Source organism: Dermacentor andersoni, chromosome 2 (genome assembly GCF_023375885.2).
Source record: "Dermacentor andersoni chromosome 2, qqDerAnde1_hic_scaffold, whole genome shotgun sequence".
NCBI lineage: Eukaryota > Metazoa > Arthropoda > Arachnida > Ixodida > Ixodidae > Dermacentor > Dermacentor andersoni.
Window position 1 is genome coordinate 95,581,382 of NC_092815.1, and position 105,862 is coordinate 95,687,243.

Below are 105,862 nucleotides of genomic sequence, written 5' to 3' on the forward strand. Positions count from 1 at the left end.
CCGAGTGTTTGCCCAGCCCTATCTTTATGGGTGGAGACGAGGAGTTATAGGTATAGTTTCATTGCGCTATAATAGTGAGAGTCGTCTTACTATTCATCTTCACTGTTGACACCGATGACCATGTGCACTGCCCCTCAACTACTGACTGAAACTAAGTGTTGTAGTTGCACTATCAGCTGTTCATTTACAAGGCACAATGCAATGGCAAAGGAAATGGAGGTGGGGGAGCACCAGTGTTTCCACAGCTGAAGGTGTGTTGCTTTGTAGGCAACTCTAAAAATAATGGGCAGATATTCATGGTCATGTTTCACATGAAGAAAATTTTCACTTTTTGGAGCCTTTGATGGGAGGTAAAAACGTACGTAGTACTAGGGTGTAATAACATAATGAATCGTAGTTCTTGGTTTAATTCAGTCAAGAAATTCATGAAAATGTACAATGGATGAGGGAATGTGAAGCAACTGTTGTCAGTAGCACATGACTTGCATCTCTGGCATCATGCTGCTTACTGCATCAGTCGCAAAATATAAGGTGCACTATATGAGAGACAGTTTATTTACAGAAAAGGCAGAGAGGGTGGCCTGAGCTGGTGGCTATGGTCTGCTACTCTGCACTTGGGAAAAAGGAAGGCGAGTGAATTATGATTAGAAAGGAAGGGGTACATGCATGCGTATATAAGTAAATCGCACAATTGCCCTATTAAAGCAGCTCAATGACTACTCCACAGGAATGCCCGATAGCTCTTTTGGTAATCGCACGCCTGCCTCGCAGTTATATCAGCTAGATCACAGGCCGAGGACAGGGAAATGCGACAATTTTCTCATACATGATGGCATGTGTAATATCCGAGGATCAACCCCAGAAACCTGCCACCACACACACACTAGGGGTACGTTCGATTCGCCTGCACCACTTGAACCAGTTCGCAAGGTGCTGCACCCTGCCATTCGTTTCAGCGGTGCACAAATGGCACCCGCAGAACCACGACGTTCGTTTCAAAAGGTGTAGGAAAGGTGCAAGGATGGTTCATGATTTTGCTGAATTCGCTCCACTGTCGGTGCTGACTTGGTGCAGGCATACAGGTGCGAAGCAGCGGTGCAGCAGACGACGCAGCACACAGGCGCGAGCACCGTTAAAACCCTGCTTACGCATGTCTGATGTGTCTACGCAACTGTGGTGTGTATTTACGCCCCAGAAACCGATCATACCTGCAGTTCAGGACCTCTCAAACTTACGCACTCCATGCACATTAGTCTGACATAGCATAACGCCTAAACCGCGTCTGCAACTTTGCATCCGTTTCGAGTGTTTCACTGGGCCTGCACCTCCGGAATCGAGCTGCACAGTTTCTGAACTTCTCGTGAACCGCCGTGAACTGGTTCGCAGTGGTGCAGGCGAATCGAACAGACCCTAGGAACCACCGGGCCACTGCATGGTTCAATCACAGAACATGTCCTACGACTGTTCACTGTGTTGATTATCTCTCTCCCTCTCTCTCCATGCTATGGATGGCATACTAAACATAAAGGGGCCCTGAACCACCCCTCGGGCTTGGTCAAATAACATAGTCCGCGGGTAGCATACGCTGGTGTGGACATCTCAGCCAAGTTCTGCTGTCGTACGCGGTCCGTGAAGCTCGCAAGCGGAGCGCGAAGTCACCTTTTTCTCAAGCGGTCTCGGTTCAAAAACCCCATACTCCTCGTTCTTTTCTGTGTGCTCTATTTCGTCATAAAGCACACTCCAATAGACCTCAGACTCTGCGCAGGCGGCGCTGCGGAAATACCCGTCACCAGCGCCCCCATCGCAGCCTTAGCGCTAACTGAGTAGTGCAAGGAGAGCTGTCCGCAAGCGAAGGTGCATAGGCCACAATGGACTCTTCTCTTTCGTTTGTGTTGAGGCACGGTTTCCTAAAAATCAAGGACCTGGAAAGCTTCTTCTGCCCATCCCCGCTTCGGAAAGGAAGCTCAGCAGGGCGAAGTACGTGTACAACATAAAATAAAGTCTCAAGTGTTATTTCGGCGTGCTGCAACTCGCAAGTACAGAGAGCATCAGGTTTGTCTATATGCATATCAGCATAAACATCTAAGCATTTCAAATTGGTTCATATTGAATATGTCCTGAACACAAGACTTAAGTATCTCCTATATATTTATGTATTTTATCGTAATGTTTTGTCTCGCAATTATTTACAGAGTAAATCCTTTCATAGCCTTTTCCAGGGCAGCAAACAGCGTGCGACCATAACGAAAGTAAGCTTCCTACAGTGACTACGCGCTGCATCTTTCTTTCTCGCAGGATCTTACAGCATCGCTCAGTACCTTAGTTTGAACTTTTCGCAGACGCTTCGAGCAACAAGCGCGCACAAATAAATGTAAATAAACGCGACATTTTTTTCTTTACACACGTGCGTTACTTCGCAATTACTCATCCAGTGCTCCTACCGCAACTTTATTGCTCACATTTGAAAAACGCAGTCGAGCAGGCTCAGCACGTTGCGAAGCGTGCTTGTTGTATCGGCGCAGGACATACAAAATACCGAAATTAGAAATGAGCTCGCGATACAACGATGCTCTAGAACAGGATTTTGAATTCATAAACGAACCAAAATGTTTGGTTATAAGCTGACGTGCCAAATGTCTCCGTTCCACTTGTTGAGTCAAGCGGAGGCGGACGTCTGTTAAAAGGTGGAGATATCGATGGCACATAAGCGGGATGGTTCGCAACGTTCTTTTTTTTTTTTTTTGTTACCGACGAAGTGGCGGCTGCATATTCTTGAGTTTTCGCTTGGTTACCACGGTCCTCCGTCAGGGCTACGCAACACAATTACAGAACAAAATTGTCGCACTTTCTCATGCGAGCCGCTGTGTTGTGGGGAATGCGAGTAATCCGATTACCCAACAGGTTGAACGGCCCGTATCCAGCGCTCTCGCCATTCCCCTTCATACGATCGCGATAGAAATCGGTAAAACTGAACGTTGTTATTCCGTCCTTCACGTTCATGGCAATTTACAACACAACAGTAACGTCGATTGCGGCGTTTCTTCGTAGCGCGCGGAGCTATCGCGGTTGCCGTCGTTTCCGCCATCAGTCTGAAGAAGTGAGCCAGCAAGCGCTTTATGGCAGTTCAGCGGCGCGTCCGACTAGCGTAGAAATTCATAGCTCTCTGTCTGGGTGCTAAATGCGCAAAACACTCGCAATATGGACCAAAATCTAGTTAAATCGTTGTTTCGCAGTCGCTAGCTGCATAGGCAACTTAGCAAGGGAGTCGGGCTTCGCACCACTCAATTACTGCAACGACAGGTGGCGCTACGCGTCTTGCAATACTCCAGAGTCTGACGTCCATACGCGGCTGCTATTGGTCGCTGCGCTAGGCTACACCGCAGACGCCGCGAGGTGCCGCCACGAGTCCAGTGGCTAAGCGCTAAGCGCACTGCGGCGCTCTGAGGACAGCCGCATTTGGCTTAGCGCGGCATGGGCACCAAATCGGAAATTTGAACTGCGCGCTACGGTGACGTCTCCGCCGTAGCCTTCGCAGTGCAAGGCATTGGAAGGGGAGCACAGCTGAGGCCGTGTATGATTGCCGATAACCCCGCTTCTGCTGAACGCATTGAGGTACTTTTTGCGGCAAAATGGTTCTGAAATAGCCTATCTTCACTTCAAATGTCTTTCTCCACTTCGATAAAAAGTGGTTCAGGGCCCCTTTAATTACATAGTACATATGCTAATATATTTGCGGTAATTTTTGATTAATAAATTTATTTTTATTAGGAAGAGTAATGTTAGAATTAAGATGTAGGGTGTTGATCACCTCCTGAGTACATCGCTTTTTATTGCGTTAGGCATTTGGATCGAGTGTGTGCGTGTGTGTGCGTGCGTGTGTATCATCACCGTCAGTTAATTTGCACTTCGCTCCTCAAAGAGGCAGGACGTGTGTCGGGTGAGCTCCTACAGTAGTTCACTGTACCTGAACAACACTTTGCAATATGGTGAACGCGGTTTAAATCATGGATCCGGCACCTCAAAGATGTGCGACGTAATGCTAGCGCATGTAATTTCTCTCGCATTTACCGCTACATCGCCACTGAATTTTTCGTATTTGAGTGCTATGAATTCTAGTATGTGCGCATAGTGCATGCAAAGAAAAAAAGAAGAAAGAAAAACGTGACCGCGGTAACTTTCATAAATTGTGAAAAACTGCGAGTTTCCAAAAAACCGTGAGCTTAACTGCACGCAATAATGATCGCCGTTAGGAGTTCGCGCTTTAAAAGAAACTGTGATATTATTTTGGGTCAGCCGGCATCAACTTGGCCATAGAACGCGAGTGCGGTTTCCCTGCAGCTGTCCCGAAACTGGAACTGCACTTCTAGTGGCTGCTAAGTTGTTTTGGCCAACACTTTGGCTTAGCATGGTCACGTGAGCGCTTTCACCCCCCCTCCTTTTCCCCCTCCGATTTCGCACCCATTTGGCGCATGCTTGGCACCACGTGAATTTCGCGCGCCGGTTAGCAGGTCTACATGGTGCCACGGTGAACTAGAAAATTTCGAGTTCTCTATGGCATTGTAAAAGTTAAGCATTTCTGCGTTACACGTCTTCCACAATGGATGCGTTCATTGAGTTTCCAGAGAAGCCTTCGTTGAAAAAAACGTTGTCGAGTGATTTCGGAAAACTGAGCAGTAAACAGCACAAGGTGAATTAGTAGACGTAAAATGTTTTGCTTTATAAACTGCGCTCTGTGTCTGATTTGCAATGACGCTCAAAAGACCTCCGTGCGCGTGGCATTTTGTCGCGTGTAGTTCACTGCATTCTATTACTGATCCACGAGGATGGAAGTCTTGCTCTCTGTTTTGATGTTTGTGATGATTTGCGGCCAAACCTGCTGCGACTTTTGATCGGTAGAGATTTCTGCGGCGTCCACTTGTCAAGTGAAAAATGGCCTGATATTATATTTCTTCTCCCCACAGGTGATTCAAGATGTGAGCAAAGCGCACGTCGAATCGTTTAACTACATGCTCAGGGAAGGCCTCTCGAGGGCCGTAGCGGTAAGGTAATTTTTCTAGTAGTTTATGTTGACTCTTAGCCGGACAGTAAGTGATTTTATGTCGTCTATTTATTTTGCAGGACATTCCACCATGCGAGTTTGCGTTGCCGAATGGAGACCGGGTGAAGCTGGAACTCAGAGTGCGACGTTATATTAGCTTTCTTTGTTATTTTTTTTATACGATGCCAGAAGTCAGCGTGTTAGTTGTAATGTTGCGCTGTGCTTTTGACGTGTGGGGTTGATTCATGTGTCTGAATACCTCAACTGGGACCTTGGCAGCAAGCTTTCAATGTTATAACATCAAGTAAATAGTGGGCAACTAATTTAGTTTTTCTCCTCATTTCTTGCTCAAAGGGGCTCATGCAATATTTCCTAGGCGAGTTCACTGTACAGTGGAAATTCCTGCTTCATTCACAATGAAAGAACTAGAGCAAATTTTTGTTCATTGTCGACTGCCTATGCACTTGTGTAAAAACGTAGTATAATAATATTTTGCTAGTTTTGTTGTTTACCACAATGCAAATGTGTTTGTTTTACTTCAAGTTTTCTTAAAGGAGTACTGACACAAAAATTTTGTCCTGCTTTTCTTGCTGTCTTAGGTAGCTGTTGACAATTATCATATGAAGCCTCAGTGCCTTGAAAGAGATACAAATAATTACATTACCTTTTAATTTCACCCATTCAGAATGTGCATCAAGCATGATGTGGCTTTGGACGTTAAAAAGCAGACTATTCACATCACCATAAGTGAGTGTGGTGGTCATGTATCAAACAACTGAAGAGTGTGCCAGTCAGCCAGTGTAATGAGAGAAGGCCACACAGTGACCGTGTCGCCAAAAGCTGGCAAATTGGCCAGTAAATTGTGCGCTCCTCTTGGAAATGCGGGGGAACCCACTCTCCGCTCTTATTCATTGAAGTGCTGAATGGACTCTGCTTTCGGTAGCACAGTCATATTGTGTGTATGTGTATGCTTCAGTAGTGGCTCGTACCATGAGACCTCCACATTTGGCTTCAGTACTGAGCCTCGTTTTTCATGTATGAAGCCATGCTGCACTTAGCATGTATATTGAGCTGGTCATATTAAAAAGTAAAGTAATTAATTATTTGTTTGTGGTTCGAGGAATTGAAGCTCGATCTTTAGCACAAATATTGGGTCGAAAGCTATCCAACGAATAATTAAAATGGGACGAGCATTTTTTGTCATTAGTCCCTTAACCAGTGTAATTGCAGAACTATATGAAAAGCTTGCAGGGTATCTAGGGCTACTTGTTGAAAGTTATTAAACGAACTATTTATTTCAATTTCAAACACTTATTTATACAGCCTTACTACTGTGTCTCGCCCTTTTTTTTTTGACCTTATTGCGATGTCAGCTTTTAGGTGTGTCTAGGGCTTGCATTTCTGGGTAGCTTCGTAACTGTGTAGGACAACTGTTGTCACAGGATGGCTTGTTAGAGCTGAGAACACTTTAAATAATTGCAAGTGAATTTCATTCTGTTGGGTAGCATTTCATGGCTTCTGGAGGGTGAGGGTTGGGCCAAGTCATATATATATATATATATATATATATATATATATATATAAATATATTATTTTTTTTTTCACAGGATGAATACAATTGTGTGCACACACACTTACAACCCCATAGCCAAAGGCTAGTAGTAGGGCCATTTGTAAAAATGCACTTGTCAATGATAAAAGTTAACAAATAAATGCAATATACTCAAGTAGCAACAGACAGACACTCACAAAAAATATATATGAAAGCTTGCACCATAACAGTGATGGAGAGCAGTTAATTAGTAAACAAAAGCTCATTTGCAATTCTGACTTCATTGTAAAGAAAAATAAACAATACACATGTGTTTATCCTTTATATAGTGAGGAAAATAAACAGCAGTTTTCAGTACATTTCAAGGACACTGGTCCCTCAGCCAATGATGAATTTACTGCATTTAAGTTCACAAAAATGTTGTCATAAACCTGCATTGCAAGTTTCTAGTCGTTCACACAACACAGCTGTCAGCCTTGTGGTGGATATGCAGTCTTGGAGCATATGTCATTCAGAAATGATGTTTAATAATAAGTGAACTGGAAATATTCTTTCTCCACTTCATTGAGCTCGAAGTTGTTGTTCAATTGTTCCATTTGTTTGCGCATCCACCTGTTTCTCTCACTTTCCACTTAATTCTGAAGCAGCGCGGTAGCAGTGAAACTGGTTTGTCCAGAAGGGCCATTATGAGGTGGCTGTGGAAGTGAAGGGGCTGAGGTTATGACTTGGAGTGCAGCCGTTGATGCCTCGGCTAACCTTATTTGTGTGTGTGTGTGTGTGTGTTCAGGTTTCCATCAGCTTAAAGCAGTAAAACAACAGTGACGCACTTCTGGCATTGTGTTGCAGGAAGGCAGACTATATGTCTTGTAAGCATGGTTGCAAGCCTTGATCTGTTTGTTGACATTGATGAATTGCCCTCATCACTTAGCTGCACCTGTCTTGTACCGATTAGATGCTCAAGCTAGGGTCAGATTCAAGGCATCAGTCTGGTCTGTAAAGATAAGGGGAGTTCTGTTTTAAACGCAGTGCTTTCTACAAATGCGAAGTGCTTTTGATCTGCTTGCTATGAAGTGCACAGGGTCTTAATGTCCAGTTTTTGTTATGTCTGGGTCAAGAAAAGGCAGTGTAGTCGCATCTGCCATCCAAACTGTCGTTGAGCCTGTGGGCTGTTGTGTCATTTGAGACTTTTAGAAACTATCCAAAACTTTTCAGTAGCCAGTAATGCCAAAACTCAAGAATAACCTTTTGGATCCAAAGTTAAAAGTTTCACTGTAGTATTAGATTTGACAGTTATTTGACTTAGTGCAAAGCATCATTCAATGCAGTCTTGTGACTACATTGCCAAAAGCTAACTATGGCATTACAGTGGGGTTGCATGTCAGCCATGGTTAATACTGATTAGTTACGTGCTTTCTGCTTGATCTGCTATGAAATTACCTGTCATTGTTAATGTTGTGTGGTCTATGCAGGATCCTTACATCGGCAGCCCCATGATCAGCAAAAACACCATTGGAGTTGTGACACCACAGGTCTACCCGGCAGAGGTGGGTTGTAGGCAAGCCTAGCTTCCTTTATAATGCGGAGCCAGGATATTGTAACAATTCTATTCCAATAGTGTTCCTTATGCTCTTCATGAGTGGTCCTAGTGCGGCTCCACCACGTTATCACCAGGATCAGCCAGCCGTGAATGTGGACGATAAAAAAAACGAACAGAAAACAAGTGAGAGGGATCCTTACAATACTATATCGGCCATGTACACTCGGTGTCACTCTTGTGTAGAGTGCGGGAATGGCAGCCTCCGGGGTGCTCCCAAGGCAGCCAGCGGCATCAAATGGTAGCTGCTGGGCATGTCTGAGCACAGCAACTACTGTCACATGTCGCTGGCTGGCTCTGAGCACTTCGGAGGCCGCTGTTCCCGCGCTCTACACAAGGGTGACACCGACTGTACTTGATGTGCATAGCTGTTGGTAATGAGTACATACATGACGCAAATGAAGAATAGTTTTTGCACAGCAAAGGTTTGGCCTGGAAAGGGAGATGGGGGAGATGTGGTTATATAGTGTAGAAAAACGTGCTATACATGCTGAGATACAGTAAGAAGTCCAGTAACGTAACCCCACTTGATAGTGCTGAGTGTGATTTTTAGTCACAGCATACACGCACTGTCTAGAAGGAAATATTGTTTGCATCTTCCGATTTTTGTAAACTTTTATGGCTGTGACAGTACACTAAGAAGACACATGTTTCTTTACTGTAAAGGTTTTTTTACGCTGTACTTCCAGAGACTGACCAATATACGCTGTATTATTGTTCCTTCCTGGCATGCATTTTATTACCCATATTGTTCTTGCGTACAGTGCAGAAATCGGGGCACCACCTACAGAGGCAAATTGGATGTCACAATTGTGTGGAGCATGAATGGTACTCATCAAGACACCGTCAAAAAGACAGTGGGGGAAGTTCCCATAATGGTCAAAGTAGGTGAAATTTATTATATTAGTTAAAATTCATTTCTTTGTCGTATTCCCACCTACCTTCTCTTATGTGGCAGAGAAGCCCCTAACGTCCTAATTATTTTTGTCTGGCTCTAAATCTCCTACGCTTAAAGGGACACTAAAGCGGGCGCACATTTGATTCAGGTGCGTGTTAGAATCAGGCAAACACTGCCAAACGAATCAGCAGGTGTTTTGCCATTTATTCTGTATCAGCATCAATTGTTAAAATACCATTCCAGAAACCTCGCAGCACTTCTCTTGTGCCAAGAAAATGCGTACCTTAAAAGAAAATTGTGTCTGAAGGGTTTGCCTACTTCCAGTGCAGTTCAAATTGCCCACCCCCAGTGGGGAGTGATGACATTGCATATGCCATCACTGCCCTTTACTGTCGTAGGTGAGTAAAATGGCACCTGACAGACAGCGCTGCAGTTTTTGCGCAATACAGAAATGCACAGTCTTAGAAAAACTGTGCCGAAACAGAGCATAAGATTCGCCGCTATAGCTGCTCGTATTCAAGTAATGTGGGCCATTTGGGCATCCCGCAACATCACATGGACTTGTAGTTTGTGCAAGCTTTGCAAGCCAGCAAAACCAGCCACAATGAACTACTGAAACGCGAAAATACGAGTGGCACAGAGTCAAGCGAAAAGGAAACCTTCCGACTGCCTGCGTCACTGTCAAGGGTAACGTCGATGAGTTCTTTTTCTAAAGAATAGAACTGGGCAAGTAGCATTTCATACCATCTTTTCATGCAATGCAATGATCTTTTTATAACGAGTGGTTGAGTTCTAATGACAGAGTTATAATACAGTTGACTTCCGTTAATTCGACACTGACCGGTCTGACCAAATTGATCGAATTATCCAGTGGGTTAAATTAAACAAGATACAGAATAAATGGCAAAACACCTGCTGATTCGTTCGGCAGTGTTTGCCTGATTCTAACACGCACCTGAATCAAATGTTCGCCCGCTTTCCATGTGTCCAAAGCAGAAAACAGCATGGAGATAACATTAAAGCTCCTAAATAAAGTGGAAATCTAATGTGCACCCAATCTTTTAGCGAGAAAAATGTATAGTGGTCTATTATGTGCTGCACAGGTGGCCAGTTTTCTGAAGTCAGCTTTGTCGCCTTAAAGCTACCGTATGTTATGCAGCAAAGCATACGAATGCCACAAACATGGTTTCCGGCTAAATTATCTCGGAAAAAAAAAAGGTGCATTAGGGTCAGGTAAACACCGTAATTAGACATTGTGAGCTACCGCTATTACTTAAAAATCTTCCTAGGGCCGGCCGACAATAGGTGTTTTTTTATGGTTGATGACGTGTGTTCAATGCATTCACTGTCTTATAAGCTGTGTTGAGACAAACACTGCTAATAAAGAGGTTGCTATTGGGGTCATCATAGAGATCAGGTGCATGCATGCTGACTGGTCAAGATTTATTTATCTGGTGAGACCAATCTTGGGATAGAAATACGAAAGGTTGTGCCCATAGAAATGCATGGGCACAGGCCGAGAACTTTGGTCGGGATCAAATTAACCGGAGTCGAACTAACAAAAGACTACTGTGGTGAAGAATGCTTACACCATTGGCATTGGGCTAGTACTTTAATGTCCCAGGTGAGTCAAATCGTCTCCTGCATTTACTTTAATTTATCGATTAGTAAAGGTTTGTTCTTTGATAATATTGACGCCTTAGATATTCTTGAGCATTAATCTTTCACATTAGCATGACTCGATATTTGCCTTTAGTGTCTCTTTAACAAAACTTTCGTACTTTGTGCCAACAGAAAATGCAGTTTTCTGGTGGGATATTCAATTCCTGCAGAGCAATTATTTGTATGAGGCCCTGCTGGGCTGTCAAAACTGCATGTTTTCTTTGAGTGCAAATGTGATGTGTAGGCTTCTGTCATGTTCTTGCTTCCTTTTGCTGTCGTATGCCACCTTGATGCAAGCACATAGAAAAGAGTCTACCTCTTTTTGCGTAATTTTATTGCAGCAGTGTAGTTGTCTTGCCTTTTTTGCAAACAGTCTGTCTGTAATATACAGATTAGCTGCCATTTCAATTTTTTTTCTGCTGCTGGCAGCCTGTTTTCTACATTCATTATTACTTGCTTCTCGCATTTTTTCAGGCTTTTTAAGGTAGTGTGTTTACCATCAGGGAAAACCTGGAAAATTGAAATTTTTAAGGAATTTGTTAGTTATAGAAAATTCAGGGATGAAAGGGGGAATTTTCACCCTGGTAGCACTGAATTGGGGGAATCGGAAGATACAGGGGCAATGGCAGAAGAAATGAAACTTTCAACTGAACCTTTGTGATACACAAATAAAGGCGTCTTTTGCCAGTTTTCTAAGCATGAGCCTGCTTGGTGGTTGGAATATTATGAAATCCACGATAAAGTCTGATCTGATAGTGCATTCTAACCGGCTTACAGGTTATCGGTAAAGCTAGTTGAAAATTATGAGCTGGCAATAACTTGTCAGGCTATAAACCACCATTTTTTCATTGTGCCTAAACCATCAGTGTCATAGTATGTCAGGGAATTTTATAAAAGCAGTGAGGGAAACCTGTGAAAATCAAGGAATTTGTAAATTCCAACATTGTAGACAATGAGCAAAACGAGAACAAGGTGAAAGCAGGAGCCAACATTTCGACAAGCGGACTTGTCTTTTTCAAGGCGACATATGCTTTCCTCGGCGCAGTATATATACATAGTTAGGGTTCTTCTAAAGGCGAGAGGGGGTAAGGTGGGTGGGTGAGGCAATGACTGAAGGTGTGTGAACAGCGAGGGTGCAGAATTGAAAATGAAAATAAAGGGGTGCTATGCACATTGCCGGTGACATGGCTGTGTGTCACCCGGCACGTCAACGGCCTTGTGCATAGCAGCCCTGTATTACCTGCTTCACTAGAGATCATTGGGCTATCGTCTCTCTGGTAGCCCACTGACCTCCAGCGAAGCATAGCAAATATGCTTGAATATGCAAATATGCTTGAATATGCTTGCTATATCTTGAGCTCGCTATGCTAAATTTCAAGCTATGGGCAACAGCACTTTTCATTTGGTTGCTTAGTGTCTTTTCTCTCCTCCCTTTCTTTTTCTCTTTTTTTTTTCTTTTATTGATATATTTATTCCATTTCAGTAACTTTTTTCACGAGTACCATTTTCTGCTGCTCCTTTTATTACCATATTTACTTAAATCTAACACGCACCTTTTTTTCTGATAAAACGGGTTAAAAAATTGTGTGCGTGTTAGAATCGAGTACGACGCTAAATCTGCGTTACCATATCGTCAGAGGCATTTCAAGATGGCCACCTCATACGCACTTCGAGCCTAGCTGCCGTAGCTTCCTCCATGCGCTGTAGTATGTGTGCTTAGGAAATGCATCCTTTGTCTTAGGTTAATGCACCTTCTGTCTTCGCGGTCTTCCCGTTTTCTGCGTTTGCTCTATAAGCATGGAAGTGCCGACTGCAAAGACATGCCGAGTTCATCACTATGTCTCAATTAAAAGGAAAGTGATCACATGTGCGGAGGCGGACAGAAATCGGGCCTCATCACGGGCGTTCGGAGTTCCCAAAATTTGTATGGGACTGCCGCAAACAGGAGAAGCGTTCTACACCGGTGGTTGCTAGGCATGGCACAGCCTTGCGGCCCCTGTCTTGAAAGCGATTTGCAATGGACACAAGAGTCTACACATCTAGTTGCACCGTGCTGTGTTCTCATCGCTTAGTTCGTGTTGAAGCGAGAGGCCGCACAAAGGTCAATTCCCTCGCTTCTGCTACCACACTTCCTCACTCCAGCGTTTTGGTAAAGAGTTTCCGCAGTCATTGAGTGAGACATGTTCATGTTTGCTTGTGCGCGCATGACACCATGCTTGTTAATTTAGTTAGTAAGCAAATGTTTTAAAGTTCATAAGGCCAATAAAACTAGTACAGTGAAACCTTGTTAAACCGTAGTTGACCGGAGCTCGGAAAAAGTACGTACTAAACGGTAGTACTGCTTAACCGAAATAGCATGAGATCGCCCACTTACCTGTCCAAAACGGAACTCAGAGAGTGTGTAATGAAAGGGGTAAAAAACATGCAGTATTTATTCACTTTGTGCGACAAAAGTGTTATTTTCGTTTGATGCCGTGGCAGCCTAACAGCGACGACTGCGGCCTCAAACTTACTGAAGCTGCGAGCCAGCTTTTCAGCCAGCCCCCTCTTGGCAAACACTCGTATGGCAGATTCCTCGTTGGCGTTGCGTATTCTCCATGCACGAGTGCGGTAGCATTGCAGATGTTGCGGGCCACCCTTTTCATTTCGGGGTGCTGTTCTCGTCGTGACGATTGCATTCATGAGGCTGACGTAACTTGAAGCTTCTGCCACTGTCAGGCCTGAATTGCCCGTGCTGTCGCTTTCCGTGTCGTCCTCATCACTGTTGCTAGTCGACACTTCGGCAACAAGAGAGGCAACAGTGGCAAAAAGTCAACCTTGTAGCCGACATCTCTTCACGGTCGCAGCAGCGCTGCCGAGGAACTGCTTCGCATTCCAAGTGCATTCTACTGTTCACTACGCACCGTAGTTAACAGTAGATCCCTGTCGCGTGCCAGTGCCTACTTCTACGTGTCACGTTAAATAGCACAATTTCTCATTTTTCTTCTATGCTGAGCACCCGGCGTCTTTTTTATCCGAGCTTCGGCAATAACGCTAATCCTTGCTTGCATGACGCCACAACGCTCTCTGGCACAGTGCCGGAATGATGTCGATGTTGATGGGGCTTCACGCGCAGGCACACAGGGTGCTTGGATGCCGTTATTCTGGTCTCAGAGGCTTGTTGTTCTGCCAGGCGACCCGATAGAGACGACGCATTGCCGTGTTTGCGCGACAAAAAGTGGAAACACTAAGTGTTAGCCGATACATATGCAATAAGCTGGTAGGGTTTATGCGGATACAAAACACATTATGTTCAATGGCCGCTGAGTCGAGGATTTGACTTTACTACTTTCAAAACGAAACTACTGTTTAAGCAGGTACGGTTTAACAAGGTTTTACTGTATCCTTACTTTTTCTATAGCTGTCTACTAATTTTCTATCGTAATCGATGCTTTGCCTTTCGGGCGAAACTGCAAATTTTTTTATTTATCGCAACTTTAGTGCATTGGGAGTAAATCTTCGTTTTTTCCAAATGAGAGAAAGTTGTATTTCTGTACGAAAGAATGAGGTGCACAGTACTGTAAAAGACTTTCCTTCTTTTAAGTCATGGCAAACGAGTGCACATTACAATCGAGGGCTGTTTTCTTTCCTTTAGGGGGGGGGGTCATGGAAAATGGGTGCGCATTACAATCGAGGGTGCGTTAGAGTCGAGTAAATATGGTATCTCTTTCAGAGAGACGATAGCCCTCTGACCTCTAGCGAAGCAAATAATAAAGGGTTTAACTAGGGTGGTTGCTTGGGCTAGTTGGCAATTCAGGATCAAAAAAACGTACATCGCGAAGGACAAGGACTCGCAGTCCTTGTCCTTTGCGCTGTATGTTATTTTTGATTTTAATAAAGGGGTGCTATGCACATGGCTGTTGATGCACCGGCTTTCACAGGGCCATGTGCATAGCACCACTTTTCATTTTCAATTCTATACCCTCACTGCTAACACACCTTCGGTCGTTGCCTCACCCACCCGCCTTACCCCCTATGCCCTTTAGAAGAACACTACCTATGTATACTGTGCTGAGGAAAGCATATGTCGCCTTGAAGAAGACAAGTTTACTTGTCGAAATGTTGACTCCCGCTTTTACCTTGTTCTCATATTGCTCATCATCTTGAATTTCCATCTCCCGCCTTCCCCGTCTTTTCCCTGAACATTGTAGGCAAACTGGGCGTTTTACCGAATGAGTGGGAGGCATAAACACGAGCAGCTTGACGGGTGCTGTCACTTTGTGGGGCAGAGCTGAACCACACATGAACAAAACTAACATTGCATCAACCAAATATACTCTACTTTGCTGCTGATGTAAGTTTTTGGCAGTGGTGATTCGTGACACAATTATGCCCCTGTGAAAACTTAGGCCAGCAGCGAAAAAGAATACACTTGGTTACTGCAATATTAGCTCTGTGTTTGTCTGGTTGAGCTCAGCACCACCAGGTGGCCGCACTGCTCCGGCTGCTTATGTTTACGCCTATGCCCCTCCGGTAAAATGCCCAGTCTGCCTGCGTTAACTGGAATACCGGACAAGCTAAAACTCTCTAATGCATAATGGTTAACAATTGCCTGGTCAAAATTTGCTGTTCACTGAAGCAAAAACCATAGCATGTTGCGGACAAACAAAGAATAAACTTGACACTCTTAGCATGTTATTTTTGGGTGTCCTGGTCCGCAATGCAATATATATTCTACTAAAGTGAGTCGTAAACAAGGCCAAATAGTAACATTTATTTGTTCATCTACCTTAAAGCAATTGCACTGTATGTTCTTCATGTATAATTGAACCTATTGTATTTGTCTGTGTGAATTTAATTTTTCTCTCTTGTGCAGTCTCAGGTTTGCAACATTGCCAAGATGTCACCTGCAGAACTCGTTAGGAGGGGAGAGGAGTCGGGGGTAAGTATTTTATTTTTTGGTTTTTCTGGCAGCACACTTTTGTGCTTCATGATTCAGTCCAAAAGTGATGAAGACATTTTTATGCACGTACATTGATGTTGTTTTACTGATAAACATTACTTCTAAGAAGCACGCTACATAGATGAATATGCAACAAAGATGAATATGTTACATAGATAGCTAAAAGTGAGAAAGCTTGTGCTTGTGACGTAAAAATGACCAGAGCTGCTGACTCCAATGCAGGGAAAAGTAGGGGAGAAAAGCATGCCAGTGCAGGTTGAAGCAATGGGCAAATTTCTGCTGTGAGGAGCATAGCCCGCCTCTTCACACTGTCGCATAGCATTTCATTTTCTTCTGTTTCTACTGTTACTAAACCCTCTTGACGGAGCCTTGTGGTAGAGTGCACCCTGCTGAACAATGCTTTGAAGCTTCCAGTGTATATGACAAATTTCGAACAAATCTGACTTTTAAATTTCAAATGAAGCCTTGGAAAAGAAGCACATGAAACCTGTAGAACGACTGCAGCGTGGGCAAGTTGGAACAGATTCATTATAAACTATGCATAGAATAATGAGGACACAGTTATTTCTTCAGTCATAAGAGCACTGTGTCCTTGGCATTCTTTACTTGTGTTGTTCGTTGTTTTGTGCATTGTTTATGGCGAAGCTAGGAAAACATGCTGCATAGTTCCTTTACAGTAATTTTGAGGAAGTCTGGAAGTACGAACATAATCACACATTTTTTGTATGAATGATTTTAGACACATTGAGTGTAGAATTGTGTAAGCAAAGAAAATTGGTATGACCAGTTGTCAAGTTGTGGGTGAACTTTATTGGATGCATAATTTAGATACATGCTTAGTACATGCTGACTTTATGTTGTTGACTTTGTTTGCATATGTAGAATTTAGATATTTATACTGCTTTCCCAGGCAAATATGTTGAGGCATACTTAACTGCAGCTTAAATGTCTCATGGATTGATGAAAGCTTGTAGTATAAATAATTATGCACACAATTGAATATAAGGTATCATTTCTGTCTAGTTTCAGCTCCTATACATAACAGAAGCAAGTTTTAAAGCTTTGTATTTTCTCATTGCAAAGGTACCATTGCAAATTTGATGTTCTAGAATGTTAAAAGAGTAAAAGTATTTAGCTGTGTTTTCTACTTGGAGACTTTACCAGCAACCTAATGTGATTGAATATGGGCAGTTATGCTCTTTTGTATATGTACAGTGCTCGTGGAATGAAACCCGACTGGGAAATTAAGCACCTAGAACATTTTATATGGGCCATTGACTCTAGAGAACCATGTCATGTCACTATGAATCTGGCCACTAAAAGTGGTGTGGACTATGATCTAAATGTACAGGCCAAAATTATGGCTACGGCGCACAAACTGTGGACTGTGGAAACAAAAGTATGTGCATTAGTTAGCCTAGCACTTCATTCCGTGAGCACTGTACACATTGGTAAAGCCAGTAACAAGTCCCCACACAATTTTTTTTTTCCCTGAAACAAACGAAAAAATAACATTAATGCAGACATCAGACACTGCCTCGTTGTGGAGATGAACTGTTCTTGATATAGATTTTGTTTTTCAGGAATTTGGAGGTTATTTTGTCGTCAATGGCAATGAGAAGATTATCAGAATGCTTATCATGACCAGGAGGAATTATGTGAGCATTACTTATGCGTTATATTACCATTCTTAGCATGCACAAGGAGTTGCCTTTAAATGTGGTGTATCCTCCTGTGACCCCATGTCTACATGCATGGACATAAGGTTTTGTTCTTTCAAAGTTGAACCAGGAAAGAAAAAAAAATCACTTCTAACTTAAATCGTAATAAATATGGCACCATATAACAGTGATTTATTCACCCTCTTATTGCTGCTGATTCTTTAAGTAAATGGATGCTACTTTGTGTGGGAGCATTGTACCATCACCAACAAAAAATGCCTTTGAAGTACACTTCTAATGCCATCAAATTGAGTGACTATCCTGGATCAACACAATGAATTGCAATGTGGTTGCCTTGTGTTTAGGTAAATAAAGGGTTCTTTACCTGTATGCACTTGAGAGCTGGTTGCCTTCCACATACACTTGAGCCTTGTTATAACGAAATGCGATATAACAAAGTGAATTCAATTTCCCTTAGAATCCTCTTAGAGATCCATGTATTTAAAGCCTTGTTGTAACGAATTAAAATTGTTCTGCCAATGGATACAGCGAAATAGATTCGTCTCTGGAGGGGAAGCAAAAGATACCGACTGTTGCGCATCGAGCATATCGCTTTCCACTGGGTTTGGTAGTCATTTGGCATGACAGTTCAGTATTCCCGCTTCGAATACTCTGCGCACATGGTGGCGGTGCACATGCCGCACTTCTCTCTTATCACACGTCTCTCATGCTGCGGTGTGCAGCTAGACATGCAGGCGTGCCACATGTCAATGATGATGCTTACGCACGGCATTCTAAAAACCAGTGCCTCAACTTTTCTCTCTCTCTCACTGCAGCATGTGGCGCTGGCTGGTGCAGCTAGACGTGACTTCCAATATTGCGCCAGTGCAATCTCTGAGGCCACTAGCCAGCCAAGCCAAGGTGGCATGCTCACATAGTGAGGTCACGGCAGCCACGGGGCCATGAGAGAGTGCCGGATGAGATAGTTTCAGTTTCACAGGCTGAACGCGTCCATTTATACGGCTGACAGTTTTTCTGCCACTGTGCTAAGTTCCGGTGGCCATACACTTTGGTGGGATCACGAAATCTCGCGAAAGTAAAACTATTTCCAAAAGTCATTGAAGTCACCCAAGACTACTGCTCCAGCTGCGTAGTCGGCACACTGTTTTGTTTGCCATGTGCTGCTTGAGCACGACAGACTTGCATCATGGCATGCTATCTCTTCTCTTGGAGTACGTCACTGTTTCGCCGATTTCACAGTACGAACGAGCCAGGTGGAATGCAGAAAGCTGAAGCAAAAGACCATCACATTGGAACAGAAGGAGGCTATCGTAAAGTCTGTCACATCATGTGCTAAAAAGTTGCGTGTTGCACACGTCGGAGAGTGTTTTGCTGCTTTATTAAAGTTCTAACTGTTGTGAAGTCGGAGGTCTGAGTGGCCATGAAGGTTCCATGGATGATGCCATGCCAGGTGCTGGGAGAAAGAAAGGTCCCAAGCAACGTTTAATAGATGAGAAAAGGGTTTATATACAAATTTACATGATTGAGTTTTACAAGAATGGCTCCAAGGCTCTTGGAGCACACTGCATGCTAAAGTCTTTGCATGTCTAAGCACACCCACAACAGTCCAGCTCCGCTTTTTATCCAGTTCATTTCCCCCTTTCACTTGTCGAGGGAATTCACTGTTCTTGGCCAACCACAATTGTCGAACCGTTGGCAAAATCCCACCCTTGATGTCGCATCGTTCCACTGGACTCTGCCTCCAACATTGCACAATCAGCCCCGCATAAGAGGCAACCACGTAGCAAACTGTGAACCTGATGTCAACGCTGTTCCCACGGGGAGTCCTCGACAATGGCCCCTTTCATCAATTAATGGCCTCTCCATGACGATCAACTTGTCATGGTCAGGAGACTGGCCTTCGCGGTAGTCTGAGGGCTGCGGTTGTTGTCGTCTCGAAGTGAGCTGCCATTGTTTGCATGCCACCCTCGGCGCCGGGTCCGCTTGCAGTCCGGGCAGGTACTCGTCTTGCCCGTCAGCCCTGGGTGGTTGAAAAGCCGGAGGTATGGAACATAACTGCTTGTTCGATAGTCTCACTTGACGCTGTTGTAGTCGCCAGCTCTCTTGCCTTGAGAAAACGAAGTGTGAATAGCACTCCACAGCTGCACGTCTACTGGTGAAGCATCCTTTGTTTCAAGGGATCGCCAGGCACAACACATACGTGGCCACGTAGCGGTTCGGCGGCCCATGGAGCTGTAGTCTTCTTTGCCATTGGGCATATACTTCAGTAAAGGGCAATAGCCAGTACAATTAAGTAATGGATTTAATGAAGTAATTTCGGCTTCCCCTTCAAATTCTTTATACAGTAACGAGGTTCAAGTGTATATAGAGGTGATGCTGTGGGCATGTACCAGTGTCATATGATGAAACAATGAGTTATTCAGTTTTGTATGAGATTATGTGGCAATAAAACTATAAAAGCTGCTATGCCCCTAGGCTGTTATTGGGTCCCAGAAGGACATGTACATATGAGCCTTATGCACGTTGTTTCAAGAGAACTCCATCTTTGAAGCTCTTGTGTTTTTGCTCTTGACTGCAGGCAAGGTCTTAAGGGTGTGGGCGCCTACAAGTCAAGTCTGGATTTTAAAAGTTAATTTATTTGACATAGCATTGATGTCATTGACCACCTACAGACTGTTTTGAAAACAGTTTTTATGTTGTCTTCTCTGCTTTTGCATCTTGGTGCCCTCTGCGATTCTAGTGTAATTTCAGGTGGTTGTGGGCAGTTTGTAGCAGAGTTATCAGTCACAATGTCTTGCTCTATCATCAAATTTTCTTCCAATATGTTTGATTGTTGGCGCATTTTGATGATAGCAGAGATATTTATTTATTATGCATAAGTGGCAGCCTCCTTTGCTTTCTTTTTAGCCTATAGCAATGGTGCGGCCTTCTTGGAAGAATAGAGGAAAAATGTTCTCAGAATATGGCGTCTCACTACGCTCCGTGAAACCAGACCAGACTGGCACAGTGAGTAAACACTTGCACTCACATACCTGCTACCTTGCCTGACTATCATGTAAAGTTTATGAATTTATGCTTATTCTACAATTTTATGAATGTTGTGTTACTTTTACAAAAAGCGAATTCTGTTTTCAGAAAAAGTAAAGGTGTTGAAAGGTGGCATGGTGTAAGATTGCAAGAAAATGCATGCAAAAGAAAAATTGTGAGAGGGCCTGCATTGCCCTCTTCAAGACACCATGTGATTCAAGAATAGCCTCCTATATACTTTTTAATATCTGTGAAATGGCCCTGGAACGGCTGTCCAACCTCCTTTCTTCTTCTCCTCTCTCACTGCCCTGGTATTCTGTGAGGTGCACTAAAGGTAAATCATTGTTTATGAAAGGCATATGTATCTCACAAGAGGTGTGTGTGCTTATTGAAAAAAAGAAAAGGAACAATCTGGGGTATTCCCTCTATCCTTTAGTGTCATTACGTGGGATTATTTTAGCAAATTTTAAAGTTCACAGATTTGCAGGTACTTGCTTGCCTGCAGTTCTGCAGGTTACTTCCTATTTTATTATTTGCAAGTTCCATACTTCAAACATTTGACCTAATTATCTTTTGAAGTTTTGAATTGATTCATGGGTACCAAATTATGTGGAATGGAAGGAAGAGATGTGTATTGTAACATTGGGACAAATTGTTTATTGACAGGATCTATTTTCTTGTGCATGGCGAGGAGTTGTAGGTGAATAATGAAAATTTCAAAAATTATAGTTGCCACTTATATCATTACCATCAGTCTATCTTTATGCACACAGCCAGGACAAAGGACTCCCCCATTGATCTCCAATTACCCTTGTCTTATGCTAGCTGATTCTAACTTGTGCCTGTAAATTTCCTAATTTCATCACCACACATAATTTTCTGCCATCCTCAGCTGCACTTTCCTTCCCTTGGCATCGATTCTGTAACTCTAATGGTCTACCGGTTATCTGCCCTACGCATTACATGGGCTGCCCAACTCCATTTTTTTTTCTCTTAATGTCAACTAGAATATGGCTATCCCTGTTTGCTCTCTGATCCACAATGCTCTATTCCCGTCTCTTAATGTTACGCTTAACATTTTTCGTTTCATCTCTTTGCACAGTCCTTGACTTGTTCTTGAGTTTCTTTGTTAACCTCCAGGTTTCTGCCCCATATGTTAGCTCCAGTAGACTGCAGTGATTGTACACTTTTCTTTTGAATGGCAGTGGTAAGCTCCCAGTCAGGATTTGGTAGTGCCTGCCGTATGCAATCCAGCCAATTTTTATTCTTCTGTAAATTTTCGTATCATCAGGGTTCCCTGTGAGTAATTGATCTAGTTAAACATGCTCCTGCACAGACTCTAGAGGCTGGCTGGCGTTGATGAATTCTTGTTCCCTTGCCATGCTATTGAACATTACCTTTGTCTTCTGCGTATTAATCTTCAACCCTACACTTACACTTTTTTCATGAAAGTCCTTAATCATTTGTTGCAATTCTTTCATAGTGTTGCTGAGCAGGACAATGTCATCTGCAAACTGAATGGGGTTGAGATAGCTACAATTGATCCTAATTTCTAAGTCTTCCCCGTCTAATAGCTTGAATTCTTTTTCTAAGCATGCAATGCATAGTATCGGAGAGGTTGCATCACTTTGCCTGACCCCTTTCTTGATAGATAACTTTCCAATTTTCTTGTGGTCACTTGTATGGTATCTGCTTATTGGAGAGGCAGCCTTCACTTTGTACTGCCAACTTCTAATCTGGGCAAGATCATTTGGGGAAATTTCAAGGACTTGCGCACTATGATGGAGCCCTAGGTAGAGTACGGTGACAGTTATTACTTTGGTGTAACCACAGGGCAAACACAGGTGATTCAGTCGGAATTGTACATATTATGTAGACATGTACGAATGTCACATTGTTCAGATATATGTTCCGGTATACATCGGTATATATACGCTGGTGCACACCGGTACCTATGTACATATATATATATATATATATATATATATATATATATATATATATATATATATATATATATACACGTGCACACCGGTATGTGGTCCAGTATATGCGTAAGTTCGTTTTACTTGTTTCTAGCATAGAGCTGTGGTATGCTGCCAGATTGAATTTTTAAGCGATCACCTTTGAAACAGGCACAAGAAAGGTGATTCGATTCATGCACTTATGCCAAATTAGTGGACATATGCCTGTTTGGCCATGTTATCCAGCTATAAATATGGTTAGTTAGTGAGCCCCATAGATTCTTTCCGAGAGATTGCAGACTGTAGTAAGTGACAGGTCAAGAATCTAGCAGCAAGTGCTCTTCAAAGGAGATATTTATACAGATGCCAGCGAATCACGTCGTCCTGGTCTCCTTCATTATCCCTTGTATTCATATCTGTCCCGACCTGAAGGAGGTGAAGGTGGTTCCGTGTTGTGGAACTCATCCTTTTGCTTTGGGAGTTCCTTGCTTGTCAGAACCCTGGCTCATTAGGGTATCAGCCAGGGTATTTGTCTTTTCGTGGTGTATATTCTTGGTGCTGGTGTGCACTCTCACACATGGGAGAAGGGGTTGTTGTTGAGGAGTTACCTTGGATTGGGGTTTGGGGAAGTCCCTCTCTTAATCCCATTTGAAACAGCAGTTTCGTACCGCGAATGGTCTTCTTCGTCTCTACATTTAATAATTTTAGCTATTTGTTGCTTGCAGTGCACGACCTTGGTTCTCTGATTGTTGTTGAGCAACTAGAGGGCCTTCTTAGAGACATTGCAATCTGCAGAACTATTTATAGAAGCATAAGAATACAGAGGACAAGCGCATGATGCGTTTTTTTTTTTTTTAAGGAGCCTCTCCTGTACTCTCTCTCTCGAGAGTAAAACATCTTTATTAATAATATTTGAATGGCGAGAGCAGTGTGGGAGGAACCCTCAGTCCAGGGTCCCTAAGATGATTCCGGCGATGTTTCGAGCCCGTTGTATCGAGTTGTCACTGACTGCAGTCAATGCTCGTTACAACAAACCGTAATAATTCAGCGAGAAAGGTCCGTTACATATGAAGTTTGTTCTATCCAAAATTAGGGCTGTGGCCTATAGGGGATCAAAAAATGATGAAACTTCGAAATTAAAATAAATAGGTAAACAAGTTTACACAGTAGTCGTGCTATTTGGCAAGGCACCTTGCTTTCCTCTGTTTCTGGACGTTGGTAGCCAACAAATGGCAGTTTTTTTGAACTAGAGCATACATACGACTGCACAACGACAAGATTAACGGCTGACACAATGGCAAGAAGTTGGCCGAGCAGATTCCTGCTATGCCAACCACTCTGCCTCAGTGCATTGCCACCACCTGTAACACAGACAGCATATCAGGCTATCTTCATATTTGTGCGAATCTGTGCGATGAGAAATGAAGCATTCTCAAAACAGTGCATTTTCCAGTCACTGGCTGTTGTTTTCGAACCGTTATATGCTGTGGCTTTGAAGCTAAACTGGCTAGGCCCATTGGCACATTTGGCACTTGCTTGGCACAGACACAGCTGCCAGCTGTGGGTGGCGGTGAGCCACTTGTGTTGTTGACTTCAAAATGCTCCGTTAGGTGTTGCACGGCACACCTTTGCAGGAAGGTTGCTGTTGATCTGTTTGTTACTTAAGAAAAAATTAATTTTTGCACATTCCATGAGTGGCCGGAAACAATGCAAACAATGCGGAGTGCACTCCTACACACACACACACACATCACCGCTAGGGCATAGGGTAGCCAACTCTCGTGTGGGTGAAATTGGGGGGGGGAGGCACTGGCGATGGCCAACCCTGTCAGTGCCAGAAGTTGGCAGTCTGTATGCGCAAAAAATTTGAAAAAATGTTTGCATCTTACTGTGTCACGATTTGCAACAAGAAAAGTGCAGCGTAGTTGTCTGATTAATACGGCTACCAATCTGGATAGTGGTATATAGTAATAAAGGTACTGTGAATAGTTAGAGCCTACAGCAAAACTCGGAACGATGACAAAAACGAAACTGCCTTGATGTTTAGGTCATTGCAAGGGAAGATCAACGATAGCAATGCCAACTAGGCTGTCCCGCGTTATAAAAAGGATATCTGGTCTATTTATTGTTATCCAGTAGATAAAAAAAAGCAAAAGTTGTGATGTATGGTCGTCCTGACTGGGTCAAGTTGGAACATTCGACATTTACTCGAAAGTTGGGACTGTCCAGTTATATTCAGGATGGTTGCAACCCTAATCGCTGCAGCAAGGTATGTTGCATTTATACCGTTTAGACAAAATTTGTCCCAAGATTTGTCCATTATACCCGATGCTTCTTTATAGCGAAGTTTGCTAAAAGCAGAATTTGTTGCATGATAATATAGGTAGACCAAACTATGTACTCTGTTATATCCCAAAGTATTTTGTAAATCTGTGTTGCAACAGGTGTTTACTGTATACACTTCAACTTAGATATAATGAACTTCAGTATAATGAAATTCTCCATTTAATGAAGTATTTAACTTTCTATAACTTCTTGTCCATAGAACACCATGTATTCAGAACCTCAGTATATCTAAGTGTCTTTATGCATGATTTTAATATAATGAAATTTCACCATCGCTGCGAAGGAATGCCGAGAGAATAAATAGAAACTTCCATGGATGCAGATGGTCAAATGGTTGAATTACAAGTGGCTGCTTGTGAACGTACCTCTCAAATTATGTGCTGCGTGACCAAGAGCGACCGCTGAAGCGTAGCAGCGTCATGCTACGTATAAAGCCGAAGTGCGGTACGATTCTATTGTGCCCCGTGCGCTGTATGCTTTAGGTGTGAGTGAAAGTGTGCAAGGGTGAGCCAAGGATGCTGGCTAGATGTGTGCCATCTTCCCGCATAAGCAAGGGGAAAAAGGGGTGGAGGGCTCTTGTTCATGTTAACGCGATCAAGTGTGCGCGAGGTGAGGGGGAGGGAGGCAGTGGGGGGCAGGTTGGCGCTCGTCTCGCTTTATGACATGGCCATGGTGGTGCTTGGCTTTCAGTGTGGCTGACTGCATATGCTGCTCGCGCGCACTGTTTTCAGGTAATCTGCCGCATATACTAAGAGTGGGCGCGCAGAGATGGCGTGGCATCGTGCATTGTCTTCCCGCATGTTTAGTACTGCAGGTTGCATAATCTCGAGTTTCAGAGATGCGTTGAAGCGAGATACAGATAAAGCATTCCCTCCCTGCCGCCAGCGCTTTTCATGATAATATTGTCCCATTGTGGGTGACACTATCAGCAGCGAGGGCGGAGTTGATGTGAAAGCGTGGCTGGCTTCGCATTGTGCCGCTGATGGGAAGATATCGTTGACACGGCAGGACACTGTATAGTTTGTCGCCAACTCTCAAATTCAACAAAAAAAATTTTTTTCTCATTCAGATTTGCTTTTACTGATTGCCAGATAATTCAGAAAATTTGCATCCTCTTCCATGTAAGAAAAATCCATCAGTGACTGTACTTATTTGCATAAAAACTTGAATTTCAACATAATGAAATTTCGATATTACGAAGCAAATTGCAGGTTTTACTTCTTTATATTGAGGTTTAAATGTATAGCCAAATCTTGTTATTAGGAAATTGCATACGACACAGATAGTTTCGTTAGATCCAGTATTCATTGTAAGCACATACAATTCTTTACACTTAGATATCGATGAGAAACATTTTAGATATACTCATTATGTTATTTGTAATCAGTGTTGTTATTTTGTGGTTTGACTATGTAACTTACCTGTTTATCTGTGAGTCAGGTTTCACACTACAGATCTTACAATATGTGTTATATTTATGTAGTGTCTCATACAGTATATATATATATATATATATATATATATATATATATATATATATATATATATATATACAATATGTGACATAGTGTGCTTTGCTGCAATAAAATATTTTTTTTATTTATGTAGAAAGGTGCATTGCATGTTCAAAGGGAGCCAGTGGCAGTGATGCATACAAATTTACAGCATTCATGTTGTTTGTGCAGAACATGGTGCTTCACTACCTGACCAATGGCACAGTGCAAGTGATGTTCTCATACATGAAAGAACTCTTCTTCATGCCTGTTATGATGCTGCTCAAGGCATTGTGCGATGTCAGTGATTACCACATCTACAGTGAACTAATAGCAGGCAAAGAAGATGACTCCTTCTTCAAAGGGTGAGAAAGTTTGCTTCTGTTTCTAACACTTCGGGAATTCTGTACTTGTTTCTATTTATCAGTATGCTTGCAGTGCGGCCCTGTTTCTTGGATTTATTTGTTAGTGAGGTGAAGGTACCCCATTTGATAGAAACATATACAATGTGTTGTAGCTGTGATTATATTTGTTCAATGTTTGGCAGTAGTTGCTCTGGAACTGTTCTCAATTTAAGTACAGTGATTTGTCTGTCAGGTGTACAGGAAACGCTTTGTTTCAGCTAGTCTTGGTTTGTGGCTTGATTAAATGATGTTAATCATAAACACAGTTTCACGGGTCATTGCTTTTATAATACAAGCCAAAGCAAGAGAAAAAGCTTATACGTAGTCACAGAATAAATTATCACATATCTATACAGTTGAACTTCTCGATAATGATGTTGCGCCCGACATGAAAATACCTTCGTTGTAGCCAGTATTTATTGTAAGCCCATAATTAAAATAATACAATATATATTGGTGAGAAATTTTTATGTTTACTTTGTTATATCTGATAACTTGTTATATTGAGGTTTGACTGTATTGCTTAATTTACATGGAAGAAGGCTTGGAAAAAAGCCTTACGCTAATAGCTGGCTCCTTTTGCTTGTTATCATTTACAGTTCAGTCCACTTATAACGATACCACATATAACGATACATCGGTTATAACGATGGGTCAACATGAGAATGTCATTTTATGCATTAGGTCTATGGGGAAAAAAACCATTTATAACGATAGGTTATTCACTGCATATCGGATATAACGATCAAAATTTTGCCGTCTGGATGGCGTTTTCCGTGCCAAATAATCGTAACATTTGCGTTGCTTAGTTCCCTGAAACGTACTATGTCGAGACGAGGCGATGTTTACCTCCGTAAGTTCGCATCTGCCGCCATTACCGCGCAGCGTGTCCCGCCCCACCCGCGCACCGGAGAATAGCTGAGTAGGCGCAGCGCCCCACAATATGGCGCTAGCTGCTTCATGCGCGTCGGCCACAGTCACTCCGAAAGAGAGAGAAAGAAAAAAAAAAAACAACAAGCAAAGCGGCGCGGTGGCGCCCGTCCCGCGTCTCTCTTTCTAGCGATACCAGGCTGACGCCACCGAAGCAGCGTGCAACCAACGGTTCAACCCAGTTCGAAGATGGCGCCGACAAAGCGCAAAGCTGTGTCGCTTGACACGAAGATGGATATTTTGCAGGACTCTCGATGCGGCTTCAAGGTGAGCGCCCTTGTGAAGAAGTATGAGCTCGCCCAGTTAACAATATCAACCATCTTGAAAACCGGGAGCACCGCAATTGTGAAGGCAGGAGCTATCAGCGGCCATGCCGATCAGCGGAAAAGGGTTAGAGACCCTTTGTACGCCGATGTTGAAGAGGCGCTTTACCAGTGGTTCATCACCAATTGCTTCAAAAAGGCGGGCTTTGTGCGTAAGGACGAACTTCCCCAACCCACTGAGACCAACACGGTGGAAGCCGCTGACAATACCGAGCTCTGGGAGCTCGTTCCTACTGGTGACACAGGTGGTGCGTCGAAGGAGGAGTTTTTGACTGCAGACAGTGCTGCTCCGCTCTGCGATGAGGTCACCGACGAGGCGATCGCCGAAGATGTGCTGTCACGACAGACGACAAAGTTGTGCGACGGTGGCGACAGCAGCAGCGACAGTGACAACAAGATTGACAGTGGCTCCTTGACCCCGACCTCGATGTCCACGCAAAGTGCACTGTCGTCGATCGACTCCTTAATTGATTTTATGCATGCTAAAGGATTGCCGCCAGTGTTCGCGCAGCAGCTGGAATCCATGCACACCGCGGTTGTGAAGCTGAACCTGTCGCAAAAGCAAGTGCAGATTTTGGACTATTTCGGCGCGCCTAACCCTTGACACGGTCATTGGCACTAGAAATAAAGTTTGTTTTTCACGGCCTACTTTCTACATCATCTATTCTTTAGCGCAAGTAGCGAATTCGAGTTCGGAGCTGCAAAGGCATATTCCGAGTTTTAAGAAAAAATTTTTTTATAACTGCAGTCCAGATATAGCGATCATCGGTTATAATGATCATATTGTTCGTCTTTCTCGATATCGTTATAAGTGGACTGCACTGTACAACCTTTTTCTGAAGGGTTCCCTGGAGGACGATGGAAGTGGAAAGATTAAAGAAAATATGTGCTTGTCTTTCTGCCTCTCATCTTCTGCACATTCCTTCAGTAAAGCATCTTTACTAACTTGCATGTGTGTTTTGCACTGCGGTAGGTTGGGCAATGTATGGAGGCACTCACTCTGCACTTTCTCCTTCTTTTACAGTTGCATCATTAACATGTTGAGGCAAGTGCAAAACGAAGGCCTGCTGAACCGGGACCAGGTGCGAGCATACATTGGGGAGAAGTTTCGCATCTGCATGAGGCTGCCCGAGTGGTACAGCGACGAGGAAGTGGCCCTCTTTCTCCTCAGGTGAGCCACTGGCAGGGAGTCGAAGGGGGCTTTCAGTGCTGCCTGCCATTGAACCAGGAGCCCAATATGCATAGCATGTGTACCAGGACAAGTTTGTAGGCCAGAACTGACAGTAATGTGCATTGTCGTTTTTTTTTTCTTTAACAGAACTGTTGCTTTGAATCTTTCTTTTTGGAGAAAGAAAATATTGAGCTTATGTAAGCCTAAAGACACTGCAGCTGAATATGATAGCCATCATTTTGTATAAGTGTTTGTAGTCATAGTCTGCCAGTATTTTGATGGTATTTGAATAAGCTATGGCTTGCTTGGCTTATATGTGACTAGATCTGCAAATGAAAGCTGAGAGGCACGAGCTGGGTGAACATTATGAATTGACATCTGCTGATTAGGGTTTGCATTGCTCTCCTGTTTAGTTTCAACTCTATGTGCCTAGTATTAGTTTACAGACTGCAAACTTTTTGATTCCCAGAGGGCCCTATGACATTTAGGCATATATTAGATCCTTGGCACTCATCAAAGCAACATCAAGCCCTGAATTTCTTGTTTGATTACCTTAAATTAATTGGTTACCTTTAAAACAAGCAGTGAAGTCTGATGACTCGTGTGTTCAGACAAGTTGGTCTCAAAAGGGAAATGAAGATACCAAGTTGTATTTTATTACTTTGCTACTCGCTTCCGACTTTCTTCTAGGGCCTTTTTCTCCCCTCTCACTCTCCCTTGCAAAGTGTAGCATGTAGGCAAATACTTATACGCCGGCAAACCTCTCTGCTTTTAAAACAAGAGCTCTTTTTCGGACAAGCCTAGGGAACAGTCCCAATTAGAACAAGTTTGTTGATTTCCTACAGCAACGTAGTAGTCACTCTTGTACAACTTTGTAGCCTCTTCAATGTGTTTGTTCTCACAAACACTATATACTCATCTAGTTTTGTTATTATATGTTCACCAGTTCTGAAATTTTATGCCCCTAGACCTCCAAAGTACAATTAACACTCTTTTGGTAATTACCCCCAATGAGCGCAATTACCCACAGACTTTGCTGATGGAGCACCATAGGCGTGCTCAGTATCCACTCCAAATTTCATTGCTAGTGCAATAAGATTTGTCAATAATGAATCCCCCTATAAAGTTCTCAATAAGTTTGTGCTAGCATTCAGAGCAGACATTCTCCACCACTTGCAGTTGCAATAACAGCTTTATGGTAAAATTCCACTGTTCGAATGCCTTCAGATATGTCTTGATTTTTGTGAGTTGGTCCCAGTGTGTAATATCCACATTTCTCATTTCTTCAGGCACTGCATTTGTGTGCACACCGAATCATATGTAGACAAGTTCAACATAATACTGTGAGTATCCAGCTTCAACGGCTTGACGTTTAATACATTTATTAATGATTTCTATAACAGTGAAAACTATTTTAGAAATCTACGAGAGCTTGCAGAAAGTTTAATTTAAAAAGCATATAAATAACATTCGTAAAACTCTTAAATCATGTCGTTTTTAAAATTTTCATGCTGAAATACCTTGATTAAGGAATTTGTTTCATTATTAATTGCCTAATTACCACAAGTTGACTTATTACATAGTAAATATTGTGTAATGTTTCAGTAGCACTACAACTCTAGGTAAATGACTGCCATTCTTAATGGCTGCTGATGTTCATGTATCTACTAATCTTTCAAAGAATCTTGCTGTTAGTACATTTACTTATGCAGATTGCACAAAGTGTAGCTGCGCGGACAGGCCACTATGTTTGTTGCTTTCACAACGGTGCATTTGAAGCAGCAGCACATAAGCGTTTTTCTTGTTTGCCACGTTAAACCATAGCAACATGTAATCACTGTCCGATGTGAAGGAAACAAAGTGATGTTGAATGAAATGAACTTATTTTAGCCAATGGTTCTGTGTAGGCCAGAGCCTTTAATGTGCGAATAGTTCAACCATTGGTAACCAACAAAACTGTGTGTCTCTGGGATCTCAGCATGTCGCTGTGCTGCCCCATATTGGGTGTTCTACATACCGTATTTATTAAAATCTAGGCCGATAGTTTTTTTTTTTTCAAATAATAATATTCCAAACTCTAGGGTCGGCTTAGATTCGAGGACTTTAAAAAACGCACCAGTTTTTTATTGAAACTGCTAAATATGGTGCATAGCTAGCGCCATCTAGAAAAGTCAGTATCGCAGCCACTACTAGCCGTGCCAGTAGCCAACCGTACAGAAGCAAGGTTGCCATTTTGACCTGTGTCATGTCGGCCATATCGGTGTGTGGTGTGGCGTTATCGCTATGGCACCAAGCAGGAGATGCCACTACAGTGCCGCTTTCAAGCAAAATGTTGTGATAGCCGCAGAGGCATTGTCGAACCTTCAAGCCAGGCGGGATTTCGGCGCCGACGAGAAAAATGTCCGTCGTTGGAGGGGACAACAACAGCGGCTTTTTGCGTCCGCCGCAACGAGGATGGCATTTAGTGGACCAAAGAAAGGCCATCACCACGAAGTGGAGGAGACAGTTTTGGCCGACTTTGTTCGGATGGAGAGAGCAGCTGCCCTTCCAGTGACAACAGAAGTGCTCCAAGCGAAAGCTAGGGAACTTTTGAGGGAGCGAGGCCTAATGCCAAATGATTTCAAAGCCAGCCGGGGCTGGCTTTAGAAATTCATGAAGCGCTTCAGCTTCAGCCTCCGACGTCGCACTTCAATCACCCAGAAGCTGCCAAGCGATTTCGAAGAAAAGCTGATAGCTTTTCAGCGCTACGTGCTGCGAAAGAGAGAAGTGGCAGGCTACAACCTTGGGCAAATCGGCAACGCCGACCAGACGACTGTGTATTTTGATATGCCAGTGGCGTACACCGTGAATGAAAAGGGTGCCAAGGAGGTGAAGGTGCACTCTGCGGGCTACTAGAAGCAGCGCGCAACTGTGATGCTGTGCTGCACAGCTGATGGACATAAACTCCCTCCTTATATGATGTTTAAAAGGAAGACACTGCCTGCTCAAGAAACTTTCCCAAGGAATGTCATTGTGCGGGCAAGTGAGAACTGGTGGATGACGGGTGTGATGGTGGAAGAGTGGGTTAAGATTGTGTGGCAACGGCCTCCAGGAGCCCTTTTGACAAAGAACTCTCTCCTTGTCATTGACTCTTACCATGGGCACTTGACAGACAATGTGAAGGCTGCGCTCGCCCAAGCGAACACGCACCTCGCCGTCATACTGGGCGGCATGATGGGCCAGTTGCAGCCACTTGATGTCTGCATCAACAAACCTTTCAAGGATCGTCTGCGGAAATATTACACGGACTGGTTGACTGACGAAGACCACATGCTAACGGCAACGGGCTGCTTCAAACATGCATCGCTACCGCAGCTGGTGGGCTGGGTAGCTGCAGCGTGGGACGAGATTCCAGGTACTTTGATCATGCGCGCCTTTAAGAAGTGCAGCATATCTAATGCGCTTGACGGTACCGAAGATAGTGCACTGTTTGAAGGTGACAGTTACAAGGAACACAGCGACGAGTCGAGCAGTGACGACGACATTGAATGAGCTCTGCACGTTCAGATTCAATAAATGCTGTTTGCATTTTGTGAACGCTGTCCTCGCTTTTTTTGTTTGGCCTACATTCGAGGTAATATATTTTTTTTTGTTGGCTTCGGGCTTTAGGGGTTAGGGGGTCGGCTTAGAATCGGGGTTGGCCTAGATTCGAGTAAAAAAGGTAAGTTGACTGACACTAAAATGTGTGTGCTTCTTAGACGCGGAACACTCTCAGTATACTATTCACATTTGTATAAAGAAACTTTTAATATCTTTTGCGTTGTGCTTAATTTGATAATTACTAGTAATTACATCAGACTACTTGCACAAGTAACCATATTGAAACTTTTTATAGCATACATTCCGTTATGAAAAGTACCGTGTTTACCTGCATAATGATCACACTCGCGTATTGATTGCACTCTTGAATTTTGTCATCAAAATTCCATATTCTTTTCTTTTCTGTGTAATGATTGCACCCCGAACTTGTCGCAGCGATATGTCGTGTGCCAAGTCTAGCTAATGATGATCGCCCTTACAATCTGTTGAATGCTGTTGCATGCTACACGAACGACTCTCGAAGACATACCAAGCGGTCTGCACGCACCAAACATTCTTAAGCAGATGCCCCATTTCGTTCCTTTCATCACTTTCTGCACTTCCATTAAAAAAAAGAAAAGAAAAGAAAAAAAGCTACAACCAAAATAACCTTGGCTTTGCTATTTGTAGGCTTCATAATGGTTTCGGCCAACACCAACAACAAAAATGGCACCTTTCGATTATTCTCATCTGCACTCGTGGACACGCAAAAAAATCGTGAGCGGCAACTATAGTGGCCACGTTTACACTGATACGTTAGAAGTGTACCCTACTCATATGCCGACGCTTGTAACGCACCTAAGATATTTGCCCACCCTTAGTGGAAACGTGCCATATTAGGATAGTAGTGAAGACAAATGCCGCAGCTTGTTCGCCATGTGTTTCTATGTAACTGGTAGCTAAGCGCGCCCATCTCCGTTTCTGTCCCCTCAAAGTGGACATGGCTACGTTATTGCCGTAAACTTGCTGATATTCACGATATTATTCATTACTGATACAGAAGAAACTGTTTCAATGCACGTAATGTACTCACGAGAAGAAAAAAAGTTTTGTTTGGTGCGTTCGGCTTGCCCCGCCGGCTGCCATTTTTGTTTTGGTGTTCTGCACTGTTACAGCGGCAGCTGCCTGTTTGTTGACCTCTTGTCATGCTGCAGCCAAATGCGGGATGAAAAAAAATTGTTTCTTTTCGCAGGAAATTTAACCTGCGTAATGATCGCACCCCTGAATTTGCGTCAATTTTTTTACTAAGGAAGTGCGATCATTGTGCGAGTAAATACGGTATTGATGGTGTGCAGAAACAACCGATTTAGCTGTTTCTGTGACAATGGCTTTTAAACAATCCCTTTTTCTAGACTGTGATGAAAGACCACGAAATAAAAATAACATTTAGCAGTTTTGCCCTGAAGGGCAAAGCATTGGCAGGGGTAGCTAGATTTAGTGTTGCATTCAAACTCCGCAGACATTGTTCTAATTATATGTGGTTGTGGTGCAATGCAGTATGCAAGAAAACTACTGTTTGGCAGAAGGAACAGTGCCCTGGCAGCTACCAGGTGTCCCACAACACTGATGTGATTAGGAGTGCCGCCAGTGGCATTGCAGCAGTTGTATCTCAATGGTGCATGAGAAGAAACTGACGGGAAAGCGTCAGCATTAGTACCAAGTGAAATTTTAGATAATGTTAGCTAGGCGTTTACTGTCCTTTCTGCTCGGACCAGTGCATACACCCAGCAATGCTACGTTAATCATAGTGTGCCTGTGCACAATGGTCATGCCAGCAGCGGAAGGTAGAAAACTGGCATGGATCCACCACAGAGCTGATTGAGCGGAGCGTTGATGGTGTGCCTTTGTTATCTTTGCTACCAAACGCACTCTGTGTCTCTGTAGACGCTCTAACTTTCTGTGCACAAGCGGCGCATGTGCCATTGATAGTGGGACAGCACGTCGCTGCCACCATGCCTCGAGCCTACGTATATAATTGATATGCCTTTGATTTCTCTTCCTGTCAAGGCTCATGATACGAAAGCTATTTGCTGTTGCCAAAGGAGAGTGTGCAGTTGAGTCTACTGACAACCCAATGAACCATGAAGTTCTGCTTGCTGGACACTTATACCTTATGGTACTCAAGGTATGGATATCATTGTTGTGACTGCTAATTTTGAATATGTCAATTTATATCCAAATGAATGGTGGCATGTTGTTAAAGTTCTGATTGCCCAACTTTCATATCTTATTGTTGAATTCACAGGAAAAGCTTTCTGGATTTCTGTATTCGATAAGGCAAAATATAGAAAAGAAAGCAAAAGCAACAGGGTCCACATTTAAGCTCAGCATGGGTGAGTACTTTGATTTGCTGTACTGTCCTTCGAAATGCTTTGATAGTTTTGATTTTAGAGTATTTTCTTGTGAAAGACAATATACCTATGTATTAGTAAGTGCAATAATAGAAGTAAGAGGTATTTGAGCGAGGTCTTTAATGCTTCATGTACTACCTGCCATAATTTTTCTTTCTGTGACTACTGTTTTATTGCTTCGAAGGAGTATTACAGAAAAACATATGTTTGCTTTTACTTAGCTTGTTAGATGTTTTGAGTTTTGGCATGAACTTTTTTCATCCGTGACTGACTGCTTTTATGATATCGTCCTGACTGACCCCACCTTTGACAAATGCATCCCACTTGCAAGTAGTTTACCAAAATTGAATTATTGATGCTCACACGCACAGTACTGTATGCAATGCAGTGCTGTATATGAGAAAGGATCAGCTTGTGACCGCCATGGAGTGGCAGTTTGTTAAAGGGGCCCTGAACCACCCCTTGGGCTTGGTGAAATAACATAGTCCGCGGGTAGCATACGCTGTTGTGAACATCTCAGCCAAGTTCTGCTGTCGTATGCGGTCCGTGGAGCTCGCAAGCGGAGCGCGAAGTCACCTTTTTCTCAAATGCTCTTGTTTCAAAGACCCCATGCTCCTCGCTCTTTTCTGTGTGCTTTATTTCGTCATAAAGCACACTCCAATACGAGGCTGCTATTGGTCGCTGTGCTCGGCTACACCCCGGGCGCCACGAGGTGCCGCCACGAGTCCAGTGGCTAAGCGCACTGCGGCTCTCTGAGGACAGTCGCATTTGGCTTATGTTTAGTGCGGCATAGGCACCAAATCGGACACTTGAACTGCACGCCACGGTGACGTCTCCGCCGTAGCCTTCACAGTGCAAGGCATTGGAAGGGGAGCACAGCTGAGGCCGTGTTTGATTGCCGATAACTCCGCTTCTGCTGAACGCATTGAAGTACTTTTTGCGGCAAAGTGGTTCTGAAATAGCCTATCTTCACTTCTAATGTCTTTCTCCACTTCGATAAAAAGTGGTTCAGGGCCCCTTTAAAGAATATGCATGGCAGATACATTGCTTTTTCATAGGTATCCTTTAGAAATGACATATTGGGCTTTAGCTCAAGATGTGCATTGCTTTTACTGAATGAATGGGCTTCACTCAGCTGCCTTCACTTAGCTTGGCTGTTGCTTCACCTTGCCCATGGCAACAATGGAGGCTATTGCCATACACTTTCGAAATGCATAAGTGCTATTGCATCTTTTAAGACTCACCTTCTGTTATGTAGAAATACAAGATTACTTACTACAATTAAACCTCGATATAACTTAGTAGGTAAAATTGGCAATTTGCTTTGTTATATCGCAATTTCGTTGTATTGAAATTTGACCTTTTATGCAAGTAGGTACAGTCGCTGATCGATTGAAAAGGGGTGCAGAATCTTCCCAGTTGTCGAGCAGTTGAAGAAAGCAAATTTGAATCAGAAAACAATTCATTTTGATGAATTTAGGAGTCGGCAATGAATGATGCAGTTTCATGCCACGTCGACGATGTGTTCACATAAGAAGTACTAATTAAGCGAAGCCAGCCAAGCTTTTGTGAGCACTCCACTTCTGTGGCTGATAGTGTCACCTGCACTTGTATGACACTATCATAAAAAGCGCCGACAGCATGGAGTGAATACTTCGTCTGCCTCTCGCTTCATCAAGTCACCTAATCATGCAACCTTCAATACTAAACGTGCAAGAAGACAGCTTACATGATGTCATGCCGTCTTGGCACGCCCACTCTTTGCACATGTGGCAGATTACCTCTAAAGTAGGGCCCGTGGGTGCGTATGCGCTCAGCCGCGCTTACACCCATGAGCAGCCACGAGTGAGATGTGTGCCAGAAATCGCGACACTTGCCAACTTATCCCCTCCCCCGCCTTGCCTCACTCCTCGTGCGTGCTTGATTGTGTTACTGCTAGCTCGCTTCCCTCCTCCACTTTTTCCTTTTGCCCATGCGGGGAGGTGGCACTCGTGCATGAAGCCACCATCATTTTTTCTCACCCTCGCACACTTTCACTCGCCCATAAAGCACAAAGTGCGCGAGGCGAGATAGGATTTTATTGCACTTGGACTTTATACAGAACATGATGCGGCTTCACTTCGGAGGTTACTCTTGTCCTGCCTTGGGCGATTTGAGGGGTGTATTTGCAAGCAGCTGCTTGTAATTCAATCATCTGACCATCCATGTCCGCAGAAGTTTCCATTTATTGTCTTGGCATTCCTTTGGTGTGGAAGCGAAATTTCGTTATATTGAAATTGCACACAAACACACTTCGTTATATTGAGGTTCTAATTTCATGATGTTTTATGGAGAAGAGGTTATGAAAAGTTGAATACTTCATTATATAAAGAATTTTCTTATATTGAAGTTCGTTATATCTAGGTTTAACTGTACTATATGGATCCAGTTCATGTGTTCCTCACTTCTTGCATGAGTAACTATACTGAAGCAACAACTACTGCAGTAAAATGTGATTAGAAACATTACTTGTAAGTGAATGCTGAATAGATTTTGCGTATGGAAAAGTTTGGAAAGTTTCAGATAGTATTTTCATTTTACTGCCTACAAGCTGGAGCATTCTTTTTAATATTGATGTACCACATGCATTCACACTGTAATTGTACCGACATCATGCAGCCAACTTTAGCCGAGCACTGGCAACTTCATGGGACATAACGTCGGCCATGAACTACTTCCTGGCTACCGGTAATGTGGTGACCAAGTCAGGCCTGGGCCTAATGCAGTTCACAGGCACTACGGTCATCGCAGAGAAGCTCAACTACTGGCGATACCTGTCGCACTTCCGCTGTGTCCACCGAGGTGCCTTCTTCGCTGAGATGCGTACCACCACTGTGCGAAAGCTGTTGCCCGAGGCTTGGGGTGAGATGCAGCTTTACTCTTGCTAGCTTATTTATCAGATGCGGTTAGTTTACTTAACGCATCTGTTGTGTCTGCTTTTACTTTATCTATGATGGCTGTTGCTGCTGCGCTGTAGCATGCATTGAACCAGTCATATCAAGTGTGCCTTGTGTTGCCATAGCAAACTTTAGTTGACCATCACCAATGTTACTAGGGGTGTGCGAATACTTGAATAACGTCGAATTGAATCGAATTGTAAACATCCATATAATTCAATTCGCGAATCGAATATCTACTGTTAAATTTTTTGAATATTTGGTATATTCAGTGTATAGCGTGCTGTGCTGCATATTGCATGCACTGTGGAGCCCCTTGTGCTTGGTTCTGCACAAACGAGTACCTCATTTCATTGTTTTCGGCGCAAAAGGAACACCAAGCTCACTGTGGTTCGGTTGCCCCGCCCCAGGTGATTGGATACAGTCGCGGATTTTGGCTCTGCAAGCACTTCTGCCTTATGTGCTCCCCCCATGTGGGCCCGATGCAGGAATCTGCCATACTGTGCCTGAACATCGCAGTCCGCAGAACAGTGCCGTGTCGAATAGGGCCGCTGTCGTTACAAGGTTCGTACAGGTCAACAGGACAGATCGGGATGATAATATGACTTGGAGAGAAGGAACAGCAACAAAATTAATTGGAAAGTGCGAAAACAGGTGCGAAGACCGGGCCAATTAGTAGCCGGAAGACACGCAGATCATGTTTGATAGGCGGCAACGCAATTAGCACGCTTCAAAAACAGTCACTCTAATCTGTATTTGGTAACTCGAGATTGACACACGTACACGGTCTTGTTCTCGGCGGCAGGACCGACACAATAGTCTAGCATCCAGCTCCTTTCTTCCTTCTCTTTCTCTGCTGCCATCATCATGCGCCGTCAGTTCGTTGTCCTTTCTAATGTGACGTACTTCGCTACAACACGTCACCTATTTAATTACACTCACCACCCCCTCCCTTGAATCTGAACTACGGGGTGAAACGAAGTCAGTGCAGAAAGCATCTAGAACATAGTTTCAATTGGTCAGCATGAGCAGGAAAAGCACGGTTGCGGCTTTTGGAGTCACGAATAGCTGCGAGGCGAAAAGTAACAGGGCCTAGAGCCTTCACTACTGAAAGATGGCAGAAAACTGGGGCAGAAACATATGGCAACACTGCAGCACATGCTGGATGCATCAAACCAGCATGAGGTCTCCTGCTTGGAATGACGTACAGTTGCATTGTGGGGAAGGCATGAAGGCATTGTTGGAATTACCATGAAGTCCTCCAGGTTGCTAAAAATCCACAACAGTTCCCCTCGTGGTACAATTTCACACAGTTATGTGGCTGGTCATTAACACATACAGAGAAAAAAGATGACCCGCACAAATACATCATACAAAACTTCACGTTCTTCAGGACAAACATCAAAATTACATGGTATTTTGCACTGATGGCTCTAAAACAAACGAACACGTGGGTGTTGGGGCCGTAACGGAAAATTGGGAAACAAGTATTTGATTACCAAAACATGCCTCTGTTTTCACAGCAGAAGTTTATGCTATATGGGTTGTAGTTAAAAAGTTTATCACTGACAAACACAAAAATACAGTCATATACACTGCTTCCTTAAGTACACTAAAGGCTCTACATCTGAAATCTGAGTGTGAACCCCTGACAGGGGACATATAAGACATGGTGGTGCTTAACAAATACAGGAGATCGATTCGTTTCTGCTGGGTCCCAAGCCATATTGGGATACCGAGTAAGGAAGCAGCTGATAGATGTGCATCGATGGCAATGTACAAAGGCATAACAAGCACAACACTTCCATATAAAGATAGCATCCGCGCAATTAGAAAGGCCTTAACGTCAGAATGGCAACACGAATGGGACCGTTATACAGATAACAAGCTACATCTTACTAAACCCATACTTAGTGAGTGGAAGTCATGCAGCCACCAGGAGCGGTTCTTTGAAGTAGTTTTATGCCAACTAAGCATTGGGCACACACACCTCACACACAATTATTTACTTACGAAAGAAGACGCACCAACATGCAAGATATGCCAAGAACCACTAACAGGTATGCATGTATTACTAATGTGCACACAAATTGAAGTACACAGACGAAACCTTTTGCACAATTTATATAAACTACAGATACCTTTACACCCTGCTTTAATTCTGGGAGATGATCCGACAGAGCCATTGCCTGACGTGCGTAAATTTCTAGATGACATTGGCTTTTTACATAAAATATAGATCAACACAGCCTTCTTCTTAAATTGAACTTTAAAACAGCTCGTGTTTAGCACAGCATAGCCTTAGTGGCTTTTGCGCCACTAAACCACAATGAACTAACTTTTCGCACTTAGAAGCCATCCGCGAGAATGGCAAAGGTGGAGGTGGCACTATTGCCGACAGTGGCAAGTTCTTTCAATGAAAAGCACGGCACTGAACAGCAGGAAGCTTGGTAACAAACCTCAAAGCAGCTAGGCTAGCATTACCATAGTGGCTACAGCTTCTGATCGGCATGCAAGAGTACTGCTTTGATCTTGCAAGATAATCAGAATGGCAATAATTGTGGCTTTGATTACTGCCATTTAAAACCTGTGCTCACGGCAAAATGCCTCAAAAACGGGGTTGCAAAGCAATTCAGCATTCAAAATTTCAGACGTCCTCATACATTGGCTCTATGGGGTACATGGCAGTGCTGGGAAGGTGTCTGTATTATCGGGCATGTGTCCGATAAAACGGTCGTTGACTATATAAGCTCAACTTAGCAGAAGTGCAGATAATCAATTTTATCTAAACAAATGTACCTGACCTGTTTTGCTTGTGCGAGCAACCAGTTTTGAAGAGCGCCAGATCTGCTATACTTCTGCAAAAAATTAACATGTTTGTCATAAACAGCTTTTCATGCGGTTAGTTGCTTATGGTAATATTATAGTGGATTGTTCATCAAAACTCGGAATGCCTGTCATAAGAAGAGGTTTTCATCTTTCGTGTTTATGCATTATGGAGTATATGAAGCCAAGGTGGGAAAGCTCTGCATCATAGCATTATTTGTTAGGATATCCATTAGACCATCATCAAGCAGTTAAACCTTTGTGGCCTTGAGCATCTACTCATTGCAGTCGTTCTGCTCAGGAGCTATTTCACGTATCTTGGGTGTCATGCAGAAAGAGCTCTTGTGTGAACAAACGTGTAATAAGTGAATTTATTTCAGAATATTTTCGTCATTCACGGGGATCTCCTACAGCGAGCATCACATTGTGGGTAATCGCCACAGGAACTGTTTTTCCTAAGAAAGTGACAATGAGAACTTTAGTAGAGTCGAGGGTTCTCATTGGCACTTTCTTTTTCAATGTTTTCAACCAAGGATGTTTGTTGGGCATCGAAGGCTGAAATATTCCTCCTCACTACTAAAATCCTCTTCATATTCACTAAGTTCGCGTGTGTTCTTTTCGTGAAATGCACATTGGGAGAATGTCTTCATCCTTGGCACTCTGCGCTGTGAAACAATGCTTGTATTTGTAAGCTCACACTGCAAAGTCCAGTATAGGTGAAGAAATTCTTGAAGAGGTGCTTCACCAAAACCAAAGGAAAAGCAGTGCTTGTGCCTTTCAGGTTCTTGCTGACATCTTACTGGGGGCAATATTTTTTTCGTGTGTTGGGAGGAGCTTGACATGTGACTGCAAAGGTTACCTTCTCTTATGCGCACTTTTTTCTCTTGAACCAGGCTTTCTCTGCCCTGTGCACACACCTGATGGCGCCCCTTGTGGTCTGCTCAACCACATGACGGCCCTGGCTGAGGTAGTGCATTCTTTATTCTTGTCATTGGCTGAGAGATTTTTGTGGTTGCGACTTACAAAAACTGGGCCCCTCGGTTCCTTCCTTCTTCTCGTTCATTACATATATAGAGGATCTTGTCTCTGGCAGCTTTGGTGCCTTCAGGTAGCACATATAAGGGTTTATTGGCCAGTTGCCCTCTCTCAAGTTCACGTACCATGTGACGCCTTTCAGCAGAAAGAATGCTTGACGTCCACCACCAACACTGTGAATTTTGGTGCTAACTATAGCTCCTGGGACTAACTGTAGTAGACATACATAAATAATCAAAAAAGTGGCTTGAAAAATGGCGCCGCAGTAGCTCAATTGATAAGACCATTGCACATGTAATCCGAAGATGTGGGCTCGCATCCTACCTACGGCCAGTTGCTTTTTTATCAACTTTCATATTGATTTATTTATAATTTCTATATTTTAAATAAATAAACAAGTAATTCCCTCAAAGCTTTCCTTATTGTCATTGTCTATTGTCTTTATGTGGTAGGAAACATCTAGTCATGAGATGATAGAAGTGCCAACAAAACTTTTTTTTGTGAGAAATATAGATGTTGCCATCAGCTGTATGTTGTGCTAATATGTTTTTCTATGGGTGGGGGGGTGCTTGTTCACAGGTGGTAAACCAGCAGTTCCCAACAAGCCACCTGCCCTCTCTCTTGGTCGGCTTGGGCATGGCACCACTAGATGGCATAAGGCCAAATGTTGCTGAGTCATATGTTATTGTGCTTGATGGTCGCGTCTTGGGCTATGTTGAGGACAGCAATGTGGAAAATCTGGTAACCAGCCTTCGCACGATGAAAGCCTGCGGACTAGAAAAGGCAAGTGCCATAGCTCTGGCCATTGTAGCACTGCAACTTTCTGAAGGGCTTGTTACTGCTGTAGTTTTGGATTTATATAATCTGTCCTTTGTGCCCTTGCATGAAACCCCTTCTGTACTGTTACGCCTCCCGGTGATGCGACCGCTGCACCAATTGCGCTGAACTGTGCCGAGAGGCAAACCCTGCTACACCCTGTTACATTTTAGCAAGATATGAGAAATCTGTACCCACCCTGTGCTGAAAGGGTTCTTTGGGCTTTCGGAAATGTAACTATATTCCTCAAGCACTGTTCCTCCGCACTATTGAAAGTGGCATAGCATTAAAGATAAGAACAAGGCGAGAGAAAGGGACAAGTGCGGTACACACACAGCGCTGCATGGATCATAGCTTTCTTGGACCAGCAGCTGCATTAGCTTCATGGTGGACAAAGTCAAGCTTTTCCTATTGAGCCTGGATCAAATCGTGAGCGATCATGCTGGCGCCAAGCCAGACACCGTGCTCCTCTCCTGTATGATCTACGGAAGACACAGACCGAAGTTTCAGGCACCTTATGGTGTCACTCAATTTTTTGAAGATGACACACATGATATCGTAGACATGGCAGCCGTGAACAATTTTTGCGCTACACTTTGTTACCTTTCTCCCACAGTTGTTGGCAAGGCGATTTCACGGCCTTAAGAATTCCATATGGCCGCTACTAAAATTTTGGTGGACTCTGCACCAAACACCAACTTTCGGTGCTGGATACTGATGAAGTGGCGCTGGTTAGGCCTAGCTACATCCTGTGGCTTTGACAAAAATTTCGTGCCAGCTGACATGTGGCGTGGATACTGATGAAGTGCTGCTGGTTAGGCCTAGCCACATCTTGTGGCTGTGACAAAAATTTCCTGCCAACTGACATGTGGCATGCAGAAGGTTGTCACAGCAAGTGGCGTCCAATACGTTTGGACCAGTAAACTGCCTTGGTGATTGGGTGTGAGATCATGGGCTAGACTAGTGGCTGGAAGCCAAGATTGGAGTCATTGGCTACATGCTGGCAACTACCGCAAACGCTTTCGTGAAGTTTGTTTTTGTGCTTACTGGATGGATTGATGAAAGCTCACGTGAAGGCAGGAAGCTCCAAACTGAATGTGCACATTGCAGCCTAATCTGACAGCATTGCCCAGCCAAAGGTCATCCACGAATATTTGTACTTTGCGATGGCACACAGCACACATTAAGCTACACGACAAGTGAAAGTGAACCAATGTCATGGTGTCGACCATTGCGGTTATTTCAAGTAGGTGGTATGACAGTGAAGCTGGCGTTGGCATTGTAAAAAGCAAATTAATTTTCCTGCTAAAGTTAATGTTTCTGGACTGCCCATGCAATTATTCGAACATTCTTGCAAGAAATGAGAAAAATCGGTTGGCAGCTGATTTCATCATCAAGTTGGACAATCAGTATACTAATTTCACATTTATAGGTAAAAGTCCGAACACAATCACCAACCCACCATGTGATGTAGTTCAGTGTATTTCCTTAAAGGCCTCCATTTCAGGGGGTGTTACATAGGTCATTATTTAGCACGCCAGCCTAGAAGTTTGGCAGAGCTGGCAGCAGCTGCACTACTGCCCTCTCTGCTGACATTTCTCTGCAATGAGTTATGTCATTTGAGGGGTGGGGGAAGAGAGAGGTAGAGGCCTGTGTGCAGACTCCCGCCTGTTTATGAATGTGAAATTATCCTACTGAGTGCCAAATTTGATGATGAATATCTGGGAATAGAAGTGCTCTTGAAGAATCAAACAAAATAAGGTTGTCCTCGAATTGACCACTCGAGTTATTAATATATAAACATCTACTATACCAGATCGTGGAAGAAAAGAAAAAAAGGATTATTTGTCGGCTCTGATTGCAAAAGCTGTGTATGCCAAAGTACATTAACTACACTACCTATGAAAGCAACTATTTGCATAGATAGCACTAGATTTATAAAAAATTTCTGGTACTTCAACTTTAGAGGACTTGTATAATCTGGAAATAATGGTGTTACAACAACAATACAAACATATAAAAAACATTGCCAATTCCATTTAAAGAGGTAAAACAAGGAAAGTGTGCCCATCACATTAGACTATTACGGTGCCTATTATGTTAGACTATGCTCTATTGTCAACATGACTTTTCTTTTCACTAGTGGCTCCGTCTTAAGATAGATTTATAGCAGCAAAATCATACTGAAGGTTCTCAAAACACCTCTGAAGTTTGCACGTAGAAAGTCCATGTGCTTCTGTGCTTTCCTAAGCCACTAAAATGCTTTTATGCACATCTTAGGACACCTCCACTTTATTGCAGTCCACGGTAAGGATTGCAATGAAGGGAAGGTTATTTTTTGTTGTTTTGATTGAGATTATAAACCAGCGACCACTTACTGCTTTCATGTGGCTGTCCACTGTAAAAGCTCCATATAATATAGTTTGCAATTGCTTTCATAAACCTGCTCCAAAAGTCCATTTTACTGCTCCAAAATGTATTTTTGGCTGCTCCAAAAGGTGCTCCGAAGTGGCGTGGGCCAGTGGCATCAACAAACAGGAAAGGGAAAAAAATGGCATGTATAATTCGTGCAAATGTGCAAACAATTTTTGTGCTCAACACTAGTGTTGGTTACAGCTTTCTTGCTGAAGAATATGACTGATTATAACATAATTGATTACACCCACGCACACCCACACACATGCTGCAAGGTCTCCACTATGGCTAGCTACGAGATTGGTTTTCAGATTTACTAGTTGAACTAGTACATTTATTCGGAACTACATACTGTATTCAATCTTCTGACTTACGGTACAGTAAAAGCTCGTTAATTCACTACTCGTTAATTCGAAATTTCGGATAATTCGAATTAGTTGCCGCGGTCCGTCCCACAATGTATTGAAAGCAATATGTAATACATCCCGTTAATTCACACTGAAATCCGCACCGCCACCGATAATTCGAACTCCGCATCATCGTGGATGGGGAGAGTGCTAGTGCGCGGGAGCACGCTGGCGTCGCCGCGCAGCTTTGCTTTTTCGATCAGCGGCAAGGACGATAACACCCTCGCCGCGCGCCATGTTCCTTGCGTACGAGCGTGCGAGGATGAGCCGGCGAACGCGGCTCGGCGAACGCGGCTCAATCTCGCGTGCGCGAGAGGGGAAGGTGGGGCGGAGCGCGCCCTCTCTTGACGCGCACGAGGCAGGGGGGTGAGGCGAGGGAGGGACCGGGGGACGATCTTCGGCGGCTGCTGCTTACGGCGCGGCCATGCGGCCGCCGCATCTTGAAAGCGATCTGCGACGTGGCCAAAGTGCGCGCCCGCGTGGGCCTCGTCTTCAAAGCGATCTGCGATGTTTGCAGAGTGCGCGTATTGCCGGTAGCTTCATATGCGATGTGCTTTCTACGTTTCGTTCGCGTTAAAGCGAGGGCTGTACGAACGTCAATTCGCTCGCTGCTACTGCTGCGTGCCCTCACTCCAGCGTTTTTCAGCGAGTTTCCGCGGTCATCGAGCGAGATGCGTTCATGCTCACCTGTGCGCGCGTGACACAGTGCTTGTTAATTTAGTTAGTAAGCAAATGCTTACAAGTTTATACGGCCGATAAAACTATTATCCTTACTTCGTATAGCTATCTACTAATTTTCTATCGCAATCGATGCTTCGCTTTTCGCGCGAGACGGAGGCTTTTTTTTTTCTCCGCCCCAGTCAGCGCGACGAACGCGCGGATGGAGCAAGAGCCATCTCGACGTCGGGCACGTCGGACCGCGCTGGCCGCGTCCGGTTACGTTGGCTGCGCCAGAGCTTCGAAGTATAGACGTTGTTCACGCCAACGTGACGTAGCGTGTGCGCGCGTGCTCACGCCACGTCAGACTATATGCGCACCTTAACCGAGCGATTTTTTTCTCTGACTTTCATTAGTTCGAATTTTGTTAATTCGAATTTTCATAGCATCCCCGCGGAATTCGAATTAACGAGCTTTTACTGTATTTAACTTAGTGTACTCTGAAACCATGAAAGCTAGGTTTTACCATGTCAAGGTGTTAAACAACTGTGCTTAAGATGCTCAAGTTAAAATACAAAAGATAACAAAACAAGCACTGTTGGCCTATTTTGCCATGTTGAATTCTACAGCTGATATCACTCCCTGCAAGTATGGCTTAAACTAGCTTGTTTGGTTTTCTGTCTCCTGTCTGCCTACTTTTCACATGAAATACGAATTTATAGATCCTTTTCTCTGCACTGTGGCAGCAGTGTTTCTGTGATCGTAGATAACTTCTGGTAGTAAGTTTTTGGCACCTAAACTTGCCACAACAACAAAAAATACAGTATACACACAGATAATGAGCATACTTTTTTCTTGAAAGACTGAAACAAAGTTGGATGGTGTGGTTATTATGCAGCATAAATTTTATGGGAACTTTTTGTAGCAACAAAATTTGAAATCTAAGACTGTAATGTTTTGAAAAATGCATTAGGTAACTCACTTTGCAGTAAAATAGCAATCACTTATTGCCTGCAAAGGTAAGTTATGTGACAAGAAAATGTTACAGCTTTTTTTATTGCACTTCACGCTCCGTCAGAATCACCAGGTCTATCATCCAGGTTGCTGGCCGCTTCATTCACATCATGGTTCCATAACTGCTTGTCCTTGCAGTCGCTTCCATCTATATATGCTGTTATCGCAACCATCACATTGAAGCACTGCTTTTTGATACCTGTTATTTTGACAAGCACGCTGTGTGCACCTCTTTCCTAGACTGTTCTGCTCATCGGCATGCTGAAGTTTGTTGGTGTCTGCTCAGAGTTGGGCCGTTTTGTGAGCACATAAACTTCTTGTCCCGCAGCAGGTGTATCACAAATCTGTGAAAAGTGAGGATCTTCTTTTAGCAAGAGGGCAGTCGTTGGCTAAACAATGTGCGTCTCCTCAAACACAGCTGTTTGCTGCACGAACATTGTTTGCTTGCTTTAAAATCTGTGGAGGCGACGCCGTGCTTTCTCGTCATGGCTCGCACATGCGTTTTGATTATTTTGTGCAAAATGGCACAGCCTTTGTTTTGCAGGTTTCTGACATATTCGAGGACATCCTCCATATGAACAGACTTTCTGATCTTCAGCCCTCAGAAGGTGCTGCTCATCTGATTCATAGCAAGCAGCTTGTAGCTTTTGCGGGCTCCGTCAAAACTGAAATGCATTCTGACAGCATGATTCTCATGCTGTAGTGCATGGCCTTTAGCTTAAAACCAGCTGTATAACTCGAATTATGGCCCATTACACACAGTTAAACGCAAGACAGGCAGAAAATTAAGCAACAGACATGTGAATTTGACACTGTACCCATTATGTTGACCATGCCGACTGAGAGCCGGTTACCCCTTCTTCACTTGGACTCCCTCTTGCATTGCGCCCAGCTGCGCATCGTGCGCTCTCCTATTGCATCAGTGTAATATTGCCATTGCTGAGAGCATGTGCGTTTTTTGCTCTCTCGAGTCTGCAAGGTGCGTTTGCACAAGCACTGGTGGCAAGCACGTGGTAAAAACAGGCTGACTGTTGTTGCGGTTGCTCTTTCCGCCAGGTCCTGAGTGACGATTACAACACTCAGTCTGCTCTTACCTCATGGTTGATGCCACTGTTTTTTTGTCATGGCTTTGCCGTCAGCTTTTTTGTCGTCAAACCCTCAGCCCCTGTTTGAGCTGCGCCAACACAGCGACGGGCATCGAGATTAAATGCGCTTGCCCTAAACACATGTGCGAAAGTAAAAGATTCTAGTCTCCCATGAAAACTACAGCTCGGCTGTTTGATCATGGAACTGCACAGGACCGAAGGATGGGGTGTAATTATTATGCAAGTGCGTTCATTACGCAAGTATATACGGTTTTGGTCCTATAGTGAACTTTAGGTATGTGTTCTCGATGTGTTAATTTATGAGAAATGTGCCTTTTGCGTTAAGCTTTTGTACCATGTAGTTTTCTTGTGCATTTTGGAGTAAAATTAATTTATCAATTAAAATTTTAACTGGACAGCAAATTTGGTGCCAGTTACAGGGTTTGTACACCTTGGAATCCTGTAATATTTTTGAATCTGGGAAAAGAGATTCTAGGACCCTGAAAACTCCTTCAAAATAAATGTGCTCCTTGAATTTCTTGAAAACTGTGTTTGGGGGGTCGCTTTTGAGCATTCAAAGTAACAGACCCTGCATAAGGGCTATGCCATGGACACTGTCTGTTGAGAAACAACCCTAGATAATTGTCTTTTGAAAGTGTGTCTAAAGAATTGCAACCTGGCATGTCCATAGACACCAACGACAGGCTTGTATAAATGACTGTCTTGTGTTCTTTTTCTTTTTGCTAGTTGGTTCACACTGCAGCCATCCTGGCTCCATTTTCATGCCTTAGACTCTAAAATGCCTAGTGGAAAGTAAGTTTAAGCCATTTGGAATTAACATGACCAGTGTCTGGCTGAAGTCGGACTCTACGACCCATATGCCAGTAGGCAATTGGCATCATCACAGTGGGAAAGTCTACTTGGAAAAGCAACCTGAAGAGCTTAGTTTGTTCAACTCAGCAGTTGCTTAGCTGCAAGCAGTTGCAGCTAAGAAAAAGAGTTCACTATTTTTCAGTGTACATATGTGTACAAATTAATTTTATTCCTCCTCCTTGAATTTTGGCCTTTGGCATCCTTGAATTGTCCTTGAACTTTCGGTCAAATGTTCTGCATGAACCGTGCAGTAGAGGGCCCTACACATTTGCAGGCTATTGCAGCTTGCTGTACTGCTAAATGTGGCGGACTGTTCCAGGGGGAAAGTCTTAAGATCTCTGCATAAACATCAAAATGGTCTGTAGAGCCACAGAAACAACAAGCTTTTCACTGCTGCTTTCAGGTGCCCCCAACATTAGAGATTGGCTTTGTGCCCAAAACAAGCCAGGCATCCCAGTATCCAGGCGTATTTCTCTTCACAAGCGTTGCACGCATGATGCGCCCTGTTCTCAACATGGGAACAAATACTGTCGAGTGGGTTGGGACATTCGAGCAAGTGCACCTCAGCATCTGCGTAGTGCCCGAGGAAGCCCATGAAGGAGTAAGTGTGCTTTGCAACAAGGATCTTTCAGTCGGGCTACTACGCCTTCTAGTGTAAAAAAGATGCAGTTGAATTCGATATCTTGAACATGGATATGACAAGCTAAATCTAACATTTGGTTGGCCCCTCTTTGTTTCATTCAGTGTTCTACTGCTATAATGAAACTCAGAATGCAAGATTTAAGGCAGTTAAATCACAGCAGTGCAAAGATTTGTGCACTTGCAGATAAATCTATGCACTCTGGTAGCAAAAATGATTCAACACTTAGTGAGAGGTAGCTGAGATTTCACATGGTATATAGCTTTCCATGCTGATAACATATAGTCATGTGACGTGGTTCACCATTACCCTGAGTTACAACCACAGGTTTCTAATTGCTAGCCAGCAACTGAAAAGCTACCAGTAGCACTGTTGCGCCTATTGATAGCTTCATTGGTATTTTTTTTTTTTACCGTTGTAATAGTACTATCAATGGTCAACTTATAGTCGTTACCTATTTACAGGAGACCCTTTGCCTGGCCTGTCAGAGCTGTCACACTTGCATTTCTTTTACCCGCCATGGTTGCTTAGTGGCTATGGTGTTGGGCTGCTAAGCACGAGCTCGCGGGATCGAATCCCAGCCACGGCGGCCGCATTTCGATGGGGGCGAAATGCGAAAACACCCGTGTTCTTAGATTTAGGTGCACATTAAAGAACCCCAGTTGGTCTAAGTTTCCGGAGTCCCCCACTACAGTGTGCCTCATAATCAGAAAGTGTTTTTGGCACGTAAAACCCCATAATTTAATTTAATTTTAACGAAGAAACCAGTCCGTCAGTCCATCCGTCACGTAAGGCGAGATCAGTTTCAATATAGGGCCCATGCATCTCGCCTCAGTGCGAACTAAGCGCCGGGAACACAGCGTACACAAAGCTATGAGCAGACTGCGCACTCTGTCCCCATTGCAGATCGCTTTGCAGGTAGGGTTCGTGTGGCTGCACCTTATGCAGCCACCTAAGCAGCGAGAACACAGCGCACAGCTGCCGCCGCAGTACAGTTGATCATGGTTGATTATGGTTCGACACGGATCGATAAGACCTCATAATCAGAAAGTGGTTTTAGCATGTAAAACCCCATAATTTTTTTTTTTTGCATTTCTTTTGCAGTGCAGGCTTATAACAAATATAGGATATAGTGAAGGTATGTTTGTGTTCAATGTGACTTTACTATAATGAGGTTCAGCTGTAACTTTATAATTTCACAATTATAGTGAGAGTGGTGGTCTGTTAGCAACACCATGATCTGTCTGAAATGATGACTGAATTTTTGACTATTAATCGCATTTGGCAATTTTTGGCAGATTGGGGAAGGTGTGTGGCAGATGATCTGTAACGTTGGAAAAACATGTGCTACCCTCGCAAGCTTTGAACATTCCCTGACGTGCATTTTTGGTGAAAGCATCACTAGATGCCATATCATGTAATTCTATAAACATAAGCAGAGCATTGTAATCACAAAAGTCGTCCTTCCATTTGTTTAACTTGTCCTCATATCATGTTGCATGCCATTAAGCAGTGTGAGGTCATAAAAGCATCCTTTTTCATTCATGCTATTATGTCTATTAATTTCTTTGAAGTATTTTTTGTAATGTGAAGACTACAGTGCCTGTAGTGTTGATTCTGTTTTATATTACTACATTTCTTCAGATCACCACTCATCAGGAGTTGAGGCAGACTAGCATGTTAAGTCTGCTAGCAAACATGATTCCTTACTCAGATTTCAACCAGAGTCCTCGTAACATGTACCAGTGTCAGGTAAGCATTTTGCTTGAAGCTACTGCTTTTTGCTTGAAGCTTTTTTTCTTCATTGGGTAGGACAGCACAACTCTTCACCACATTTCCACATGAAGTTCTTCAGTTCTTTCTACAGTGGAGCCCCGCTAAACATACTTGCTTTACTTAGTGTCGAAGATAATTCTTGTATGACTTCTGTGCTTATTACCTTATTCTATGGTAACAACAGTGTGTGCTGACTATAAATAGCAGTCATTTAGTGACATTGATCCATGTATTGAAAATGAGCATTTCTGTCATTATGAGACGATTTTGCTGCCATCTTATCTAAAGGCATGTGATATTGTTCCTGTGCAAGCTAGTGTTTCGTGTTTTGGCTGTTTATTTTTATTGCTTGATGTTTACTTGAAGTGCAAAGCAATGCCATAAGAAGCAAATGGCTAATTATTCACTCACATAGATGGGCAAGCAAACGATGGGCACACCATGCCAAGCACTTCGTTACCGCTCGGACAACAAGCTGTATCGCATCCAGACACCACAGACCCCTGTTGTTCGGCCTACTGCCTATGACCACTACAACATGGACGAATTTCCTACAGGCACCAATGCTATTGTGGCAGTCATCTCGTACACGGTGAGGGCCTCATGTTTTGTTTTATTCGATTGAATAGGAATTCAACTTGCCATAGTGACGGTACAGTTGCCAGCAGGTTGTTCACACTTGGCGGGGATTGCCTGGAAGTCTGAAAAATGTGGAGTCCTAAAAAATATGTTCACCAAAAATGTCTTTATTCCACAAGTGACCAGAAGAGCTCGTCAATGTATTGCTGCATGCATGTGCGTTTCCATTTTAACAGGTCATTCTGTGCTTCAGCCAGTGTCCTGCTTTTACTGTGTATAGACGATCAATGCATGCACCAAGTCTGTATCCCCTGGCAACTTGAACTGAGGTTGACTTCGCTCAATTAGTTGACTGTCTGCAATTCCATTGCAGCTGTCATTAACTGGTACTTCCCTAGCCTCATTGTCACCGCTGCCATCTACACAGACACTGATGGTGGTATTGGTGCCATTTGAAGTTTCGTGATAAATCTGAGCAACGAAAATTTGTTAACAGCAGGCAATGAATTTGACTGGGACTTCTTCAAAACATAGATACAAATGCTACATGCATGGGAGGCACCTGGAAAACATGCAGATGCAAGCTTGACAACTTTGGTAGCTTGACATAGCATGCTCAGCAATTTAGGTGTAATAAGGAACCACTGGATTGACTAGGCTAGAACAGTACTATTATTTGACTACATTCACTTTCAGGAAGGTTCTGGTAACATGTTTAACCTCTTAAGCATATTAGTATATTGACCAGAAGTGACCCTATTTCGATTTTTTATAACGTTTTCAAACTTCACTCCATCAAAAACCCTCCTAAAGATTTTTCAATCAAATTGCTTCATGTCTGAGCATAAAAATGTCATTTGAACTGTTCTATTTGCAACATATATGTATTTGTCATTGCCATAGAGGGTGCTATAGAAATGAGGAATAACACTTTATTTTGCCCCGATTCAACATCAACTGCCATATTTGCACAATTCTAATGTGCGCCTTTTTTGAATAAAAAGTGTGTTCAAATTTTTATGCGAATTACATTCGTAACTAATTCTAGTCAAAATCAAAAACAGAACCGATTCTTGCTAAAAAAAGAAAAGCTAAATGCAAGGTAGCTAGCCACGCTGCCATCGAATGGACATTGTTTTTTTATGCCTTGGTTAGCGGCCACCATTAATCGGTTTGCTGTATGCCTGTCATAGTGCTTCTACTCAACTGCCTTTTGTTGAGGTAGTCCAGCGGCAGGTTAAAAAAAATGACGTTTTCATTCCAAGGTATCCTTCAAGCATAAGGTGATCCTTCTGGCAGAACAGGGTAACCAAGCAGCGTCACATGTGTTACATGTTCCCGAGACACACGTTTGCGACAGTGGAAAGGAGGTGTCGTTAGATTCTGATAACGTCTAGCCGCTAAGATTCAACTGTGTGCGTGTCTGTGTGCCTTTGTATGTTTCATAGTATCGTTTCAACACAGTACACGTCGGCTCAGGTTTCATTAAATGTGCGAGGTAGAACCATCACCAAGTTATTATTTTTTTAATATTTGGGCGGTAATATAACTGCGTGTTATAATCAGGGGCACAGCAGAATCGTGTAAACACAGTATTCTACGGGGCAAACTTTTTTACCGAAGAAAGCTTTTTGTGCACCCATGCATTTCTAAATCATGTCACGAATTCTATGGAACCTCGTAAAGCATGCAATGTTGCAGAGAGCTTTGCCACAGAGCCTGCACCAGATCCTAGTTTCCTCCAAATGCCACTTTCCTGTTGCTGCGTCTTTCTTCGTGCATTGTATCTTTCCAGTGCATCACTTTCACTGTTAGAGTTGAGCAACAGCTCTCTTTCACATTTGCGACTCACATGCAAGCTATCAGTGGCAGACACCATCGTTCCAAGTCTCCCAAAAGACACAAAAAGCGTATGCTTCCAAATATGTTGTCTTTGAACTCTGACAAAGGGCTGCCATCTATGAGTGGAAACAAACACCACAATAAACGCCCCCTCCAGCACTGACGAAATGTCTGCCATCTATGTTTTAGAACATGAAAAGTGAATCGATGCAGTCTTTGAGGCACTGAAACAGTGCTGTCATCTCCTTAGTAAAACAAAACAAAAAGTGCAAAATAACCACAAATTTCAAATGCTGGCATTGCAGCCGTATATGTAGTAGAAGAAAACCCAAGTGGACGTGCTGAGTTTGTCCAAGCTCCTTCGGAAGCAGGATTATTGCCATTGACCAGGATTGCGTTGATGAACTGAGCTCTTCCAAAACACCTAAGAGGTTAAACAAAAACATCACTTTCTCGAGCTGCCTTGGTGGTCAGATTAGTATGTTATGCTGGTGGAGTCCGGAATGTTCGATGATGCACTGTAGTGCACTGTAAAGCATTAGAAATTTTGACTGTGAATCAAGCAACTATGAAATTTGGTGCCCGTGTATTTTGCCGGTAACTGTGCCTCCTTGTGTAAGGCAATATGTCTATACCTGTGCCAACAAGTAACATGGACCAACTGGCCTCATCTATTGCCCTCTTGCAACTTTCAACAACTGTCAACTACTTGCAACATTTCTAGATATGCTGAATGTTTGTCACTCAGCTCAAATGCCAGTAGTAGCTATATTGTGCCAACACTTCGGGTGCACTGCTGGTAATCTTCTGTGCAAACCAAACTTCACTGCTTTGGGCTTGCATTCTGAGTGAATGGCATTGAGGCAAACTGAGCTTGCTTTTCCTGTTGTACTTGCCTGTTACCTTATTGGCTTCTTCCTCATCACAGAGCTGTGTGAATGCCAAGTGCATCTTTGCTAGAGAGCAGGTTCTCCACAGTCATGCTACAGATTCTTGATCCAATGACTTTACTTGCTTGGTGAACCACATCTTGAATGTTCTGGCCAGCAGCCATGTGTCTATGATCATTGTTTGTGTAGTTCAGCAAACAGTAGAATTGAAACTAGCCAAGTTCATATGTATTTGTACAATAAAATGGTAAGCAAGAAATAATATGGATGAAGGAATGAAAATGGGCAGAGCGTACACCATCAATGCCTATGGTAAGAGAAAATTGTATGATTGATGAGCCTGCAGATAGAACTCTAATGGCATTTTGAGAGCTTTAGTCTCTAAGCCGCAACTTTTATGGTAACATTGTACTTTTTGTGTCAGCAAACCGGTTTCTGTTGACCTACCTCTGACTGTGGAGCCTTCTCTACTCACGTCTGTGAGTCAGCAAGCTCTACATTGGTGTCCCCTGCACTTCATGTAGTGTGATAAGCAGTGTGCCTCGACTAACCATTGTCAGATAGGTGAAGCATAGAACCCGCTCCCTGCAGCATAGTTTCCTTTATTCCGTAAAGTGTGCTATCAGCATAAATTCAAACATAAACAATTCCAAAACTACTGCAATGTGTTCCGTTTCCAGGTTCACCTGCATTTATAACATCGACTTAACTGAGACTTCAGAACATACACTTGGGTCTAGTATTCCATGTTTAGAAGCTGGCTACACAGCGATTATGCACTGCACTTATGTATAAATATATGTAACAGGTGTTCAGATAATCTATGTCCTGTATGAATTTCAATTTGTGCTGATAGTATATGTCCCCCTTTTATTTGTCCTGATCCTTGTTGGTCGTCTGATCATTTGTGAGTAAGGTTTTTGGAGCCAAATGGGAGGTCACGGAGGTTTCTGATGCTTTGCAAGTCTAGTTCCAGGTTTCAGTGACAGATCCATTCTGTCCTGCTCTCCACAGGGCTATGACATGGAAGATGCTATGGTGCTAAACAAATCATCAGTGGAGCGGGGCTTCAAGCATGGCTCCATCTACAAAAGCGAGGTAGTAAATTTGCGTGTGCTAGCCGGTGATGCAGGCAGACAGGTGTCGCTTGTCTTTGGGCGCAAGATGACTGACCGGCACCTTGAAGACCGCATCGACCTCGATGGTTTACCTTACATAGGCACTAGAGTGGAACACAACCAGCCAGTTTGCAGGTAAGCACATGTACCACTGACCATAGGTTGTGGTCGGAATCTTAGTTGTAACTGCTGCCTGTCTAGAAATGGTCTAGTTGAGCAGAACAGATAGAAGTGCACTCTATAAGGGTCACAAAATTTATTGGAATTATCACTTCAATATTGTGTTGCCATGCCCTGATGCCCTTTAGACTGAAACTCTTACTAAATAAAGAAGAATTGATGCTAGTGATCTGTACTTTTGAACAGCTCATTCGCTGATTACAAACCAAGCATCTTGCTTCTGTGTTACCAAGGTTCGAGGTTGGCCCTATGAATTTTTCAAATGACCAAACTTCTCGGATTCATCTTGTGAAACATATGCAAAGCAACACCATGGCGATTTGTGTTCACACAACTTTTCAATGAAGGCTGTGATGTGTGTGGAATGACCTGCTTTTGTGATTTGCTTTTGATGCTGGTAGGAACAGTTTTTTTTTTTTCTTATCACCCAAAGGAGTAGTGTCATTCAAAAGTGAATTGTGTAAAAATGTATGAAATCTGAAAAAAAAAAAATGAACATGATAGAATATCGTATTTACTTGCATAATGAACCCACTCCCATAATAAATACACTCACAACATTGCTCTACAAAATTAGAATTTTTTTCCCCCTGTTAATAATCGCACCCCCAACTTCAGTATGGTGCAGTCTCACAAACGAATGGCCTTGCTGTAGTTTCATGGTTCCCTTGCTCTGGCTGATGATATAATAGCGCATGCCACTGAGAGCCATCTTGGCAGAAAAAGCAGCGCTGTCCGCCACGGTGCCAGTATGATAGTCAACTAGAACAAAACTAAGGCAGTTGTGTAGCTAGTAGTGAGTAAACCAGTTGGTCGTACGTTAGCCTTATTTTTAAAGTGAAGATTTTTTACCTCCACGATTTGCCATATCGTGGCAGTGGTAGTTGTCAGCATTGTTGGTTGACAGCAATATGTATTTCAGGCAATCGTCCCTCTGAAGTATCCAAGATACCTCGAGGATTACTTACCCACTCCACGATGCCACCTGTGCACAAATTGGTACATTTGTCTACCCTTTCCATAGTTGCGCCTTTCAGCACCTTTGAAGGAAGGCATATAGGGCTGCAGGGCAAAATACTGGTGTGCAAAAGTCATTATGATATGCAAAGTGTGTGTGTTACTAATATTTTGTAGTTACTTTAGGCGCATGGTTAAAAGAATCTGTAGTACCTTTCTTATGCTGTGGCGGCAGAATGTACTTTCACATTACTGAGGGTACATGGAGCTCCAGGTGGCTAAGAGTGGGACATCCATTTAGAACACTCATTGTTTCATTTCAGCTTCATCAACATTGTGACCGGGGAGACAAAAGTGCATAAGTACAAGAACATGGAAGCTGGCTACATTTATGATGTAAAGCTTTTGGGGAATGACACTGGCACAGACCTTCTGCAGGCCATCTGCATCACCTACTGGATCCAGGTAAAATATGCTGCTTTGAGAGAGGTTTGGCATAATAGCTGAATTGTGCGTGTTCTTTTTTTTTTAATCTACTTAATTTTATCTACTGTGTAGGATAGAGGAATGCATGACCATTGGCATTATTTGTGGGCACTAAAATGGTGGATGGCACACTTGCATTAAGCCAGCCTAGTTAAAAACTGTTGGGGTGTGGAAACAGGCAGTGTGGCTGTTTAGATCCTTGACCTAGATATGAGAAGGTGTCCAGAAAGTGGAGCTGCTTAGGTTATGGTGGCTGAACTTTGTGTGTCAAAAAGGCAGGTCTGTTGCATAAAATGCTTATGTTCTGGCTTGCTTACGCCTCCAAGAATCAATAATTCCATTGTTGATTCTTAGGGGTGTGAGTAGGCTATTTATGTCAGGGCTCCTGGCTCTCAGATTTAGGCCCTTTACCTATCAAAAGGAAGTAAGCTAGTTCTGCATATTGTGTTGATGCTATGACAGTTTATCTTTAACTGGCCATCATAGCAGAGAAATATGCCAGATTCGTTCATAGATGTTGTTATGCATTAGTGCTAAAGAATTTTTGGCCATCCAGTCCATGCTCTTCACTGCTAATGGAATGTTAACAAACAAGATGGTGCTTTAAATCGGCCCACAGGTTCTGCTTCTACAAAGTGCCATGACCTGTGACCTGTGTGCATGTGAGCTTCTGTCAGAATGTAGTATATACTACCGCTATATGCATTCTTAATATACAATCAGCAAAGCTTACATTGAGCCATCTAACAGTTGGTCCCTGCCAGTTGCAGCAATTCAGATTTATAGGTGCGTGGGTTCTGGAGACAAGGCAGCCTTGGATTTATTTGGACAACAAGGTCAACTAATTCATTAGGAATCAAACAGAGTAACATACAGCTTGAAAATATAAAACGCCTCACCACTCTGCCATGGCACCTACCAGTCAACTGCCGAGCCTTCCCCCAGCAAACCGCCGCAACTGCTTCCTGTGCTTCACCTTTGTCCCACAGCCACTGATCTCCCCTCTTCACTCAGCATTCACTCTTGTTGTAATGTAATTGTTAGTAACGCGCCATCTGTTAATATTCCAGGAAACCAATACTTACTACAACAGATGTTGCTACATGCCAGGTATCCCTACTCAGTGTAGCCCAGTGGTTATGGCATTCTGCTTACCAGTTCAATGGCCTGGCTGTACTTATTGTTTGGTTAGCTCTGTTTCAGTTCATGATCTTCTTGAGTAATGCACTGTTGATTAACTCTTGAGTATGCTGTCTTTGCTTCTGCTGTACTTTGTGCAGAGGAACCCAATGATTGGTGACAAATTTGCCAGTCGTCATGGTCAGAAAGGTGTGTGCAGCCAGATGTGGCCTGTGGAAAACCTGCCATTCACTGAAAGTGGCATGACCCCTGATATCATCTTCAACCCCCATGGCTTTCCCTCTCGAATGACCATTGGTGAGAAGCATCTTTAAAACTGAATGTCCTGCTCCAAAACCTCATAGTGCAGTATAGCAGAAGCTTGTTGTGACTGTATATACAGTCGAACCCAACTATATCGAACCCGTTTACATCGAATTATTCTATATATCGAACAATTCCTGGTCACGGTATAGTTACAATGAGTATATATAGCAAAAATTACGCTTACATCGAACAAATATTGCAGTGACTCCCGATATATTGAACGTCAAGAGGCGGAAAAGTGCCCCCAAAAGTTGGCTTTTCCTCGCGGTAGCGGGGAAACCCGGCGGCGCGGCTCCATCCAACCGCTCTCCCTACCGTGACCGCGCTGCCTCGGGCTGTTCGGGCGAGCTGTCGACACTCCCCCTGTCGCGCATAGTGGAGTCTATTAGGCTACGTCCTCCCTCTTTCTCTATCATCTTTCACTTCTCACTCCCTCTCCCCTGACGACGCTTCGCCGTGCTTCCTCACGGGTTGCAGAATCAAGCGTCCTTCCTTTCTTTAGATCACTATCTATCGACACTCCCCAGCAAAAAATGATCCTGGCCCACCTACAGCTCTTGCTCAGACAGCCAATCAGATGCTCTTCGTGCAAGATGGCAAAAGTGCGAGTTGTCTAGCTGCTTTTCTGGTTTATCGTGTTTGCGCCTTGTGGGCCTTCTCCCACAGTGTTGCCGTGATGAATCGGCCGAATTCGCCTTTCGTCGTAAAGCTCGAAATCATAAATCGCGTCGAACGCGATGAGAAGTTGGATGTCCCCGCAGCGTGCAAGATTCCGAGGAGCACTCTCGGCACGATTAGGGCTAAAGTGGCCAGACTCGCAACCCGGTGCCCATGGCGCTCGACGCGTATGCACGGCCGTGTACGAGAGGTTCTTCATACATGCCGGTTTCCGTGTGCTCGGTGATGACTGTGAATTCTGATGAATGCGACGAAGCCGTTGCCGGTGTTGCCGAAGTTTGGAGCGAGCTGTCAAAATTTCCGGGACATTCGAATCAACGGTGGATGAGTTTGTGAGTGCAGATGATGGTGTCGCGACCACGGGAGAGCCCGGAAATGAAGACTACATCGCCGACATCGTACCGAGCACAAATGAAAGTAGGCACATTGAGAAAAGCAACTACGGTCCTTTGCCCACATCCTCCGAAGTGATTGATGCACTCGCATTAGTCCGGTGCTTCTGCGCGAATGCGGAAGGTTGCGGCCTCAGCTGCTCGGACTCCTTAGACAACGTGGGGAAGTGCGTGCGTCGCAGGCAGCGAAATTGCCCAAGCAGAAGAAAATGCAGGACTAATTTATGCGAAACTAAGCTAGTTTCTTCAGTAAAGTGATTTTATAAATGGTATGTGCTTTTATGACATCCAATTATTTAGCAGGCTTATATCGAATTATGCTCTATATCGAACTGATAGCCGTTTTTTTGTGAGTTCGATATAGCCGGGTTTGACTGTACTAAAACTCTGCTTGTATACTAAATTGTCAGTCCAGAATGAATTTTTGTCATGGTTTGTGCACCTTCTCAAAAGCGAATACGTACTCTTGATTTCGGAAAGGTAAATGTAAGAGCTCCTAACACCTCTCAAAAACAAATGCATGTGATAGATTCTTTGAGTACTGGTGCTGAGGCATTCCAGGGCGCGAAAGCCAGCACGCTTGGGACATAAAGCCTTGCACAGGATACCTCATGTAATGTCCTATTGATATCTGTGCACAGTGGCTACACCTGCAAACTTAGCAGGGTTTCACACCGTGCTTATACACTGTTTATCCTTTTTTATGGTTCATTTCAATAGATATGAACTGATAGTTTGCACTTCACCATTCAAGTCCCATTCCATTATGTCCATTGTCCAGTTTTTTTTTTCTGCAGTTTAAGTACGTTTTCAATGACAACTCCCTAGGCATCGCCATAATGTCCTCTGAACTGTTCTGCACACGTGATCCCCCCTCCGCCCCATCTGACGTTCCCACCCCCTCAAAAGCACTGCAGAAGCCGCAGTGCATGTCTTTATACTCACTCACATGCAACAGTCCTGAGAAGTAATGCACCCCCCTCCCCTCCATTGTATAGGTCTAGGCTAGTGAGGGGGAATATGGAGAAATATAGCTCTTTGTCTCTCATCTAGTTGTGCCAGATTTATAATCTTTTTTTCCATATTTTTTTAGGCATGATGATCGAAAGTATGGCTGGGAAGTCCTCCATGCTTCACGGTGTTGTGCATGACGCAACACCTTTCAAATTCTCTGAAGATCAGCCAGCATCCGAGTACTTTGGAGAACTTCTTCAAAAAGGTGCGATGCTATCATATAAGACTAAAATGGTAATTGTTTGCATAAACTTGAACACTTGCTGTGCCATGTTTCCAACTGAACTTGCATAAATTTCTTAGCATCAGAATCATGCCTCATGTATGTTCAGAAACTTGTTGCATTTAATGCCCTGTCACTGATTTGAATAACACACAAGATGTGTTTGCACTTCACCTTGTTTTTATTTCTTTTTTTTAACTCGGACAGTGCTGTTCATGCAGCAATAGAATTCACATATATATTTTCTAACTTTATTATTAATATTATTAGTATTGGTGGTGGTGTTGTCATTGTCGTTATGGTGTTGGTAGAGAGCGTAATGTAAAGTTCTAAAGCTTGTACAATATTGTTTATGTACCGATGTTTTGGTGCACAGACAAGCAGTCGCGTGGAGACGACTACAAACTTATACATATCTGCACCCGGTTATGGCGAACCACACGTTCCCCGAGGCCAGGAGCGATAAATGTAATCTTTGTGGGGCGAGAGGGACCCTCGACCACATAATATGGGAATGTCCGTACTCTCCCGGGGGAACGCACAAAATAGGTAGTAGAGACACCTGGGAGACCCTGCTGCGCAGCTCGGACTCTGAGCTCCAGCTCCGGCTCGTCCAACTGGCTGAAGAGGCTGCTGGGACCCAAGACCTCCCAGCCTGCATCTGAGGCGGCGGTACTCGCCCCCTGACCTGCGTGTCGGGGGGTGGGTAGATCACCTTATCCGTTGGACATTAAAGTTTATTCTATCTATCTATTGGTGCACATGTATAGAACTCAAGTGGTCAAAATATCCAGAGCCATCACCTATGAAGTCTTTCATGGCTTACAGCAGCTTTAGGATGTTAAACCCAGTCAATTATTATTACAGTAAATTTAGGTCTATAGTACTTGAGCCTTGGTCGCTGTATGTATTTTAGACAGCTTACCCTGTTTCCCTTTTCACTTCACTACGTTTTAGGCAACCATAACAACCCTTTGCTATAAGTTGTAGTGTCTGTAGCAAAGGGCATAAAAGATAACATTGTAGGTCTTTCTGGGAAGTTGAAGAAGTATTTTATGTTCTGGTTGGGTTATTGGACAGTCCTCTTTTATGCTACACATGCCATAGGTGACTACCTTCATAATTTCATACCACTGGGCACTGATGACAGTGCCATCAATTTAGAAAAGTGTGGACATTCCATTCTGCTATTAAAAACTAATAAGTCTGATGCACAACCACTGCCTCAGACCTGCTAACACACTTGAGCACACTCATACCTCGATACTATTCTATTCCTAGGCGCATTCTATCCCCTAGGTCTCGCCCGAACCAAATAGCGCTTATGGGAACTAATGGAGAACCAGTCGAACCAGATCAGTGTGCCAGCGTTTTGAACCGCTATTTCGTCTCGGTGTTTTCTTCTGTAAGCAAGTCTACCGCCATAACTTCACCAGAATCCTCATCAGTGGCGATGCCTATGATCCAGGTTGATACTAACGGTATCAGCAACCTTATTGCTTCTCTAGAACTGTCGTCATCAGCAGGCTGTGATCAAATCAATAGTAAACTACTAAAAAACACATCAACGACTTCGGCTCAGATACTACAATTGATCTTTACCCAGTCTTTACAATCCGAGGAAGTTCCGGATGATTGGAAAATTGCCCAAATCATCCCAGTCTTTAAATCCGGTGACCGCAAATTAGCCTCTAATTACCGTCCTATTTCCCTAACAGTGTGCCATCAAAATTACTCGAACACATTATATCCACAAACCTAATGACACATCTTGAATCTAACAACTTTTTTTATTCGCACCAGCATGGTTTTAGGAAACACCTTTCATATGAAACAGAGCTTGCAGAGTTCATACACGATTTGCTCGAATCCATGGATGCCAACCTCCAAATAGATGCTATATTCCTCGATTACTCCAAAGCATTTGACCGGGTCCCACACAATCATTTACTACAAAAACTTTCATCACTAGGAATACCCGTCAACCTAATCCGTTGGATCGAAAATTTTCTTTCAGGGTGCAAGCAGTTCACTTCTACAAATGATAGTCACTCTCCTCTTTCCAATGTAACATCGGGAGTCCCTCAGGGCGCCGGCCTGTCGCCACTACTATTCCTAATTTACATTAATGACCTACCTTGCAATATAAAATCGGAATTACGGCTTTTTGCCGATGATTGCATCATATACAGAGTGATTAGGGGAACCAGCGATTCATCTTTTCTTCAGTCTGATCTTGACACTGTCTCCTCTTGGTGCGATAAATCCCTCCTCTCCTTAAACATTAACAAATGCAAATCCATGTCTTTCACCAGAAAACGCACCATGAATCTGAACCAATACAGTATTGACTCATTTTCCATTGATTCTGCATTATCCTACAGATATCTTGGCCTCCATCTAACACCATCGCTATTAAGGGTAACTCACGTTCAAAACATCTGCGCTGCAGCCTCTCGCACACTCGGATACCTGCGCCGTAACTTGAAGGCCGCATCTCCCGACATAAAAAAACTAGCATATTTAACATTCATTCGCCCAAAACTAGAATATGCCTCATCCATTTGGCACCCATCACAAGCGTACCTCGCTGCTGACCTTGAAGCCGTGCAGAATCGCGCCGTCCGATTTATAGCATCATGCTATTCAAGAAAAACCAGTATTACCGCGCTGAAACAAATTCAAATTCTTTATTTCTGCCTTGTACAAATACAGACAGCGGAGGCGCAGAAAAAGCTGTCAGAAACAGCTTGACAAAGCCGCAGCCCCCTTTCGCTTGGCAGAGGCTTCACAGCAAGGCTTTTAAAACAAAGGTAATTGCAGTCTAATAACACTTATACATAATGAACAAATACAAAAGAAAACATAACAAAATTATACAATATTTAGACAATATTCACCACAAAGAAGAACAGAACCTACATGGTAACATACATAGTACGCAAAGCACCGTTTGACGCACTGAAAAGATCAAAATTATTATGTACATAAGCATTTAAGAGGGAAGGAAGAGTGAATTGTAGGCGTTCTCTACCGGAATTTATTCGAGGGGTTGGCACTACCCAATTTTCCGTATGTCTTGTCTTGTAGGTCGCTTCTCGGGTACGTAAATCAGCTAGGTAACGTATGTGGTTTACGTTTCTCCGTGTTTCCAGTTTAAACCGAACACTTAAGCGGTATTTGTACAAGTTGTGGATCTTCAGCACACTACTTTGCAGAAAGAGATCCGCGCTCGGTGAGCCCCAGGGGACATTGTGAACATGACGAAGGAACTTCTGCAAACACTCCCTGGCCATCCCATCACTCGAGTCACGCCGCATTATATCTCGCCTCTGTCTTCATCATTTCTACTATCACCCACGCACGAGACACGAAAAGCTGCAACCCCCGCACAGGACGTCTAGCCGCCTAAGCCATGACCATAGCATCGCACGCATCAACTGTCGCACCCTAGCTCTAAAGTCATCATTTTTTCCGGATGCGATAGCACTATGGAATGGCTTGCCAAATACCATTGCATCATGCACTAACCGCAAATCATTCCGGGATAAACTAAATGACCATTTTTCATGAAGGCAAAAGGTTCCTGTCATATTCAATTCGGCACTCTCAACAGCTGATTATATTTTATTTTTACTTGTTTTCCGTGTGATGCCTTTTTCACTGTATTTTTCTCGTGTATTAACTGAGTGTTTCATATATATATATCTTTCTTTTCTCGTGTTTCAATCCCGTGAATTTTACTTTGCATTGTATACGCGTGACAAAAACATTTCACTGTTACATACTCTTTTTTTTTTTGTTATTGTTCTCTTTTGTCAATTTATTCTTTCTCTTTGACCTTGATTTTGCTCCCCCCTTATGTAATGCCTTCGGGCCTTTAAGGGAAAAATAAATGAAATGAAATGAAATGAAACTACAATGCAGATATAACAGATAGAACACAGATATAAAAGATTTTCTTCACCAACATCACTGTGTAGCAGATATATGCTTATAAGGAGTACCAGGTAGTATAATGAAAGTAGCTTTGTATTTAGGTACGTTATTCTAAACTTCTGTGAATTTATAAAGTGCAGTAGACTTTCATTAACTTAAACTTTCAATCTCGAACTGCTGGCTAAGATGGAAGATTTTCACGACACAGAGCTAGCCACCATCAGCATCATGTGTTTGTAACTTGCCTATCTCGTATGTATTTCCTGGTGAAATCTGGATATCTTGAAAGATTGACTGACCAAAAAAAAGGCTGCTGCTTATGGGTGTTCCTTGCATTGGGTAAGCTTCAGCACCTAGCACATTGAAAACAGTGTGTACAACAAAAAAATTGGTGGTTGGTGGGGACGTACAAATAGATAAAGACGTTTTCCACCACTGCCAATAATCTGTATTCTTTTTCTTGCCGAAACTGCGGTCAAGCCGAATGAAACTACAGGACATCAGTATGGAAATCGGGGGAGCAGAAAGAGAAATAGGGTAGGAGGGAGCTTATCTGACACGGATATTGAAGAGGTGCCATCTCCTGCCAAAAACACTGATTTTTGATGCTCCTTTTGGGGAGGGTAGTGAAGGCAGCACTCCTATAATTTTGTCAACATTTACAGTGAACCACATTTTGTCTGCTAATACTGCTGTCCCATTAACAGCAATGATCATCGTGTATGTACACCACAAGCATTAGTGTGATTGGCCGTGAGCTGTCTGAGCACTCTGGAATCATGCACAGCCTAAGTTTTATGCCCAAGACCAATGTTGGAAAGTCATTAAAATAGTATATCAACATGCTATGTGTCGTCATACATCATGCTTTTATGTGGGCACGGTTTCTAAATGATTGTACATTTATTTTTATAATTTAGCACTGTGAAGTTCTGCTCATCTTGAGGAACTCTGGCTGCTTTAAAATTTTGCCTTCTTTTATGACTTCGTTTAAACAAAAGCTTACTGTACTTGCTTCATGAGTGTTCTGAATATGTATACAGTATGTGTGGACATATTTTCACGAAAGCTGTGCATTTTTAATGTCCTTTACAGCTGGCTACAACTACTATGGGACGGAGCGCATGTACTCGGGTGTGGACGGCCGTGAATTGGAAGCAGACATCTTTTTCGGAGTTGTCTACTACCAGAGGCTGAGGCACATGGTGGCTGACAAGTACCAGGTGCCTTTCTTTTTTTTTTGGCCATCTATTGTTTCTTTTTGTATTTTTGAAGTCCCTTTAGTCTTCTAAAGGATGCATGTTTATCAAAACATGGAACAAATAGGTCTATGCACATGAAAAGTTCATTCCAGCAAGCATTCTGATGAACTTATGTGGTGGTGGGCTCAATCCCAGCCAGGCTTGAAGAGGGACAAGTGACAAGTTAAAGGATGTACAGACAGTATGTGAACACCACATTCTTCTTGGGCACCTCATGTCTTCACTGACTTGACATATTTCTCTGCCATTATACATTGTCTGTACAGCTGCCTGACTAGGTCTTGTGATTTGTTATACATACTAGCCTTGTGCATGACCGATGGCTGTGCTCTCGTGACGTAAACCAGAGACTCGCTTTCGTCGTCTGCTACGCTCCGGCTAGAATAACTTCATGCGTTTGCTCATGCTCTGACTGCGTGCTCGTGTAGCACGGCTCTCTCCAATTACTATCTGTATTTTTTTTTTCTGCTGTTAGTGTTATGAATGGTAGCATTAAGAGGAGCATTAGGAGGTAGCCCAATGGCTATGGCATTGCGCTGCTACGCTCGCGGTTGCTGATTCGACCCCAGCCGCGGTGGCCGCATTTCAGTGGAGGAGAAATGCAAAAACGCTCGTGCATACTTAGATTTAGGTGCACATTGAAGAACCTCAGGTGGTCAGAATTAATCTGACGCTCTCCACTAAGGTGTGCCTAATAGTCATGTTGACATGTGTGTTTGTCTTTCTCAGGTGACTGCTGCTAACAAATGTTGAACGTTATTGCTGAGGGCAAGATGCGCCTGCATGATTTTGGACTTAGGCGAATGTTATCGTTCATTGTATCTATGTGTATGTCCTTGCAGAACCTCGTATTATCACATTGCATGCACAACATGAATTGTGTAGTAGTTTTTGGAAACCACACAGGCACCAGCAATTACACTAGAACCTTTGGCGAGTGATGTATAAAAGCCAATGCACTTGACCCGCTGGTCATATTTTTGACGATCACCAACTGTGTTCGCCGCTTTTGCTGTGCTTTGATTGTGACTTGCTTTCGTGGGCACAGGTTCGCCCCAAAAAAGTTGTTATTCACAGTTTTGCTGCTGTGTTCTCCCTGTCACCGCTATGTGACATCTGGTGGAGGTGCTAGTGCATTCATGTACCGAACGCCACCACAATGCCACGATCCAAGCCCGACACTCGAGGACAACACCAACGTCACCAAGGACCAGCTAGTTAGCCGTAGGCTGCAAGGACTGCTACCGGAGTACGGGCTTCTTCCTGAGAAGACCACAGGAATCAAAGGCCAAGTCAACAACCTCAACGGCTGCCCCAGCATCCCCCATCCTGCTGCCCCCAACCTTCTGTAGATCATCGGTTGAAGACCCAGAAACCTGGCTGGAGACCTACGAAAGAATTGCTACTTTCAACAACTGGAATTCCAACAACAAGCTGTGACATGTATACTCCGCCTTAGAAGACGCCACCAGAACGTGGTTTGAGAACCGAAAGTCAACCCTGACAAAGTAGGACCTATTTCGCAACAGCTTCCTGCAGACCTTAACGAGCGCCGTGTACAACGAAAGGGCTGAAACTCTGTTAGAAGCCCGAGTGCAACTACCCAGTGAGAATGTCGCAATTTTCACAAAGCAGACGGCTCACCTGTTAGACACGCTGACCCCGACATGCCAGACAAGAAAAAAATTTCACTTCTTGTTGAGGGGTTTCAAGCAAGAGCTCTTCACTGGATAGATACGCAACCCACTCAGGACTGTTGCTGAATTTGCTTCCCAGGCAGCAATCATTGAGACTATGTTCGATGTGCGGACAAGGCAATATAACCACCGAACACTGACAGAAAGCTACACCGATGTTCAAGCCGATATTGTCAAAGAGGTTCAGCAATCACTTGGAGTTCTTGAGGTGCAGCCACAATCACTGCAGCCCAAGCCGCAAGCGATGGCATGCGCCGCTGTCGCATGCTGCCAGGGTCTCCCTTTGCACTCGCACCACAGCCACACAACGCTGCAAGTCCGTCGTCCACCAGCACGACAGCGCTGGTGGCCCATCACAGCTTCCCCAGGAAGAGAGACGTCTGGCATGCTCCCAACCACCGTCCCCTCTGCTACAACTGCGAAGAAGCAGGCCATGTCTATCGCCGGTGCCCATAGCGTGAAATGGGACTAGATTGGCTCGTCGTCATTGTTTCGCACCCACAGCAAGGTGAACTCCCTCGTAAAATCGCAAACTACCTTGCCGCCACTCAGTGGAGCCCTCGACGATCGTCCTGTCTGCCATCATCAGGCTGCTACCTGTCACCATAGCGCCGACCATACACTAGCCCAGCCCGGGGTTGGTCCACAAGCCCATATTTGGAAAACTAAAAGCAGCAACTGATGGAGGTGCAGTTGCTGTACGTCGAAATGTTGAAGATGCTCCGCCACTGACGACAACACTTCCTAGCTCGACAACATTGCTATGACACGCCGCCATTGCGACGAAGAGTGGAAGCAGAGAATACCGTATTCACTCGCATAATAATTGCACTTGTTTGTAAAAAAAATTGACGCAAATTGAGGGGTGCGATCATTACGCAAGTTAAATTTCCCGCAAAAAGAAATGTTTTTTTTTTTTATAGCGCGTTTGCTGCAGAATGACAACAGGTCAACAAACAGGCGGCTTCCGCTGTAACAGTGCGGGACACCAAAACAAAAATGGCAGCCAGCTAAGCAAGCTGAACGCGCCGAACTCATTTTTTTTTTCTTCTTGTGAGTACATTACGCGCATTGAAACAGTTTGTTTCATATCAGTAATGAATAATATCGTTAATATCGGCAAGTTTGCGACAATAACATGGCCATGTCCACTTTGAGGGGACAGAAACAGAAATGGGCGCGCTTAGCTGCCGGTGACAGAAACACATAGTGGGCAAGCTGCGGAAACTGCGGCATTTGTCTTCATTACTATCCTAATACGGCATGTTTCCGCTAAGGGTGGGCGAATATGTTAGCTGTGTTACAAGCGTCAGCGTGTGAACGTATCAGTGTAAACGTGGCCACTATCGTTGCTGCTCGCGATTTGTTTTGTGTCCACAAGTGCAGATGAGAAGAATCGAAAGGCACCGAAAGGAATGCGACATCTGCTTCAGAATGTTTGGTGCTTACAGACCGCTTGGTAGGTCTTCGAGAATCGTTTGTGTAGCATTCGACAGCATTCGACAGATGGTAAGCACGATCATCATTAGCTAGGCTTCGCACACAACATATCGCTGCGACAAGTTCGGGGTGCGATCATTACATGGGAAAGAAAAAAATATGGAATTTTGACGACAAAATTCAGGGGTGCAATCATTATGTGAGTGCGATCATTATGCGAGTAAATATGGTATGTTAACAAAAGAAAGCCTGACGATGCGGTGCACCAGCTGCAGGTCGATGTGATACAGCTGTGATCCGATGCCAAGATCAAACTGCAATGCAAAACAAAGAACCACTGACCTTGACGTGCTTCTCGACGACCACGCAATCACTGCCTTAAGTGGACACAGGAGCTGACTACTCTGTCCTGAGTGGACCCATCGCCACCAAGTTGATAAAAGTTAACACTGTATGGGAAGGCCCTCAGATTCGGACCGCTGGACGACACCTAATAACGCTGACTAAAATCTGCACAGCTGGAATTACCCTTACTGACTGGACCTACCTTGCCACCTTCATTATCCTCCAACAGTGTTCATGAGGTGTCATTCTCGGCATGGACTTCCTGAACCAACACGGCACAATCATCGACCTGAAGTCGAAATCAGTATGGCTCCGCAAAGATCAAGCGATACCACCAGAGAGCTCTCGTAGTCACCATGCCTTGAGTGTGCTCGAAGATCAAGTCAGCATCCTGCCTCGCTCCGGCATTGTCATTTCCGTCAGCACCGAAACACCTGCAGACGTAGAAGGCATCATCGAGGGCAACCAATGTCTACTGCTCGACCGTGAAAGTTGCGTCGCAAGAGAGATTGCTCGACTGCTGATGGCGGAAATGTGCCTGGAGTGTCTATATACAGTTAAATCTCAAATAACGAAGTTGGTACAATTGGCAATTTGCTTCATTATATAGAAATTTTTTTATATTGACATGGACCTTTTATGCAAATAAGTACAGTCGCGGATCTATTTTTCTTACACAGACTGAATTTTCTGAATTATCGGGCAATTGCAAAAGGCAAGCTTGAATCGGAAAACAATTCATCTTGATAAATTTGGGAGTCGGCGACGAGTAATACGGTTTCATGCCCTGTACGTCGACGATATCTTCATATCAGCGGTACGAATATAGCGAAGCTGGCCACGCATTCATGTGCACTCCGCCCCCGTGGCTGATAGCGTCACCCGCACAGTGGCGATGCTATCAGGAAAAGCGCCGTCAGTGGGGAGCGAATGCTTCATCTGCCTCTTGCTCCAATGGGTCACCGAAGCTTGAGATTACTGCACTTAAAATATTAAACGCGCCGGAAAACAGCTTACAAGGTGCCACGCTTTCCCGACATGTCCACTCTTTAAACACGCGGCAGATTACCTCTAAAGCAGGGTGCGCGGCTGCGTGTGCGCTCAACCGCGCTTGCAGCTGTGTGCAGCCATGGGTGAGACATGCGCCAACTTACGCCCACTCTGCCCCCTCGCGCGTGCTTGATCGCGTTACCGTGAGCTCACTCCCCTCCCCGTCTTTGCCTTTGCTTGCATGGGAAGGCGGCACTTGTGAAGCCACCATCTTTCTTGTCTCACTCTCGCACACTTTCACTCTCACCTAAAGCACACAGTGTGCAGGGCGTGATAGGATCTTATCGTACTCGGACTGTATACAGAAAATGATGTGGCTCCACTTCGGCGGTCGTTCTTGCCGTGCGGCGTGCGATTTTAGAGGTGCGTTTTCAAGCAGCCGTTCTGCGAATCAGCGTCTGTGGAAGTTTCCATTTATTTTCTCAGCATTACTTTGCGGCGGCAGTGAAATCTTGTTATATTGAAATTTCATTCAAACACACTTCTTTATATTGAGGTTCTAGATACATGGTGTTCTATGGCCAAGAGGTCATGAAAAGTTAAATGCTTTGTTATATTGAGAATTTCGTTATACTGAAGTTGTTTATATCGAGATTTAACTGTAATTACTATCACAATAATAAAACAAACCCATTTGTGGTTATAATCAGGCACAGCATCTACCTTGTCATATTTGGCTGCCCTCTTTCCCTGGCAGCTGCCACCCTGTTTTTATAGGGGACCCCAAGATACTTTCAATAAAAGTTAGTGCTTGTCCTTTCCTGTCCATCCTTATTTTACAGCGTTTGTATACGTGTGGCCATGTAGTATCAGCAAGGTGGAACGTCAAACCTTGCTAAGTCTGCCAGTAAGTTCTTGTTTTCCATCTGTGACGTCTCTGGCTATTGCATTCTGCTGCTAAGCATAAGATTGCAGGTGCGATTCCGGCAGGGGCCACATTTCATTCAGTGCGTTCCTCGCTAGAGCTCATTCAGTATACGTAGATTTAGGTGCATGTTAAGCATCTGAGAGATAGTGAGATAGTTGATGCATACTCCTAACCACAAAAGTTTGCGAAGCACGGAATCCGAGAACAAGCAGAATTTTTTTGCAGCCAGGGCATCTGCCTTCATTTCAAAAGGTGCCATGAATACTTCCACATAGGACCACCACATTGTTCACCGAAACTTTAGGCTCCGTAGAGAAGTTGCAAAGTCATGTAATTTTTTCCAGCATTTCATGCACTGAAGACTTTTGCATACAGCTACATGTGCTTCTGGAGCCTTCCACAATGGTGCCCCTTACAGGATCTTCAACAAGCACCATCACTATGATTTGACGGTCACCATTCTTGAGAGCGAACTATGTTGTGGCAGGTCTTTCTGAGGACTAAAGCCTTGCAAGATAACTGGGTTCCCTAGCATCAAACCACTGGCCGACGTTTATGCAGGTGCGAACTACTGGTCCTGTAGACACGTTGACCCACCAGCCAGTCAAAGGACGCAAGAGGGCTGGAGGCATCCGTTTTGGGGAGATGGAGCGAGACTCTCTGCTGGCCCATGGTGCATCATTCTTGCTGCAAGACAGGCTGTTCAACTGCTCTGACAAGTCTCTGGTATGGCAAAGTCGAGGATGCTGTGCCTTGTTATATTTGCTACCATTGTGCATAATACAAGAAATTAGGCACAATTGTTGATGATATTGGGTGCCTTGGTTGGAAAGTGCAGCAGCTTGTTCAGAAAATTGAATTAATTAGTCCTAGAGACTGGCAGTTACCAGGTTTAGATTTGATCAGCTGCAGTGGCTTAGTGATTATGGTGTTCTGCTGCTGAGCACGGATTTGCAAGTCCAATTACTCGCTTCATCAGCTGCACTGTAATGGGGGTGGAAAGCAATAAGGCTTGTGTAGTGAAATAAGAGTGCCCAAGGATGTTAAACACTTCATTAAAAAGAAAAAAAATTGCTGTATTGAGACTTGATTGTACAATGCTTTGAGAGCATATATATTTAGCCATATGGGACAAATTATAACAATGACTGGACATACTGTTAAAAGATTGTGCTTCAGTAATCATGCAGTAGTATTCACATGTATCTTGTAAAGCTTTGCACATATTTTATTCCTTGCTGCTAATCATTAAAATTCTGTTTCATTTGCTGCAGGCATACGTGTGCAGCAAGTGCCAGAGCATGCTGTCACCTGTCATTGACAAAGTGGAGAGTGATGTGGTTCGCAAGTGGACATGCCCAACTTGTCAGACTGGGGATTTCATTGAAATAATCAGCATACCGTATGTGTTCAGATACCTGGTTGCAGAACTGGCTGCCATGAACATTGGTGTCAAGCTCCAAATCAAGTGATGGTGATGATGTCTTAGCTGTGAGTCAAGACATAACATTCAAGAGTTGTACATAATATGTGTGCATGGGTTGTACATATGAGGTGCAAGTGGAAGATACAAGATGTCTAAATAAAGTATGTAATATTAATTACTGAGTGCCTCTTGTAGTATATATTTTCATTCTCTGTCATTCTTCTAATGTATGCATTAAATAGCACGAATGACTACATGGCTGTGTAGGTGAATACGAAATGCGAATGTAAATGAACCTTGATATACTGAAGCCAAAAATTTGTTAAACTGTAAATTTCGCCTAGTCAACGTTTCTATGTTATAGCACTAAAAATACCTTGACATGTTCTTGGAAAAGTTCTCAGTATGTATATATGAACAGAATCCTGCAAAGAACACGACCAAAATAATTACAAAACAAACAAAGAGGGGGAGCATTACATCATGCAGCCAACCTTCATGTGCGATATCTCTGTGAGCCACCTCTCTTAAGAAGTCATAACATGCAACCCTACACTCGGTGGACTTGGCCCAGTGTGCCTGGTTCCCAGTTGGTTTTGACTGATGGGCACTTGTCGGGTACTTTGCCTACGGCTCTGTGCACATTTTCTCCCGGTATACTTGTGCAGCTACGCTCATTAATTGCAATGTAAATATTTGTTGTCTTCATTGCAATGCGTGAGTAGCGTGCTGAGCATGGTGGTGGTGAGCATGGCTGTGTGTACTGAGTGTGTGTTGAGCATGGTGATGAAAGACACTAAAGCTTACTGCATGATGATTTTTTGTGCCGACTTTTTTTGCCTTCCGTTTTGTTTATGTGACAGTCCCACCTATTTCTATGCAAATGTAGTGCTGTTCTCTTGCTTAGTGCAGTAGCAATTATATGGACACTCCAGGCAAATTTTCGCTGTCACCGCGATGTTCCTTATGAAATCCAAGTGCAATGCAATCGTGCTCTGTATGCTGTTGACACGAGGGAAAGCGTGTGAGGGTGAGCCAATAAGGATAATGGCTTGACACACACCCGATGTTAGGCACGTGATCTAGGGGAGGAAAGCGAACGTCTCTAGTCTGTGGCTGCACATACGCGGCCTGCGCATCTTGGATGTAATCTGGGGCGAGTGCAAAGCACAAGGGCTAGTCAGTAGGGCTGGTAGCTTCATGCGCGCTGTCTTCCCGAGCACCTAGTGTTGGATGGTGTGTAACACAAGTTTCAGAGACGCAATGAAGTGAGGCAGCACAAAGCTTTCGTGGCCCCTTGCCAGCACACTTCATCACCCCAGCATTGTGACAGCGAGTGCTCGCAGTCATAGAGTGGGATCTGCTCATGTTTGCCTCTTCAGCATGTGCCACCATGCTTGTTAATTTAATTAGTAAGTGAATGTTTACTGCAATATATATGGCTGATAAAAATACGAACCTTACTTGTGGTTGTCTAATACCTAATACTTGGCTATCGCTATCAATGCTTTTCCTTTTGAGCCTAACTGCAACATTTTTTTTAAAGTGGTTTTTTCTGTATTTCTTTTCATTAATTCGGATGTCGCGCTGCTGAAAAAAATGCCCTAATTAATCAAATGTGGAATTATCGAGGGTATCAGCAGGGCATTAAACAAATGGCTATTGCACATCGTAACGTGTGGTGACTACACAGTTCTAGAGACGCGCACCGAGTCAACGAAATCACTGTTTGCCACAACCGCTGCAGATGAAACCGCCGTCGCTATCTACGCTAACATGGAGGGCGACTACGCAGTTCTGAAGGCACGCCACAGGGCACGCAGCCACCGAACTATAAAGGCTGTAGTAGGTATTCACGTGACATCATTTGCAAGGGGCGCTAGCAGCTGGCGCGGCAGTCGCCGTATCTTGTATAGAGAAACTGCTGCGCGTGCGCTCGGCTGCGACGGGGCGCAACATGTCACTGTTGGTGCAGCCAATTGCGCGCCTCTCTTTCTCTCCTTTTTATCGCGCGTGCGCATGGGGTTGCGCCGGTGGAGTTTCTGGTGTACAGGTGACAGACGGACGGACGGACGAATCTACTAGCGGACAACTTTCTGTGGCTATGAAGAGAAAGCTACCGAGGCAAAGCGCAAACAAGTGAGAGCGCTATTGAAAAGAGTCCCGAGTTTTCATCCACATTAATTTAAGATGGGGAAGAGAAAAGATAAACACCTTATTAGCAAGAGTTAAATACAACGTAAGACACAACTTAATGTAAAAGCTTATTTTGCGGCTTTTCCCTTCCGTGTTTAGGCAAACGTGAATCCGTCGCACGTGGGAGCTGTGCCAATTCAGCATCTGTTCCAAGCAACCAAAAGCACTCAAACGCTGGCGGTCTTTTGGCGCTATAACATGTTCAGAAGCTCCACACCCGTAGCTTTCCCTTCATAGCCGTAGAAAGTTGTCCACGAGTATAGCCATCTACAGGCTTCGTTGTAAAAAAAACAAATACAAATCAGCACTGAAAAAAAAAAGCACAGGAACACGATGTAGCAACATGATAATAAAGTGGTTATTACGGAAACACTGACCGTGAGGAAACTCTTTAGAGCCTGCCTCTGGTAAAAGCGTAAATTTCACTGACGAGACGGTGGCGCGGTGCGCTGGCGAAGAAAGTGGGAAATTATACTACTGCGTCGATACCATGGCCTCAGATTGCGACCGCACAATCTCGGAGGCCGTGCCGATACCAAAGCGCGCCGCCTGATCTTGGAGTTCATGGGCGATAATGCTAGCGTGGCAAGAGCGTTGACTGTGGCGGCTTGCCACAGTGGGCTTGCTGCAGGTTTTTGTCATAGGTTTATTTGATTCAGCTAAGTTTCTCTGCACCTTCTGCACCTAGGCCTTCGATGCCTCGGTGCAGAAGGCCTAAGCCTAGGTGCTGGTGTCGCCGCGGTGCAGTGCACCCTAGCGTGCCTCGACGCCCTCCTCCCCTGCTGGGGAGGAGAACAACAAGGCTCTCTAGTGCACTCTTGAACCTTGCAGTGAGTGGGCGCAGCCCGGGACACCATAACTGGCACCACCTGCACCTTTTCGTTTGTGGTGCCTTGCACCTTTTTTAAGCCGAACAATAAAATCTCTGTCACGCCAATAGCCGATAGTGTATGGCTGCAGGATCACTTAATTGCCGATAAATACACTAAAGGGGCTCTTAACACACACAAAAAAATATAAAGTTTGCGTTCTCTTGACAGTGCTGCCATAAACACGCGAGTCATTTGTAATCTGCGTGCAGCAGGGAACGCACTCCATCGCATAAATGATTGCTTGCTCTCTCCTGCAACTTTTGAAATCCCTTCTATCTTGCTGTCGTCAGTTGCGTCATAGCTTCAGCTCGCAGCTCACAGACACCAGCGGCTTGTCCAATGGGCGATTGTCCATGACCTACTCGCTCATGCACGCACGCATGCACACCCCTACAATCTTCTAGTAAATGGGAAAGTGACAGTTGTTACCTCGCACTGCACGGCATGTCGCCACTCTCTGAAAAGATTGAATTACTGTAATTGATCCAAGGAAGGTCTGCTTCCATCATTCCAGTGATCATGCTGCGGGGTTACAGTGTAGCAGAGGACACCCCCTATGGAACAGCGAGGTGCGCCTTGTCTGTTCGACCCCCACCCTCCTTTTCTTATTTTTAATTTTTATTTCTTGCCTTTAGGTTCCTTTACGAGTAATTTATTACGCACTGGCGGCTTCTCTTCGGTAATCATTAAGCGTGTCTTGTCCTTCCAAAGCAAAAGAACAGTAACAGCTGGAAAGAAGGACTTCATGGGTTTGTCATATGCTGTAGGCCGGCGCTGCGTGAACAAACTTTAGGGGGTTGGGTGGAGGTAAGGATATCCGGACATCCCCGCTGGATCCACCCATGCTCCCCAATCAGATCTGTCTGATACGTACATAAAAAGTTCATATCTGCGCAATGCATTCGTGAACTGTAAGTTGTCTAGAAAAACATCCTTACTCCTTATCAATTAAGGTGCATTGCCTTTGCTGCTTTCCAATAGCTAATGCATTTTCGATAACGCTATTTCTAGAATCGCAGTGATGGTGGCAATGCAAAAAGTTTAGCTGAGGTACTGAGCAGCGCACATCATGCTTCAAATGAGCGCATGAAAAAAAAAGGGTCCCAGTGCTGAACCGCGCCGCCGCTGTTCGCATTGTCGGTATTTCAAGGCCCGGGTCTACGCTGCATCTTCAAAGGCAATGCAATCTGACACTTACGAAGCAACATTATGATAATTCGGTTGGGACCATGAGAATTTGCGTTTACAAGCCCGCACGCTTACACGTCTAGGCATTCTAGCATTAATATGAAAGCAATTAAATGGCTCATGAGGCGGAAAATCCGGCATTGGCAGCTGACCGCACGATGACGCACGAAGGCTACGAACCCACGACCTTTCCTGGAAGTCGAACCCATGACCTTTGGTGTGAATTAATGCGAAGTTAAATAAGACACAGTTAATTAAGTAGAGTTAGGCCCTCGAACCCGCGGCCTTTGGTGTTAAGTCGACATGGTTAATTAAAATAGACTTAGGCATTCAAGCCCACCACCTTCGATGACAGTCAAACCGACAACCTTTGGTGTTAATTAAGGCAAAGTTAATTAGGACATCGTTTATTAAGATAGATGTAAGGCACTCGAACCTACGACCTTCGGGGTTAATTAAGGCAAGGTTAATTAAGACAGTTATTTAGATACACTTAAGGCAGTCGAACCCACAACCTTCGTTTGGAGTCGAACCCACGACCTTTGATGTTAATTAAGACAAGATTAAGACAGATTATGAAGAGAGATGTAATACATTCGAACCCACGACCGTTGGGGCTAATTAAGGTGATGTTAATTGAGATACAGTTAATATATACTTAAGGCACTCGCAACCGCAACCTTCGGTAGGAGTCGCGCCCACGACCTATGGTGTTAATTAAGGCGAAGTTAATTAAGACACAGTTTATTAAGATAGACGTAAGGCACTCGTACCCACAACCTTCGGGGTTAGTTAAGGCATAGTTAATTAAGACAGTTATTCAGACATACATAAGGCACTCGAACTCACGTACTTTGGTGTTAATTAAGGCAAAGTTAATTAGGACACAGTTTATTAAGATAGACGTAAGGCACTCGAACCCACGACCCTTGGGGTTACTTAAGGTGAAGTTAATTAATATGCAGTTAATATGTACTTAAAAGGCACTGGAACCCATGACCTTTGGTTGGAGTCGAACCCACGACCTTTGGTGTTAATTAAGGCATATTCAATTAGACAGTTATTAAGATATACTTAAGGCACTCGAACCCACGACCTTTGGTGTTAATTAAGGCGATGTTAATTAAGACAGTTAATTTATATAGACGCATTCGAGCCCACCACCTTTGGTGGGAGTCGAACCCACAACCTTTGGTGTTAATTAAGGCAGAGATAATTAGGACACAGTTTAGTAAGATAGACGTAAGGTTCTTGAACCCACGACCTTCAGTGGGAGTTGGACCCACGCCCCTTGGTGTTAATTAAGGCACAGGTAATTAGGATATACTTAAGGCACTCGAACCCACGACCCTTGGTGTTAAGGCGAAGTTAATTAGGACACAGTTTATTAAGATAGACGTAAGGCACTCGAACCCATGACATTTGGGGTAATTAAGGCGAAGTTAATTAAGATATACTTGAGGCACTCAAACCCATGACCTTTGGTGTCCATTAAGGCACAGTTAATTAAGATATACTTAAGGCACTTGAACCCTCCACCTTCGGTTGGAGTCTAATCCACGACCGTTGGTGTTAAGGTGAAGTTAATTAGGGCACAGTTAAGATAGACGTAAGGCACTCGAAGTCACGACATTTGGGGTTAATTAAGGCGAAGACAGTTAAGATATACTTAAGGCACTCGAACCCACGACCTTCGCGGTAAATTAAGGCGAAGTTAAGATACAGTTAAGGTATACTAAGGCACTCGAACCCACGAACTTCGGTGCGAGTCATACTCGGGACATTTGGTGTAGATTAAGACAACGGCAATTAAGACACAGTTAATTAAGATATAATTGAAGCACTCGAACCCTCGACCTTGCATTGTGGCATAATATCTAAGCATCGTGCGTGTTTTGCAGTGCTTTCGCATTCATCCACATATGGATGACTAAGTGCCCCTTGACTTAATTTTTACTAAGTGCGTGCGAATATTCACAATTTTGAATACCAATCGAGTAGTCTCGATTCGAGAATTCAATATTCGAAATTGTCGAATATTTTTTTGAGTAGACAATCCAGTTCTTGAACAGACACACGGAAGAGGTCACTTATGCGCAATATTTACCAACCATTTGAGTTAGCATGTCTCGTCTTAGCGTATAAAATCGCTGTTTTGATTTCGCCAAATAAGCTTATTATTTGAATAATCTCATCATCCTTGTTTTACTTCAAAACAATGCACGCGCGCTGTAGTATTGAGTCTTGTGCTTTCAATGAGCACTATACACTGCATTTAGGACGACCTGTTCTCAACTTTTATTAATATTTTCAATGTCATTGTGCACCAGATGCTATCGTACTGCATCACCACAGGGTATGTATAGAATAATTAAACAAGCCTATTGTTCCGAAGAGGCTCTGCAAAATTTTTCATCTCACTTTTCTTTTTTGAGAAATTGGAAATACTCGATTATTCTATTCAATGTTGTACGGTCGTTTTTCTCAAATACTCTTATTCGTGATTCGATTCGAAAATTTTAGTATTCGTATACCCCTATTAATTTCTATTCTGCCCGTACTCAGTACGGGTGATAATAAAAGGAAACACGGGCAAGAGGGAGGATGCTTGGAGGCACTGCTCTGCGTGCTACATTCTCTTGCGACGACACTGCCTAGGATGGCCGTCGAGCCTCTTGTGCCAGGAGGACCATTTCATTGTGTTCTTAACAAGGCCTGCGCATGTGCCATGCACTTTGCCATCCTTTATCCTGCCATATTGCAGGATGAAGTTTACTTGAAGGTTCGCTTTAATGGTTCGCTTTTCGCGAACCATTATAAATGTTTGTTTATCCGAACCGGAAGTGAACCGTAACGTAATCGGACTGCGCTGAACCAGAAGCCGAGCCGAACCAGTATTTTATTGCGATAGCAATTATATGGACACTCCAGACGCATTTCTCCCGTCCCCGTCACCGTGAGGTTCCGGTAGTCCATGGGCCATAAAATCATCGCTGCGTGCCGGCGAGTGAAAGCGTGTGAGGCTGAGCCGGCGATCGCGGCTGTTTCGAGCACGCAAGCGAGGCAAGCGGGTAGGAGGCGCGCCTAAAACCCCTTAAACTTCGTAAAGTGGCGACCAGTAGCGACATTATCCTTTTCCGTCTTCTCTTCCTTTCTCCTCTCTTTCACGCTCCCTCTCGACCGTGGCGCCGCCTACACCGCTCGAGCGTAGCAGACGACCTTTCGCAGAGTGAATGCACGCATATAAAAGCGGTGCGCGCTTTAAGCGTTCGCGTTGGCTTTCTAGCTCCGAGTAACTTCGTGTGCAGCATAGAATTTCTATACGGAGTGCTATACAAATTCCGTGACGGCAGCTTTTAATGCGACAGCATTAAAGAGCTCGTGTCGCAGAAAAGCCGGTGTCGCCGGTGTTGGCCGTGAGTGAAAAATCCCGGAAGGCAATTCATAAAAACAACTTGCAAGATGGGCTGGGTGGGAATCGAACCAGGGTCTCCGGAGAGTGAGACGGAGACGCCACCACTCATCCATGAGTTCGATGGTTCAAAGCGGGACAGAAGCGCCTCTAGTGAATGCGGTGTTGCCTTACAAACGTGCCGTAGAATGTTACACTGCGGTGTATATCGGTAATTATAAGCATGTAAATTACAGAAATCGCAGTTAAACGCGTAACAAAGTACGTTTCCGCTACATTCCTGCGCTTGGCGCGCACGCAGAGCCATCTTGCGGCAAACACAGAAGACCCCCTCCTCGCAATGTACGGCGCTGCCCCGACAGGTGGCGCGCCACTCGCCCGCTTCTCCCCTTCATCTCGTTTGAGCGCATTGGGGCCGTGCGGGGATCGGTGCGAGGATGCCCCAATACCCTTGCGTTTAATAAGTTTTCTCGCTCTCTCCCCTTCCAACTTCCAGCGTGCGTCGCTTGAACCCTCGTGTTTAGGCGACGCGGCTCCTCTTTCCGCTCACAGCGCGATTCCTAGGTGCAGCGTCCGATGCGGGACGCCTCTGACGTGACCGCTGCGCCGTAGCGCGTCTGGTGGGAAAGCGTCCCCTGCGATGTGTGCCGTGCTGCTGGCGAGGAGTCATGCGTCTGCGTGGTGCTCCTGGAACAAATAGAAAAAAAATGGCTGTGGCTTAGCTAAGGTTAAGCCCAGGATGCGAAGCATACTTGCCTTTATTTTAGTTGTTGAACCACTGTTTAGCCTGGTGAACTGCTGTTGCTTGGCTATATTTGGTTCGGCTAGACGAAGAAACAACTCATGCGTTACTCTGCTTCGCCTTCAAGAGTGGAACGCGACAGCGTTCCCGTCGACCCGCCAAGGGGTGTAAGACAATGGGCTACGGCGCAGCGACTACGCGCCGCGCATTGGACGCGGTGAGCGTCGAGCAACGCAGCGTTCGGCGCGGCAACGAAATGTGCGCCTGAGCAAGTGACGCACGCCTGAGCCTTAGAAACAGCTCGTTTCTAAGGCAACACCGCATTCACTAGAGGCGCTTTTGTACCACTTTGAAGCATCGTACTCGTGGCTCAGTGGTAGCGTCTCCGTCTCGCACTCCGGAGACCCTGGTTCGATTCCCACCCAGCCCATCTTGCAAGAGTTGAGCCAAAGCCACCTAGAAACAAGCGCAGCTGCTTATATACCGCCGCGACGTTGCGAGCGACGCCGCGAGTTGGAGACCCGTTTCTCCTCTGTCGTGACGTCACGGTGTCACGTGGTATGGCATGGGGTCAAAGGTCATTGAAGGCGACACCGCCGCGCCTGAGGAGCTGGGTTCTAGTAATATGCTTCGCATAAAAGTGCTATGGACTTAGAAGTGTTGATTATGAAAACTATGTCTTTGTGTGACTCAAGAGCATGGCGAGCGAATGAATGGGCGGTGCGAACGGGGTGCGATAACGCTATCGCGTTACACTCTTGAAGACGAAGCTTCAGTGTCCTCCAATATTTTTTTCCCCTGTTTTGATAACTACATTTTTTTTCAAAATCTGAACGAGCGCTACCGCTGTGCCATGACGACCCCGAATATATCGCGTGCCCTACAATTAGGTATGCAACATGTGTCAAGCGCGTGTCGCAAGGTCTTGTTGCGAATGGTTGTAAATTACACGTTTGCGATCGAATGCCAACGTCCTGACCTGCAGCAAGCCCTCAATTGCCTAAATAATCTGCGCCGCCCTTACCATGTCAAATCGCGGCGCGTATCAGCTATGGCTTACAAAGGCTGACAGAGGGCACGAACGATCTCTGCTCTGAAGTTCCGAAAGAGTATTACAAGCTACAGTGGCGCCACCGTGCGTGCTTGCCAGTCTTCCAAGTAAGCGCAAGGGCTCAGAGGTGGGCGCTGGTGCCATTATGTTTCTCGTGCCTCAACGTCGACAGAAATACCGCAGCCGATCATCAAGTCGGGACTCTGCGTACTGAAAAAAATGAAAACAGTCTTTTAGTATTCGTTCGCGAAGTGTGAACGCGATAACAGCGCTTCACTCAGTCTCAAATAAGAGCATAGTGGGCTTGAGTAAATGTTTAAGGTTATTGACCTATCACGATCGAATAACATTTCATTGTGCGTTAGCTCCTCTGTTCACTATAGTGACATACTAGTCAAGAACCGAGTTGCACTAATCAGGTGCATGCATTAATTTGAGGACGGTTGTGCTCGCTCCGAAGTAACATTTGCGAGATATGACTTTATATAGTGAAGTGAAGACCGCCCAAAGAATTCCCGCGCTATGAGGCGGTCGGAATTGCGGTAAGTGAAATGATGTTTTATAGAGGTCAAAATGATATGAAACAGCATTTGAGTTGCAAGTCCATAGTTTATTTTCATTGTGGATGCATTACAGGTTTGCTTTTGCAGTCACAAGTCACAGCAAGTGCGTCTCAAAGACATAGTGGCCGTAGGAACTAATAGTGGAACGAACGAGCAAGCGAACGACTAAACGAGCACGAACGACGACTAAGCCAGCCAGGGAACGAGCGGGCGACCGCATGTTTTCTTTGCGAGTGCTCCACCGCCGTCCCTTAACCTTCGCACACTTTAAAGCTCACGCGAATTAGCACGTACGTCTCAATGACCTGATGCTGTCGCTCGGCGACGAACCTCGGTTTCGGGAAAACAAACACGCTTTTTATCGGTGCCTTTGTATCGTTCTGTTATACTTCACTAACATTAATTAATCAGGAACGGTAGTGAATAGTTTCCACCAACACTTATGGTACATTTGTCTGCGCGTGCCAGGGATGTATAAGATCGGCTGTCCGCGATAGCGGACAGCCAATTTTTTATGCGAACACCCCCTGGCACGCTTCGGCCTCCGCGGCCCCTACCCACGGGCCGCCCTGCTTCCAGCTTTGATCCCCCCGCTATCCCTTTGATGCCCTGGAGATCCTACGCCGCCTGCTTTATTATAACCTCAGGTGCTCTTCTGAGGTTAGTGCCTGAGGTTTGTCGGTTACATGTGCCCTCCTGGAGCAGAGCTTGTAAAAAATCCAGTCTATCGCCGCGACGAAAAAAGCGACCCGCGACTTATACACCAGTCAGAACTTTGCCCCTTCTGACACAGCGATCACCAAATGGGGGCGTCCGTGCCCGCTGTCTCACCGCGCGGGCAGCCAGCGGCGGAGCGTAAACAAACTCGACCACACTCCGAAATGCCGGCATGTCTAGGGGACAAACGCATACAACACGCGCTAAGAAACCTTCTTCGTAGTGCCTAGGCAGAGTCATATTCAAGGAGCAAAGGCCCCCAGATTTTCTCTCTCGCACCCGCTCTTATTCGCGCCTGCGCAGAAACGTCGAGCGCCGCGATAGACGCCACGCCCCGCTGTACCCACTAGCAATTGTAAAAATGCGCCCGGGCCGCTGTGTCTTGAAAGCCATCTGCGACGGGGACAAAGTCAGGCCACGCGCTCTGTTTCCGCAGCTAAGTTCGCGTTGATGCGAGACGCAGCACGAAGGTCAATTCGCTCGATGCTGCTGCCGCGCTTCTTCGCTCCAGCGTTTTGACATTGAGTTCCCGCGGTCATCGGTTGAAATGCGTTCATGTTTGCGCGTGCGCGCGTGACACCATTGTTCTTAATTTAGTTGGTATGCCCATGTTTACAAGTTTAGAGAGAGAGAGAGAAAAAAGCAAGGATAGGAAAGGCAGGGAGGTCGACCAGAAGAGCATCCGGTTTGCTACCCTACACTGGGGGGGAAAGGGTATAGAAAGAGGAAAAGGATAGAAAGTGAGCACTTAGTGCGTGTGGGCGGGAGACTATGCACAAGGACACTATAAACGGTCTCGTAAGCCGGTGCACTTCAAGTATTGCACTTTACAAGTTTATATGGCCGATAAAACTACTATCCTTACCTTGTAGCGACCGTCCGTCACTAGTTGTCCACGCGTCGCGGAAATCCAGTTCAGTTCTCCTTGTCTCGCCGTGGGGGTCATTGCCCCGGCCAGTGTACCTCGCCTTGCCTCGCAGTGGGGTACGTTGCCCCCTGCTCTTTCTTGGAGTTGAAGTGGCTGCGCGACTGGGGCGCCGCCACTGCCACTTAAGCAAAACTGCTTTTACTTTTGAATAAAGCCAGTCGAGTCTCTGTTCTCACCCTGTCAGAACGCGTATTCCTTGTCTCCGCTAAACCGAGCTCCCAACACTTCGTAATTAGTGGCCAACACCAGCTGGCCACTAATTTGCTATCGTAATCGATGCTTCGCCTTTCGGGCGAAAGTGCAACTTTTTTTTTCGGTTCGACACCCGGGTTTTAAGGATAGGTGTTGCAGGGCCCTTTGAATACAAGGCGCATTTCGATATGCCTTTATTTTTCATGTTTTTTATCGTTGTTGGAGGTTTGCCCCCCGCCCCCCGAGTTGGTCACAATCACACACATTTCATAGTGAGCGTTGCAGAACAATACAAGAACAACAATGCGAGTTCACTCCGGCATGCACTGCGCCTTCCGGTTACCGTTGTCCCACACCACCCCAAACTTTCTCTCTTACTCTTGTGGTTCTACCTGGACAGCAGGAGTTAGGTAATATGGGCGCTCACAGTATCGTCAGCGGTCATGTTTGGTGTGAATACATAATTAGTATAGGTTCTCACCACAGCTTAGGCTAGGAGTCTCGCCACAGCTCAGCCTAAAGGCCCATACCGGTGAGCCGGCGTCTGGTTTATGCCAAACGTGTTGTGTCGAGAAATTTGCTCCAATGATAGGCAGTGAAACGCGAGTCATGCGTGTGCACGCTAAGCGGGATTAGAGGTTTAGTGTGTGCATAAATTTAAAAGCGAACAATTAGAAAATGAATAGAATGCGCGGTTGAGCTTGTAGGTTCGGCTGGATTTGTAACAGAAAATTAATTGGGCCTCCAAGGCGCACGTCTGAAACTGCACCGTGCTTATCCACTTAGGTCACGTTGTATTCATGTATAGATGCTGCTTACTTTTGAATACTCAGACTAATGTCGACAAGATAAGAATCTTGACCACAGCGCTGAACGTAAATTTAAGTGACCCCATATGCAAACCAAAAGCACTATCACAAGTCACTTTTAGAACGGACAGCTGTAGAAGCGAACAGTTAACGAAACAAAGCGCAGGCAAAGTTAGCTGTTGTTTTTAATCGAAGTGTAGACAAGATACGGTAAAGGGAAATGAAAGTGCACGCAAAAACAACTTGCTGCCAGTAGAAGTCGCACCCACACCCGCGCTATATTTGTTCGTGCACAAACTCGGGATACTGTTTTAGGGAACACTTCATCGAAACTTACCATTTGATGGGTTCAAGACAGCTGATCTAATTCCAAGCCAATCAGATTTGCTTTGAACAATAACTTTCTTTTACCATTGTAATAACTATGGCAAACATACCACGACCTTTGTAGCGATTGAGTTATGGAACAGGGCCCATTTAGTATTAGGTAATCATCCTTATCACGGGTTAAGCAAAAGCTTTGTATTACATTGTAGCGTAGATTGTAGACGAGTCTTACAAAATAGACGCTTCCCTTTAATGGCGGGCCAGAAGAAGAGCGTGCAGCTTATGCGCTTCGTCGTCTTTCATGGCGCCGGCCGTTGCGCGCGCCGTCCCGCGGTGCGGGAGCCCCACATCATTGTGTCAATTGCCCCCCACGCGAAAAGCGACCGTCTCGGTCGCATGAAAAAGTTCTTTCAGCGACGACAAGAAATGGAGCTCCTCAGGTGCATCTCGGCGTTCACGTACGCGTATAGTATGATTTCATGCGCACTACATGAACAACTTCAGCGCGAGGACGACGACGGGGCGAACCGGGGTCAGAACTGCAGGGGACGACTTTGTAGGTAACGTCACTGAGGCGGCGTGTAACCTTGTAGGGACCAAAATAGCGGCGCAGCAACTTTTCCGAGAGTCCACGGTGACGGATGGGCGTGCATACCCACACGAAGGCGCCAGTATTGTAATGGACGTCGCGTATCGACCCTGATTGTACCGAAGGGTGTCGGCATGCTGTTGGCTCCGGATACGATACCGAGCAAGCTGGCGGGCTTCTTCAGCTCTTTGTACGAACTCTCCTACGTGTTCGCTGGTCGGGCTGTTATCAGCCAGAGGTAGCATGGCGTCAAGTGTGGACGTGACGTGGCGCCCGTATACAAGCTCGAACGGCGTACACTGTGTAGTCTCTTGTACTGCAGTGTTATACGCGAAGGTCACATAGGGTAAAATCTCGTCCCACATCTTGTGCTCTACGTCGATATACGTGGAGAGCCTATCAGCCAGCGTTCTGTTCAGACGTTCCGTTAATCCATTGGTTTGAGAGTGATGCGCAGTGCTCTTGCGGTGAGACTAATGCGTCAGCTGGAGTACGTCCTGCAAAAGTTCGGCTGTAAATGGTGTACCACGGTCGGTGATGACAACAGACGGTGCACCATGTCGTAGGACGATGTGGCGTACAAAGAACTTGGCCATTTTATACGAGTTTGCTTGCGGAATAGCTTCGGTTTCGGCGTATCGGGTTAAGTAGTTGGTAGCGACGACTATCCATTTGTTGCGCGAAGAGGTAACTGGGAATGGCCCAAGTAGATCCATTCCTATTTGTTGGAACGGTGCTTGAGGAGGGTGGAGAAAGCCAGCCGGTTTAACTGGTGGTTTCTTGCGGCGCTGACAATCGCGGCAGGTCTTCACGTTATTACCACTTTGAGTTGGTCCCGTAGCGCTCGTCACCCGTTTCGTGACAGAACGTTGGTAGCGAAGACTCCGAGTCAGGCGTCGGTGAGAATAACGAAAGGGACTTTATACATTATATACAGGTCATTATACAGGACAAGATCGGGTCGGCACGGGGGCCGAGAGCTCACAGCAAACGCGACTGTTCCCGCACGGCGACGTCCGGCGAGAATGCAACGCGTGACACATCTCACTCCACTCGAGAGCGGCACTCAGCTCCCGGTGGGTCGGCGGATGCGGTTTTCCAGGCGGCGGCGTCGGTGCTTATAATGCCCCGAGAAACCATTGTCACTCAAACGGCCCAATACAAAGCCAGCACTCGACGGCCGTCCGAGAGGTCCAACCAGCGACCGCGCTGGCCACCCGGTTCAACGTTGCCGCGCGCGGTGACTTCCAGGCAAAAGGAAATACGGCGCCGGGCTGTCTGGCACTTTGTTGCACGTTTGGACATGTCGCTTGCCGATGCTTCTCCTCAGGACACTGCTGCTTGACGGATCAGCATCTTGACTTGTCAAGGGAGAATTAGGGCGCTGGGCCTTTCGGCGCAGCCCCGGGTTTGTCCAAAGGGCGTTCGCAGGATAAATTCCTCATCTTGTAGATTCGGAATCCGGGCTGGTGGTAATGGCACAACAGCATCCCCGCTATCAGATAAGGCGCCGGGAAGACGAGCTGCCTCCACGTGGCTCGGATGCCAGGCGCGCACGTTCGTCAGGCTCGTCCAAGTTCACGTCCAGTGTCCGGACGCCAGGTAACTTCACGTGCCCAGGTCCCACTCGCCAGGACAGGAGCTCTGCTCACCGCGTTGTCTCGAAGGCGCCTCGACCAGCTCCGCTCAGGTCGTTCCGAAGCCCTTGCTTCTCGCCACTGGTCATGGTTGGCTGTTCTGCAGCTTGCAAAACCGACCGGAAAAAGGCAACACCCAACACGAACAAGTGCCCTCTGTCTCCTGTCAAACGCCAGACAAGGCCATAATCCAAATCAACCTAACTAAATTGCTATCGCCCTTTTTGCTCCCGCTGCAACAAGAGGCAGGTGTACGATCTGGTACACAAGGCTCAAACAACCAGTTTTCAAATTAACAACACACCAAAATATCAGGAACAATTAATAATGAGCAATAATAATGACAAATAGAATGGTCCCCTTGAAATCACTTGGACCGAAAACATACTACTGAGGAAGCAAGTGAGGTCATTCATTTTTCCCGGTGATATTTTCGCGGAATCAGAAGCTGCTTATATCCCTGCTTATCCGTGTAGCGGCGGTACAATAAGCCAGATTCCTTGTAAAGAAACCCTCTTTTTTTCACTCCCCGTTTGACGCTCTTCCTCAGATCGGCTATTGAACAGTCTTCCTGTTGCTCGCGAATCAGACTTTCCCTTTCAACTGCAGTCAGCTCCTGCCAGCTGGTGGAAACCGGAGCGAGTGTGGAGCCTGCGTCGCCTAACTGCGGCGTCGTTTCCATATCGCGGCTAGCACTGGACGCGTCACTCCCAGTCACTTCCAGGAAACGCTCGACCAGGCCAGCCACCGAGCTCTGCCTCTCCCGTGCCTGCTCGCCACTCAAGTTACCTTGATCAGTCCGTGTGCCGCACCGCTGTTCGCTCACCGACTCAAAGTCAAGTTCCCTCGACAGCTGGCGCGCTTTGGATCGCGTGAGGGCCATGTACGCCACGTCGGCAAAGAATGATTTGCCCTGATCCTTCAGCCGCTGCTCCGAGCTATTTGAGAAGAGGTAGGGAAAGTGCTCCGGGAGGGCGGCAGACACAGCGGCTTCTGTGTTAAGTTTCCAAAACTCTCCTTCAATGATAACCGTTGCGATCGGTAAACAGACGCTCTCCTCCTCGGCCACTTGCCGTATCCAAGCGCACTCTCCCGTAAAATCATTCGAGGATACGAAAGACGGGTGGACAACGTCCATAGTTGCTGCAGAGTCCCGAAGTGCTCGGCACTTCTTACCGTTTACCTTAATTTCCTGCACATATGGCTCCAATAGTCGTATGTTCTTGTGAGTTTCCTGTATTGTTGCAAAAGCAATTTTCTCTTCGCAGTTCGCAGCGATGTGCCCTTGCTTCTTGCAATTGTAGCAGGTTAACGGTTTCTGTTTTTCAAAAGAATGCGTCGTATCGTTTCGCTTTTTTGTTGCAAAAGCAATTTTCTCTGGGCAGTTCGCAGCGATGTGCCCTTGCTTCTTGCAATTGTAACAAGTTAATGGCTTCCGTTTTTCGGGCTTCCCGGAAAACCCATCTCTCCTATCTGCTTTTTCTACGCGCACTGCCTTGCTGTGCAAGCTGCGGCGGGTGTAATACTCTTCCGCTAACTCTGCTGCCTTGTTTAGCTTAACCTCCTTTAGCCTATCTTGCAGCCAGAGCCATCAATCAACGGTAGAACTGCTCCAACGCGATGCATTCGACGATTTTGTCGCGGTCGTCGTAAACCTCTTCGCCCTTCAGCCATTCCACCAGGTCGGCTTTTAGACGAAACGCGAAGTCAACATTCGACTCCCTGCCCTTTTTTGCATACCGGAACCTCTGCCGGAAAGCATCGGGCGACAACTTGTACTTCCGCAGTAGCGCTTCCTTCACGTCACTGTAGCTCTCACACGCCTCTTTCGATAAGCAAGTTATTACGTCCGATGCCTCCCCAGGAAGCAAGGCTAACAGATTCTGTGTCCAGAGGGATCGCTCAATGCTATTCCGTTCGCACACGTGCTCAAATTTCACGAGGTATTTGGCCATATCCTCTCCGACGACAAAGAGTGGAAGTTGATCGCGTATTCTTGGAACGTTAGAAGTGAGACTAGGCGCCGGCGCGCTATTTCAGGTCTCCAACTTTTTCATCTAAAGCTCGTGCTCACGACTCTCTCCTTTCCTCCTTTTCCTCTTCGCGACGTTCCTTTTCTGCCTGCCGCTCCCGACGTTCATTGATATCCGCCCAGGCCTCTTCGGCTTCCTCAGCCGTTACGTCCCCAGTCCTCATGACCTCAAGGATCGCATTCTTTCTTTTGGTTGAGCCCAACACAATGCCCAACTCCTCACAAATTTGGAGAAGTTCCTTGACCTTGTACTTCTACATCGTTCACACTGTCCTCCTGCTGTTTACCCTTTTTGAATATACCTGCCGTACGCTACTATAATGCTACTTGTAAGATATCCGCAAGTATTTCACACACTGCCCTGTTTACCCCTCAGCTTCCCCTGGTTTTCAAAACACTCTCACTAGGCTTGAAACACACAAGGTTAACACAATGCAACACCAAATCCTTCCCTAAGCTACTATAACCTGTGTCAGAGAAAGTCTGGTGTTTGAGGTAAACTTCAGGCACTCACCGCGCCGAGGTAGCCGATGCCGGTCAATCCCACCGCTGCCGCCACTATTACGACTTTCAGGTGGTCCCGTAGCGCTCGTCACCCGTTTCGTGACAGAGCGTTGGTAGCGAAGACTCCGAGTCAGGCGTCGGTGAGAATAACGAAAGGGACTTTATACATTATATACAGGTCATTATACAGGACAAGATCGGATCGGCACGGGGGCCGAGAGCTCACAGCAAACGCGACTGTTCCCGCACGGCGACGTCCGGCGAGAATGCAACGCGTGACACATCTCACTCCACTCGAGAGCGGCACTCAGCTCCCGGTGGGTCGGCGGATCCGGTTTTCCAGGCGGCGGCGTCGGGGCTTATAATGCCCCGAGAAACCATTGTCACTCAAACGGCCCAATACAAAGCCAGCACTCGACGGTCGTCCGAGAGGTCCAACCAGCGACCGCGCTGGCCACCCGGTTCAATGTTGCCGCGCGCGGTGACTTCCAGGCAAAAGGAAATACGGAGCCGGGCTGTCTGGCACTTTGTTGCACGTTTGGACATGTCGCTCGCCGATGCTTCTCCTCAGGACACCGCTGCTTGACGGATCAGCATCTTGAGTTGTCAAGGGAGAATTAGGGCGCTGTGCCTTTCGGCGCAGCCCCGAGTTTGTCCAAAGGGCGTTCGCAGGATAATTTCTGCATCTTGTAGATTCGGAATCCGGGCTGGTGGTAATGGCACAACAACGTACCGTTTCACAGAAGAATAAAGCCGGGGCCAGTAATACTTCTGTCGTACCCTTGCTAATGTTTTAGCGAATCCCAGGTGTCCCGCGCATTGCTCATCATGGCAGGCTTGCAAAATGTCTTGGCGCAGCGCCAACGGCACGACAAATAGGCACGTATTGGGACCGCTTCCGCAGTTTTTCCTGTAAAGGACGTTGTTGTCCAAGTAGTACGATGATAAGCCGCGCACGAGCGAGCGGGGTAAAACACCAACTCCTTGAAGGTGCTCGATCAGCGGCAGCAACTCAGGGTCAGCGCACTGGTGCTCAGCCATCTTTATGGCGTCAATAACGCCGACAAATGGCAAGTCATGGTTAGGGTCCGATGACGTATAGGGAGTGGTGCGCGTGACAAACAGCGTCGCTGTGCTTCCTCCCAGATCGGTAGACAACTGTTATGTCGTACTCTTGTAAGCGCAGGCTCCAAAGGGCTAATCTGCCTGAAGGATCCTTGAGGTTGGCAAGCCAGCACAGGGCGTGGTGGTCGCTACAGCCTTAAAGGCTCTACCGTACAAGTAGGGTCGGAATTTACCAATTGCCCACACAACCGCTAAACATTATTTTTCAGTGGTTGAGTAGTTCTTCTCAGCGTTGGTGAGACTGCGGCTTGCATAAGCAATGGGGCGTTCCGCACCAGCCATGTCACTGCACAAGAACTGCACCGAGACCCGTATTGCTGGCGTCAGTATGGGTTTCAGTGTCAGCGTCTTCGTCGAAATGAGCAAGTATCGGGGCCGCTTGCAAACGCTGGCGCAATTCGTTGAACGACTGCTGCTGCTCGTCCGCCCAAATGAAAGGCACATCGTCGCGTGTAAGCCGTGTCAGAGGCTCAGCAATTCTCGAGAATTCCTCGACAAAGCGCATATAATATGCGCACAAACCAAGGAAGCGTTGGGCAGCCTTCTTGTCTGTGGGTGGCGAAAACTCGGCGACGGCAGCTAACTTGTCGGGGTCTGGTCGGACGCCTTTAGGACCAATGACATGGCCAAGAAATTTGAGCTCTTGGAACCCGAAGTAGCATTTTTCAGGCTTGATGGTGAGGCCGGCAGTACGGATCGCAGCGAGGACACTCTCGACTCGTGCGAGATGTTCGTCAAACGTGCTCGAGAACACGACGACGTCGTCCAAGTATACGAGGCAGGTTTGCCATTTGAGTTCAGCAAGCACGGTATCCATCATCCGCTGAAAGGTGGCAGGTGCGGAACAGAGACCGAAGGGGAGAACTTTGAACTGATAAAGCCCGTCAGGCGTCACAAACGCTGTTTTTTTCACGATCCTGTTCATCAACTTTGTACAATGCGCATTTTCCTGTTAAAAGACGTAAAAAAGAGTAGAAATATTCGAGAGCCATGGGTCACACATGAACTGTACCAACAAATGAGAGCAAAGATAAGCTCTACAGACAGTTCTTAAACACCCGCAATCCTGATGATTTGGCCGTCTTTAAACGGTATCGGAACCAACTAACGAAACAACTGCGTACTGCACGTAAAGAGTACTTCTCACGTTTTTTTGACGACAAAAATGTGCCGAGTGAGTTGGTCTGGGACAAATTAAACGCGCTATTGCGTCGCGATAACCATCGTACCTGCATTTCTAAACTAACGATTGATGGCAAAGTTTTGCACGAGGCGGAACTGGCTGATGTTTTCAATATTTTTTTTACAAATATTAGTACGCCAGGAAGCTCCTCAAATGCATGTCAATATATCAGCACGCGGAATGAAAAATCGATATTTCTACAGCCAGTGAATGTACAGGAGGTAATTTCAACAATAAAAAATTTAAAGAACAACAGCAGTAGAGATGTCGACGAAATTCAAGTAAAACCAGTAAAGTATGTCGCAGATATTATTGCACCAGTTTTAACGCATATTTTTAATAAATGTTTCACGACATCGACATTTCCAGTGCAAATGCAAATCGCAAAAGTAGTAGTGCTTTTTAAAAAGAGAAGCCGAAATGAATTGGGCAATTACCGTCCGGTGTCTATCTCACCTATATTTTCTAAGCCCCTTGAAAAATAATACACTGTAGGCTTGTAAATTTTGTTCATCACTGCGAAATAATAACGAAACACCAGTTTGGATTTAGGAAGAATATGTCAACAGAATTCGCTCTGCTTCACCAGAAAGAGTATACTTTAACTCAGTTTGAACGCAAGGCAATAGTACTCAGCCTGTTTGTCGATTTTTCCAAGGCATTCGACCTGGTGAATCATGATGTTCTGCTGCAGAAGCTGGACTTTTACGGTATACGAGGGTGTGGATTACAGTTATTGCAATCATATTTATCTCATCGATGTCAACTAGTCCAAATAAACAACACGCGATCACGAGTGCTTCCACTGCCTTGTGGTGTTCCACAAGGCAGCATATTGGGCCCCTTGCTATTTAACCTGCATATAAATGACATTGTTAACATTAATCAGAACGTCAAATTTATTATATATGCAGATGATACCAGCATATTTTTTTCTGGTAATAACATCGATAAACTTATCACGGATTGCAATGATACCATAGCCAAACTGCAGCAATGGATCTTATCCAATTACATGAAGATTAACGAAAATAAAACAAAAGCAGTTGTCTTCCGGCCGAAAAATAAACCTGTTCCTCCTCATGCCGATATTGTTTTAAACTTTCATCCTGTTGACATTGTTGGCCAGTTTAAATGTCTAGGTGTTATATTCACTGCCCATCTGTCCTGGGAATCGCATGTGAATTTTGTATTAGCCAAACTTGCTCGAATAACCGGTGTAGTCGGTCGTCTCCGGTACATGCTTTCTATTAAAACAAAAATAGTGGTCTATAATTCTCTTTTCTATTCACACGTCAGCTACTGCCAACTTGTCTGGGGCATAACTACTTTCTCTAACACACAAAAAATATTCCATATGCAAAAACGGTATCTACGCCACGTGGCGGTATCTACGCCTCAGCAATTCCTTCGGCGTCGTCTTCCATGTCGCATCGGACAAGGGTAAGCACGCTGCTCTTGGGTGGCAACGTGACCTGATCGTCAGTTACGCGAAGCGCGATGTCATTGTCGTTGTCATTACTGTTCGCTATGGCTTGCGTAGTAGCGAAGCTAACTCTGGACTCTTGCAGGTCGATGATGGCACCGTTCACCCGAAGGAAATCCATGCCGAGTATAAGGTCCTTTGAACATTCAGGAAGAATGACGAAGTCGCCAATGTACGTGAAGCACTGAATGTTGACTCATGCCGTGCACCGGTCCATTGGAGTTATGAGGTGCCCTCCTGCAGTACGAATCTGAGTTCCGGTCCATTGCGTCGAAACTTTGATCAGTGTGCGCGCGAGATTCTGGCTCATAACAGACGTGTCCGCACCCGTGTCGATTAGCGCCGTGACTTCGTGGTCATCTATGGTAACTGGTACGTCGCAAGATACTGACACCGAACTACACTGCTTTCTCTGCGTCTCAATTACGTCATTTCACGGTTGTCGTAGTGGAGGATCTTCAGCGTTAGCAACGTCAGCGACCTCACCTCCGCAGGTGAGGTCGCTGAATCGTGGGCCAAACGAGCTCCTGGCGTCCGCGAGGTAGGCTTCAATCTCGAGGGGGCGTTCACCATTGCGCGGGCACGGCGCATTCAGTGAAAATCCACGGAGCCCAGCTCGGCGGTAAGGACAAGCCCTGTAGAGGTGATCGGCTTCACCGCAATGAAAACACAAGGGTCTCCGGTCTGTAGTGCGCCATACGTCGCTCTTGCGGGGTGGTCGTGTTTCAGCCATGAGTGGCGTGCGGCGAGTCCTGAAGTCGGCAGTTGCTTGTTCAACGGCGCGCACACCATGAAAGTCCGGGACATCGCGCGCATCGTGAAAAGTCGGAGACAACGAACTTCGCGCAGCTTCCGCATACGACATGCGAGGCTGTGGCTGCCGTACCTCGGGCTGTGATGCCTCGCTTCGCTCCGGGACTCGTACTGCCTGCCTGATTTCTTCCCGGACGACCTCAGCCAGAGCGAGTCGCGGTACCGATACCGGAGCCGCCTGAAGCTTTTGGAGCTCTTCTCGGACAACAAGCCTAATGAGATCCCGCAAGGGGTCGGTATTGTCCGAGGGTATAGCGAGAGGGTCACGTGATAGGGTCGACACGTCGCGGTTGTGCTGCCTTGTTCGTCGCTACAGTGCCTTTTCCTTTGATATGGCTTCCGCGAGAAACTCTGCGACGGTCTTTGGTGGGTTGCGTATTAGGCCACCGAATAAATCTTGCTTGACACCACGCATAAAGTTCCTGACCTTCTTTTCTTCCGGCATGGATGGATCCGCGCGTCGGAAAAGTCGGCACATATCTTCGACAAACATTGCGACGCTTTCGTTCGGTCGCTGTACTCTCGCCTGAATTGCAGATTCAGCTCGCTCCTTGCGATCGAGGCTGGCGTATGTGCTGATTAGCTGGCGTTGGAATTCGTCCCATGTCGATAAGGACGCCTCACAGTTCTCAAACCACGCCCGCGCATAGTCCTCGAGGGCAAAGTAGGCGTTGCGTAGCTTGCGCTCTGGAGTCCAGCCGTTGAATTCTGCGACACGCTCAAAGTGATCGAGCCAGTCCTCAACATCCTCGAAGGTGTCCCCATGGAAGGATGTGGGGATTCGCGGCTGGGGACGACCTCGGTCGGTGCCGTTGAGGAAGAAGATGGAACTGATGTACTCATCTTTCCGACTCGATTGGGTAGATGCTCGTGCTCAGTTGGCAGTCCTTGAAGTCGACGGCTTGTCCGTACGTGAACAGGAATCAGCTCGACCGGACTTCGTACTGGGCTTGTAGACGGCGTTCGATCTGGGAGTGGTAGCATGTAACCCGCACCTCCACCAGAAAAATGTAACGTAGATTGAAGACGAGTCTTACAAAATAGACGCTTCTCTTTAATGGCGGGACAGAAGAAGAGCGTGCAAGCTTACGCACTTCGTCGTCTTTCATGGCGCCGGCCGTTGCGCGCGCCGTCCCGCGGTGCGGGAGCCCCACATCATTGTGTCAATATGTACTAGCGTTTTAATAGTCTTGTAATCTAAGTGCTGTTGTTGCTTTTGTTGTGCTCATTATTGCCATTGTACCCTTGCTTGTATGATCACTTGTAAAATATTTTTACTGGTATATTATGTAGTCACTTTATCGTAACTTTATCAGATATGCCAGGCTGTATTTAGCGCCATATTCTTGAACCAAGTTTTTGTGTTCTGTAACAGGAGCTCCGCTTAAGCCTTGTGCTATATCGGACCGGCCGAGCTTCTTCTGTATGCTCACATAGCCATGAAGTTGTATACATTGTATGAACATATGCGGAACCTCACGGCGATGACGACGGCAAAAAAAAAAAAGACGATTGATTGTATCACTACTATAAACGCCCCTGACGCGCGCACAGAAAACGCCAACGCGTTCGATCGAAAATGGACGGAAGTGGAAAATGATTCCATCCACAGATTTGTCACCCGTGCCCTGCGCACGCGGTCGTCAAACGCTGCCGGTGACTCGGTCGCAGCACTGCTGTGTCCAATTTCACTTCGTCTGACACGCACGACGCAGTGATGTGTGTGTATACGTGGATATGAATCACAGTCTCACGTCGGAAGCGTGGCGCCATGAAGAAAACGTACAGTATACAGTCGCGCTGGCAATATTTTTGTGTAGAAGCACTCGGTGTTCATGTGCACCTGCTGGAAACAGCGAAATATAGTACCCGTGAAAAACAAAAATATAATCCGGTTTTGTAATTGGGGTGGGGGGGGGGCAATTATCACGCAATTTAGACTTTAGCCTCTGTTGAAGGCTGCCACCAGTTTGTACGGGGACGGGGTTTCGGAGGCCTACAACCCCGTCTACTTGGAGCTTCAACCAGGCTTACCATCGGAGAGGGTTCGGCAGGGAAAACGAAATGATGTAAAAACAATAACATAAGTTTGATACATCGTTACGGCTGAGCGGTGCGCTCTAATACAAAAATTACAGAAACGTTCGGCGTGCGTGCTCCTGCACGCAAGGGCAGAGAAAATGTGTCTCCACGTGGCATCTCGCTGGTTTTCTTATACCCTCCACCATCCGGGCCACGTCATTCTCTCCTGCTCCCTGGTAGAGGGACTTGTCAGCGCACATCGGGTCAACCTACACAGAGGAACACGGAGAGAAACTATTCCCTGGCGTAGATGGGGTGGACGTAGGTCACGTCGGGTCAACCCACACAGATGAAAACGGAGAGAAACCACTCCCTGGCACAGAGGGGGTGAACGTAGGACAAAGGAGAGTAGTATTTACTCTGGCGCACAATCCCGTTGCACGCACCTGACAGACAAGTCTTTTCATGTTGACGAACGTGACGATTAGGCACGTCATGTCTCAGGCGTTTGGCATCCGTTCCATTCATTTCCGCACGAAGTGCATGAACTATAACACTTCGAACTCCTCCTAGAGACACTGTTTTAGGAACCAAATAAATGAAATGAAATCGAGCAGATGGCCTCATGGTATCATTTGCTCCCCCACCACCGCTTCGTCACTTTTAACGGTGCTCACAGCGCACACATTATGCAGAAGGAAAAAAAAAAGAAGACATGCAGAGTGTGTATGCACTGTGAACCCCATCAAAATGCACCGTTACCAACTTTCCCAAGCTTTAGCTCTTGCCCGTTTCGTCACCTTTTCTATTGCAATCCACATTCAGTCGACAATGATATGTTGCTCCCGAACTCATCCCTTGCGGGCACTGGTTCTTCATTTAGCTGGCCTTACCTGCACGTTCACAAGCTTTGGATACGAATTTAGACCTTGCAGGTCCGCAGGATGAGCGAGTCGCGGAAAATTGACGACATCATGCAAGGAATTTCAGTATTGAATTGACCAAAAGACCCGGTATTGCACTAGGTGAACTTATGTTTTCTCGCAATATAAAGGTCATAACAGCGGCAGTAAGATTGAGGAAGACCTGGACAGTACGCGTCTTCAGTCTCGTGGTCTTAATGGGTAGATACATAAGTTAAAGCAGTTTTATTCCGTTATCTTTTCTTTCTTATAACTGGGCACGCTGCGAATGGGATTTTCTATATCGAAATGCCATCAAAGCGATAATCCCAAACCCTCACCTGCCCTTAATGACCGATCGTAATGAGCACCGATCACGCTATCTCTCAATTCTGCGAACAGTGTTTCAGCGCCTACACTTGTACAAGGATCGTCCCGGAACCCTATCCTCAATCCCACACAAGCCGTATAATCATGCGTTCCAACGTATACCTAATTTTCAACCTATTACAACAGTGCGGGGTGAGCGTTCTACCACTTTTGCTACTTTAGGTCCGCTATGTCCGTCACATCCAGGGGATGGCGCGCCAATTACTGTAGGCACTGATCTTCCATACTATAAGGGGCGCCACGTGCCTTTACCAACGAAGACGATTCTGACGGGTGCCGTTGCACAGCCGCTGCTGCCATCCAGGTTCAATGCGCAGCCGAGCTAGCCTACCTCGAGATCGTTCGATCGATGTATCGGCATCTCCTGCTTTGTGGGCTTAGGTCAACTGTCGGTGGGATTTTCTTTGTTGAACTTGTTATTTTACGTTACAATTTTTTTCCTTTCCGCTTGAACAATTCTTAGTTGTTTCTGAGTTAGTCGGCCTTCCTTGATGTCTGTATCATCGCCTGTTCTTCAGGGCTTTCTTGTGGTCAGCCTCAGTAGCTCCCCGGCAGCTGCCGCTTGAGTTTTACCGACGGGCTTATTATCAGTATGAAGAACCCAAAGACGATTCAGGTGGAATTGCAGAAGGCTACGGCTCGCTTCTGACAGATCATTGAGGTTCGCCAGTTTGGCAGAGGAGGTATATCATGTTGCTTGCCCATCCGGTGAGCTGTTTCGTACCGCCACATCTCGCATGCTCTGGAGGCATTGTACGAGGGGTGAACGTCACTTTAACTCCTGAAGAGATTTTAGACATGTTCTCGGTGGCTGGAGTCATCTCCGTTTACCGGTGTGGTCGAGTGATTGACAATAAGAAGATCCCAACAGAGTCATTCATAGTTACATGTGCTGGGACGATGCGGCAAGCAGAAATCAAGGTCTGGCCCCTAATTTACGAGGTAGAAGCTCTGGATCCACGCATTCTACAATGTAACAAATGTTTGCGATTCGGCCACAGTGTCAGGAGCTGCAGATCTGCACCCCGCTGCCGTGCTTGTGGAGACAGCCACAATTTTGGTGATTGTTCGTCCAAAGAAGAGAAATGTTGTCTCTGTGGTGGAGGTCACCCCGCCAACTACTCGAATTGTCCTGCAAGATAACAGGAAATTCAATTTATAGATGTAATTGAAAGGAGTCGTTGCTCACGCCGTATTGCTGCTCTTGAAGTCCAGGGGAGATCTAAGGGATATGCAGGAGTGGTTGCAGACTCAGCCCTTTCCGATTCTATTGCGACAGCGGTCAAAGACGCACTGTCAAAAGCTATGGAACAATTAACATCAAGCCTGTCGGAGACTAGCTCAAGTGTTGACATCACAAATGATTCAGCTGTTCAGTCCTTTAGCGAGTTCTAATGCTAGCTCGTAGATTCCTACTCATCCCCTTACATCCAACGCTGAGCAGCTGATCGATCCTTTGCCAGTTATTGAAGAAAACGCTGAAAATACAAGGCCATCAACTTCAACTCAGCAGTCCGACAACAGATGCTTCTCCGGATCAGTGTCGGAAAACAATCAGAATGCAGAAATGTATCTCCCGATGCTTAAACGCACAAGATCACATAATGATAATTCATCGATCTCTGTCCCGCACTGAAAAACCAAAATGCTTGTTAAAGATAGTCTTTCTAAGATAAATGCTAATCCTAATTCTTCCAGCTCTGTCTCTCCATCTAAGCCCATAAAGTACGGTAAAGAAAGTCTTTGGAAGACAGATCTTTTAAAAGAGAGTATTTTAGAGCAAGCGGTTTCTAAAGGAGGCATTATTCGTCATATGTTACATAAAGGTATTAAAGTGGAACTGCCGTTGCATTATTTCTCCAATTACAGATTTAATATATCTTTGTTCATAATTTTCTCCCGACATTATTTTGCAGGAGACTCGGCTCTCAAATGGCCAAGATTTTCACACAAGATATTTACGTTTATTTCGATTGGATCGTTCATCGACAGACGGAGTGCTTGCTTTCTTGATAACAACTAAAGTATGCCACAAAGCAAGAAAATATCTTACCAGTATATCTACAGAGTGCAAGATATATACTAGCAATAGATCTAGCTATTCCTGGTTGTTCCCCATTTTCCTTAGTTAATACATATTTTCCCACAGGTATTCAGTATATTCGTAACCTTGATGCCGTTGTGAAATCTTATACGAAAGGAATTGTTATAGCCGAAGACTTTAATTACTCATGTAGAAAGCGACTCATCTAGAAAGACTCATGTAGACTCATGTAGAAAGCGATCATCGGACTGGGTAATTAATCAAAATTTTTGTTGCTTATACACGAAAGTAGTTACGTTTATTCGAGGTCTTTCTAAATCAGCATTGGATCTAACATTTGTCAGTTCGGGGATTTTCGTCACATCTTGGTCTACTGTCCACTCTGCCTCAAACAGTGATCATCTACCTATTAGTTTTGACATTGTTTGCCCTCTTACTTCTTTAGAGTCTCCGGCGCGCACTTTTGTCAATTACCAAAAATTTCAGAGTGTCTTGAAAACGGCCCTTGACTCCTAGACAGTGGTGCCGGATGACATCAAAGCCATGAGGCATTGCTCGGTATTAAAATGTTCCTTTAAAGAGTCTCAGTTTAATGCTAACAGCGATAAAAGTACTACCTCTCTTTGGGAAAATTCAATGTGTATACGGGATTATAGACAACGAGAAGCCGCTTGGAAGAAAAGCTACTTTACAATCAGTGTCCGAGTAAGTGGAGTAATTATCAGTTCGAAGCTGCTACATTCAAGAGAACAGTATCGAGTGCCAAAGACGAGTATGATAAAAAACATTGTGACTTCCTCTGCAAGCCCAGCAACAAAAATGCTCCGTTCAGATTCCTTCGATATAGAAAGTTCATACCGACATCAGCGAATATTGCGTCCATAATCCTTTCGCCACGCGAGATAGCTGCTTCATTAGAATTCATAGGAAAAGGCTTAGCGCAACGCTTAACATCACGTTTGGCGAATGGGCCATTAGGGCCTCCCATCGCAGATGACTTTGTGGAAGTCACAGTGTCAGAGCTTTGCAATATCGTTAAATCTCTGCCTACCTCAGTCCCAGTTCCCGAAGGCATTTCCAATGCCGTGCTAAAAATTTTGTTTGCAATATCTGCTGAAGTCCTTCTCAACAAGGTGAATCATTATCTAAGAAATGCTTGGACACACAATAATCACAAATATGTACAGTCCTCCCAAAAGCAAAGGGGACGACCTACCCCACATTCTCTCAGCAACAAAAGAGTTAGCGGGCACCAGGGATAAGGCGGTGATAGTGGGTGACTTTAATGCACCACACATACTATGGGGATACGCGAAAACGTCGCCCAAAGGGTTCTTACTCGAGCGCACCGCAACGGCCTTGGGCTTACGGGCAATCAATCAGATCCGCAAACCGACGCGCACGGGTAACAGCGTCAGCAGAGACACGGCGCCCGACCGTGCCTTTGCAATTAACATCAGAGACGCACAATGGGTTTCCTTTGACGAAAACCTGGGAAGCGATCACGACATAATCTGAGTAGCGCTCTCCACGCCCAACATACGGAGAACAATAGGAATGACTAAATTAACTGACTGGCCTCGTTATAGAGAACTCCAGAGAGCGCTGGAGGAGTCGTATACAGCCCCGACCAACATGCGAAAATGGACTGAATTCCTTCGACGAGCACACGGGGACACCACTAAAGCCATTGAGCGTACAGCGGAGATGCCGGTGATAGACTCTCACCTGGTCAGCTTATTGGAAGAGAGGCGGAAACTGGCCAAGAGGTGGAAAAGACAACGTCTAAACAAACACCTGAGACAACGCATCGCTTTCTTGGCAGAGCAAGCCCAAGGCCACGCCAACGAGCTCGCTAAAAACGAGTGGGCAACGTTCTGTGGAACCCTATCAAGAACTCTGGGAACGACCAATACGTGGCGAATACTACGAAGCATGCTAGACCCGATGAGCACGCGTACTGAGAATAACAAGAAGCTACAAATTATAGCAGACAACTTCGAGGGTACCAGACCAAGATCTAGTCCATGCTCTTCAGAAAAAGTACATAATACCCTCACCTGCCACGGGATCGTCATACGCGAAGAGACAATACGCGGGGGAGGCGAACCCTAAATTAGACGAAGAAATAACGCACGCGGAAGTGTATGAGGCGGCACAATCCGCAGTTAAAAACTCGGCACCGGGCCCAGACTCGATCACAAATGCAATGGTTCGAAACATGGATTCGGTAGCCCTAGCGAAAATAACAAAGATTTTCAATAGCGAGTGCTGGGCCAAGGGAGACTTGCCCCAAGAGTGGAAATTGGCTAAAAATAATCATGATCCCCAAACCAAAAAAGAATCCCTCGATTGATACACTACGGCCGGTTTCGCTCACGTCCTGCCTGGATAAGCTCTATGAAAGGGTTATCCATAGCAGATTGCAGCGATACCTGGAAGAGCGGAGCTGGTTCCCGGACTCCATGATAGGATTTCGCACGGGTTTATCTTGCCAGGACGCGTTCCTCCTACTTAGAGAGGAAATTCTAACTAATATACCGTACTGCGACGAGAGACTAGTCCTAGCACTAGAGCTCAAAGGAGCCTTCGACAACGTCTCTCACGCCGCAATATTAGAGGAACTCGAACTCGCGGGTTGTGGTGAGCTCACATACAATTACTTAAGAGCGTTTCTTTCCAACCGCGAGGCGAGCGTCAGTATTGGCCAAATCACTTCGGATTTATTTAAAATGCCTGAGAAAGGAACACCTCAAGGAGCTATATTATCTCCTCTTCTCTTCAACATGGCGATGTGTGGCCTCGCGCGCGATCTGGATCGGATACCCGACCTAGGTTACACGCTCTACGCGGACGACATCACGCTGTGGACGAGCAGAGGTTCACTAGGGGATAAGGAATATACGCTCCAAAGCGCAGTATTAGTGGTGGAGAAATTTTGTACATGGAGTGGCCTGAAGTGCGCACCCGAAAAATCTGAGGTCATCCGGATACACGCGAAAGGCTACAAGTGGTTGAGGGCCAATCAGTCCGAGAGGTACCCACGATGCGAGTCCTGGGTTTGTGGCTTCAGAGCGACGGGAGAGCACTACAGACACTCAAGACCCTCAAATCCACAGGCCACAACATAGCCCAAATGATACGTCGCGTGACGTATCGAAAAGTGGGAATGCGAGAAGACGATATATATATATATATATATATATATACCCTAAGGCTCGTACAGGCCTTGGTGGTTAGTCGAATCACGTATGGCTTACCGTACCAAATCCTGAACAGGGAGGAGGAAAAGCAGGCTAACACAATAATCCGAACCGCTTTCAAAGCTGCTCTGGGCCTGCCTAAGTGTACTTCAACGGAGCGCATGTTAGGTTTGGGAGTGCACAATACTTTCGACGAACTGAGGCAGGCCACCCTAATGCGACAGAGGGGGCGGCGCCTCAGCTTCACAAAAACTGGTGGGGCAATATTGGCTAGACTCAATATCCCAGCATACCCCATTTATATCACAGAGCAGGCCGTACCTCTCCCTCCTTCGATGAGATCCAAAATTACAGTAGCCCCAATTCCAAAGAATATGCATCCCGAGTACAACAAAGAAAGACGCAAAGCACGCGCACAACACATTCAATCAGCGTACTCTAATAACCATAGGTACAACACGTACTACACGGACGCAGCTGTGTATGCAGAAGCGACCGGGCAGCGCTACCAAAGGAGGTACGCCCTGGCAGTCGTGAACGCGATCAGCCAACAGCAAATTACCGCGTCGGCCACGGCGGGATCCCCCACCTCGGCTGAAAGATTATCAGCTGAGATCGCACTCGCTCACGCGGAGCGTTCGCAAAGGGACTCGGTCGTGGTCACGGACTCCCGGAAGACATGTCGCATGTTTCTCAAGGGGCACGTGACTGCGGCTAGCCTCGCGATAATCCCCAAATCCTTCAACCACCATCATCGCCTACTCTGGTGCCCCGGCCACGCGGGGGTACAGGGGAACGAAAAGGCTAACGCGTTACCTCGAGGGTTCACTAACCGAGCGACGGCGTCCTCTTCTAACCCCAACAATCCGCACTATCCCTCACAAAATTCCACAAATTTAAATGCCAAAGACATCCTTGCTCATCAGCGCGGAGTCCGCAGAAAATACCCGCCGCCTCACCCACAACTTAGCGGGGAAGAGACCGCCGATTGGCGTAAAATACAGAACGGGGTATTCCCCCATTTAAAATTGCTAAACGCCATGTATCCCACTCGTTATAGGGCAACTGTCATTGGTGCGGTGGCATACCTACCCTAATACATATAACCGGGGAGTGCACTAAGCACCCTCACAGGCCAAATACCAGTAGGACAATGGAGCAGTGGGAGGCACAGCTCGCCCGCTCCGACCTGGCAGGACAAAAGTCCTTATTTAGCCAGGTCAGGCAGGCGGCAGAGGCCAGTGGGGCCCTGGACTGAGAGGCTCCGACCACCCCTCCTTCAAATATTTTCATTGCAACAAAGTTTCTATTTCTATTTCCAGAATAGAGAACAGCCAAAATAATTTCTCTACTTAAAAAAACAAGGAGCTGGCTACAATCTTGACAATATTAGACCTATTTCTCTTACGTTAAATATGGTAAAATTTATTGAAAGAGCTTTATGTGAGCGCATGATGGATCATAAATCTCAAAATTCGTTACTGAGCCCAAGCCAAATAGGTTTCCGGCCTGGCCTCTCCATTTGGCGTGCGTATGTAGACTTGGAAAGCCGTATCCAACTTGCTCGGCATAGAAAAGAATTTAGTGCTTTAGTGACTCTTGACGTAGCGAAAGGTTATGAGAGCGTC

General features: G+C 45.2%; 1 protein-coding gene across 1 annotated transcript; it reads left to right on the forward strand.

Annotated features, from left to right (window-relative positions):
* Positions 1-4,443: 4,443 nt before the first annotated feature.
* Positions 4,444-73,485, forward strand: Polr1B (RNA polymerase I subunit Rpl135). The gene is made up of 26 exons (XM_050188436.3): positions 4,444-4,687; positions 4,962-5,039; positions 5,119-5,178; positions 8,060-8,134; positions 8,949-9,068; positions 15,600-15,665; positions 17,270-17,344; positions 20,276-20,374; positions 26,391-26,563; positions 28,880-29,026; positions 30,316-30,369; positions 34,652-34,769; positions 34,890-34,977; positions 37,654-37,896; positions 41,651-41,724; positions 42,372-42,575; positions 49,463-49,660; positions 51,344-51,451; positions 51,891-52,067; positions 55,801-56,039; positions 57,365-57,506; positions 58,808-58,964; positions 61,137-61,262; positions 66,315-66,442; positions 72,443-72,607; positions 73,156-73,485. Exons 1-26 carry the CDS (start codon positions 4,598-4,600, stop codon positions 73,351-73,353), a joined length of 3,402 nt encoding a protein of 1,133 aa, XP_050044393.1. The 5' UTR covers positions 4,444-4,597; the 3' UTR covers positions 73,354-73,485.
* The last annotated feature ends 32,377 nt before the right edge of the window (positions 73,486-105,862 follow it).

What these genes read in the sequence shown, in the direction of transcription:
- Polr1B (XM_050188436.3), top strand. Translation starts at nt 4,598, where the DNA reads ATGGATGCGTTCATTGAGTTTCCAGAGAAGCCTTCGTTGAAAAAAACG. An exon ending in AACCAGACCAGACTGGCACA is followed by an intron (nt 20,375 to 26,390) that starts GTGAGTAAACAC and finishes TTGTTTGTGCAG; the next exon opens with AACATGGTGCTTCACTACCT. An exon ending in ACTGCTCTGACAAGTCTCTG is followed by an intron (nt 72,608 to 73,155) that starts GTATGGCAAAGT and finishes CATTTGCTGCAG; the next exon opens with GCATACGTGTGCAGCAAGTG.